Here is a 144,179-nt window from a genome sequence, read left to right on the forward strand (position 1 = left end):
CTAGATGCCGTCAGCCACGGTGCTGCATTTTGGGTTTTTATCGGGGATAGACACTGATCTCTGAGGCCGTACCAGTATTGCAAAAATCGTTTATCATGTTTTTTACAGCGATTACAATATAAATCTCGGCTCAGATTTCCGTAATGCCGGTGTCCCACTAGAGCGACATACAGAAACAAAAGACAAAGACAAGCCTCAAACCAGTCTTTCGCGATTTCAGTCGCTCTGTAGAGTAACGGAGGCTATGCTCAAACACGAGCATCATGCACGCGAGGGTATCTTTGGCAGGCTTGCACTCGCTCGTGCTTACTTCGCGAGCACCGAACGACTAAACGCCTGCCAAAGGTACCATCACGAGCGTGCTGCATGGGTTTGAGGCTTGTCGCTGTCTTTTGTGTCTGTCTGTCGCTCTAGTGGGACGCGGGCTTAAAAGCTTCAGGATTTGGTACGGTCACGTGTTTAGTGGTCAAAATTGAACATGGCCGCAGCCAAATGGGGGTCGGGATACCAGTTTACCTATTTACTCGCAGAATGAACGCACTTTTATTTCCGAAAAATCAATGCAAAGTTGGGGGGGGGGGGGGAGGGCATTCATTACGTGAAGTAAAATTTTTGTGTCCGTATTTACTCGCATAATAAACGGACCTTTAAAGGCCCGTTCACACTCTTACGTCCGAGTAAGACCGAGAGACCAGACCGGTTCTTAAGCCTGTTGCGATCTCTCGGGAACAGCTCCGCTGTAGCGCATCCGGTCCTAAGAAGTCGTAAGAGGATTAAAAACCGGTCTTGTCTCTGGGTCTACTCGGTTGCAAGAGTGTGAACCGGCCTTTATCCCGAAAAATCGACGTAACTTCTTATCTTTTTTTCGCGCGGTGCGCGACCCCGTCCCCAAACTGGGCTGTGCAAAAATAAATAAATAAATAAATAAAAAGCTTCTTTGTGTTTTTTTCTTAGTTCCGTGGTTTTTTTTTTTTGCCGCCTTTCGCAAGTTGTTTTGGTTGCTTAGGCGAGGGCTTCTCTCCTTATCTTTCTTATCTCCTTGCGCGCGACCGCGTAACCAAACTGCGCTGTAAAAAAAAAAGAAGGAAAAGCTAGTTTTTTTTTTCAGTTCCGTTTTTTTTTTTGCCGCCTTTTGCCAGCTGTTTCGTTTGCTCAGGCGAGGGCTTCTCCGCTTATCTTTCTTATCTCCTTGAGCGCGACCCCGTAACCAAACTGAGCTGTACAAAAAAAAAAAGGAAAAAAAAGCGTTTTTTTTTTTTGCCGCCTTTCGCCAGCTGTTTCGTTTGCTCAGGCGAGGGCTTCTCCGCTTGCTTTCTTATCTCCTTGAGCGCGACCCCGTAACCAAACTGAGCTGTGCAAAAAAAGCTCCTTTGTGTTTTTTTCTTAGTTCCGTGTTTTTTTTGTTTTTTTTGCCGCCTTTCGCAAGCTGTTTTGTTTGCTTAGGCGAGGGCTTCTCTCCTTATCTTTCTTATCTCCTTGCGCGCGACCGCGTAACCAAACTGCGCTGTAAAAAAAAAAGAAGGAAAAGCTAGTTTTTTTTAGTTCCGTTTTTTTTTGCCGCCTTTTGCCAGCTGTTTCGTTTGCTCAGGCGAGGGCTTCTCCGCTTATCTTTCTTATCTCCTTGAGCGCGACCCCATAACCAAACTGAGCTGTACAAAAAAAAAGGAAAAAAAAGCGTTTTTTTTTTGCCGCCTTTTGCCAGCTGTTTCGTTTGCTCAGGCGAGGGCTTCTCCGCTTGCTTTCTTATCTCCTTGAGCGCGACCCCGTAACCAAACTGAGCTGTGCAAAAAAAGCTCCTTTGTGTTTTTTTCTTAGTTCCGTGGTTTTTTTTTTGTTTTTTTTTTGCCGCCTTTCGCAAGCTGTTTTGTTTGCTTAGGCGAGGGCTTCTCTCCTTATCTTTCTTATCTCCTTGCGCGCGACCGCGTAACCAAACTGCGCTGTAAAAAAAAAAAAGAAGGAAAAGCTAATTTTTTTTTTAGTTCCGTTTTTTTGCCGCCTTTTGCCAGCTGTTTCGTTTGCTCAGGCGAGGGCTTCTCCGCTTATCTTTCTTATCTCCTTGAGCGCGACCCCGTAACCAAACTGAGCTGTACAAAAAAAAAGAAGGAAAAAAAAGCGTTTTTTTTTTGCCGCCTTTCGCCAGCTGTTTCGTTTGCTCAGGCGAGGGCTTCTCCGCTTGCTTTCTTATCTCCTTGAGCGCGACCCCGTAACCAAACTGAGCTGTGCAAAAAAAGCTCCTTTGTGTTTTTTTCTTAGTTCCGTGGTTTTTTTTTTTGCCGCCTTTCGCAAGCTGTTTTGTTTGCTTAGGCGAGGGCTTCTCTCCTTATCTTTCTTATCTCCTTGCGCGCGACCGCGTAACCAAACTGCGCTGTAAAAAAAAAAAAAGAAGGAAAAGCTAGTTTTTTTTTTAGTTCCGTTTTTTTTTGCCGCCTTTCGCCAGCTGTTTCGTTTGCTCAGGCGAGGGCTTCTCCGCTTATCTTTCTTATCTCCTTGAGCGCGACCCCGTAACCAAACTGAGCTGTACAAAAAAAAGGAAAAAAAAGCGTTTTTTTTTTGCCGCCTTTCGCCAGCTGTTTCGTTTGCTCAGGCGAGGGCTTCTCCGCTTGCTTTCTTATCTCCTTGAGCGCGACCCCGTAACCAAACTGAGCTGTGCAAAAAAAGCTCCTTTGTGTTTTTTTCTTAGTTCCGTGGTTTTTTTTTTTTTGCCGCCTTTCGCAAGCTGTTTTGTTTGCTTAGGCGAGGGCTTCTCTCCTTATCTTTCTTATCTCCTTGCGCGCGACCGCGTAACCAAACTGCGCTGTAAAAAAAAAAAGAAGGAAAAGCTAGTTTTTTTTTAGTTCCGTTTTTTTTTGCCGCCTTTCGCCAGCTGTTTCGTTTGCTCAGGCGAGGGCTTCTCCGCTTATCTTTCTTATCTCCTTGAGCGCGACCCCGTAACCAAACTGAGCTGTACAAAAAAAAAAGGAAAAAAAAGCGTTTTTTTTTGCCGCCTTTCGCCAGCTGTTTCGTTTGCTCAGGCGAGGGCTTCTCCGCTTGCTTTCTTATCTCCTTGAGCGCGACCCCGTAACCAAACTGAGCTGTGCAAAAAAAGCTCCTTTGTGTTTTTTCTTAGTTCCGTGGTTTTTTTTTTTTTTTGCCGCCTTTCGCAAGCTGTTTTGTTTGCTTAGGCGAGGGCTTCTCTCCTTATCTTTCTTATCTCCTTGCGCGCGACCGCGTAACCAAACTGCGCTGTAAAAAAAAAGAAGGAAAAGCTAGTTTTTTTTTAGTTCCGTTTTTTTTGCCGCCTTTTGCCAGCTGTTTCGTTTGCTCAGGCGAGGGCTTCTCCGCTTATCTTTCTTATCTCCTTGAGTGCGACCCCGTAACCAAACTGAGCTGTACAAAAAAAAAAAGAAGGAAAAAAAAAGCGTTTTTTTTTGCCGCCTTTCGGCAGCTGTTTCGTTTGCTCAGGCGAGGGCTTCTCCGCTTGCTTTCTTATCTCCTTGAGCGCGACCCCGTAACCAAACTGAGCTGTGCAAAAAAAGCTCCTTTGTGTTTTTTTCTTAGTTCCGTGGTTTTTTTTGTTTTTTTTTTGCCGCCTTTCGCAAGCTGTTTTGTTTGCTTAGGCGAGGGCTTCTCTCCTTATCTTTCTTATCTCCTTGCGCGCGACCGCGTAACCAAACTGCGCTGTAAAAAAAAAAGAAGGAAAAGCTAGTTTTTTTTTAGTTCCGTTTTTTTTTTGCCGCCTTTTGCCAGCTGTTTCGTTTGCTCAGGCGAGGGCTTCTCCGCTTATCTTTCTTATCTCCTTGAGCGCGACCCCGTAACCAAACTGAGCTGTACAAAAAAAAAGGAAAAAAAAAAGCGTTTTTTTTTTTGCCGCCTTTCGCCAGCTGTTTCGTTTGCTCAGGCGAGGGCTTCTCCGCTTGCTTTCTTATCTCCTTGAGCGCGACCCCGTAACCAAACTGAGCTGTGCAAAAAAAGCTCCTTTGTGTTTTTTTCTTAGTTCCGTGGTTTTTTGTTTTCTTTTTGCCGCCTTTCGCAAGCTGTTTTGTTTGCTTAGGCGAGGGCTTCTCTCCTTATCTTTCTTATCTCCTTGCGCGCGACCGCGTAACCAAACTGCGCTGTAAAAAAAAAAAGAAGGAAAAGCCAGTTTTTTTTTTAGTTCCGTTTTTTTTTGCCGCCTTTTGCCAGCTGTTTCGTTTGCTCAGGCGAGGGCTTCTCCGCTTATCTTTCTTATCTCCTTGAGCGCGACCCCGTAACCAAACTGAGCTGTACAAAAAAAAAAGAAGGAAAAAAAAGCGTTTTTTTTTTGCCGCTTTTCGCCAGCTGTTTCGTTTGCTCAGGCGAGGGCTTCTCCGCTTGCTTTCTTATCTCCTTGAGCGCGACCCCGTAACCAAACTGAGCTGTGCAAAAAAAAGCTCCTCTTTGTTTTTGTTTTCTCTTAGTTCTGTTTTTTTTTGTTTTTTTTGCCGCCTTTCGCAAGCTGTTTCGTTTGCTTAGGCGAGGGCTTCTCCGCTTATCTTATCTCCTTGCGCGCGGCACGCGACCCCAAAGTCCAGACTGGGCTGTGCAAAAAAAAGAAAAGCTCCTGTTTTTTTTTTCTTGCTTCCGTTGGATCTTTATTTTTTTTAACACCTTTTGCAAGGAGTTTTGTTCGCCCACGCATTCGCGACCAGGATAGAAAAGTGCACGCGTGGGGGAGGGGGTCAAAATTTTGACATCCGAGTTGGGGGTGCATTTAATACGCGAGTGAAAGAGCCGAAATTTTGAGAGCAGCCTTGGGGGGTGCGTTTATTACGCGAGTGTGTTCATTGTGCGAGTAAATACGGTATTGCTCCAAGCCTCTCTACCTCGTTGGCACACGAGCACCTTCATTGACTGCTTCACTCAGAGAATTTTCCCCGAGGAAGGGCGTGTCCTCAACTTTTAATATTTTAGAGCGCAGCTCTTAGGGGCCCGTTCCCGGCTTGAGCGGCGTCGCCGTCGGCGTAACCAAGGTCATCCCAAGGTCACGTGACCCCAAGGTCACGTGACCCCTCCCAAGGTCATCTCAAGGTCACGTGACCCCCCGAAGGTCACGTGGGGACATCTTGGGATCACGTGACCCCCAAGGTCACGTGACCCCTCCCAAGGTCATCTCAGGGTCATGTGACCTTGGGGGTCACGTGGGGTCATCTTGGGATCACGTGACCCCTCCCAAGGTCATCTCAAGGTCACGTGACCCCCAAGTCACGTGACCCCTCTGAGGTCACGTGACCCCCGAGGTCACGTGACCGCTCCCAAGGTCATCTCAAGGTCACGTGACCCCAAGGTCCCCACGTGACCCCCCAGGTCACGTGACCCCTCCGAGGTCACGTGACCCCTCCGAGTTCACGTGACCCCTCTGAGGTCACGTGACCCCCGAGGTCACGTGACCGCTCCCAAGGTCATCTCAAGGTCACGTGACCCCAAGGTCCCCACGTGACCCCCCAGGTCACGTGACCCCTCTGAGTTCACGTGACCCCTCTGAGGTCACGTGACCCCCTGAGGTCACGTGGGGGTCACCTTGGGGGTCACGTGACCTTGAGGTGACCCCCATGTGACACCCAAGGTCACGTGACCCCCAGGTAACACCTCCCCGAGGTCACGTGACCCGCCTCCCCGAAGTCACGTGACACCCCCCCCCCCGAGGTCACGTGACCCCCCCCCGGAGCATATTAAAGAATGAGGGGAGGAGAAGGAGGAGGGGTCTACCCTCCCCTCAGTACCCTTCACTCCTCCTCCTCAAGAGCTGCGCTCCAATTCGGCGTTACAGGGGTTTGTAAACGGCTTTCACTTTTTTTTAAGAGGGAAATAGGCCACGCAACTTATTTTTCGATTTTGGAAATGCTTTCAGCGCGTAAGTCACGTTACCACCATAAAATGACGATCTCAGAAACAACTTCAGTGCACCTTTAAGACCATACATTTCGTGTACACCGACTTCATCCGTGGGATCATCGAGAATTGAGCATTTCTTCTACATTTATTTTTCACCATGAGTGGGCATTCAACTGGGATTTTACGTAGTAGACTACAAAAAGCTGAATCGATGGAAAGCTACGAAACCACTACTAGCACCACAAAGAGTAAAAAGTATTTATTTGGTGTCCTCATAGAATTTATACAGCACATTTTTTTTTATAGTTCCAGCATTATTTTTTAGAAGCAGGATTACAGGCAGCTTGCAAATAAATATGATGGGGAATGTTGAAGAGCCATGATTATGAAGAGTCGCAAAAGGTAGAAACGCGGGCATAAAAAAATCACAAACAACCCTACTAAGAGAAACAGCTTTGGAATGTATGTCATTGTATGTGCTAAGAAAACATCACAGCATTTATTTGTGCAATTGGCTGCAGAAGCCAGCCTTGAAAGAGAAAAAAGATGGAGCAAAGAATAGTTTCCACTTTTTTTTACTCCTTTAGGTCATCTTGCGGTAGCACACTCCTCCTATATCTAGAAAGGGGAAGTTCATTCAGGGCTATCCTGAATGTCCCGTGCCAGACGTCTGTATTCTATGAAGCTCAGCCCAGAAGCCACGTGTAGCAGGCTTATATCTTCTGGCTGAACATTGACCTGCCAATATATATATCCATATTTATATATACATTAAAATTGCCTCATCAAAATAATGAAGACATACAAAAGAGACATTTACAATTCTGCCTATCAGGGTAGGGCTGGATCAGTTAAGAAGCCATATAAAATCTTAATATATGTACAAGCATATGTGTATATTGTTACGTGTTATATACAACAGACCAGTGTCATATAATGTATAAAATAAAATGGCATTCATTACTCACACTTGACACACACTTTAAAATGGCGAGAGCAGCAGGAAGATCACAATTACAATTTTTAGAATTCTTCAACAGCTAAGAACCAAAGCTTCGGTACACCACGATTTCACTGTAAATACAGCCAAATCTAAAAAAAAGAAAACTTTAATGCCCTAAGAAACGGCTGAGAAACTGACTAAACGAGGTAAGCGCATTAAAGATTTCTCGGCCTTACATGCAGAAGGTGAACACAGTTCACCAGTGTGTCACATTCCTCGCAAAAACACAAGTGCACATCTAACTTACTTGAGAGCAGAAATAAACCCGGGTGCGTTGCTAAGGGCCCACGCGGGAAATCGAGACTACTTTGGGCGGAACATCAAACAGCTTCGGACGTCTCCTAGACATTACCGTTTAAGTGAGACATGCAAAATGGATCACCGCCTGGAGCAGCACGATAGCTGCAAATGCGAACATTCGATCGATCGTTTAACACCGAAAACATACAGATAATATCCGACGAAAACACTATGCCAGCAAAGCGGCATTCAATCACTTCGGTAAGAAGTCTAAGAACATAGCATAACATTATGCAGTCAGTCCGCTCTAGCAACTACCAATCGGGCAACTCTGCGTCACTCCAGCAAAACAAAACACCATCGTCCTGGTTTCGTGGCAGTGTGGCCACGGCCAAAATCGATGCTCAATCAAGAGGCTCCCCATGGAAGAGGATTCGTGCGACGGCCGGCGGCTACCACCAGCGGACAAAGAGCACCGCAGTGAGGCTCAGTGCCAGCACAGCCGCGAGAGATGCCCTGGTGTCGGCGGCGGCGTCGGGTTCCGTCTCCCGTTCCAGCTGGTCGGTGCCTGCCTTGGTGCCCTTGACGGTGTTGCAGTCGTTGCCGCACTCGACCCCGTCGCATACGTCGCACAGGGTGGTCTTGTACGGGCTGTAGAACATCCGGGCACTGCGGGCTGGTGGAACATGCAGATTGGTTACACGTCGTCCAGAGGAAAAAGGACGTGCCTGCTTCCTCCACCTTCCACCTTCCCCTTCCATCTCCACCTTCCACCCTCCATCTCCCATCTCCACCTTCCACCCTCCATCTCCACCTTCCACCCTCCATCTCCCATCTCCACCTTCTACCCTCCATCTCCCATCCACCTCCACCTCCACCAAGCCCCACCTCCAGTGTGAGTTTACTAGTTTCAACTAGTTGCTAAATGAGCTACACTTCCAGAGTACCGCATTCCTTTTCTTTGGCATTTTGCCGACAATACAGTCACTCTATTCAACAATATTCTGGTTCGCTGCGGCATCATTGGACAGCGGCAGTCAGGCAAGTCGCTATCATCATCATTGCGTTTTTTCAAAGCCACCATCTTGGGTCCATCGATCCTCTGCCTGCTGCTGTTTGCCGTTTACTGCGCGCGCACGCTGAAGTCCGTCGCTCGGCACGCGAATTTTTGTGTTACGTCAAGATACGAACAACACGACTTTGATTCGCTGCCACAGCTGCGGCCGCGGCAGCTGGTGCAGGCGACGGCTACAGCTCGGCTTGGCTCAGCTACAGTCACTCCTCCATCTGCGCGCGGACCCAAGATGGCGGCGCCTGACGTGCTTCAGAAGCAAAGTTTGGGAGTTTCGGTACTCTGAAAGCGTAGCTTTACTAAGTGACTCTAGTTTTAACAACGCTCTGGCATCTTGTGAGCCTCAAGCAAACATGTGCAGCCAAGGCAGGGCAGAAGGCGACGAGTGCACGTTGGAGGAAAAGGTGCCTGCCAGCGGCTATATAGTTGGATTCTCACGAAGTGAGCAAAGATATTGTTAGCGGATGGTTTGTCTGCTATCACGAGTGAGGAATGGGCTTTGTCGGCCATCATTCGCAGGTGCAAATACAACAAGAAAACAGATTCAAGCTGTGTGCTATCAGAACCAAAAGAAAGGTATGACACAAACCGAGTGCCACGGCAAAGTGATATTGGATGCAGGTTGAAATTGTGGCTGTCTGCTATTTCACGTAGGAAGCGATCGACAACCTGTGCTTCCTATGCAAATCTCAACTTGTTCTGCTGCCACACACGAGCTGACAATGGCCGGTGGATGAAGGAAGGCTTGCGACAAGCATGTCGGAGGCTGCAAGACCTCTCTTGCCATCCGTGTGTTGGTGAGACGTTCTCACCAAAATGCCGCCCAATTATGAACGTGCGAACGGGCAAAAAAAACTTATTATTGGTAAATAACACTTGCCCAGCAGAAAGTTGTGATGGCATGTCCCATCAAAAGTCGAGAAAGCTCTCACTCTCACAAAGGACCAAAATCAGACACCCAGAAATGGCAGTAATGTCACCTGTGGCACAAGCTGGCTTCACTCACTGCATAACTATTGTTTGACCGCAAGTCCAAGAAGCCTATCTCTGCCTAACCTTTCCCAACATCTGGGAGAAGCCTGCCTAGTCTCTTGTGTCCGCAAGGATGTATGTAGCCGCACAGACACTTACATAATGACACCGATTGTGCCTATACAAGGCAATCTCAACATTAAAAAAAATGGCTACTACTTTCACAAAAAGCAACTCACTTCCATAAATACTCAAATGTGTTATGCACTCTAGTAATCAATGTCCACAAGACACTTCAGTAAAGCATTACCATAACCCATTCTCGTAATGCCCAAAAGTGCCCAGCTCTCCCCTATAAACCATTCCTACTTTCCCTCATCCCCAGCTACTTAGTGCACATATCTGGTACCGGGTACGAGAAAAAAGCGAGACTTTACAACCTGGAGTAAACAAAGAGCCTATAAGAGGCAAAACACCAATGAACGACAGCTGCAATTAAAATGTGCATGCTGCCCAGTGGTGTGACAAGGGCAAAACAGGCTCCTCCCTGTATCGGAAGTTTCGCAATTCAAAATGGCAACACCCGCATGAAAAAAGTCTATGTTAGAATCTGAAGGGGTCGCCAGTGCCCTGCTCACCGAGGTCGTAGTAGTCGTAGACCTTGACGGGCACGGGCTTTTGGTTGGCCACCTTGTGCTCTCTGTGGGCGGGCACAGTCACACACAGCTCCTCCCTCCCAATCTGCACGAGGAGAGGGCACATCGTAAGCACGGACATCGGTAATTCTAAGAGCTAAAAAAAAAAAAAAAGAGCGACAGAAGAGGGCAAAAAAGAAGCAGACAAAAAGTTTGGTGTGTTAGTTCCACCACAATGTATGTACTGAAGTTGTTCGAGTGCTTGTCAAAGTTTTAATGCATCAACATAGAACACTTGTTTTCATAAAAACCCGCCGGTATCAAGTCGTGTGTCAGCGCCATGCATGACGCTGCAAGGAGAGGGGGTGGTGAGGAGGTCTGTCGGCAGTAGGGAGAAAGGAAGAGAGGTGACGTCAGCTCTTCGGACGAATACGAGCGTCGCACAGCTGGCGCAGAGCCAGAGATGAGCAGGCACCGCGCCGCTTTGGAATCCGGCCCAGCTCAGTTGCCGCTTGGGCGATGGATGCGGTTCTTTCCACGAGTGATTAAGGGGGTGAAAAAAAAAAATTGAAAACGAGTAATAAACGGTTCAAAAGCAGTCATAAACTAATGGAAACGGGTAATAAATGACAGAAAAGCGGTGATAAATTAATGGCAAGGTGTCCTAAACAAATAGAAAGGTGAAAAGCGGGTGAGAAAGAACCAGTGCCAACGCATTTCCATCGGATGGATCCCAATGATCGTCACACATTAAATGCATCAGCACTTACTCCATTGATGCTTGCGGCCGTCTTTGGGCTGGACTAGACTGGACTGGTTTCATGAAGCCGTGGCACGGTTCCCACCGTGCTCTTTCGCTTCGTCTGTTCGCTCGTTATGTCCACTTTCTCTCTTACATAAGAGGAAATGAGTCCTCTCGCACGCATCCAATAGTGCACAACTGTTGACACACACTCCTTTTACGACGACACCGGGGAAGGCATGTGGTTTCGTTTCCCCAGTATGCGCAACGTAAGAGACCATGTAAAACAGGTGCAGCAGCGACACCATTTGTGCGTAACCGCCAACAACTGGCAGGAAAGATTGTCTCTTTGACCGCAACAGTATGCGAACTGTAGGCAGCGATCGAGGAAAGCTGTGGTGGCTGCAATGGTATGCGAACCGTTGAGAGGTTGGAATTTTGATCCTTTGCAGAGTTGGAACCCCCGTGCTAAATGCCAATGTATTCCGTCGAGAATCAGCGTAACAACAGCAGCAATGTCGGCATGCTATTTTTTATCTGATACACAATGCAGACGTTTTCTTGCAAGGTAATACTGAAAAAGATTAGGTACCGACCTTCAAAGTGACATTGTTCTGCTTCTTCGCGTTTATTAACGCCTCGCTAGCGATTCCCGTTCCGAGCGGCGGGAATACATTGAAATATGGCAGACTTTTCTCTCTAGATTTTGGTACAAATTCCATGGTACATTAATTTAAATCAAATTGTAGATTCGAATTTGTCATTAGAAAAATCATATGCACACTAAATTAAAGTTAAATGAGAAAATAAAAAAAAAAATGTTCAAGAACCCTTGTTATTTTTCAAAACTAAGAACTCGGTGGATAAAATCACACTCGAAAAAAATCAAGTCAAATTTAGGGTTTTTACGTGCTGATATCTTTTGATCACGAAAATGCAAGTGGAAGGCAACACACAACAAGCACTTACTTGCGCTTTCTATTTTCGTGATGTTTAAAGGGCAACTCCGCTTCTTTTCCAGTAGTGCAAAACTATACAGTTCTCTTTGTTATCATCTACGAAACCCCCATGGCAAATATTACGACGGAATTCCGCCTAGAAGTTCATTAAAATCGCTGTCAAAGTTTGACAAGCACGAATCCGCTGGTTTTGGATGAGACGTGCGGGCCAGACAACACTGCCCGGCTGCATTTCCGCTTCCTCCAAATTCCTTCTCCCGGCACGTCCGTGACGTCATCAAGCATGTACAGCTTCTTTTTTTTTTTTTTCAATTTTGTTTTCTTTCTCGGGGAGAGCACGGGCGGCGCCAGCGCCGTGAGAGACGTGAGTGACGCGCTCGGCCGGCCCGGCGCTCGACTATTGATACTACTGATAGGCCCATCGCCTCGTTGAGCGCGGCTTGTGTATTCAGTGCGCTCCTTGCACTGACATCGCATCGCATACTTTTGAACACCATGTAAAAGGAGGAGAGGGAAGCTGCTTTTGTAAGAATTATGAGTGACGGGTTAATCTTCTATAATCTTCTGGGAGGAGAATAGCGACGCCTGTGCTAATCCAGGAGGCACAAAGGAGGATCCTGATAAGAGGGGAGCTCCTTCTTCCCCTTGTATATCACATGGGTGTACATGCTTAGTGATGCCGAATATACAATGTTGTCCGGCTTTGCCACCGTTTTTCAGTTTCGGTTTGTGATCATGGCTAGAGTAAAATTACACGAAAGATATTTTATTTTTCTCAAAACAAAAGATTGGGGATTGTTTTTGAGTGCTTCAAAAAGCAAAATCGGCCACTATCTCAAAATTTTTTAAATTAAGCGGAGTTGCCCTTTAACCAACTAGACCAACAAATTATTTTGTTATGTTTTGATGTTGTTCACGGCACCTATCGCTATCACAGCCGTGTTGGCTGGAAAATCACCCTGCGAGAGCTGTAGTGCTCGGTTGCCGGAGAATAAATGATGCCGGAGTCACGCCAGCGTCTCCGATTCATCGATCACCCACCGGAACACCACGGTCCAAAACCAACGGAGGGCATTGATAAGCGCTGGGAAAAAGCTGAGGATTACTTTCAACCACCTGGAGATTTCTCGATGGGCAACATACATTAAATCTTGGTTACAGGGCGCCTTCTCTGCAATAAGCCTTGGTCGGGACGCGTTTCTCCTCGATTGAGAATAGACCCTGCCACATGGGGATCCGTAGGCCGACACTTGGCCTCAAAGCTACCAAGACAACTCCTAAAAAAAAATTGCTACATGTATTCACCAATGATTGTGGTCTTTTTTTCACACCATAAACTTCGTCTCTCGGACAGCTTTGCAGAGAATGTTTCTCAGTGCATCGCAACAATCAATTCTATACGTGCCTAAGGAGATACGGGTAAAGTGTGCAGAACGAGTCTTCGACTGGTGCATTTAACGTCCCTACTGCTCACTCGTCAAAAGTGGTCGCAAAGCGGCAACGAAATACGTCGCGGGAGCCTGCCCGTTACGCTGCCGAATGTCGCAATCCCAGCGAATGGTAATAAACATTCCAGCAACGAAGGACAAGCAAACGCAAATGTCACTGCCATTGCAGTGTTCCAACTCCTGGCTGCTGAAACTTCCACTCAGAGTCAAGCTGGAGAGCGAAATACAGTGGAGCAGGGGCGTCTGCCTCCTCTACCAGGATCGCAGCAGGCAGCACCACAATGCAAGTGTGACTTGATTGGGCAGAAACTGAGGGACCACTTTTGAGGACATATACCTGTCAATACAATGGTCATAGACGGTACGGGCGGGTGGTGCACTCACCCTGTCGAAGTAGATGACCACGTTGGTGTCCGAGTCCTGGCTCTCAACCCTGCGTACCTCCTTGGTCCTGTGGATGCTGCTGAGCGTGTCGAAGTCAAAGAGGTAGCCCGAAGGAAGCCCCACCTCCATCACCGCCATGTTGCTCGCCTCCCCTTCGCCACGGTAGCTGCGGAGACGAATGCGGAATGCGGTCAGCACCACTGAACGTAGCCATCGTGGAGCACTGCCTGACGTTGACAAATCCGAAACTCTCGATGGTCAATGCAGATAGATCTCGGAGAAGAGAAAGGGCACACCGAGCGACAAACTCCGGGCAAAGGGAGCAGCGAGAAGCAATAAAGACAATCAAGTTGGAGTCACGCGTGTCCCATATTTTAATTATCTTTGTTGTCGCCTTACGTCGAGTTTAGGAGCGAATGACGGTGGACACACCGGACGAACCTACAATAGCTGGGCACAATGGGTTACGAGCTCGTAGGTCTGTAAAAAATTTGGTAGGGATGAATGGGCAGTGCCATCTGGTGCAGAATTCTCAGAACTCCGAAACGTACTGTGGTCGCACTCGCTGCACCCGACCTCAAGATCGGGTCCAGCAAATTGACTCGCTGAAAAACACCCGACCGGTGTCTAAAGGGTTCAGCAAATTGACTCCTTGAAAAACACCCAACCGGTGTCTAAACATCCGAGTAAGTCAGCCTACGGTAAAGTAGCATCAGCTACCCGATGTTCCGTGTCCTTCCCGAATTTCCCCACCATTGCATGCTTTTCCCATTAGTGGACACCTCGACAATGCAGCCGTAAACACAAGCTGTATCGCTCTCAAATTTACGCTTGCCGCTTCCCTGGCACGTAGGCTTTGTTGTGCGTGCGATGCCTTTAGTGCAGGGGCCAATGTCAGTGTTCACGAGTTGCACCCCCAGAGGACTCACTGTGTGCAGACACTGAGCTGTAGGTAGCTCTCGGTAGAGGTCTTATCCAGCAGTGGGTTGAGGAAGAAGGCAGGGGCCTCCGAAGATACGGCCAGGTTGAAGGACCACGACACCTGCACGCGGGAGGAGGGAGAGTGTGGGCAAATGACGCAGGGAACCGCGTCACGCGTGTCAAGGCAGTTCACGCTTGAGTGTGTCTATGGCACGAGGTTCAAGAAGCACAAATTGAAATAGAGTCTGAGTGTAAGTGTTTCCAGCCGTTGGCCTTTGGGCTTCCCTTTGCTCGTGCCGCAGCAGTGAGCCACTCACTGGAAGCCAACTGCCGGCAACTGGAAAGCGGCATATGCAGGTTTGTGCCGATTGTCGGTACATAGGCTCCTTCAACTTGCGTGTGTTGAGACAAAAAACATACCATAGCGAAGCATCCGCTCTATGAGTACTGGTTTGAGCTGCAGCAAAAAAGACAGTACCATCGTTTTAGGTACTGTAGATTAACGAGTGTGCACCCATGTGACAATAAGCGTGTTTCCATTGCAGACTTCTGAGCCCACCGAGCTAACTGAAATACTCCTCCACATCATCGACCGCTTCAATTTGGTTAAAAAGCACACAAAAGGTGAGGACAAACTGAAAAACAAACACGACAAACAAGGCTCACTCGCAACTGGCAGTTTAATTGAACTTCAGGGGCCACATAGAAAACAGAAAGGTTTTCTCCCCCACCCCACCCCACCCTCCTTTTGCTCATGTGCGGAACAATTCATCCCAGCTTCAAAACCTGGAGAAAACTCCCTGGTCACGAATCCCAACTAAAAACATGCGGCAATGTCGAAAATAAAAACCGCATGTCAGCATCTGTTAACGCGAGGGAAGGATGACTGATGCAACTCTCCCCCCCAGATTTTACTTTATGGGCCTCCAGAATTTCTCTTGCTCTCTGGATCTGCCCAGGACACTTGCATCAGCAAATTCGAAGGAGCACCATCGCAATCAGCAGCCAAATGGCCCGGCGGCATTGAATGGAGCGACGCACTGTGCTCTTGTAATTTATCGTCGACGCAATGTCCTGTCTGCCCCACATACACTTTTCCGCACGGCAGCGGAATGCAATACACGATGCAGATGCCCACCCGACAGTGAACAAAATGGTTTGCGTGTCTTATTCCGCGAGAAATTTTGCCTTTCTTCCACCACTTCTTACATACCTGGATCAATCTGTTTGGGGCCCTGAAAACCACCTTAACATTGTACTCTACCTTATCCCCATCTTTTGTCCGTTTTTAACTGGAATGAGTACTTACTAACTAGCCCAGTTTCCAACCTTTCTATCAATAGCTTCTCCAAGCACACCACTAGGAAGCGGTGAAGCTTGACACGTGGGTAGCAGCGTAAAGTCCTGAATCCTACTCTACTTCATGCCCCTTCTGCATCTTAGCTCTAAAATCCAACAACCACCGACCTTCCAGCTTTTCGAGATTGTTTGCAAAGGGGCGCTTGCTTGGTGTTTTCCGATATATGACTACGAACACCCTGCTAATAAGGCCACACTGTGACTTCCATAAAAAATCTCCTATAGTACCCTGCTGCAACTTCCCTGTGGAATTCTGGCAGGGCTAGCTTTGTCTCTCAACAGTACAGCATTACACTGCTGACAGGAAAGAGGGTTGAGGGGGCAGAAACAATGCACACACAAAGTAAGGCGAAAGAGAAAGGAAATGAAGACAACTCTTTGACTTCCTTTTCCTAAAGCAAACTGGACAGTTAAGATGCAAAAACACCAATGCAAAACGTTTAGACCCCAGTTCAAAAGGCAGTTATAAACTGGACAACCAGTCTCACCTGTATAATGGCCACTCCAAATCCAGAGGACTCGATCTCCACATACTTCAAGTCTGATGGAAGCTGCAAAAATATTTTGTGCAGTTACAAAACAATGAATGGGCAGCTTTGAGTGTACCGATTGCAGCAAGTTGGATGTCGCACGGTGCATCAACGCAGTTAAGCATTTCACAGATACCATGTAGAATGTTACATGCAGTTAGAAAGCAGGACACAAACTCTACTCTCGCAGAACTGAGAGCGCAAGAAAGGCGAGTTGAAGAGAAGACGTCGAGCACATTGTCTTGTCTTGTGTCTTTCCCTATAAGCTCTCCGAGTTCTACATATATCTACTAACCAGCACATTTCTTTTTTTATAGTTGAACTCTACCCGTTTAATGTCTTTCCCTTCTTGGCAAATTCTCATGTTAATGTTTTGTTGTAAGCACCAGCTGGCACCACATACAACTACCACCAAAAAAATGTGATTGTTTTTTGTTTTGTTTTGTTTTTAATTCATAAATAAATTTTGAAAGTTCCAAGCACATGCCTCCAAAAGAATGTTAAGCATGCTGAAGTATAAGTCATGCTTCTCTGCTGGACTGTCGTGTTTCCATATGTTTCTTGCCGATTTTTACACATAGAATATTGATTCTATCGCACTACTGTAAAATCTCTATGTTGTTGCTGTAGTATTAAAAGACTGCTGGCTCCACTTCTCTGACCTCGGGGTTGCAACAGTATTAGCGCAGTTAGCATTCCTGAAGTATGAGGTTTAAATATTTTTTCGGTATTGTGTATCCCGTAAAATCCCGCAAGGGCGCCCTCCCCTGAGAGATCGCCCACCCCTCGATTCCCGCTGTACGTCAAACGATGTCCGACGGGAATCGCGCATCAACGGCGCGACCGGCGGTACCGGTGTGTCCGAGAAGCGAGTTCATAGCGGGTTCCCGCGTTTTTGTCAGAGTTTTTGTTACGGCTCCCGTAACACGCGAGTTGTTCTCGCGTGTTTATTGCATCGTGAAATGCGAATCTGCTGCGTTTGCAATTTGCTGTATCTGTTCCCGAGTTCATAGCGAATTCCCGTGTTCCCGAGTTCATAGCGAATTCCCGTGTTAGCTGCAACACGTGCGAGTGATGCGTTTCTGTTGCGTCCGCAATCTGCGGTATTTCCTTCTGTGACATGCGAGTTTGTAGCATATTCCCGTGTTTTTGTCTGCGATCTGCGTGCACAATATCAGTTTCCATGACAGGCAAGAATGTAGCGGGTTCCCGCGTGTTTATTGCACCATGAAACTGGAATCTGCTGCGTCCGCGATCTGCGGTATCCGTTCCCGTGAGATGCGAGTTCTCGGCGGGTTTCCGCGAGTACTTCGCACCGCGAAACGTGAATCTGCTGCGTCAGCCACTTGCGGCATCCTTTCCCGTGACACAGGAGTTTGTAGCGAATTTCCGCGTGTTTATTGCATTGTGAAACGCAAATTTGCCGTGTTCGCAATCTGCGGTATCAGTTCTCGCGTCACGTGGTTTGTAGCGGGTGCCCCGGTGCTTATGATTAATTTTTGATAAAGTTTTGCTGCAGCATCCCCAAAGGCAGCTCACCCCATGTTTTTCACCTTTTGTCTCTACATTTTGGTTGGGCGTTCTTACGGGACTTTACGGTAGTTCCGTAGATACCTGGCCTCAATTATCAGTTTCCAGATTAATAGGAAAGAGAAAATATGAAATTGAGAGTGGTGGAAACATTGGTAATCAGCTGTGGCAATCTGACACCGTATTGATCTAACATTTAGGTTACGACCATATTATAATTTTTTTCTAGAATAGCAGTGGCAACAATGCTATTTCTTTATGTATGCAAAACCAGGCTGGCAGAGCAAAAATGTAGATAAGGGAAAAACCGTGCAGGTGCCATTAAGTTGAATGCATTTTTGGAACCCAGAAAAACTGAATGCATGCTTCCTACGTTTTTTATTACAGTCGAACCTCGATATAACGAACTTCAATGTAACGAAATCTTCGATTTAACGAAGTATTTTATTTTTCATAATTTCTTGCCCATAGACCCCATGTATTTTTAGTCTCTATATAACGAAGTCTAAGTCTATAACGAAGTGCCATTGCCATAGAAGGCAATAAATAAATCAACTCTAAAAAACAACTTCGCAAAAAAATTGTGGTTAAAAAAAAAAAATTATGCGCAAACGCGAGCGCTTGATAGGTTACTTCACGGGGACAGGCCTTCCAACGTTCCCAGGCTGCCCGAGGATGCGGCACCGGTAGCGCCGGCGAGGCATGCGGCAAAGCGGATTCCGCGAGGCTGGCCAGAAAATGCCGAGCAAAAAGTTAACACGGCATACCAGCATCACCGCTGACATTCACTGATAACCATAGTCCACTCCACTGCACCGCGGGTAGCGCGGGAGCCAACTTCAGCGGGGGAGCGACGTGATGGCGCGACCACACGGGCAGTGCCATCTAGGAGAAGACCGAAAAGACCGATTATCGTCTTGCGAGCGTGGGCGCAAGCGGCGCAAGCATCACTGTGGGCGCAAGGGTGGCAAGGGGGCAAGTAAACTGTGCGGTGAAGAGTGCTGTGTAGGTTGGAAACATTGGCACCGCCTAAACTGCCTAAACTAAACAGCTTTATTTTTTAACCGGGCGGTTCACTTACGTGCTTGCTGCCATAAGGAAACATAAAGTTCTTTCTTTGGATGAGAAAGCAAACGTTTGGACGCCATCCTGAAGAAACTGCCGAGATCACGAGCACTCGGGAAATGCTCGACGCAATGGACGTACTGAGGAGGTACACGGCGTCGCATGGGCAGCAGGATGCCGTGCAAGCGCTCTGGGCGCTCGAACGCCGTATGACGCCGCTGCTACTGTCGGACAAGGCGCAAGCGAAACTCGCGGACTACTTCGCCCCTAAATAAATGTCATTTTCGGTGAGTTTTCATACCCGTAAAATGTTTCGGAATTTTTTTTCGCATGCTAAAGCCAAATTTCGATTTAGCGAAATTTCAATGTAACGAAGTAAATTGCGAATTTTACCGACTTCGTTACATCGAGGTTCAACTGTATAACCGATTTAGTGGTTGTTTTATGATACCCATCAGGTTTCTAATTGGAGCTATTAATTTATTTTTTCCTAATTACAGCATCAATTTAGCAAATGTGGTCAGTTATACTCATCCTAAATGCTATGTAGCTCAATCAATAGGCCCTTTGACGGTGACCAATACAGTTGCAATCTTAGTGCTGCGCAATGCTTAGTTTGTACGCAAAAATTTTGGCCAATGTCCAGTCAAACACCCAGTATACCGCGCGGGTAGAGTGGAGACGCTGGAACACTGGTGTTATCCAACAGCAGTGATCAGCGGTACAACAACACACCCTAAAGCACGAGACACATGCGCGAAAAATCCATCCGATCCGACGTCCGAACCGACAGTCCGAACGCCGCTCCGAATTGCCGCACGCGACAGTTTGAGACACACGCTTCCGACCTTACATGCGACACGACGATCCGTTCGGCTCCGCCCAGGACCCAGGAGATCCAAGCGTTTCAGCGGACTCCGGAGGTCATCTCTGGTCCCAGATTGACGGTTCAACTCGCACGAACGAAATTACGAGTTCGTTCTCAATAGCGCGTGCATTCTTTGCTGGGGCCATCTTTCTCGAATGGGTCAGCGGGATTCACGCGTCCAGCTTCCCCTTGCCTGCGCCGTTATCGCGTTCGCTTCGTCCCGCCAGTCCCAGTGCGTCATCATGACGTTCGCGCTAGCTGTGCTGTCATTGGCTGGACGCATCCGACAATCCGTCCGCCGTGCGAAACTATCTGGCGCGTTGGATGCGCGTCGGATCGCCGGTCCGACGCCTGAAGCGACCAAATTTTTCGGATCAGGCAGTCGTACTGCCGGATCGGACGTCGGATCGGATGAATTTTTCGCGCATGTGTCTCGTGCTTGAGGCATCGGTGGGTTGTGAAGTCAAATCAAATAAAATCGGTTTTATTCAGACAACCGATGAGTGCTACATCTGTCTAGGGAGGACATGCTTGACGAGTCACACCATCCAGTGCTACATCTGTCTGGGGAGGACATGCTTGACGAGTCACACAGCCCAAGCAAATGTTTAACAATGAAAGAAAACTCGCACGACTGGCACAAACCAAACATCAAAATGCACAACAATAAAAAAAAAAAAAAAACTCCGCATAAAAAGATGAATTTAAGAAAATGGAAACCAGAGTCACCCATCAGGTGAATAAATAAGGTGCAACCATCTCTTTGAACCTGCACCAACGTGACACAGAAAGTGTCACCACGGCAGGAAGACAAGAGGGGTGGATCAGTGGAAGAGTGGGATAGTGCGCACATGCTCGGAGCACGTGGAGCAAAAGCTCGCGCCGCAGAGCCCGGGGATCCTGAGTTCAATCTCTACCCCTGCCCGTCTCAATCTGAATGAGCATCGTACCGGCGTGTTGTCGCGTATCGCTCCTGCGTGGTGCACATTAAAGACCCCAGGCTAGCGGTTGTACCGCACTGGCTAAATTTCTTGTCTACAACTGAGACGCACGTGCGACACAATTACTTCATTAGCAAGTGAGTGCTCACCTCGATGCGTTGGAGCACCAGGGCATTCCCACTGTGGATCTTGAGGGTGCGCTTTCTGCCGTCGCCGTACTTGACCGAGGCATCCACCGCTATGGTCTGCGACACCACGCTGGCAGCCAGACGGGCCAGGGCTTGGATCCCAATCACCGTATCCTGCCAGAGACACTTTCTTTCACGAGCCGCACAAAAAATTTAGTGGGACAAGTTTCCTCCCTCTCTCGGACCATCTGGAGGCACAGTGTCCGAGTTACGAGCCCGGAGAAACGATACCAGGTGCCAACTGTAGAGGAATTGACGCAAAGGGTCGGTAACGAACCAAAGCACCCTCGGCCCATTGTTTTACTTATATAGACCGTTTTATCGTGGGTAGCACCATTTTGAATACTGGGGCACCATCTAGCAAGCGTTAGGCTCAATAGCTGTGCTGAACTGGGTGAAAGCACTCCTTTGGGTGCCACTGATGTAGTGGGTGTGGTAAAATGCTAGTAATATTTGCCGCAGGGTGGGGTTTGTGTGTTGTTGAATGCACTCACATTTTTAAACACGCTGTGGCTGTTTCGTACTCGGTAATATGGCTTCCGCGGGTGCAGCGATGCATGCAACAACAGCAGAAAATGCGGTGGCTGCGAGCGCTAGCAATCGAAATTGGAGACAAGTACTCAAGACTGATGCATCAGTTAACAGCGAATAAATTTGGAGTTCCCTCAATGTTTTTCGTGGTTGCAGGTGCAGTACACCAAGAAGTTTTTGTCATTCCGTGTCCACCACGAGGAAACGAAATAGGACCATCGCGGAAACGATCGTAGACAGCTTCAGTCTGCTATGCATGGATGTTTATATGCTAGAAGATTTAATCGAGGATCCCGTTTCGACGGGAGCGTCTTTTGTCGAAAACTGCATACAGCAACGTCAAAATACTGTAGGCACATTGAAAGCATGGGTCTATCAGCAGTTCAGCATTTTGTGGCATTCGAAGTTTATATTTATTAGCACCTGCGTTGTGCACTCATCTGTAAAATAGCACTGTCGCATTGCGACGGTTAACATAATTTAACAGCTTTCTGCTGTTGTGCAGGAGATCGTGATTTAAGGACACCGATAAGGAAACCCACACTCGGCAATGGGAATGAGCCTTCAGCTACTAAACAGTCCTTTATGAATCGCAAATCATGATCATGCTTAGCGGCGGCACAGTTTGTTCTCTGCAAACGTCGTCGCCAAAGAGCGACCTGCGAAGAATACCAAGAGGAACTTTACAAACTGAAGAGTGAGTCTCGAAGGAAGTTGCACTTACCTTGGGATCGTAACCCATGTTGAACGACGGTACAGCACTGAACTCGGGGCGCACTTAGTCACGAAATGTTGCGAGCACACTCGAGAATTTTGTAAAGGGCTCAAGTCTTTTCTGTTTATTGAAGCAGCCCACAGCCATTTGCAGTACTTGGTCACATAGGAAGCAATGAAACTTCAAAACATTGCAGCCACACTTGCCTTGTTGGATTCCGTGCGTGGTACAGAGGCCCCCCTGATATTATTTTACGCTTTCGCTGGCTGTTCCCACAACCTACAACCGAGCAATGGTAACCTGATGACTGGGTGGGAGTTGTCATCGAATCCAGTAGCTTTAATTAAATCTAGAGAAGCAAAAACGAGGGGAAACTGCGAGTGAAGCAAGCAACCATCCAGTATCGCATGCATCCGAGGTGCACATGCGGGGATTCTCCTCGCTTCGCACAGTTTAGCGAGGAGGAAAGTGGGCCAGTAGCTGTTCTTATTCTCCCTCGCCCTCTTTCAGTGAAACAGTCTATAGGTTGTCTACAATACTCTAGCTCACTCTAAAATCGGCCACAAAAATCAGCACCTGCACATAGTGGCCCCAAAATTTCACAAAGGGTAGATTCTAGCGGTTCATTTTACCGTGTGAAATTTTAAGGCATACCTCCCTTCCTGCAAAAAAATGAGACCAACAAATCTGGCAGGGTCAATAGCGGATTTCGATGCACACAACCGAGTTAGTGATGGTTGTGATCGTGGTGACACCTCATTTGTAGAATCGTTCAGGACCAATTGCACCGGCAATACAAGACTGGACCTGGCTTGAAAATGATATACCGTATTTGCTCGTATAATGAATGCACACCAAACAACGGGCATCAATATTTGGACTTTTGTTTTCCCTCCCGTAATCAACGCACCTCCAATTTTCGGATCCGCGATTCTCAAATTGTGTCATATATAGCTAGCCACCAAGCCAATTTTCTTTTGCCGCCAAGCGGTCAGGCCAAGTCAAGCCAAGCCAGGCTGCTCTCGTAATGGCCGCAAGTGCGTAGTTGCGGAAGTGATCAACCGTGAAACCGAGCATCACCGTCACGCATAATTGATGAAGCTTGGGTCGAGGAATTGTTGAGCTTCAGACATTCTTCGCCTATCGGATGCATTAATGTCAACAAACGAGCAGTAGTCTGTGGTCCACTTTCGGACAGTGAAATTGTGAAAGTGGTTAGGCCTAATTTCACATACTCCAGGTAAATGTGTTTATTTAATCCGTAACGGAACGATGCAGCGAGGTGCATGCTGCACTGTAGGCTGAGAGTGTCTGGTAGCCCCTGGGAACAGCAGTCTCCAACTCTCCGTGAACAAAACTTAATCCGTGCCAGCATGTTTTTGCAGTCGGCGGCTGGACTTCGTACAAGTTCTTAGTAGTCGTGGTATATACCCAAGCGCACTGCCAGATACTAGCAATATGTATAGCCAAAGAATGGTCGCGTTGCTTTCCTTTCCGTGCTGAGCGAGCTTCGTAAGGTGCTTTTCCTTTCGCAAAAGGCACGCCGAAAGCTACCTAAAAAGGTTAGCAATTTATAAAGCATGTTACTGTGGCGCGCCCCCGACCAGCCATGGGTGCACCTCCATCAGTGGAGACGTGCCACAGTACCTTGCCGTGTTATATTGGCACCTAATATGACATCTGCACGAAGTGTGTAAATGCAAAAAATTTTACCCCGCGTAATAAACACCCCTCACCACAAATATGCGTCAAATTTTCAGGAAAAAAAGTATGTTCATTATTTGAGTAAATACGGTAGTAAGGCTGTCCTCAACTGAAACTATCTGCTGCACTTAACAACATATTTTCCTCGAGCGCTTCTTATATGTCCATGCTTTTTCTTTGTATCTTTAATGCTGCATAGTACAACCCTTGCCACGGCTTTCAATGGAAAGCCGCGGTATCATTAAATAAAATCTTCTGACAGGTGTGGCAAGCAGACGACGCACTGAGTCAAAAGCAAGCAAAAGCAAGAGACGTGGTCATCTGTTTCAACTCAGTACTCAAATCGAAGGCTGCGTATTGGGCCAATGAAACTTTCCTGGGCCAGTAAAAGACCCTCTTAGGCCAGTGAGGGAGCAGCCCGTACCTGGGTGGAGCTATATCCCCCGTTGGCGTTCTGCTTGGAGACGAGCCAGCGCATGACCGGGATGGCGGCGCTCACGTCTCCCCTCTCCATGAGTGTGAGCAGGGCGTAGGCGGTCATCTCCACATCCTTGAAGTGGGCCTTGAAAAAGAAGTCTGACTGCTTGTCCGTCGTGTTTACTGGCGCCACTCCGGGGTCCTTCCAGAACACCATGTCGTCTGCACGTGCACAATGCCCCAGTCAACACCTAAACTCTTTCCTAACCATGCCCATAAGTAGAGGCAGACCTAGCATTTTGTTGCTCTAGGCAGCCTTTAAAGGGAAGCTGAAGCGGTTCTGTATTATTAATGCGACAGCATTAACTGTCTCATGGAGCGAGCTGACGTCATCAGCTGTGGAACCGCGCCAAACGGCGCCTTAAATCCTTTCTCCAAGTCAAGCCTGCTCCCAGCTATGAAACCACACAAACAGCAAACAGCACCTAGTTGTCCCGATTCCAAAGGAGTGGAGTAAAGCTGATGGATTTCGGCTTCAGTCCCATTGGCTGGCATGCGTCATAGTTTCAAGAAACGAGGCTCCCATTGGTCGCTGCGCTTCAGTTTCAACGACCGGCACCCCATGGCGCTGCGTGTCTGCGAGGCAGCGGCTCCACCGCTCCACGCCCAAGATCAGCGCATGCACGCGACCGTTGATGCAAGTAAAAAAAAAAAAAAAAGAAGGGAGCGGAAGAGCGGCGTGCATGCTTTCGCATTCACAACTTGTAAGAAGTGCTTAGGAGTATCTTGAGCCTTCTTTTTCATTTTGGTGCACGGAGGCCGCAGAAAATTATTTTCAAAGTACCGCCGAAGCCCCTCCTTCCCGGAGCGTTACGTCATAAAAAGTTTTCAGAATCTCCACTCTCACGCATCTTCAGCGCCTGTCAAAGCTATGCACGCGCACTCTTGCTATTTTCCAAAAGGTCAGAAAAAGACGTCACAACTGGTGTTGAAGCGGTGAAACATAGAACCTGGCAAGCTTGCAAGCTGCCCACACAAGCGACACGTGCTTGGCGGGCAAAAGATCCTTTTATGACATAACAACTGGTCCGAGGTTTTTCGTGTTTTCTTAGGTTTAGTTACATCTTCGGGGAAAACAAATGTGATATTCAGATTCACGGGTTAACAAATACTCTAGAATTCACTTCTAACTCTTTTTTTTTTCCAAGAACCTCTTCAGCTTCACTTCAACAGTTCCCATTAATTGCCACCCTGGAATTAATACCCGCCACAGATTCACGGGTAAATTGAGCGTATGGTTGCCTCGTGGACTGTTTCCGAAGAGCTCGCTACTCTAGAGGACGGCATTGTATGGTGGTGCATGTTCATCTGAAGTTGGTTGGTTCCACAGCAGACGGCAGCCAGTTCCTCCGGGCCTCACCCTGATGCTCTTATTGGGTCGCAAGGCCATAGTCTCACAGTTTGCCAAGTTATCGTGAAATGCAGTAAAGTGAAACGCAATTTCAGGGTAACCTCACAAATGGCACCAGCATGCCCAGCGTGCTCTCTCTTCATATCTTAAGAGGCCGTAATGCACTCGGCCGTAATGCACTCTGTTGCAATGCACTCTGTTGGAAGCAGTCGCAAGTGTGCAAACCATACTTTGTTCGTGCCTGTCAAGGCGAAGAGCCGCAACCGCTCTATGGCAATCGAGACACTGCGATCTGCTGGCAGACAACTTACCTTCCCGGGTGGCGAGGGAGAGCAGCTTCTGGAAGGCTCCGTCCCTTGCCCGGTGGCCGGACAGGTGCAGGGCATATGTCACCACTGCCACCACGTAGGGGTCGCTCTGCGTCCTCAGCTCCTTCAGCAGGAACTCCTCAGCCGCCTGCACCACCGCCGGCTGCGAGGACTTGGCCTGAAGGGAAAGCCAGGGTGCGTGCACTGAAGACCTTGCCTTCTTCCCAGGGGGGCCGTGGAGGGTCGGGCGCGATGCACGGTGCAGAAATGGACGATACTTTCCCAAAAGCTTAATGATCTATAGTAAGTTACAGGTCAAGAAGGTAGCGGCAAATGCCCCTCAAAGGAAATCATATACCCCTCCGCATCCAATAGCGTCCCATTGTTTCCATGACGTCATGGCCAACGCGCGAGGAGGGTCTTGCCTTTCTGTACATATTTGCTTTATCTTTCGACTTTGACTTAGCATTATGGAAGCCACGAGAGGGAGATAGAGTTTTCCCCCTCCGATGGATACAAATACGACTTTCGGGGATTAGGCTCTCCCTCTGATGGATACAAAGGCTGATGGATACAAAGGCTGCTTTCAGGGGCTCGGTTCCCACTCCGATAAATACAAAGGTAGCTTTCTTAAAAAGTGGGATCAGAGACAAGTTTGAATCCATTGAAGCGGAACAAGGAGCGTTTTCAGTGAACTCTTCTTTCGACTGCGGAGGGATTAGAAACAGGCGCATCACGGTTGTGGGAGGAGCTTCTCCTACCTTCTTGACTTGTAACCAACTATAGAAGGTGTCGCGTGGGTGTATCAACCTGTTTTAATCTGTTTTGCATTGTTTGGTTTTAAAGGTTTGGCTTTTGGGGCTGGTTTCACAATGAGTAAGCAATAAATGAAACAGTGTGCAAAACAATGAATACGGGAGAGAAGTACATGAACCAACTTGCCCACATCACCACACTATCACTACGATTCATGTAGTCGGTCCATTATGGGTCACATGGCCACATGACACACTCTCAGGTCACATGACGCCATGGTACACTTCGTGGTAACCCGTGTCATCAGATCATGCAACGTAGCACTATGTGCTCTGATGTCGATAGTAGCCCCCTCTAAACATAAAGTATAGATTCATCAAAGTAGTACCTTAGCAAAGCATCAACCTCCACCATGACATTTCTACAAGGTTCCTTTTTGAAGTTCTAACCAGTTTTAGCCATTTAGGCAGTGCGACGCTATAAACAGGGGTTCACTGCTCCCCGAGATTATTTCTTTTAAAATTTGTGTTATTGGGACTTATGCTGAAGAAACCAAGACATGGGCATGAGATTCCTCAACCTTCATAGAACACAACTGTAACCCCAGACATTTGGAGAACATCCCAGTACCCACAAGAGAAAGACCTGAGGCAAGGGGGTTGGTTCCCAAAGAAAGAGTCAGCTTCGCAGAGAGCTCGGTGCTGGCCGTGTTCTAAACCGACACCAGACAAAGCTGTAGATAAAGATTTCTTCGCTCAAAGCTTGGGTTTGAGCAAAGAACAAAGGGCAAAGGACAGCTTCCATTCAGTTATACAGTTTTTTTAGATTTTAATAAAGCCACCTTGGAGTTATTTTCCTCAATTTATCAGTATACTGTCGAGACCTGTTATAACCAAGTCAACAGGAATCTGAAATTACTTCGTTATATCTGGCCCCATAAAGTAACAAGCAAAAAAGAGATGACATGAGCCGTCACGGGCACACGTTTATTGTGCCTGCAGAAAGCAGTCGAGGCCTTCTGCATGCACCTTCTGCTAGATCAGAGCTGCTTCTTGCCAAGTGCAAGAAGCAGCTCCGATCAGGGGTGGATCTTGCGAGCTACGTATGGACCATGTTGAAAATTGCCACGGCCACCGCGGAGGACATTGGTGGTGGACGGCATTTTTTTGGCTTATGTGCACTTCGTCAAGATTCGTGCACCTGTTCCGAGAAGACTGCCTTCCCCTTTCTCATCGAGGTGTCGGGGGTGTCGGGACTTGGCGTACTTGCCATCAGTGAGCGGCGATGATTCGTGTAATCGGTGCTTGAGCAAAGTTCTTAGACTCTCGCGCAGAGAGCAACCACGCCGAACAGCGACGCCGACATGGAACATGAAGCAAACAAAGAAGTGCGCACAGCACCAAGTTCGCATTTCCTCGGTATAGAGCGCCTAGGTGTAGAAGAGGGGGCAACTGCTCTATCGTGGCTTATGGGCTGCATTTGCAAAACGAGCTGCAGCCTGCAAGGAGTAAGAAGCGTTCATTGTCTGCAAATGTCTCAGCTTCTCCGCCCGGTCTCCTCGTCACACTGGCCACACAACAACCCAACGCATGCACACTTGCACCAATCTGCCAAGGAGGACCAAGAGCCGTCTGCCATTAAATTGCAAATGCTCTTTATGGTTAGAGTTTCTCTCTCTCTTAAATCGAGGATCTCTCCTTTGTGTTTATCGGTATGTTGTCGCTAGCGCTCCAAATGCCCCTATCGGCACGGCACGACAGCTTCTCCGCATGCTATGGAGAGGCTGCCACCGGCATTTTTGCAGCAGCGTCTTCTGCCCATTCTGGGCGGCGGCTCGGCCGTGGCAGCAAAGTGCGGCGGTCTGGGACTTGGTAAAGTCTCTTCATTTTATTATTTCTTAAATTATCACAAACTTTCTCTTGGCTCTATCCGCGGGAGCCGCTCAATTTCTTTTGCTAAAAACGGACAGAAATACATTGAAAAAGTGCAAATGGGAATGGGAAATTGTGATTGCTTCACTATAGCCACTATTTCATTAGAATCGATTTTGTTCTAAGTGGGTGAGACATATAGCAAAAAACGGAACCCTAGTTATGAACTCGAGAAACATTTACAGAACGGCCTTAGGGCGAGTGAAATTACGAGAAACGTGAGACGTGGCACTAGCTGCAAAACACCGAGCATGCTGAAAGCCCACCTTGTTTTCCAGGAGAGCAATGAGGACATAGGCTGTCAGCGCCGCCCCGCTTCCAGCACCGCTCTGAAAGGGACGAAGCACACTTACGAACAAGCACTTATTTAAACCCCAGCGCCATGGCCTCGTTGTCAAAGGGCTGTTGCCAAAGCACCTCGAGCGCACATCTCGATTCACTGCAAGTTGCCTTTTCATTGTTTCCATTACAAAAAATGGCCACCCATTTGATGCTGCAAAGCAGCGGTTCTCAAACTGTGGTCTGCAGACCCCCAGGTGTCCTTGAAAACGTTTCTATAAGTCAATGCCAAAAAAAAAAAATTTAATGTTATTGCCTAAGATGTTTTACGCAAAATCCATTTGAGGTTTCTGAATGGCCTCAGAGTGGGTCGGGGGTCCGTGACAGCCAAACGTTCGAGAACCGCTGCTGCAAAGGTTTTCTCGCCTCGAAGACACCATCAACGCTATGTTTGACATTTGACATTTTATTGTTTCTTGCTCTCTATGCTCACCGACTGCTTCAAAAACGCAGGGCTTAATACATTCGAGTTTCCTGCTTTGCAATTCGCTCGTTGGCAGTCAGATTGGCAAACATAGCACTCCAATTAGGTGTAGAGTGATAAAAAGGTACTTAGGACTCGCCACAACCCGTATTTCTTGGGCATTTGGAAGCAGTCATGCCACTCCCAAGCACAGGTTTGGAAGAGTGGGCTTCACAATGTGGCCGCCAAAAAAAACCCCGAATGCCTGCGCTCACCTGCATGGGCTTGTAGATCACCTCCCCGGGCTCCTCGAAAGAGCCGTCCGGTTTCTGGCGCTCCACCAGCCAGCGCGTGGCATTCTCCAGCACTGCGGGGTCCACGCTGGTGTACGGCACCGCCTGAAGAATGCGTAGGACAAGACACGCTCAAAAGCACGACATGGCCGGTGAATTAACACGAGTTTCTCGAGTTTTAAATTATTTATAAATTTGTTCCAGAATCATGATGCGCTAAAAAGGTTATCAACAATTCTCCTGACCTGCCTTTTTTTTTTTCTCCTTTCTCCATATCCTACACATTACCATAAAGTCACGCTCGAACGCCCTACCCCCAAAAGATCACCCGTCCCATTTTGCTGGCTAAGAATCCTTGCATAAAAATTCCAAAACGTCGCCCACCCCCCCTTTTCATCAGACATCGTGCCATGTCCGACTTGAATCTCAACCGCATGATCTGAGGTGTTGATACCTGTGAAAAGCTAGTTCACGGTGGGTTCCCACACGTTTATCGTATCGTGAAACACGAATCTGCTGCACCCGCAATCTGTGGAATCAATTCCCGTGAAACGGGAATTTGTAGGGAGTTTTCACATGTTAAATGCACCCTGGAACACAAATTGGCTATGGTTGCGATCTGCGATGTCAGTTCCCATGTCGTGTGGTTCATAGCAAATGCCCCATCCCCCATATTTATCGCTCATGTTGATCAAAGATGGCCCACCAAATATTCTTCAACATTTACCTCTTCCCCATGGGTGGATGTTTAATAGGGACTTTACGATACGCTTTACAATTGTGATCAGTGGGCAACTGAGAGGCATTGAGAGGAGGGATAAGCCAGAGTGAATGAGGACGTAACTTTAGCTTGAAACTTAGTTTGTGAAGCGTAATCTGAAGAAATGGGAACCACCACATTGACCAACTGCACAGAACCGCAGATGTAAGTTTTGCGTGGTAGGACACAGTGACTTATCTCGAAGATGCAGCTGCAGGCTGCATCTTTATTGCGAAAACAACGAAGGAAGAACACACAGCAAACAAAAGTTACAAATAATGACAAAACTTTTTTTGAAGAAAGATTAATAGTTACATCTTTCGTGCAGAATTATAGAAGAGGTTACTGAAGGTCACTGAGGCATGTGACTGCACAAAACAGGCAGAGAAAATTGTTTGCAAAAACAGTGAAAAATTAAAGCGCAGAACTGCAGAAAAACAAATTGGTGGCGTCTTTTATCTTAAAATTTTTATAATGCAAGAAATGCAGCATTTAAAGAGCGGTTGTTGAAATGTGTGCAGAAGACATTAAACAGTTATTTCAAGGCAAAAAAAAAACTTTTTTTTTCGCTTAATGTAGTGAAGAAACTGATTTGGTGTTTATGTCATGTGATATCATCTGCCCCGCAAAATTGAGCGTGGACACTGCATTGGTGTACAGGTTACGTGACTTCAGATCACGTAACATCAATTTCTCCGCTACATTTAGCAAAAAATGCACGAACAGAAGAATGCAGCGATGGAAGCGGCATTTGACCTGTTGTAATAGGTTTTGTAGCAGACAAAATATGGGTTTGGAGCACCCAGTAACGTATTTGGAGCAGATCACTTGAAAATGAAAATTTATATTACTTATTACCGTATTTGCACGAATATAACGCGAGTTTTTTTTCGAAATTACGTGCTCCAAAACGCACCTCGCGTTATATTCGGGATTGAGTTCAGCCACGAGGCGCGCGAGTCTGGAGAAAGCCATCCCTTCGGCTCAATGCAAAATATCCGGTGGGAAAAGAAGTGGGGCTGTGGAAGGGAATTTATTAGCTATTGGGCCACGTGAAGGGGCAAATAGAAAACATAAAGAAGCCTATTTTTTTATCGCTTTTGTGTTTGTACAACGTGCGCACGCCGCAGAAACTCGGCGCGCGCGCGCGTCATGCGCGCGTCATGCGGGAACTAATTAATTCGAGCCAAGCCAAGCCGGGCCAAGTCAAGTCAACACAAGCGAAGCCAAGACCACCAACCGCGTTTACGCAATCGTACAACACGAGGCATTTGTTTATGCAGAGGGACCAGAAGAAGTGTGATCGTGTATTGGATTCAGCAGTCTTTTTTTCTGCCTGCGCTTTGTTTAGTTTCTGCTCCAGAGTGATCTGGTGTTTGTGTGTTGGTGCTTCTGCTTCCTGCCTTGTTTGGATTGCGGGCTGCCGAGGAGCTCACATGGAAGAAAAGGGAACTACCAGACAAGCAGGTGCCGTGCTACTGCTTATCTGCGTAGTCGCCAAGTGGATTGTAAACGGAAGGACCTGAGCAGTGAGGATGAGTGCATTCAGAACATAAACTGATATTTCTTCTATTTCCATTGACTTTTCACTTCTGCTATGCCACCGAGTGCGAGAAATTGACACGGCCTCGGTTCGCGTTATAATAGTAATAATTTTTTTTTTTTTTTTGAGGGCATAAAAACCTATTCTCGCATTATATTCGTGGTCGCATTATATTCGTGGTCGCGTTATATTCGTGCAAATACGGTATCTTTTGCAGTAAGAATAGACAGAATGCAAAGGAACACGCGGCCTTTGTTTTAGAAAATAAGGCTCAGGTCAGGGTGGCTTCCATTTACAATGGGTATTGAAAAAAATGGATAAAAAAATAGTGCACTGTTCAGTTGAGATAGTCTCCCACTCCCTTCCCCTTTTATACCCAGTGGTTAAGTTAGTCTGTAAATACAATTCCTGAAAAATGCCAGCAAAAAGCAGCATATCCGTTAAAACACCTACCAATAAAAATATGTCCCCCGACTCCCCGCAAAATTTTACGAAGGAAAGGAGTCCACACCACAGTGCTCGTCCTGTGGTGTGTGTTCCTTTCATTTGTCTTTGCCGATATTGCCGCGCGCACAGCTGGCCAAGTAGGCAGCGCGGCCGTGGCTTATTGGTTATTGTGTTTGCCTCCCACACGAGGAGTCAGGGTTCGGTTCCTGGGATTGACATGTCCTTTATTTATTCTTCAATTTCGTGTTCTGGTAAATTCGAGAATCCTGTTGCTTGTTCGAGGTCTGAATAGTCTCCGCACCGAACTTTCTATTCCGATTGTTCCAGAATCCCATGTGCGTACATAAAGGGCTCCCTCCGCGTGTCAAGGCGAAGTCAGTCCTGCCCCAGCGTACAATCCTGCTGTTACGCTGTCATCGACGCCCGCGACTCTCTCCTGTTATCTTCAGTTTCCTTTTTCTTTTGGGCACAAGTTTGCCCTATTCAACGTTTAGTTCCTTCAGTTACCATCACCTCATCAATTGTCATTCGTGACAATATGCACAGCAACACCTACACCATGTTTCATGAACACCAAACTCAAGGTCCTAATATCGTAAACTGCGAAATAACTAGCCAACAATACAATGAAACCTACAGTTGTGCCTTATAATCAACACTGCGCTTTAGCGGCGTTCGAACCAGAGTTGAGTCAAAGTTCACTACCCTTTCAATCGACTGCCGTGCGCGAACTACCTTGACTACTGTATCTATTCAAATACAGACCCCTTTTTTTCCTTTCGCGGCACAGCTTCTGGAAATTAGAGGTCAACCTACGGTCAAGACCAAAACTGCACGACTTGTAACGTAGCTCAGCACAACTTCCGAGCCAACTGTGCTAACCCACGTGCTTCCCCGTGCCAGCCGTTGCTCCTTACACTCCGGTGCAAAGCGGTGAAGCCTGACATGCACGCTCTGGTGCAAGGCCGCGAATGTTGATGTGAGCAGCGCAAGTGCGACGGTACACCGTAGCCACAGCATGAAGGCACGTGGCAGACATGATAATCGAGTAACATCATCAGAAGTAAAAAAAAACCTCGTTCTGTGTTATTACGGTAGCTACCATACCACACACTGCAAATTTTTCTCAAGACTTTTAGCTCCCGTTATTGCTTACATCGTCAGGAAATTCAGAAAATGACAGGGTCCCGCGCGGCTGACAAGCAATATCTTCACCTCGATTCATCCTAAATCCAAGTTCGAGCGACGCCACAAGCGAATGGGACCAATCAAACAGCGTCAAAAGGGCGACATCGTGGCATTCGTCGTCTTATACTCCGTTCGCCCTAAAGCTGAGAACGTGGTCAATGCCACAAGCACGAGAGCATGGGCCCACTGTCTTGAAGCCTTCTGCAGAACGAACGCTCCCGACAGAAATTATCGTTCCAAAGTCAGAAGTGCAGGCTATACTCCGCTTCATGCTTTGTCCGATCGCAGCCGATGCTACGAGCCATCGAAGCCAATCCAAGGCCGGGTGAGTGTCACATGACCTTGGAGAGGGAATTTTCCACGCGATACGCGTGGAAAGCGTATCGCGTATCACGGGCTACATCCACAGAGCAGAACTGGCTAGGATAGCCCGTAGCGTCCGCTGTGTCTGGACGCAAGGTGAAACAGAGTAGAGTTCACACTTCTAGCTTTGGCTGCAGTATATCCGTATGTGCTTTTTCTTCACCTAAACCAAACGAGCACAACAAATGTCCCTTGTCTCGCTCATTTAGTATGTGTGTTTGCGATTGCATTTGACCTTTTGACTGTGCTCTGACCTAGGATGATACAAACTACAAGGCAGGTAAGACGCTGCGATATACGTAATTGTACCATTACTATTTCCTTCTAATTGTCTAAATGTTAGAAACAACCAATAATAAAAAAAAATATTTTTGTTCATTCTCAGCAAAAACGGTGCTTCGGCCATTTTTGTAGCAGACCTTCGCTCTTGGCGCAACTTGGCGCAAATGGCGCAGCACTTTCATCACTGCAAACGGACGAATGAAATTTCGGGACTGGGCCTTCCGTTGAAAAGTACCTCGTGCTTTGAAATATAGTTGCCGCCCAATGTCGCAACACCAAACAGCTTTCTCCGGAAGAATTCATGGCACACCGTGATCGGCTGGATCAGGCTCGCTGTATCGTGTGCCGTAGGCTCCCACAGCCGCGTAACTGACCACGCACGCGAACACTGTCAGATTCCACGCATCTGTTTGGACGGCCCTCGACCCAGTTTCCTTTTGTCGGCGAACGACAAGCCTCACCTGGACAAACGACTTGAGGACGAATGCTGTGAGCCAAGTGCTGCCGCTGCGGTCCGTGTTCCCGAAGGCACTGAACGAGTTGTCGTCCCTCTTGTAGGTCAGTTGGCGCTGGTAGCCTGGAGACGTGCAAAAGGCTGGCTTAGAGACGCCGATACGGCACATTTTCCCCACAAGCTTCCATGAATGTTTTAATTGTTGCCACACAGGGACCACTTTTGATGTGTTGGCAATGTAGGGCACCAAACACGCCAGTCGAACATGCGCTCCAGGTTACCACAGTTTCCTTTCAAGAGCGACAAGATACAAGGCTCCTCTAAAGAAATTTTAACCCTCAACTGTGTCTAGTTTCTGAAATTTTCTGAGACTTTAATGTCACGAGAGATAGCCGAGAGCGAATAGGGTGAAAATGAGGAGTGAGTTAATGTTCTGTGTGCAATCAAGAAAACTTCTAAAACTGCTATTTTTTGTATCCTGCGACCAGCCAGACCTGTCTTCCCATTAAGGGGCAATGGAGCATAGACAACTGCCCTTCCCAGTCAGCAATGCTTGCTTACCTCCTGCTGTAGCTATCTAACCCCATTTCGGCCCAGATCAGCATTGGCCAGGGCATTGCAATTACTAGAAATAAACTATCTTTCCGAGTTCTTTTTTTTTTTTTTTTTTTTTTAATAGCAAATTCCGCGAAAAACGTGGGGGGGGTATTTTTTTGGGGGGGAGGGCATCTTTCAGGATATCAAGGTAACTGTTTGCTTCCGAAATCATATTTGTTGCCTTCAAAATCAAATTTCTAGCTACAAAGAAGACAAGAGAAAATTTAATAAACGCAGCACAGTAATTTGTTGGCAGAGTCGCAAACTAAACCACAAGCAAACCTGGTCCGTCCGGAATGGTCCAGCACGTGAACTGGCGAAAGGAGACAAGCTATGCTCGTCCCGAACGGTTTGGGGACAAATTCAAGCTGATGAGCTTGTCCAAAACAGGAAAGGTGCTAAGGGGAAATCCTGGAACTTCATGTTTGGCTATTCCTAGTGAAAATCGAGGATTTCCTCCAAACCCTTAAGAACAGATCTCTAGTATTGAATGTGTTCTCTTTTTTAATTGGGCAATTTATTTACGCTACAGCTTCTGTTAGAGGCTGGTCACGCCCGACCACTCGCCGACGGCGGTGAATAGTTTGCAGACTGCGATGTTTTCTCTCTGTAAATAGAGAGACTGTGATGCTGGTTTAAGGGCAGCTCACACACTTTTGTTTCAGCAGGCATGTTGCAACCCCACACGGCTGCTTACAAAGAAAAAACGCTGGTGCCACCTATTGGGTAGCCCCGGAACACATCCGATCGACACACATTCATTCGCCGCGGCCTCGAAATAATTCCGACAGGGTAATAATCAGCAAGTTTGCGAACAGGCGAGCAGAGGAGTGAAACTGACCGTCCTCGAGGTTGCGAAGGGCCTTGCCGCGCACAGCCGGGGAGAGTCGGTTGGCCCTGCGCAGGTAGTCGAGCACCACCACATTGGGCACAAAGTCCAACATGTTCTGCTCCCCGCAGCCGTGGGGCATCACCAGCAGCTGGTCCAGGTTGTTCACGTGGGGGCCCAGCAGGTCGCCTGGCACACAACACGCGCGCAAAAGATGTCCTTAGTGACGTGCGCAGTTGCCCACTCTTGAGAAGCCACGCTAGTTCGAAAAGTACCCGACAAAATTGCAATGCTTTCTTAAATGCATCGGCATTCATCGTCCTGGCGCATGCAGCCGTCTTTGGTTTGGACTCTCGGACCGGTTTCGCGAGGCCGCAAGGCGGTTTCCACCGTGCTCTTAGCTCCATCGTCCGCTCATTACGTCCACTTTCCCCTTTACGTATAGGAGACGAAACGTCTGATAAATGTTGATATTGTTATGCAAGTCGGAGGTATTTGTTTTTAATCATGAATCCCGGCTTTTGGAACATTTTTGCATTTTTTCCCCTTTACGTAAAAGGGAAAAGAGTCCTCACATACTTCCAACGACACACTGCCGTTGACGCGCGCTCCTCTTATGATGACACCGGGGCGAAGGCACACGCTTCCGTTTCCCCAGCATGTGCAACGTAAGCGACAACGTAAAACCGAGGTGCGGCGACGACGCCGTCTGCGTGAAACCGCCGACGCCCGGGAGGGAAGATTGGCTCTTCGAAGATGAGAATACATGGACCGCAAGTGGCAATTGAGGAGAGCTGTGGTGACCGCATCCGAAATCGCCGACATCCAGGAGAACAGAACAACTCTCCGAAGCGTTGCGTGGTTGGAATTCCCATCCTTTTTCGAGTGGGAACCCTCGTGGTAAATGCTAACGCATCTCCTTGACAATCAGCGTGGCGACAGCAGTGATTGCGTCGCAATTCCTTTTTTGATAGGGTCCGGAGGAAGAGTCGGCACGAAGGGATAACGAGCCCGACAGCGCACTGGCCCCTGTTAGCGGAGAGAGCTTCACATCAATGGACACCTAGCGCCATCTGTGGAGGGCGGAGAGAGCTCCACAATGACGGACACCTAGCGCCATCGGTGGAAAGGAAGAGCATTGGCCGAAAAGACTCGCACACGTCATGTCGTCACGACGAATTGTAATCCATTTTAATCCGCATTTAACCATTGAGTTTCAATTAATATTGTTTATTCTTGAGCTCATCCACGTGGCAGCAGAACTAAATTAAGCTGAAAGCTAAAACCATAAACAGAATGAGTGAAATTGTCACACTACGATGAAAATACAGTCCTGTATCTCCTTAGATTGACACCTTTGTTTACCCCAAAAAATTGTCCATAATGAGAGTAGTTTGTAATAATGAGACAAAAATGCGCGCATTTACCCAGTTTGTTCCCGAAAACTTTGTCTATATAGTGGGGTGTATATGTATTAACAGGGCCCGTACAAACAAGACACGACTTTATGTATGTGACAAATAAATGGCGATGCAAATTAAATACATCAAATATAAGAATGAGCACTGGCTATATGAATGTAAACAAATATGACATACTAACAATGAGGTTAACAACATTGTAACAAAGCCCCATAAGCCAATTATGTGTTGAGCAAGTATTACATAAAATTCCCATCATCTTCAGGAAATTTTTAATAAAAGTTATATTTTAATCTCGATATTGTCTTCAAAAGTTGAGGACCTTCCTAATTTATTAGCAAAAACAGAATGCGCACAGCCATGACATGCTATACACAGATCCTCCGTTAATAATGGTATATGAACAAAAACAGAAAAAGAGGGAGAAAATCCAGCCAAGACGCAAATGTAGACACCTGTGGTGTCACATAACGCACTCACTCTTTAGCACATTAGATTTTAACGGCATGAGACACATCTCAAGTCGGGGGCAAATACTAAACGGTTTTACTTCGAGATGCCAGACTGAAAAAAAAGGTTAATTTTGGTTTCACAGAAATGTGTCTCCTAACGTAAACATTGAGGTAAAAGTTATGAGGGGAGGGAATGTTCAATCTGTGACATACCTACAGTTCAGCGTCGGTTGAAAAGGCATCATCTTCGAGAGGTCGAGACCAGACTCTAGAGCATCCTTGGACACAACGCAATGCTGCACTCACCGACTGCCGAGACGCTGATGCGTTCCGAGCCAGGCACCGCATTCTTGGGGATGGGGATGGAGATGTTGGTGCTGGTGGGCGGAGCAGAAGGGTTCCTCCGGTCCACCAGCACAGCCCGGTTGAAGTGCTGCTTGGAGCCTTCGGGCTGCAGGGGGACATTCAAGGGGACATTCAGGCTATTCTGCAAGCCCAGCCTCAAAGAAGCCCCTAGTGAACGACAGCTTCGCTCAATAATTACAGCTGCCGTTGGCGGTTTTAATAATGGGATTGCATGTGCACAAACTGTTGCATTGTACGGGTTGTCCCCGAGAAAAATGTACCGCATTCTTTCTGCTGCAAAATTAAGCTATGCATCGCCGAATGCCTACTCTACGCCCTAATGTAGCACTGGTGGTCCAGAGCAGATGCCAGAGTTTCAGAGCTTGCCATCATCCAACTAAAAAGTTATAAGCAATTTTCAGAAATTTTGTGGGAAAATGGTGGACGACCAAGCCCACGATTACATGGAGAGCAATGACGTCAGCCACCGGGAGCAATCCCCATTTTTCCAAACTTTAAAAGAATAACTTATAGCTTTTGATTAAGATAACAGTTAGTTGTGAAACTTTGGAATCTGGTCCGAACCGCTACTGCTACATTTGGGTGGAGACTGAGCATTCGGCGATGCACTGTTCATTTTTGTAACGAAAAAAACTGAACTTTTGGGGCAACACATATCTTCAAGTCTTACATGGGTTGCACTGACGTCACATCGCATACTTTTGACCGCCATGTAAAAGGAGGAGAGCGAAGCTGCTTTGTAAGAGTCTTGAGTGATTCTTTAATCTTCTATAATCTTCTGGGAGGAGAATAGCGACGTCTGTGCAAATCCGGGAGGCACAAAAGAGATTTTTGACAAGAGGGGAGCTCCTTTTTTCCCTCTTCTCTGGTGGTCATCGGAGCGATCTTTGAATGACGTCACATGCAGCCCATGTATAAGTTGTACCATTGTACAAGTCCTTTGCATGGCCAGCAGGGTCGCTGCAGCCACGAGCCTGGTATACTACCATTCTTCAAACTGTCTTCGAACCGCCAGAAGAGTAGGCTATCAGCGTGTGCTCTGCCATTCTCTCTTGGCCGTAAGCATTTGTACAACCTACATCTTGCACAATGAAGATACATACTTAAAGATGAAGCAAGTTATATGCATTCTTTTTTTATAACCCGAAAATTTGGGGAAAAGAGAATGCAGACTTACCGTACCGCGCATCCGCCCATTTCACATTAAGCGCCCATATCCAAATTTCTAAGATCTGAGAAAATATGCACAGTACATTTAAATGTAAAATTGATGACCAGACAAGCGCCCATCCCCCATTTTTTCGCGATTATCTCTAAATTTTGAGTGGGCGCTTGCCCGGTATTTTACGATAGTGTAAAATCCCGAGCAAGCACCTGCTAAAATTTTGGATATAACCACGTAAAACTGGGGCTTGGGCGCTCTTTAGGTCAACAATATGTAAAGATTTGTCCTACGAGTATTTTCCAAATGCTACGAAAATGAGGGGTATGTGCTCATTGTGTTGTCAGTTTCTAGATAAAGTTAATAAAAAAATTGCACAGATCATATTGATATCTTTTAAACTTGTCCCGAATCAAGGGCATGTCACTTCACCAAATAAGAGCAAAGCTCATAGGAAGCCCACAGGATGCCGCACCCATAATTACTAAGGCCAATGTCATCAGAGACGCAAATTGCACCAAAACCTGGCATGTGATAGGGCTTATGCAAATTAAAGTTCTGTTTTCTTTTTCTTGCTTTTGAAGTTGCAAAAATGCTTATACAGTGGAATCTCGTTATTTCAAACCCTCTTAATTCTAACTTGCGGATAATTCAAACTAACACACAGGTCCCGTCCTACCTGTTTGTAGGAAGGAAACTCTCGGTAATTCGAGCCTGGCATTATTCAAACAAAGTTATGGTCCCCCTCGGGTTCAAATTAACGAGATTCCACTGTAGTACAATGTAAAAATTTATAATGTAAAGAAGATTTCACAGTGAGCGAACTCCGGCAGCCGGGAATTGGGACGCTGTGATGACGACAACACTTGCGCTTGCTCGCGCTTTTTGCAGGAACTTCCCTCCAGGATCGCTCTTGGTGCACAGGCGGGGTAGGATGCTACACCCGCCGGTCGAAAACGCGTTCCATGCACCGTACCCTCCTTCCCCGGTGCTTGGAAGCGCCAAGTGGCAACGCGCCAGCGAATTGGCTCACCTTGACGAGCAGCTTCTTGAGGATGGAGTCGCCAGCCAGGGAGGACGTGGCCGACACGTGGATGTCGATGTAGCCGAGCTTGGTGGGGGTGATGAGGAAAGACACGGGGACGCCGTCCTGAGCCGGTACCTGAGGACAAACAGGGGAGCTAGAGCCAATCTGAGACCCCCTCCCAAGCAACCACGTTCTTCGCCTCAACGGGCGCTCGTCGGAACTCGATGCGCAGTTTCGCGGCAAACTGCCTCGATGAAACGCGGCTCCCGTGAAAGCTGCTTTGACGCAACGACGAGGCCCACATGAACCTGGGGAGCTAAGATCTGTTAAAACGATGCTTAAACCGGAAAAATACTTTACTTAGGGACAGGGACTGTCAAGGAAATCTGGAGGAACCCATAAGGCTACTTAACCTGCAGTGTGCGGCACAGCGAGGATGGGGAAGGGCACACAACCAAGCCGACTGATATCTTTTTCACATCTGTCTGGCACAAAAAGGGGGGGCCGAGCTTCTTTTCTGTGGCTCTACTGGTTTCGCTTAGATTTTGGCGTCGCTGGTAGAGTCCCGGATCGTTTCCTCGACCGTCTAATATACCGTATTTACACGATTGTAAGTCGACTCGATTGTAAGTCGACCCCCCCACATTGCACATCAGCAAAAAAAAAAATCTCCAGATGCACATTTTACTGCGGACACGGGAGAACGGCAAAGTATCTGTTTCGAAAGCCAAGCCTCCAACACGTGATCGATGCCTTCTGGCATGCTTTGGCTGCGCATGCACGCACGAGGTGCATGATATGGCCACGTGTTATCGAAACTAGGAAGTTCACGCTGGAGGCGGGACAACTGAAGCTGCTCACTGTCGTTCTCACTCCTTCCGGGACCAGACTACGACTCGTCCGCACTGGTGATGTCAGTCTCGTCGTCATCACTGCTACGTTCTCAAAGCACGTCGTTGCCGTCGTCCAATGAAATCTCGCACTTCGCAAATGACAGGATCAACCGCGTCTTCCGCGCTTGCTCGGCGATCGCGTTGCACGTCACGGGTAGGGACTGATTGCACACTTTTGCGGCGTACGTTACAAGCCCGACTTCCAACTCCGGAACAAGACTTTGGCCTACGGAAGCCTCTTCGTTTGCCGTCACAGTTTAAGAACCCGCGCCACTGCAGACTCCACAGAAGCATCGTCCGCTCCGACGGGTCGAGCTTGCGTCCAACAGTGCAGACTTGCTTTTAAACGAGCACTGAAAACCTAAACTGCCTGGATCACGCGTGTCAATACCAAAAAAAAAACGTAGTTAGCGCTCTAGTTACTCGATCGAATTATGTGCTACCGTGAATCGTGCGAAAAACTGCGAAGAGAAGCAGTGGAGGGTGAGTGAGCCGTGAGGCTGTTCCAGCGACCTCCGGAGTGGCCCTTACAAGAAGTGCCGCCACCCCCCGGGAGCCGGGCACGCCATGCGCTGTTCATCGCCGTATATTCGGGTTAATTTGCAAATTGCTATCAATAATACTCGTTCGCGCAAATAAAAAAATAATTCATTTGTAAAATGAGCACATAGAACAGTGCAATGCTAGAGGTAGAGCCGGCTGAACTCGTAATAAGCCGGGGTGTCCATGATATCGCAATTGTTTCATTTTTGCCGGTGGTGGAATGCCTTGGTTTGATTATAAGTCGACCCCCCCACTTCAGATTTTCAAAAATTGAAAAAAGGGTCGACCTACATTCGTGTAAATACGGTAGCTCCAGGGCGGAATGATTTGGGACTCGGATCGAGCAAGACAGGAAACGTTGGATCCTGACAAAGATTACACGTCCGTCAAACGAATGCCAAGACAGCAAAAAAATTTGCGACTGCTGATGAAAATGGTACACATGAGCACGGGCAACGGAGGTGTGGCGCCGCGCCCCGCTTTCTTGATTTTAGGTTTAAATAATGCTAGCGAAGAACCTTGCATTTAGACGGCGTTACATGACTATGTTGCTGCGTACAGGCTTTCCAAGTAGCAACATAGTCCTGTAGCGCCATCTATACACAAGGTTGCACACTAACAAATTATTTGGACCCGAAACCGAGAATGTGTGGTGCAGCGGCAGTGGAGGCAACGCGGTGGAGGCGGCACAGCGGAGGCGGTGCATCCGGAAATTTTTATCGTCACCGCTACCATAGTATTTATCTTCTCTATGTGTGTCACTTGTGAGCAACAATATACTTGAATTCAATTAATTTTAGCCTAAAAAGTTTGTAATACCAGTCATTTCTGCTTTATGGGGCCGCAAAATTGCTTCATTAAAACAGAAATAGTTGTTGAACAGGAATTTGTTGCAGCAGTCAGAGAAACACATTGAGCACAGGAGATTGGCTGGGACTTTGATTGCTTGGTTAATTAATTGTCTGCTTATTTAGTTAGTTCATTGATTGCTTATTTTGTTTATTGATTGAGTGGTTGTTTGGTTAATTGATTGCCTGGTTAATCGATTAGTACTGATTAAATGCTTCACCGATTTATACTGATTGTTTGGTTAATTAATTTGTATATACTGTTTGGTTAATTGATTTGTACTAAATACTTGGTTATTTAGGTTGTGTTGATTGCTTGATTAATTGATTTGCATTGTTTAGTTGATTCACATTAATTGGTTGATTTTGTATTGATTAATTTATTTGTATTGATTACTTTGTATTGATCAATTGGTATTTATTGATTTGTATCGACTGAGGAACTCACCGTGACATCCTTGCTGCGCCTGTCCTTGCTCTGCTCGCCACCGACGTCATTGGACAGAGACGTGAAGACAAACTCGGATTTTGCATTCTCCAGCGTCACCCGCGCCTGCACACAACACCCACAGGCTTTTTAAAAATTCCCAAAATTCCGAGGTTCTTTTTTTTTTTTTTTTTTTTTTTACTATTTGATCACATTTCTTCAGCAAATTCAGCAAGACACAAGGTTTAAAACCTTCAACAATGACAGTAAAGATGTACATTGTGTGACACTGTTGGCATAAATAAATGATCACGTTTTTCCCTGTTTTTGTCTTAAAAGCGAACGGCTGGAAAGCAAATGGCTGGAAATGCAGGATTGGATGTTTCAGCTCATATTGTCTGCGGCGATACATATTGAGGAGATGAGCAGCCTTTGTGCAGCGCAAATATGGAGCCCGCATGCTCACCTGAACAGGCTTGTTGTTGTAGTTGAAGACGACGCACTGAATGGCGACGGACTCCCCCCGGAGGATAGAATACGGCAGACTGGCCGTCACAAAGAACGGTCGAAAGACCGTCACCTGAAGGATAGCCGTCAACCCAGGAGGCCACACATTACAAACAGCAGTGTTGACACGCATGCACATGCACTGAGGCAACAAACAGGGCAAAACTAATAGCGCCATAAAATGAAAGACTCAAACTCTTGTATCTACCTTGCACCATTAATGAGCATAGTTGTCTGCCATTAAACATCATCAATGAGTCATTAACTCCTCCTTTAGTCATGACACTAACTAAATATTTGATGCCATAGATGCATGTTTGCTTTTCCTTTCTTTAATGCTAGGCCATCCATGATAGTGGGCACATACCATTTAGTGTTGTTGTCTTTTGACAGTGCATTACTTATCAATAATTCCATATTTTTCTGTCTCCTTTCCTCCTATGCTTAAGGGGGGACATAGGCCCAAGTTTTAAAATGTTTCAAAAAAATTCATTTTTCAGTATTGAGGTTTTTGGTTTTAGAAACTAATTATACACCCTTACACAAAATTTCATAACCATGCGCCAAATAGTTATGTTGATATAAAATATTTTCAACACATTGTGAAGCAGTAACAAAGTAAAGGAGCTGAATGTTTGAATGCATTTTCCTCAGTTCTGCTTTTTGCTGCAAATTTCATACGAAGGAATCTTGTTCGAAGGTAAAATTATTCTGATACCACAATCAAGATGTTCTTAAACTGAAATTTACTGGGGAATCCGGCTATCTACTTTATATTGTTTTAAGTTAAAGTTCTCATTGAGAAAAAATTATGTTTTCAAAAACTGACATAGGACAGATATGCATCTCATATTTTGAGGGAATCACTCTTTCTGAAATATTTATACTTGAGATATAACAACTAGATAGCCCGAAGTCCCACATCCCCCACTTTATATTCAAGTTGTTAAAATGATGCTTAATAGCTTCATTTGCATATCATAGATTTCTTAATGAAGAGTGACAGATCTTATGCAGTTATGTAAAGTTGTCCTAGAGAGCTAAAACTTTGCACAGTACACCTACATCTGAAGTTAAATCTCCCCTGCAAATTTCATTCTGATCACTTGAGTTGTTCAGAAGTTTCCATCTTTGCCCTGCGACTCGTAGGTGGCTGGCAATACTGTTAAAGAGATAAATAAGCAAGGAACAGGCAATATGATTGTAGCAACGAGTCAAGTATAAAAGTGGGACATCTCAGAAAGGAGATTCTGCCCCTCATATTAGTGGGCATGCAACATTAAGTGCCGCTGGTTTTTTATGATGCATTATCATCATTTTTTCTTCTTTTCTTATATGGATGCTTCTTTTCTTATATAGAGACTGTGAAACAAGCCAGAAAAATTGGCGCCTATACATAGAAAGTTCTTGCTTTTACCGAATGTGCACTAAGGATGTCAGTCTTACCATGTGAAATTTCAAGGTGTAGTGCTCTTCCTGTGAGAAATAAAAGAAAAAAACTTTCCAAAGCCCACATTAGATGCGTTTGCAGACGGCCGAGTTACCGACGTTGTTAACTTGTGGCACCATCTCCCGATAGGCGCAGCGAGCAGACAATCACTTTGTTATCCGATCGCTGCGCCTATCGGGAGACGGCGCCACAAGTTAAAAGCGTCGGTAATTCAGTCGTCTGCAAACGCATCTAACGCGGCAAGTATTTTTGCTCATTCTTTATTGGAAGAGAACTGCACCTCGAAATTTCACACGGTGAAACACCGTGTGAAAACACCGTGTGAAAACACCGTGTGAAATTTCACACGGGAACTGACCTACTCGGTGCACACTCGGTGAAAGTTTGAGCTTTCTGTGTGCCAGCACCGATCTCCCGGATCCCTTTACAGAAATTTTACAGCACTTTATGAAGTGTAGGGTTCTCAAGCGGACCGCTTGGTACACTTTATGCTTCGCAAAGCATGAAGCAGCGTCCTCCTTTGCCCTGCCAGCCAATATGCCGCTGGCAATGTAATTAAGTAAACAACTTCTCTGACCCTCCACCAAAAGCCCTAGCAGGAGTGGTAGACTATGCTAAAAAAAGCAAAAGAACAACATAAACCTACAAAAAGCAGCCTAGAAAAATCTGCCAATCAGTGCAGCAGTACAATTTCAGGGTTCGTACAGGCTTCGAAGAAAAAATTCAAGTGGTTTCAAGGACTTTTAGGGGTGTGTAAAGATATTTTCAAGGACCTTTTCCAATACCCTGTCTAGTAAATTTATAATATACAACTTTTTTTTAATGCACTGTGAAAATTCTTTATTGCATAATACCTACCGTAGAATACCGTGCATCCACCCATACCACATTAAGAGCCCATACCCAAATTTGTAAGATCTGAGAAAATATGCACAGTACATTTATATGTAGAATTGATGACCGGACATGCGCCCATCCCCCATTTTTTCATTACTACCTCAAAATTTTGAGTGGGCGCTAGCCCAGTATTTTACGGTAGGAAAAAGAGCATTTGCCAAAAAGGTGCCAGTAAAGGGTTCAGTAGAGCTACTGCAGCTCTTCCTCGATTTCCTGATTGATATTTCGAAGTTCTTGTATCTTGGTTTTCGCCGTTTTCCTTAAAGGGGTACTCCACCGATTTTTTGAGCTACCTCAACTAACTATATTTTCTGACTCCCCGGCCTTTACTCTCTCCGGTATGCTATTTAGAATCGCGAAATTCATAATAGTTATTGCGAAATCGGCAAATGAAAATGATGCAAAAACCAACATTCAAATATATGCGCGCTTTTCAGGGCCGTGACGTCAGTGGCAGGCAGGCTTGCCAGTCGAGCAAGCAGCCAAAAAATAGAATATGCCAATCATTAGTTCCGTGCTGGAGCGCAGGTACTGCAGCGAGCTTCCCAAGCATTCATTTGACACCATGAAACTGCTTCGAATCAGTTTAAAACGAAATCTACAGCCCTAAGAGTGAACCCCTGCCTTCCACTGACGTCACTTTTTCATTGTTGCCAGTAGAGACTTCGAGCTTGAAAAACACGGTGAGGGCCAAAACTGTAAATTCAATAACTTCGCGAAAAAACAATATTTTGACCTAATATTTGGGATACTATTTTCGCGATGTTTGTTGGTTAGTTCAGCAAAATTTCAAGCAAATCAGAGACAATGAAAAAATCGGTGGAGTAGCCCTTTAAGCCGTTCGACTTGACAATGCAGGTGATGTCACCTCTTGCCTCAGCTTTCCCAGCAAAGTGATCGGCTGAAGCTGTCAGATCAGCGACCATTCTGGCCAGGCGCTTAAACGGAGTCCCCGCTAAATGTATCTAAAGTCGGAATTATAACATTTATGTTAACATGCACGTAAAAATACTAATTATATTTTATTATTGTAAAAAAAAGTCACGATTACAAAAAAAGAAGAAAAAAAAACACTGACAATCATTGCAAAATTTGAGGGGTTTCAATCACCGTTAAACATTCCAGGACTTTTGAGGTCTGGAAATTGAAGTTTTCAAATTCAAGGGTTGTCAAGGACCGATGCAAGTCCTAAATTTTCTATTGAAAAAATAATTACTATACTATTTAATCTATTAATTAATCAACTCATTTTTCAATTAACTACATTTATTTGCTCAATTAAGCTAACAACAGCCAATATGATTGTATCGACATGTAAAGTATCGAGCTGGAGATTCTGCCTGCCCGCTGGCATCCAGACCAAGGTTACTAGATCAAAGTCAGTAGACAAACTTCCTAGAATGCCTGGGACCTTTTCATGCCATGTCCGTTTGATGGCGCACGCTACACTATTAGCCCGCCTTATACACAGAAGTGATAAAACCAGTCGATCTTTAGATGTACATCGCCTGCGGTGGAAAGTGCTTCTTTTGGGGTTTTATGGTGATTATAAAGTTTGCGCAACAGTGTGCGCAACAAGCGTGTCGTTCAAAAATGGTCCTTCCCCGTTGCCCGTGGAAGCGGTGCGGCTGGTGGCGGTAGAATTACTATCCGCCCGTACCCGCTCACAAGCGGACAACAGAGAAAGACAACTTCCAAACGATGCTCTTTTACACAGCTTGTCAATTGATAGATCTAAGAACTTTGATCCAGACGTATTTGGCGGCAGAGCGACGCCATCTTGGGACACCCACCTTGGCCTGCGATGGTGCAATGCCGAGTCCCGTGAGCGAGTCGAGCGCGAAGGCGCTGATCACCCAGGACGTGATGGTGTCTGGCACGGTGCTCGAAATGACCACCCGGCCGTCATGGCTGAAAGACCGTCCCGTTAGTTCAAGTTAGTCAGCGGAAGAACTGGGCTGAATGCCCAATCACACTGTGAACCGACTTTCTCCCTCCCTTGCCTGGAGCCCACCAATGGGAGTGCCACATCTGTGCAACACTGCCCTTGAGAGTCAAGCCATTCGCGGCACTGTCCGTTGTTGGAAGGCTCCAAAATTGATCTCGATTCATCAAATAGACGTCACCTTTATCTCAAATCATTGCAGCTCGTCACGTAACCACCTTCGTTAGAAGGGCCGCTGCAAGTATTCCGAGATGGAGCTTTCCTTCTCATACAGCCATTGCTCAAAAAAGCTACAAAAGATTACCTTCGATACCATCATCATTGACGGCACCACCGTCACGCAGAGATGTCTCTAAACATGTTTTCAACCCTTACAGCCCCTTCTGTTTCCACACGATTTTCGGCAGAGTTGGTCTGCTTAGCTGATGGAAGTGCTGTTGCCAATGAAATCAGCCTGCTCAGCTACCCACAGTATATTGATTGCTAACACAATGTGGGGACAGACTCGAAACGCTCAACCATATGGCACTAGCACCGGCTCATTATTGCAACCTCTTCGTTTGTTCAGTTTGTAATGGCCTTTATAATGTGCACTTCATAACGCTACAGAACCACTAGAGCTTTTCTTCGAAGAATCGAGATACTCAAGTTTTCACAAGACCCATAGTGCCGAATTGGAAAAATTGGTGCTGCCAGTTGGCACCAGCTTTTGTAGGTGTGCCCAATAAGATACGCAGGAAGCTTTTTCTATCCTCCCATTTTCTAAATCAGATCGCGACAGGAAAAAAATCGAGAACTCAAAAAAGCTACGGTGGTGCCCGACTAGGCTCCGAGCAACGTAAAAGGTGCACACCACCCACCAGCTGCCAGCATATGTGCAATCTCTGTGCAACATAAATGAACAAACAACCATCATGGCGATAACGTGCAACGAGGAAATAGAGTAGCGGCCCTCCAAGCGTGGCTTTCAGGCGACTCTGGGCAGCCCCGTGCCCCTGCAAAGCGCTCGGAGGAGGCACTGCACTGGGAGAGCGCGGCACCCCCCCACCACAAGCGCTGCTGTGTACCTTGCCGTGACATTGCTCCAAAGCCAGGTTTCGGGGTACTGCTGGCGAAGCCTAATGCGACCCGGCACCGGAGGCGGGGCCTCGGGGAGGTCGCTTGGTGGGAGCACGGGGTTGGTCAAGACATCCGTGTCGAGACGAATCACCTGCTTCCTCGCAAACACTGGGGAGCGCCACCAGGAGAGAGAGGGAGGGAAAGGAAAGGAAGAGAGAGGGCAGCACCTGTCACCCGACCGTGGCCACGGCTTCCCAGGGCAACTACAGAACTCTCGGCGTTGCTTCGGTAAATTACTCCGGCTACGCATCCATTACTGAATCTAGAAAAAGTGAATAAGCTAGAGAGAGGACAGCATGAGCACCTCTTTCAAGAAGAGGTGCTTGTGACATCTTCTGTCCTGTTTGTTTACGGACCACCAACACCAAAATCTTTCGTTTATTACGTATATTACATTTCTAGGACGTTTCTTTAGAAAAGTTTGCGAAGTAGCAATCATTAATTCCTAAAAAATGAGCCCTATAACAAAAGTGAGGCATAGATGGCCAATTGCTTGCACTTTTTACAGCAAACGTACGAGCACTGATATTTGTGGTCAAGGAAACGGAAACCTTTTTAATGCTCAAGTTTAAGCCCTGAAGAGAAGATCCCACATGTAAAACATAAATGTTCCAAATATTTTTTTTTTTTTTTTATCAAAATGTTGTGTTAGTGTTTTGCCTTCACATTTATCTCTAAGTGGCCTACTTTTCAGAACAAACTGCTCATCAAGAGATTCTGTTGACCAATAGTATTTGACGATTTTTACATTCCGGTGATCTTTGATGTGTACATTCTAGTTAACTTGAATTTGGTTGTCCTCAGGTCACAGTCCATGAGTAAGCTTTTCATTGTGAGTGCACATCATGAAGTTTCTCTTTTTGTCTATGGAACCTGAGAGAGTCTCTAAACACCATGAATAAATCTACAATTAAATCGCAAACAAATACCCAGACCTGAACTTCTCTTTAATGAGGAACAAACAAAATAATATGTCCTTCCGGTTGTTTTAAATCCTAAATTGATTAATAAAGTGGACAAACAAAAGTTCAATTTTCTATACACTAGAGAGGACATAACTGACTGAATTTGTACAGTCATTTCGATGTTAAAGAATAAAAAATTATGCTCATCGATAACTTGACCCCACGAAGAGTTGGCAATTCATCCTCAATCTACTGTGCAATGCTCAAAAAGGGTGCTCGATAGGTGTATCTTTCTACGACGGTACACGCACCAGAATGCAAGGAAAGCAGTTCCAGGTATCTTTAAGTCAACAAAGGTATAAATGTGTCATAATCACTGTAGAAAACTCAAATTAATTCTGATACTATATTCAGAAAGATCCTAATAGGCTGCCATTATGTGCCAGCATAATAGCATTCCTACAGTAAATAGAGCAGCTTAAAAGACTAACTGCCTGTCATTTCATCTTTATGGTCCACTGGATAAGCCATTTATGCACCAAAAAATGAAGGTGTCAGAAAACCCAAGTCAGTGAAAAGGACGAGCTGACCCCCCAAACAAGAGGACAGTCAAAGGTTTTTCTCAAATTTCTCAAAGCTTCAAACAAGGCTTTGAGAGAACTAAAAAGCAAAGGAAACAAATATCTCAATTCAATATAGTAAATAGATATAGTTCACTAAACCATATCTTCCCACCTGAATGTGCCCACCACACTAAAAAAAGGCTTGAGGCAGGGTTAAAGTCCAGCTGCGCGTTTGCCGCATACTAAATTTTATTTGGTCACTAAAACTTTATTTATTTATTTATTTATTTATTTATTTGATAGTGCCCACAAACAGCATGACACCTTCAGCGTGGTGCACAAAAGGAAACGAAACTTGATACTGAAAGTGTTTCTTGGAAAAATATATGCTCGTTGCAAATCTTTTTGAGGTAAATATAACCATATTTTTACTTCGTGTACAAAACATATTAGTTTTTTTTTTTTTTTTTTTTTTTTTTTCTGGCGGTTCATTTATTTTTTATTTTTTTTGTGAGTAATAATATTGTGCTGTTTTCGCTGTTGGGAGAGAAGGAAACTCTGTCAAGCAGTTCTTGTACTTTTTTCCTCCCTCTTCTCTTTCTTCTTGTATGAAGAAAAACAAGCAAAATTGAACTGAAAAATAAAAAATTTTGGGGGTGTGAGGTCAGTCCCGGAAACTGGCGGCAATTTAACCAACCTGCTATTTGAAACTGTTGCAATTTGAAAATGGACAAGATTTTGCAAAACGCATAGCAGTCTGGTAGTGCCCCTCTCAACTAATACTCCCAAGGAAAAAAAAATGTAAAGAAACTGTATATTTGAATTGAATGGTTTAAAAAGTGAAGCCTGCCAGCTGGAAATACTGGCAGCTTCTTTCTGTTCATGAGCACGAGTCTTCGGTACAGGGTGCTCCCTCTACTCATCCCAAAATACTACTACCTGGGTTGCACTCCTAGACCCCTCTAGGATTCCACTGCTGCTTGTTCAAACCCCTCTGGGTTCCTTCAACAAAGTGGGCGGAATCTAAGGTAGGCCAGACTTATTCCCCACGCATTCTCGAAATTCCTCGGCTGTTCCCCTCTCAAAGTGAAGTGCTGTTTAGCTTGAGCATTATTATACCGGATCTGGGCCATCTATTGATGCATAACTGTGAGCCAAACACTCGCTACTATCTGCATTACTGTTTACAAGGTCTTTTGGCTTCTGCACTCTTTTTTTTTTATTGCATAAAGTGCCTAGACCTGGAAGGGTCCCTTGACATCGAGATAGGCATTCTTAAGGTTGGCTCACACACTTGTGACTGCTTACGACAGAGAGCATTAAAAACACTCGCGATTTCTTACAATGAGAGAGCACACTGCCGCCATCTATGGGTAGCCGCGAAATACCCGCGATTCCCGTACACTTCCCTTTTTCTTTCGCGCATCATTCTCCCTTTATTGGCTCGAAAAACGTTTGACAATGTTATAAACAACCATTTCTTAGGTTAAAACAGTGGAACAGACGAGGGACGAGAAGTAGGACACGGACACGGCGTTGTCCATGTTATTCTAAACTTTCGCTCTGATCAAATTAAGTTCCAGGGCCTAATCACAGACGGCACCAACGTAAGCGATCCCGAAAACTCTGTTGTAAGCAAACGCAAGTGTGTGAACCAGCCTTTAGAGATTCGAGATCCTCCTGGCATAACGGAGGAGCGCCTACCAATGGACGACAGCTGTTTCGAGCTGGGTTCCGTTTGAGTCGTGACTGGCTGTGGAAGCACAGAAGGGGAAAGAGAAGTAGAGTGAGCAAAGCAGCGAGTCACCAGAGGCAGAAGAGTAAGCTAGCGTAGCAAGCGGGGCAGCAGCAGCTACAGTGCCATCCCTGGAGCAGACAGGGCCTCAAAAAAGGGGACATGGCCACGTATGGACAAAAATGGTCCAATTCTTCGCACTATATCATTGTGAGGCATTCACAGTAAGGCAGAGCCGTGTGCCCTGCTGACACGAGCCAATGAGCTTTAGAACATGCGGCGGCACGGTACTTGTTGAACACATTTATACGGCAGACAAAATCCATGGGCTCCGCTGCACACGCAAGTGCTAAGTACAATCGCGTTGCATTACTTAAAGGGTTACATTTATTTTCAGAAACAATATAGGAACAGTTACGGTGTAAGTGGCACAAACTCCATTCCTCGTCAAGTCTAAAGCAGTCATTTCGAAGTGGTAACTCCAGACGTCGAATTTAGAGCGCTCAAATAGACTTCAGACTTCCAAGTTTGATTAGGAGAACCTAAAATATTAAATAGTTTATCAATGACCACCATCAATCAGGGGCGGATACAGAACTCGGGGGCGAAAAATTTTTAAGGATACTATTCTCCCATTCTTTCTTGTGCAAGGGGGGTCCACCCATGTCAAATTGCCCTCCGAGAAGGGGGGAGGGAGGGGGGTCGACTTTGTTTGGGGGGGGGTGGCCGCCCCCGTCGCCCCCCCCCTTGCATCCGCCACTGCCATCAATGGTGCAATAGAGTCGCTGGCTGAGTTAAAAGCCTAATCTTGCTAATCAATCAGAAGTCGAACACCTGCAGCAAGGTTGGTATTAAAAAAAAATAAATAATGGAGAAGTGAGATGGTGCCAATGGGGAAAGCAGGCCCAGTAGGAGCCTTAGAATTTAGCAATAAGCAGCCTGGCCTTCGGTGTAATATAACTTGCAGGCCTTCGAGCCAACTTTCCCTGTTCACTACAGAAACAACAATTCAAGTTACTCCATGTGGCTAAAATGTGACACCAACTGAAGTTACTCAATGCAAATACTCTGCAAGCAGAGCACAGTTACACTCTAATGAGTCACCAGTGCAACCGAACAGGACTCCAGGAAGCATCAGGACACCTCCAAAAGTCACCAAGAAAATGAGAACCACAGAGCATTTCTTTCCAGCGCCTCCAGCTACACGCTTGCTGGCTTCTGTATGCTTTGAACAAGAGCTCCAAGCTCCCCAGGCGCCCAAGTGTTTTATCGAAGGCAGAAAGCTCGTGCTAGAGGTGGGACAACTCAAAAACATCCCAGACATTCTCATCTTGTCGGCGAGTATGGAGAGCATCACGTTTCACTGGAAAGCGGCCATCTTGAACAAGTCCACGACGGGTCTGATAGCTTACTGCTATGCAATTTGCGCGTCTCACTGAGCAGGTCCTTTTGTTGTCGTTGCGAAGGGTCTGCAGTGGAGCGAATTTTTGCTTCCATCTAAAACAGTAGCATAGCCAAGAATTTTTTGTTTTGTTTTGTTTTTTTTTGGGGGGGGGGGGGGGGGGTTAAGGTGATTGGGATGTCCATGACTTAGGGTGCGGAGAGGGGGAGGGGGGTCAAAATGTATGTGTATGTTTGCTGGATTTCAGGGGGAAGCTGAAGCCCCATAAGCCCCCTCCTCCCCCCAACTGGCTACGCTTTTTATCTGAAACATTCACCGAGCTCCGAACTTTTGCTCAAAATGACCGCCCATCCTTTGTCAGCCAGACGAGCAAACGTTTTCGAATCCGTCTGGCCAACGTGTGCACTACAGGTGGGCAGCGGAAGCAGCAAGCTTAGCACAATGGGCAGTTCAGAAAGCGTGGCATTACCGCTCACTTTCTCTACAGTGAGCCTACGACCTTTTCCCCAGGGTCTCCAAGAAGCTGCCAGCAACGCAAGCCCTCTTTCGTGCTCTTGCAATTCGCAGATTTTACGTATTAATCGAAATTATGCTTGGAATGGAGAGTGTGCTGGTAAGGGTAATATAATTAATTATATAACCGAATTATATAACTTAAATTATTTGCTCATTTTCTTCTTAACTGCAGAATTAATCCATATAATGTGCAGTTGGTAGACATATCGGTCATTTGGTTCAATGATTATCCGACTCTGCAGAGTCGGCTGATGGCTGAACCAAATTAGCTTTCATGAGACGGTTCATGAGATAGTATTACCTAATCAAGCGAGTTTGAGACAAAAACAAAGCAATAAAAATCTATAAATTCTTTTTCAGGATGTGGCTACCTACCAAACCCTGAGGAAAAGGCCAACTAGTGTGCAGCTCGGCGAAAGTACAATGACCGGCATGCATCTCCGACCACCGCAGTCTTCGCCTTTTCATTTAGTTTGCTCGACTTCCTCTGCACAGTGCCACCATGGAGCGCCCTGCCAGAATGCAGTGCCAATGGTCGCACTTTTCAAAGCCTCTGGTGCACTACTTATTTTCGTTCACCCCTAAGCCAGCAGTGCGGTGCAAGCTACGAGCTCGCTGGGCCAGCCGTGCGTCAATCTTTCACCACACGATCACACTACCGCCCGTACCCACACACAGACAGCAGGGTCAGGTGACGAAATAGAGGCAGCCGATTGGTCCGCCAAGTCGTAGCTTCCGCCGTACTATCCGTTTTAGGGGGAACGGAGTACAGAGCGTTCGACTTAAGGCCCGTTCACACACATGCATCCGTAGCGACCGGAACGACCGGAACAACCGAAACGACCGTTGCAAGGGTCTGCAACCGTCAGTTGCCATAGCGACGGAGGGACGCACGCACGTGTCGTTCACGACGCAAGGAGTTGGAGCGAGCCCAACTTTCCCCGATGCTTTGGAAACGACCGAAGCGACCGCAACGACAGACCAATCACAGGCCAAGGAGAATGGGTCGCGCGCGTTGCATGCCGGTCGCGGGCCGGCTCCTTCTGTCTGCAAACATGGCGTCGGTGGTGATCGTCGACGGCGGGGTGAAAGTTCATCGTTCCGCGTAAAAGCGCTAGCCTTGACTGTGAATTTTCGTCGTGTGTCGCTATGATAACCCAGCACGTATTAGAAGGGAAGATCCACCTACTCGTGCGGCGATGTCGTGGTTCTACTCTCAAGACAGCAGAAACGCCCGTGCCGTCGTGTTTGTTTACTTCGACTACAGTGGCGCTTTCTAAGCATTTGTGTCTTCGAACATCGCCCGGATTTCTGATTTGGCGTATTTCATGCGTGTGTTCAAGTTCAAGGTATTACTGACGCGTACCGTATAAAGGATGCGAATTTTCACGCGTTTTCATCACCGGAGAAAAGTGACTAGTGTTAGCTATCCTGAACGCTCGCAACGTCTACCTGATCACGAAATCGTATTTCTACGTTGCTATATCGCTCATAAGATTACATTGTTCTTTTATAATCGTAGAAAAGGCGTGTGGCGAGATTTGTGCTATTGGCAAAGTCGTGTATTAGAGTCGTGATCGTCCAAGACGGCGTACTGCAAATTTTTCTTTTCTTTTTTTTTTTTTTTTTTTCCATCCATTCTACCCTGCAAGCCTATCATGAAAAAAAAAAATATTAATAAAGCTTTAGGCTATAGAAATCTGTCTGTCTATATTCGGCAGTGCGTCCCCTTTTTAGGGGCACCGCTGAAACAGCTGACGGCGGCGTAGAAGCGGTCGCCGTGCTGCCGACCCGCTGCGCTTGTTGCAGTGGTTGCAGGCGTGTGTACGCGCGGCGCAGAGCGGTCGTTCCGGTCGCTTCGGTTGCAACGGACGCATCGCGCTCGTTGTACATGTCTGAACCAGCCTTTAAACCCTCAAACCTGCCAGGTCGGAGATGCGTTCCAGGAATGAACGGGGATTAGCCCGGCGTCAGCGTGGCAGGGATTAACGGAGCCTACCCGGTCAGTGAGTTATTCCACAGCCAAGTCTCGGGAAAACGGCTACGCAGTCTCGGCGTCTCCGACGACGACGACGCCTTGGCAGCCGGCGCGGGAGACGGCTCGTCCAGATCAAAGTCGCTGCCGAAGCTCGATCGATAGTGGACTTTGCACGGCCAAGGAGAGAAGGCACATGTTGACGACTTTCAGGTCACGATCGTCTCATATCGTTCATTTGGTAACAGTCGAGATTATACATTAAAAAATATAAAGACGGTGTTTGACGGGTCGGTGCAATCTACCGGACTCGCTAATGCCGCCGGCATAAGACTGCATATTCAGTCTGGGATTTGTTGTACATCCCTTAAAGGCTGCCAAGGTAGATTTTGAGGTCATCTTTTTATGACCAAAACCCTATGCTCCCTAAGAATTCTAAAAAACAAAAAGTTATAATGTTTCTATTCAAACGCAGCAAACGTTGCGTTATGCCCCCATTTTTTAGATATAGTATCAGGGAAAAGGGATGTGTTGCTAAGCATTTTTAATGAAAAAAGAGAACATGCAGCATTGTAATTTTTGTGTTTTCTAGGATGCTTATGGTGCAAAGGTTAAGTTTGTGCCATAAAAAGGCAAACACAAAAAACACTTTAATGCCCCTTTAAAATTGCAACTCCAACCAATTCATCCTTTTATATATTTTTGAATCTATACTGACAACCCGCAAGAGTAAGTTTGTTTGACAAAAAAGGTTTCCCTCTGTTTATCACTGCAGAAATTACTCGCCGAAAAACAAAATCAGAAGTTAATGTGCATGAATTACTTTTAATTTGAAAAAAAAAACAAAAAAAAACAGACCAATGGAGTTTAATGAGCACATTTAAGTGAAATGTGTTCAATTAGCAAGGTATAAACATACATACTAACAAACTTGCCATAAAGTATCCATTATCCAAACTCCTAATTATTCCAAGAAGAAGAATGCTGGATGGTTACAACAGAGAGCATCACAAAACTTCCCATCCTTCATGTTTCTAAAACAGACATCATACCACTGCCCACATCCTCAAGCTTCTTCATTTCCGATATTCCAATTGTTAACAAGTTATTTCCAATTACCTGCACTGCATGCATGGCTTCACAAATACCTTACTTTGGTTGAAAACGAAACCAAAACAAATGACAGGCAACGCTTTAGTGACGCGAAATATTATCACAGCCAAAATATTACGTCGAAGTGAAGCCGCGTACTTCACTAAAACCGATTTTGCTACCAGCTGCGCTTTAGCAGGTGGCAAGCGGGTTAGTTCTTCGTCGAGCAACACAGGGCGACGCGTACCGCAGCACTACCGTGACGTCACGTCGCGGCCGTATGGCTGATAATAAGTGCTGCCATCCCTCTCTAGCAGACAGTTTTGGTTTTCCCATAAAAAAAATTATACCCTGCAATTCAGAGACTGACTGAGATAAAAACGGTCGTAATCCCAATTTCAAATATATTGACCGAAGTCGCCCTTTAATGAGATACTTTGTGACATTACCACAAAGAAGTTTACACCTCTCTTTCACTTACACAGTACACTCCACTAACCCTAATCTTATCAGCAAAGTTGCATTACTTTCCGTATTTTCTAATAAACAATTGCAGCTCATCGATTTTTTTTGCTAGACTGCTACCATTTGTTTGGTGCACCTCAAGTTGAATGTTTGTTGCTCGCTTAATTACGCTATTCTTCCTCGAGCATTTTTTTAAAACTTCGGTACTACAAAAGAGGAGAAAATGAAAGGATTCATTGGAAGCGGAGTCGATCACTCACGGCCATCATCCGACTCGTACACGAGGCCATTGGTGAGCACGACCATGCCGGAATCCTGAGTGCAGAGAATTCAAGTGCCATTAGGAATAACATCCCTGGACATTATAAGCAAGCACACATCATTTCAGCTGGTTCGTATTGCTATTGTTAAGGGCAGACACTACTCAGAAGGGTCACCTTTGTAACCGCTAGGTTAAAGGGTGCACTTGTGGACACATCTTCGTCAAGTAATTCATTTCTCTAAAACCATTGTTTTGCGAAATCAAGCAACTTTTTTGGGGGGCTTCCGTGTCTCCAAACAAATGTCAACATATTTTTATAACAGACATTCAGAATGTAAAAAAGAAATTGCATGGGTGCACTCTTTATTAAATTTCAAGAAAAATAAAAAATTATCCTTTTTCTTTTTAGCCCTGCTATGAAAAGATAGATTGTCCAAAATGAAAGTTATACTGAAGACGTGAAACGGTGAAAACCGCATTCAAAGTTTCCAGATCTCCGAGGCACTGAAAATAATTGATTGCCAGTTAACCCTGCATCAGATACGAACGAAACTTTCTGGAAATATTCTTTATATGTCGGTGGACCCAAACACAATTCTTTCAATATCAGTGTTTTTTCACAAAAATTAATTTTTCTAGGCCATGTCTCTTCTTAACACTGAGTACAGTACCTGGAACAAGTCTTTGACTGGTGCATTCCTATCCCTCCCATATATCGAAAGCAGTCCCAAAGTGGCAACTAACTGCATCGCAAAATCCGACGTGCCACGCTGCCGGACATCGCAGTCGTGATGGTCAGTCGTAGAAATGCTGGCGAAAAAGGCAAGTGGAGGCAAGAGTGATCGTCGCGGCATTCCACTTCGCGTCTGTTTTGATTTCCGCCCACTGTCTGACCCGCCTCGGAACAGGCGGGTCAGACAGATCCACCTGCGCTGCCGTGCCACCGCCAGGGACGCGGCAGATGACGGTGTGACACTCCTGGACGTCGTCATGGCAACCGTCTTAACGACGAAAAAATTATTGTAGAGCTTTGCGCATAAAACAATACATTTAAATTTTTCTTTTTTTCTCGGGACGATAACTGCATGCAATAAGTTGCCAAAAATGACTCGTTTATAGTACGGGAGTCGAAACATTCATAGTAAATTTGAGAGTTGTGCCCTCGTGAAATGTTCCGTAACTAACACAAACTATCTCTTCACGGGCGATGTACTGTTTTGTGGTGCCTCATATTGCTGTTCCTAATGGGCATTTTTTCGGCGTCTTTTCGATGTATACTCCCGCTTGGGCTCTCACAAGTATGCAGTATTAATAAATAAAGCTTAAAAAATCGAGAGACAGCTTTTGAGGATGCAGCAAACACACCAGTCAAAAACACGAACCACAGTACTACGGACAGTTTGGGTGCTGAGGGGAAGCATCACCTTGAACAAGTCATGGGCTGTTGTGGAGCCAGGCCACCAGAGGGACCTCCTGCGGCGCCTGTACCAGGGTGGCCAGACCCTGGCCTGCTTCCCGCTGTCGAACGACTCCAGCTCCGCAATCACCTGCGGGGAAAGAAAAAGAACTCGCACACGATCCTACCACCCTGCGTCAGAGGATAGAGCACTTCATACTGGGAAGTCACGGCTATGTAGTCCCAATCTCTTATTTTTATAAATCACCAGCATGGGAACTCTGCGTTCCTCCACTCGAAGGAATGCCCCCACCGAACGAGCGCAAGGGCAACAGAAGCACAAACTCCTACCAATAGTTCAACGGGTAGTTTGAATAATGTTACATTTTTCTTTAAATATCCCACTTATTTGGTTTCGTTACGTTTAATTTTAACCAGTGTCGAACCGAAATTTTCTTGGTTCAGTTCGAGTTCGGTTTGACGGCATTTGGTTCAGTTCCAGTTCAGTTCCAGGGAGAAAAAATTATGGTTCAAACCGGTTCAAACCGATTAGAACCATTAAATTGAAGTTACATTTTCCGCATAGTTTTCAAATAGGCACCCTTTCTTCCGTGAAACGATTAACTATATAGTTTTTTATTACTCCAACAATCCACTTTTATTTTCTGGTAACAAAAATATGAAACTTGGTTATTTATTTTGACAGAACCGTAAAAGGTAATTTAGAATAACATACAAAACATGTTTATACACTATGTGTTTATACGACTCAACATTGATTTGTTTACCTCACTCACATGTAATTTACCTGCATCAACAGGTTATCACAAAGTGTGGTGGGTCACCTGAAATACCAGTGATTGGAACACCTTTGCGTCACAGCATGAAAAGTTGACTCGTAGTTGTGCTCTTGAACAAAGGGATTAATTACAGTGCATAAAATCATGAAATGGGCACCTCGTCGTCATATATATTGTGAAATATAGTTTACAAAATACCTCGCACAATACATATGATGACAACGCAGCTGAGCTAAAATCAATAACATTTTCAAAATGGCACGGAAGTTTTAGGACAAGACCTTTCAGACTACCGTATTTGCACGAATATAACGAGTTTTTTTCCGAAATTACGAGCTCCAAAACGCACCTTGCGTTATATTCGGAATCGAGTTCAACCACGAGGAGCGCGAGTCTAAAGAAAGCCATGCCTCCGGCTCAATGCAAAATATCCGGTGGGAAAAGCAGTGGGGGTGTGGAAGGGAATTTATTAGCTATTGGGCCACGTGAAAAGGCGAATAGAAAACATAAAAAAGCATTTTTATCGCTTTTGTGTTTGTACAACGCGCGCACAACGCAGAAACTCGGCGCGCGCGTCATGCGGGCACTGGCCAATTCGAGCCAAGCCAAGCCAGGCCAAGTCAAGTCAACACAAGCCAAGCCAAGGCCACCAACCGCGTTTACGCAATCGTGCAACACGAGGCATTTGTTAATGCAGAGGGACCAGAACAAGAAGTGTGATCGTGTATCGGATTCAGCAGTCTTTTTTCTGCCTGCGCATTGTTTAGTTTCTGCTCCAGAGTGATGTGGTGTTTGTGTGTTGGTGCTTCTGCTTCGTGCCTTGTTTGGATTGTGGGCTGCCAAGGAGCTCGCACGGAAGGAAAAGTAACTAACTACCAGACAAGCAGGTGCCGTGCTGCTGCTTATGTGCGTAGTCATCAAGTGGATTGTAAACGGAAGGACCTGAGCTGTGAGGATGAGTGCTGTCAAAACATAAACTGATATTTCTTCTATTTCCATTGACTTTTCACATCTGCTATGCCCCCCGAGTGCGAGAAATTGACGCGGCCTCGGTTCGCGTTATAATAGTAATAATATTTTTTTTTTCTTTTTGAGGGCATCAAAACCTGCCCTCGCGTTATATTCGTGCAAATACGGTATCTTCGATAGAAACACCGGGTGGCAAGCACAACGCTTGTTTACCTAACCAACATTGTTTACACTAAGCACTGTGATGGAGGCAAAGAATCATGCAGAAAGAAGTAATCAAAACTGTTCTCTAATCTATATCACCTTCATATTCAAAACAAATCTGGCTTAAAATGGCACAAACCCAGGTGAATGTTTTCTTATACAGGATAAACTGGCATAGCCTGGCTGTCGAGATTGCGAAATTCACTGCCTGCAAAATATTTCCGAAACCCATACTCCACCAAACACAGAGCCAGTGAAAATAAAGTTGTTTTCAGTAACTAAAAATTATGATTTTAAGCAACAAAATGACTGGAGTGCCATTACTCTATGCTAGTCGTTGAGAACCGATTGTGTGAAAATCAGCTTTGAAGCTGAAATGAAGATTAATCGACCCTACTTTCTTAATGCTCATGCGTCTAGTTTGCTTGTGGAACAGTCAGCATGACTAAAAAATAAAGTTTTATTGCTCGGCTTGACCGACAGTTGAAGGCTTCAGGGACCCCACGAAGGCCTTCATGGAACCCAAAGGGTCCGCAGACCCCAATTTGAGAACCACTGCTCTAGGCACACCCACGCTTACTTAATGCACGCAACGACAAGAATGACTAAGCGATATTGAGCCATCCTGAGGTACCTGCTCCTGGCTGAGGTCATTGCCCTTCTTGAGGAGCAGCACACTCTGGTCGACCCCCAGGAGCCCCACGTAGGCATTGGGTCGGGTAGACACCAGGATGTCCACCTGTCCTCCAGGCTTGGTCTCTGCCAGGTTGCTCTGCACCTGCACCTGTTAAAGGGCAGGGAGGGATACGCTCTTGAGGGACGGTTTGTCGTGGTCTTGTTGCCCATTCATGGCACAGAATGGGCTGGCAATGGATGGGTTAGCAAAAAACAGGGAGGGAGGGAACAGGGCGGCAAAGAACAGGAGGGCAAAGAAAAAAGCGGCAAGGGAGGGGGTGGCAAAGGGCGGAGTGGGATGGGTGGGGTAGCAAAGAAGAGGGTGGCAAAGAACAGAATGGGAGAGGATACAGGGCAACAAATATCGGAATGGCAAAGGATGAGCTGGAAAAGGACAGTGTGGCAAAGGACAGTGTGGAGAGGTTGCAAGGCAACAAATATTTGGGTGGCAACGTATCAGCTGGCCAAAGACTGAGGCAAAAAAATTAAGTAGCAAAGGACATGGTGGCAGAGGACAGGGTGGCAGAGGACAGGGTGGCACAAGACGGGGCGGCAAAAGACGGGGCGGCAAAAGACGGGGCGGCAAAAGACGGGGCGGCAAAAGACGGGGCGGCAAAAGACGGGGCGGCAAAAGACGGGGCGGCAAAAGACGGGGCGGCAAAAGACGGGGCGGCAAAAGACGGGGCGGCAAAAGACGGGGCGGCAAAAGACGGGGCGGCAAAAGACGGGGCGGCAAAAGACGGGGCGGCAAAAGGCGGGGCGGCAAAAGGCGGGGCGGCAAAAGGCGGGGCGGCAAAAGGCGGGGCGGCAAAAGGCGGGGCGGCAAAAGGCGGGGCGGCAAAAGGCGGGGCGGCAAAAGGCGGGGCGGCAAAAGGCGGGGCGGCAAAAGGCGGGGCGGCAAAAGGCGGGGCGGCAAAAGGCGGGGCGGCAAAAGGCGGGGCGGCAAAAGGCGGGGCGGCAAAAGGCGGGGCGGCAAAAGGCGGGGCGGCAAAAGGCGGGGCGGCAAAAGGCGGGGCGGCAAAAGGCGGGGCGGCAAAAGGCGGGGCGGCAAAAGGCGGCGTGGCAAAAGACGGCGTGGCAAAAGACGGCGTGGCAAAAGACGGCGTGGCAAAAGACGGCGTGGCAAAAGACGGCGTGGCAAAAGACGGCGTGGCAAAAGACGGCGTGGCAAAAGACGGCGTGGCAAAAGACGGCGTGGCAAAAGACGGCGTGGCAAAAGACGGCGTGGCAAAAGACGGCGTGGCAAAAGACGGAGTGGCAAAAGACGGAGTGGCAAAAGACGGAGTGGCAAAAGACGGAGTGGCAAAAGACGGAGTGGCAAAAGACGGAGTGGCAAAAGACGGAGTGGCAAAAGACGGAGTGGCAAAAGACGGAGTGGCAAAAGACGGAGTGGCAAAAGACAGCGTGGCAAAAGACAGCGTGGCAAAAGACAGCGTGGCAAAAGACAGCCTGGCCAAAAACAGGGTGGCAAAAGACTGAGTAGCAAAGGACAGGGTGGCAGGAGACGAGGTGGCAATGAACAGGGTGGCAGGAGATGAGGTGGCAAAGGACAGGGTGACAAGGAACAGGGTGGGAAGATAGGGTGGCAAAAGGCAATTTGGCAAACGACAAGGCAGCAAAGGACATGATGGCAAATACTAGTGTGGCAAAGGACAAAGCCATTTCTCACCGGAGTCCTGAGGATGCCGCCCAAGTCAAAGTTGACTGCATCTGCCACCAGCTCCCCATCTTTGCGTACGTAGTAGACGAGAACTCGTGCTCGGGGGGCCATGCGGAAGCTGGTCGAGAAGCTGAAGCGGTATGTGCGCACCCCGGAAGCAGGGAGGGTCTGGGCAAACACGATGTCCCCTCGGCCCATCACCTGCACCCACCAGACAGAAACATGTCAGTTTGGGAAAATGGGCTTTCACGTCGATGCAGAATAGGTTTACGACCTGGACCTGGCAAACTTAGGCATTACATTACGTTATATGACTGATGACCTTTCCCGCCACATTAGTAAACTGTTGGATTGTGGGGACTGATGCACAGTCGTAAACCAATTCAATTGGCAAATATTATGCACCAATTTCAAAAAAGATATCCTGTGACCCTCTGCCTTTAACCGGTATCAGCCAACAATTTAGAGCACAGGAGTAGCTCTCAACCAAATTTCATTGAAAGTTGGGTGAAAATAAAGGCAAGTGGGCTTGCTGTGTTGTTCTGTTCTCGTCTTTTTGGATGCTTTCAGTTTTCTTATGACATTACCAGCACACACTAAATCATTGAGACCAGAATGTTTTAGGTTATGATAGCTTTTTCTCTGAGGCAGGTACAGTCATCTCTCGTTAATTTGAACTCGAGGGGGACCAAACATTTGTAAGCAAAGTTTGGATTACCGGGAATTTTCTCCCATTGAGATGCATGGGATAGGATTTGTATGTTAGTTTGAATTATCCACAAGCTTGAATTAAGAGAATTTGAATTAATAATATTTGACTGTATTAAACCCAACTCTGCTGTTGTCTTGAGAATATACACAAAAAACAAGCACCAAAATATTTAAAAAAAAAATTTTATTTCAGAGCAAATTAGCATTGACTTTCAAATTGTTTCTCTTTTTTTCTTGCTCTGCTGTAAACCTCATATGACAATGCAGATCTCATTAACAATGATGAACTTGTAGTCAATAATTAGGCTTTCGCTTTTGAAACCTCAAATGATGGGAATAACAGAAAAGATACAGGCAAGCTGATTCATTGCTGACAAAATGATTTGAAACATAATACAGTCGAATTTCGTTAATTCAAACTCTCTTAATTTGAACTTCCGGATAATTCAAACTAACATGCAGGTCCCATCCTATGCGGCTTTATGGGAGGAAACTCCAGGTAATTCAAACTCTGCTTTATTCAAACAAATGTTCGGTCCCCCTTGAGTTTGAATTAACGAGATTCGACTGTAGCTATAGAAATTCACACATGACCAGTTATTGTCATGGAAGCCAAGTTTGAGATACTTTATAGAGAATTCACACATTAAAACTGGGTACAGAGGCATCCAACACATGCTTCATATTATCCAAAAACCCAAATATCTTCAGAAAGTATCTGGGCCTACAGTCAGTGACACGTAAAGTGTTCAGGGGAAGCTCCTCTCCCCCCTTTCCACTCTAGCAGAGTGAATGCTGGAGACCAGATCGCCTACTTTCCAGCGTTTGCTCTGATAAAGTGGAAAGGGATAATGGGACATTCCCCCAAACTCTTAACCTGGCACCGACTATGGAAATTCTCTCAAGAAGTCAGTGGACAAAGACAAAACTTGCTAATTCACTGCCACTCCTTTAAAAAAACAATATCTCGAAAAAATGTAAGAAGAAACTGCTTAAAATATTTTCCTAACAACATTGAAAGAAACTCTGAAGGTTGCATTTTATTTCTGACCTAAATGTAATACTTCCCACCTGGTTGCTACAAGTGGAGGGAGCAAACATGGGCCTGCTCAAAAATTGCGGTGGCTTAGCTCGGCTATGCGAGGATATACGTAGCGCGAGCTTATACGCACAAAATGAGAGGCGCGATCAAGCGGCTCTGGTGCAGCGTCAGACTTGGCTACTGTGCAACGGAGGCGCACAGCTGGGCACGCGGCGGCGCCAGTGCGTCTGTCGCGGCTATGACGTCACTCCTCTGGAATGCACAGACCGGAGAGGCGGGCGAGGCGGGTGCAACAGAGCGCGCAGCGGCGGCTTCGCGTGGCTCTCATAATGAGCAGTGCTCATTATGCGAGCAGTGCTCATTATGCGAGCAGTGCTCATTATGCGGAGCTCCGTTGCCGCCGCACGCTCCACATAATGAGCACAGCTCATTATGAGGGCCACGCGAAACTGCTCAACCTCGGCCAGTGTAGCTAACGCAACAAAAGTCAAATCAACACCAAATTCTGCGTTGCCAAGGCCCGATGGCCTGAATGAAACTAAGCAGCCTTGAGTTGATCAACCCACTGGGAAAGAACATGTATGACAAAGGTCATCGCGTCCACTTTTGACCGTGTTTGTTTTAGTTAGAAGCTATACTTTACTGAAATACAAAATGCCTAGGCATTATTTGGCTGAAACCTTTTCACATTTTAACTAAACATTCGTAAGCTGACGACAAAGTGTGGTTGTATGCATTCATTTACCCACCTCGTAGACCAGGTGATCCAGCGGCTGTGTGGAATTCACCTCCACTTCCACCAGATCGCCAATCTGGGGGGAGTAAAAGAGTTGAAGCGGGTTGGAACAACCTAATACAGTCGTACAATTCACAAGACAGAAGAATGAAATGATCAACCTGTGTTTTTGAGTCTTGATTTGTATAATCATGTATTATACCCCCCCACCACCCCCTTTTATGTAAGGCCCTAACTGCGCCCTTGAGGTGAAATAAATGAATCAAATAAATGAAATGAAGAGACTATGCCAAAATTCTGCTGACTTTAAAAATGAATTATGATGTAGAAAATTTGCTCTTGCAGCTTCTTTGCAGCAGAAAAAAAATAAATTGTGAAAATTAAATTCCCATACTGATCCCTGCAAGGGGTCTCCAGATCAGTCTTATTGTTGGTGCAAAATTTTACTTTGACGCAACGTTTGATGGAACTCCCGCTTACAGTGATGCGATTGGCCGAGTCGTTTTGAAGCACCTTTGGCAGCATCCAAAATTCCATTTCGGAGCAGCAACCTTATGTTTTCAGTCATACCAGAGGGAATATCATGTTCGAATTTGTGTGTTGCAGTGCTGTGTGTTTCCTTCGCATCACTGCACTTGCTCCTGGAGGAGGTTCACGGAAGATAAGGATATTTCAAGTGTTTTTTTTTTACATTTACTAATCTCAGACAAGAGTGACAAAATTTTGCAGATAGGTACAGTTTGCTGTAGCAATAAAAATGCTTTCTCAAACTTGCTTTCTTTTTTCAACTACATCAACTAAACCAGCATGCAAAAGGTTCTGGGTTGAAAGGATGAAGAGCCAGACAACTGTAGTCGCTGACACAACGAGAATGGCAAGGTGTCTCTTTCAGGCGCACAGCCCGCAGCATGTGCTCATTGTCTTCCGCCGTGCTTTGGCTGCGTCTGCACATTCGAGGCTCAAAGGACGCTAAAGCGTTATTGAAGACAGGAAGTATGCACCAAAGACCTGGAAGACAAACACTTCCCCGCCGTTGCAGTCCCGTTAGCAACCGCGGTCAGAGTTTAGCAAGGGACAGTCACCATGGGGTCCTCGGTGGTGACCCAGGCCTGGAGGAAGCTCCTGGTCGGGGAGCGTGCAGGGTAGATCCCTTCCAGGTAGTGCGTCTGGCCCCGGAACTCCGCCCTCAGGCCCAGCACGACGGTGGCGTTGTCGTTGGGCGGGAAGAGCTCGAGGCGCACCACCCCGTTGGCAGGAACCCAGTGGCGACTGGTCTTCCAGAGGTCCTCGTTGAAGTTGAAGCCCTGGTACAGCGTCAGCTGGTTCACCGCGTCGTGCACCGGCGTGTCGTCTTGGTAGGCCACCTTCAGCTGCGTGCGGGACAAACAGCCACAGAATCAAAAAGAGGGCTCTAGAAGAACAGGAAGGTTTAATCAACCATTTCCAGGTTCTTCTTAATGACACCCAAAAACAATCTCTAAAAATTATACCTAATAATAATAGCCAATATTAATACCCGGTAACAGTGTCCAATAACAATACTCAATAATGACACTGAATATCAATGTGCAATAACAATGTCCCAGAATTATATGTAATAACAACACCCAAAAGCAATAACTGACAATGGTTCCTAACCATGCCCAATAATATTACTTAACAGTACCCAATAACAATAACATTTAATTATACTAGATAACAATGTCCAATAACTATATCCAAAAATGAAATGTAATTACAATACCCAATAATGATACACAAAAAAACTTACAATGGTACCTAATAATGATATGTACTAATAATAACACCTGCCAACAATACTTGATAACAATACAAATTCATATTACTATATTATGTCCAATAACAATACCTGAAAATTATACCTAATAACATTATCAAATAATGATATCCAAAAAGAATACCTGACAATGGCACCGAATAACAATATCCAAGAATACCATCCAGTAACACCCAATAATTATACTAATTAGTGATGAAAAAACAGTGCTCAAAAACAATAGTCATTAATAATATTGAATAGCAATTCACAATAACAATACCTGAGAATAATACCTAATAATACCCAGTAATGATACCCCAAAACAATAGTACCTGACAATGCTATCTTAAAAAAACACGAAACATGTTGCGGATAAAGTTGACCGGCACAGATTGCGCAGCACATTTTGGGCTTCACTGGGTGTTTACGCGCGCTTCTGAGCTGGAGAGATACTACTCTGCAGATAATATGCCTCCCAACTTAATCCATGGGATTACGATACATTTTTAATTATTCTGGTGTCGAGAGGACTGTGTCTTCCTTCTGCTGCTACTTGCATTGTCAATTACTCCTTGAACAGTCACTGTGGGTCACGAGACAATGCGACGCAACACGATCACGTATCATGACGTTGCGAGACCACACAAAATAACCTCGTGCAACCTACGATTACGTAATTTAGTAACCTTCCCACGAGAGCACTTCTTGCAAGAGCAAAAAGAAGCAAATTAGACGTTTGTGTTTAGACAGCAAAAGCTTGGTCTGCCTTTGGGGTATAGTGACACTGGTGTACACTGTAAATGGAAACTTTTGCCAGTGCTGTGGTACGACTGCTGGCCTGGGGTCTTTAACGTGCATAAGGCCGTAGCGATACACGACCGCACGCCGGAACGATGCTCCTCCCGATCAAAGAGGGCAGAGGTGGGGATTGAATTCCTGCAACGGCTGAGGGACGGTGCATGTCAGAAGTGAACGAGGAGGAAGCACAGAGACGCATGGATCGGACACTATCTTCGACGCAGCTTCACGTCGGAGCGTGTAAATCAAAGTTTTTCAGCCCATCCGAAAAACTTCATTCGAATTTGCGAAGTCTGTCTGAGCAGACGATCAAGACTCCAGCACGTGGAACGTTACGGTATTCTCAAAATTGTCATTAAAACGTTTAACGAGGCATGAGAAATGGGTTTGGGAACCACACGACACAGGGAGTTCAAACGGCCGAGGAGGTCGGAGGGCACTCACGAAGCAGGTGTACTTGAGGCCCGGCTTGAAGGTCTCCGAGGTCTTGACCAGCTCGACCTTGACCTCCTTGTCGTGCAGCGTGAGGTACGAGGTGGAGTTGTACTTGCGCCCGGTCAGGCGCTCCTCCACCAGGGCAAAGAACTCTATGTCCCGCCGGAAAAAGTCCGTCTTGAGGGACAGGTCTCGCACCACCGCCACGGGGATGTCCACGCTCCCGTCAATCTGCGTACGACGGGAACAACGCCAATACGGAGAGAACTTGACACGGGCACCACAGCGCAAGAAGGCCAAGGCGCACAATAAGTAACACGTAGACAAAGCGCATGGTAATAGCGACCAGACCATGAAGTTCATGGGGTAAATCTAGAGGAAAAGATCCACCGTAATGGTGTACATTTTGGCAGCATTGAAACGCCGGAGCACAGAGGCAGACATTGGAGGTCCTAGTGGGCCCTGATTGTTAGCAAAGTTTTAATAAATGCAAAGCTGGAATAGAATTAGGTACAAAACGAGCGTGTTAATAATATGCACCATAAGGGAGGTAACACAGGGAAGGGAACGGACAACTATGAACGTCCTCTTCTCTGTGTTACCTTCCTTATAGAGGGTAACACAGAGATATTGTTGACTTGTACTGAAACAGAAGTCAACAACAGTTTTAATTTTTCGATTTTTGTTTTAGTATAGGAATTTGACAACTGGGAATTCCCTCATTCCCAATGAAAATGGTGTAATATGAACAATTGATGGTAAGGTTTGAGTTCAGGTCAAGTTTCCTGAATGTGCAGCTAATATGGTGAGCATTTTGGTGTATGACTTATCTCGGAACCTCTTATCTCAAACTTTTCTTCGTATTCAAAAACTTTGAGACAATGATTTATACCATAATATCTCGAGAAATGGCGTACCACCTAAAAATTGCCTTCCTTAGAAGTTGCATTACAACTCGGAACCAGACGTTTTATGCGACGGGAAACAACAACAGTGGCACCTTTCACAAATTAGAGGATGATCGAATAAACCAGGTTCTCACTTTGTCTTATGTGGAACTGATGGAGAAGCCTAGGGCTACATTTGTGCTCACTTTTTCAACTTGCACATTGAAAGTTAACGCACCTTTTTCTATCGCCCAGTTTGGCTTCCATAGAGGAGAGAAAAATGTTGCAGTAGTCCGGACTACACAGTCCAGGCGTGCCAGAAGTGCCGATTTCTTTGAACAGATTTTAGTTAAAAGTTGCTTTTGAACTAAGTCTCCTAGAATAATAAACTATGGATTAAAGCAACTAACTCTTTTTTTAAGAACTACAGAGCTTATCAAAAGTGGCCTTTACTGTACAGTATTCATTCCACTCGCATCAATGTCGGTGAACACCGAAACCTGGTAGCCACGCTCCAAAGCCAGTTGTTACAACACACTTTACCAGCGCTTAGCAGCCAGCTGAAAAATGCAGTCACTAGGCCGTAGAAGCATGCGTGACATGCTATACTGCACAAAAAAGAGCTACTGCGCAAGCTCAGAATCGTCTTTAACTTTTTTCTGTCATTTCTGATCCAATTAATATTAAATTTTCACATCTAATATAAGTTCTGTTAAACACAAACATAAGCAAAATGTTTCCTAATTATTATAAGTTTTCAAGAAAGCCTTAACTTTACCACAGGTGTTTCTGCCCAAATGTTTTACCATACCTCCAATAAAAAAATAGGGCACCAAGGATGTCAGCATGTTCTACAAGACATAAGACAAAGCCATTGTTATAATTTTAGCATCATTCTAAAAAAATATTATCACGAGTTAATATTTATTTTGTGATGATTAGAAATTTGCTTGAAGTCTGCCAATTATGATACAAAACTTTGTAATAACATTTTCTAGAAATAGTAATCACTTCTAGAAATAGTAATCACATCACAATCTACAATTTATAAGGTATGAATCCCTGAAAAAAAGTATTCAGGTCCATGTTCTAGATCTAAAAATACTGAGGGCAAAACTTCTGCAACAAAACAATTAAACAAAAGAAAACAGGGAAAGCTTTACAAAATGTAGGTGCTTACAAACAGCCTGGATATGAAACTTTGAATCGATGCAACTAAATAAATGTGAACTTCCTGAATGTAGTACTTACAACACATGTTTGTGACTTATAAACCAAAAAAAAAAAAAGCATTTCAAAACTAACTTTTTTGTGATTGCGGTGTTTCAAGACCAGCAGAGCGGACAAAGACAGCAGTGTACAGGAGATAATTATTGGAATGGCCTATTTTTTCTGTCCTTGTTTATATGACCTTGACGCAGCAAGTCGAGATGTGGACCTTATTGAGAAGCGGCACTCACCTCTGCCTTGGTCTGGTACTGCTCGTAAGGGCGGGGCCTCAGCTGGTGATAGCGGGTCCTCGGAGCCACGGTCAGCGTGACCGTACCCTTGACGGGCTTTCCGTATGTGTACCTGAAAATACACAAGCAACATGCTCCAGATAGTGGCCACTATCCCATTGGCGGCCTTTCAATGCCAGACCAAATTCTTTTATCCTTATCATTGCTAAAACTTTAATTTCTGCACATATTTTTTTTCTTGATTATGCAGGGAGTTTGCAACAGCAATTGTTCCTGCTTTGTTCACTTCACTGCCGAATATCCCAGTAGAAGTTGACAAACATGTGGTTAGAAGTCAGAAAAAAAGGTTTATTTGAACTGCCTTTAGCAGCAATATGATAGATGTAAAGCATGTGCACAAACATTTGCGACAGAAGTTTTTCCGGTTTAAATCGAAACTAAGCTTGTTTCTAAAACATTAGGACTGTGAAATTTGGGGGTCGGCTGAAAGTCCTTCAGTTTTTAATATGTTGCCGTAGCGTCGAGCATCTAGCAGTTTTCTGTTTTCTTTCTGCTCAGTCTGTCAACTGAAGACAACTGCATACTCAGACAACAGAAACAAGCATACGCTTAACTTGGAACCTAGAGTTTTGGCAATTTAAATAAAAAAATATACAAGAACTTTGCATGAGGAAACAACGGTTAAAACAATCTACAAAAACTGTAATACTTTTTTAGACACTACAACCAAAGGTTACTAAAGCAAAATAATTGGACCATGCATAACAAGCTATCTAAAGCACACCTTCAATCATTAAAAAAAAACAAAAAAAACAGAATTCATAAAGCAACTTCTATAATAACAGCAACATCGAAACTACCGTAATATTTCGAGATATAGCCCACCTAAAATTGAAAGCCAATAAGGAGAGGGTTAACTTTTGGTGAGCAATAAAAAAAAGTTGAAAAGTGCTAGTTTTAGATTTTATGACCTGGGAAACTTGCGATTGCAGGGCAGAGCGATGAACCAAATTTGACTGTCATTCCCAGTCAGCAACGCTTGCTTATTTCCCGCCGCGGTTAAGTAATGCCATTTCTGCTGAGGTCACCATTGACCAGAGTCCTGCAATTACCAGAAGTAGGCTATCTTTTGGTGTTGTTGATAAAATAGCAAATCATGCCAAAAATATGGGTGGGTTATGTTTCAGTGGGGAGGGGGGGGGGGGGGGGCGGGGGTGCATCTCTCAGGATCTTACGGTATGATGATTTAGCAAAAAATGTTGACGAAGTTGACTGAAGTGAAATGATTCCGGTGACTCTTGCTAACTGCGAGCGTTTATTTCTCCCAGTCATTTCACGATGGTCGCAATTTCTGTGTTCTAGTAAGTCACGGACAGTGCGAGAATGGCAGGGTGCATCTTTCCAACGCTCAGTCTCCAGCACGTGCTACATGCCTTCTGCCCCGCACTGGCTTCGCGTGAGCACTCAAGGTGGCTTGAGGTGCCCAAGCATCACCGAAAGTAGTAAGCCCGCGCTGGAGGCGGAGCAACTGAAGCACCTCCCTACCGTTCCCACCTTGTCGGCAACTATATTTACATGGTGGACCTGACAACACATCTGTCTCTTTTTTAGGGACCGCATAAATCGGTTTCTTGACAGATTGTGACCTAATTTAGCACGAAGTTGTACCTAGGTGGTGCATGTTTTTAGTAAAAATATAGAAGCATGATAAGTTCACTCCCCCAAAAAAATGGCCAAGAAAAAAACACATTTTTTCCCGTGGGCTAGTTCACGTGAAACTGTCAAACGACATGATGGCCTAATATGGAGTTCATTTTAGAAAAATAAACGGGATAAACTGTAAGCAAGCTTTATTTCCTCTTCCTTCTAACCAGTTTTCTGTCATTATAAATGCCATACTGGCTCATGATTCTATACAATGATTTGGCAAAAAAAAGGGCCTAGGTAGGGAAGTAGGTCCACGAGAAAAATACCCTTTCCCTTTCCTTTGACTCAAATGAACTCGTATTTTCATGCTTTGAAATAGCGAATGTACCATTTATAGGCACCTCTGGAGTAAGCTGTAGCCCGACATGTTATAGAACTGATCCATGGACTAACGTATGATTCGGTTCACTCCATAGATATGAGCTTACAGCAGTTTCTATTCTAATGTACTGTGCATTGTTCTTAAAATTGAAAATAAAAAATAAGAATGAACTCGGACTCAATCCCCGACGTAAGCCGCAGCCAAGCAACCCGTCGTGCACTCACGTGGCAGAAACTGTGGCGACCACCTCCGACTTGTTGTAGGTGGCGTATGCTGGCAGCTTCACCCTCACCTCAAACGTGGGCAGCACTGAAATAGAGCGAGCCAATATTCTCCCAAGCTATCTGTTGCGCCGCATCTCTAGCGTCTCTAGCGAGTTTTCAATAACAAAAGCAGTATCATCAAACATCTTTATACATACGCAAGTCAGTTTGCAGAAACTAGTCCTTCACTACACTTTACTATCTGTAGTCGGTGACAGGTTAGGAATCCAGGGGAAGATGTTCCCACATCTTTCTACTTTGGTAAAGCAAGGGCTGGAGAGGAGGTCATCTCTTGTTCAGCGTAATACCGAGCAAGTGCCCACTTAAAATTGAGAGGTAATCATAGAAAACTGGGGGATGCACGCTTGCTAGGTCCAAGCAGTTTTGCAAGTCACACTTTAACACGCAAAGAGTCACATGCGGCTCGCGAGCCACAGATTGGCCACCCCTGGTGTAGACTAATATCTAGGCTACGACTGTTTCTGGGCAAGAAATAAATAAATCCCCATAGCTTAAGGGCCCGCGACAGTGTTAAAAGATACCCAAGCTCTTCTCTGCAGCAATGTTGCAGAAAGTTTGCAGTAATCCAAGGTACTGGTATAGCAAATGATTAGTACTTTAAGGTGACTTTACTCTAGGGGCATTCCCTGCTGATCCATTCATTACAAGATATGTGGCCTGTTCTGGAGAAGCAATGGAAAGCCCGTGCACGACAAGGTCCCTCTTGAACAAATAACAAACGGCTTTCTTCTTGGTACGTCTTATTTGCCGGAAACACGAGCCTGCTCCAGACATTAAAACTGAGGCTAAGGATAACACAAAAATATGTGCAACGTTAACCAGCTTTGCCTGCTCATTCACTTTCTGGATGCAAAAGCTGCAACCTTATCAATTCTCTTACGCATAAGTATAGAACTCGACTGCAACCAGTTCTGAACAGTGTCACACTCAAAATCTTGGGAAACGGGGTGGGAGGAGGGACAAGGAAAGGGACAACCATAACACCAATCCTAAACACAGCTGGTGTTTGAGACGGTGTTCTGGTTATCTTCTTTCTAGTCTCCTCATCTCCAGACTTTAGCTTTTTACAATTATTCACCACCTTGTCTGTGCATAAAATGGATATTTCACTAATGCCACAGAATTTGTTTTTAATCGCATTTCCTCATTTAGTCAACGCTTGCACGCATGAAATGGTTATAATCAAACCTATGTTATAAATTTAGGACTAGGAAACCACTTTGCAGCATCAGCACAGAAAAAACTGGCTGGCCTAATGATGCAGGCAGTTCTTTTGAGAAAGCGTTTCCTTAGTTTAATGCAAGTTTTCGGCCACAAAAATGCTTCCAAAACCGTCCAACACTGCGGTAAGGTTTTTGCAAAAACTCACCGTATTCAGCTACGGTGAAGTTCTTCGAGTACTTCTGACCCTAGAAAAAGAAAAAAGAACAATGAGTGTAAATTCAACACGGTCAAAACCAAAACTGGAAGCCAGTTGAAAAAACAAAAACTAGAATGGTGAAAGTTTGGTCAGAAGATCAAACTGAAGCCTTCAAGGGCCCCTGAAAAGAAAAAGATGCTTTTTTTAAACAGTGTGGTTAGGACACGCGTGTCAAAAAATAAATTTCATGAGAAAAAAGTTTTTTTAGAGCATTATTGATGGCGCAAGATATTAAATTCTGTGCGCAAAGTCATTGACGTCGCAGAATGGCCATACACTCTTTCCACCTCAACGAGAGAGTCATACACTGTCTCCACCTCAATGTGATGGCCAAGCAAGGAGGTTAGAAGTACTAGGAGGGGGCACGTTGCAATATTGGTGAAGCCTAGTCATAAAAAGTTTAAACGATTTTGTGGCCAACGTGATTGCAGATCTCTTTGGCAATTGATGCGCGTGACATGTCACGTGCGAGATGGATGGTTGATTGTAGAAGGATTCCTTGCAGGCTTGCGCGCGCTCCGTCCGGTAGGTTTTATCAGATCGAAGGCTAGACTACCGTAGCTAGCCTTCGTCTAGCTACGGTCACGTGATGTGGTCACGTTGGTCTGTTAAGTGAGGAGGGTAAAGAGGAAAGTGAGAAAGAGGCGAGGCGTCAAGGAAGCATGGCTTGTGGAGGCTACGCGGCCGACGTCATGCCCTCTCCTACCCTTCTATCCTCCTTGTGACCAAGCCAATCCACGTCACCTTCACGCGCCCGAAATGCTGAGAGAGAAAGCAAGTGGAAAGGAGGCAACTAGCGAATAAATCGCGTCTTGCGCCATCAATATTGCTCTAAAGAATATTTTTCTTCACGTAAAATTATTTTCTTGACACGCGTATCCCAGCCACACTGTTTAAAAAAAAACATTTTTCTTTTCAGGGGTCTTTTAAGGGTATACTCAGACGAAATTTGAAATATTCCCCTCGTGTTCAAAAATAGGTTGAATATGATCCACGATATCCGTAAATGACAATCGCACGTTTGTATTTTGAGCCTGGTGGCTGTATTTTTTGTTATAAATGGCCCACTCTGGCAAGTGCTCGGAGAAGGCCCAGCTTGGAGCACGTGACATCCGACACCATCGTGATGTAGTTCGTCTCGGGATGAGCAAAGCTACGGCGAGGCTGACGTCAAGAGGAAGGCCTAGTCGTTCCAGCCGCCGAAGCGGCTGCTTCTGTACAAATTTTGAGTGACGGGTTAATCTTCTATAATCTTGTAGGGGGACAATAGAGACTTCAGCAACAAACAAAAGGGATTCTCATGAAGAGGGGAGTTCCTCCTTCCCCTCTTTTCTCGTTGTGGCCGGAGGTGAGACAATAACCGTTACAACCTCTCAAGGTTCCTAGATTGGCATTACTAACAAAGTGTTAGCGACATCCACCAGGTGCTCTTTGCTAATCGTTTAACTTGTTTTAAAACTCCTTTTCGTGTCTTTTGTAACAAGATATTGGTGTGTCCGATATGATACTGCTTCTTTGAAGACATAGAGACAATAAAATAAGCGCCGAAATTTCGTTGTAGTATCCCTTTAAATAAATTTCATAAATCAAGTTTCTCAAGAAATTTTGTTGTAAATGAAAAGCGAGGGCACAGCTCAATTGGACTTCATTGAACCATGAACCAAAAATGCTTTTGTGAGCCCATAGTAAATGATGGCACAGTAATTCGCAAGTGGTTAAGAACAGACATAGCTATGCAAGGCACCGGTATACACCATGCACATACACATGACATTCACACTGCAGCTGCCAGTGATCAGCAGGAGAGCCTTTGGGGGAGGCTGCGGTAGCTTGTGCACTCTTCTTTCATGTTCGCCCATCTTTTTGCATGTGTTTGTGTGTACAAAGCCATAAAAATAGAGGCAGAAATATTTTTAAAAAAAACAGTGCAATGAATGACAGATAGATTTGGCACACAACAGAACAACTAAAGTTACCAACGTTACTATGTCCCTGGCTCAATTTCACAGCTTACATATAAGCATTGCCTAGTAGAACATGAGTACCCCTACATATATGTAGGGGTACTCATCATATACAAAAAGGCTGCCTGTTTACCGACACGTTAATGCAGCAGGACAGGACAATTATCCAGTTCGGCATGGCATCCAAGGGAGACATAAAAACTAGCAAATATGCTCCTAAAGAAAATAATACGGCTGAGGTTTTAAAAGTTAATAGATGCGCCAAGATGCGTAGGTAGAGGTTAACCGTTAATGTTAAAAACCTCGGCTAGGTGTCCCAAGCCACTGCCCGATTTGACAAGTTCAGCAGCCTGTGTTCATGTCTGAGAAGGTGAACACTCACCAGGATGTCCACATGGATGGCCCAGTCTCCCAAGACAGGTTGGTCGGACAGCTGCAGTTCCGAAGAGTAGATGCCTACAGCGAGCAAGTCGGAGCAAAGCACCAGTCATTCAAAAATGCGCACCTTTCCGCCACGGCATGCGAAGTGAAAGCGATAGCTGTTATTGCACATAGAAATGTCCACTTTTGTGCGTATCGACCCTTTCGTTTACTCAATCACACACGACACTGCCTTATGGCGTCGTAAGCATCTCGGAACACACTGCACACACAGTTCAATGCCCGTCCCCAGGACTAAACCGAGACTAGTACCAAAGTGGTGGGTTGCATCCAATAGTACACACAAACAAAGTCCTACAGTGAGGAATGTGTAGTGGTGTCCATTGCCAACCGTAGAAGACAAAGCCACCAAGCAAGAACCAAGTATGCATGCTTTGCCAGACGTCATGGGAGGGCGCATACGCAAGCGCACGGGAGACGGAGATTTCTGCCGGGCCAATGTTGCGCATCAGTCCAGCAGCTTTGCAACACCACAAAGAATTTCAAACCACCCCCGCAGTAGTCCGATGCTTCGACTAGACAAAATGCTTCATTGCCCGCACCAGTCGGTGCCCTTTTCAGACTAGTTAGGGCCAGTCAATATACTTCAAGGAGCTTGAAAAGTGCCGCGCATTTCTTGAGCTTCACACGCCAGCTGATGTCAACACCTTCTGAAGATTCCTTCCTGAATTAACTTCTTCACGAGATGTTGTCGTTCCCGTCTCCACTCGAGACATCACTCGGTTCAATACTTTCTATATGTGGCACTGTTTTTTCTTCGCTTCTTGTGGGCCACTTTTTGTTATTTCTTCCTCCTAATTCATTTAATCTCCTTCCATGAAGGACAGATTTCCAAACTTATTAAAGACGTTAACAAGGAAGTGGCCATATGCTAGTGCCAGCTGCCCAAAGAATGGCAGCCAAAGAAACACCATCTTTTTTATTCGCAAAATAACCGCCGACTTTTGTAGTTCAGGGAGTTCAGACGTTGGCATGTTTGGGCAAGAAAAGAAGCAAAACTCACCCTTCTGAGTTAGGACTCGGTCCCACTGGTGAATCCTGTTGCCTTTGGCATCCTGGGGAAAGGGACAGACACAGCTGAGCTAACCAACCCTTCCAAGGAACCCAGCGACATGCACTCTACACATTCCCTACAAATGGCATCTAATTGAAAGCTTAGACTATCCTTCGTTTAAAATCAACATAGGTAGCTCATTAAATATATGCAGAGTTCCGCGAGTATTAGGGCTTCAGGAAAGTTGCTCGTTTTCCCTTTAAGTTGCCCTCAACGGTGCACGTCATCAAAAATGCGCGCATTCTTATTCCACACTAAACATTCTTCTGGGTTTTATTTAGTTATTGCATACTTTTTATGTTTTTCCTCATTGATTCTGCCCTGTGATGGTGCACCTTGCTTGTTTATTTTGTTTTCTAGTTAATCAAGTGTTGGCATTTGCCCAGTGACAGTATGCAATTCTTTTTTTTACATTCTCTGGAGTGCTGGTGTCCACCTGTACACGCTTTTGCGACATTCTGGCTGTTATCTGTTAGTAACTGTCTTGCGATCTTGTACGAGCATTACTGTTTCATTTGCTATTTACTGCTTGGTTCATTTGTTGGATTGCAGTATGAAATAAATAAATAAATGGCTCATGTAACTCTTTCATGATTAGCATGCAAAAAATTATGCTGCTGTCCTCCCTAATTACACCAATTAAAATGGGAGCTCCCTTTTTTAGACCCCCAAACCTCATTTCTGAGGAATAAACAAGAATGGGTCAAAAGATACTTTCTAATGCTCTGCCGTATAAATAGAGTATTCTAAATATACTAATAAGTGTGCAAAAACTGGTAAAACAATTTGCACATATATTAAGAGATGCCTCCGAAATCAGAAAAATCATTTTGCAAAAGAACGAAATTAAAGAGCACTTTTAGAACCTTGGAAATGAGCAGAGCACTAGACCAGAAGGACAACCAAGTCGTTACCTTTCCTGCACACAGTGCAACCCACTTAAAGTATAACAATAATGAAAAAACTCGAAATTCCAATCGTTATAACCTATTATCGTCGCATCTGGACTAGAAACTGATCACTTCCAGCCTAGAAACTCTAGAAACTGAGCGTCATAAGTGGTACATCGTAATATGTGCTATCGGTGCCAGAGGGTTGCACTGTATTATTAGACCCCGTAAAATTTCAACAGCATTCGGATCTCGAGGAGAATTTAGGAGATGGGCCCTGCGGTGCACGAGTGCTCTAGGCCAGGACTGCTTACCGTGACGTGGACATTCATGGCTCCCGTGACCGTGGGCAGCAGGTACGGGTCCATCACTATCACCCGGAACAGCACTGGGCGGACCGAGCAATGCACACACAGTCAGTGCGATCCAAACTCACCAGCACACACTGGTGAACAGGCAGTCTGCCATAATTAGCTCGCGAAATTCTCGAACTAACTTAGGAGAGAAAGAATTGGCCCAAGACCACGATGGGTTAGCGTAGGGTGGCACTCCACTTTCGTTAATCTTTAGCTACAGGGAATAGTACAAACCAAGCTTTTTTCCAGATCACCGCTAGGCTGAACTGCACATGCTTGGTGAAGAAACGGAAGTGCAACTATTTAAGGCTTTATTTTTAATGCTTCGAAGCAAACTTCCAGGCCTCCATGCGAGCTAACGTCTCATGGCGACTAATACTGGGTCTTCACATGCACGCTCAATTCTGGCATGGCATATTCAAATATTAATTTTCCATAAAACAATTAAAAATAGTAATTGTTTCTAAAATCACAGTTAGTATTTCTATGTATCAAAGAAGGCACAGTTTGTTTCTTTCCTTTTTGAGGCGAGTGCACTGGTATAGAGTAGAGTCTTAAGAAAGAATTATTTCTTCCGTTTCTTTCCCTTTCTAAGTTGTGTTTAAGATGCAAAAGTGCATTCTTCTCCCTACCAGTTCATGCCAAGTGTTCTCACTTTCTTAACCTTTTGGGGGTCATGCGAGTTTTCTCCTTGCAGGCCCCTCTGGTCATAATTAGTTTAAGCGGAAAAAGATCAAATCAATGAGGGACTTCAAATTCACCTGTAATATACTTATATCAATATGTTCAGTTCGAGATAACCCTGCATTCTCCTGAATGTGTTCATTTGAATTAATGAACTATACTAGCAGTATTTGCGCAGCGTACAGTACTTTTCTAAGCGATTGCCGGGGTGCAAGCCAGGGTGTCGAGCGCAGGTTTTGCAGTAGAAAACAGTTTCACATCTTTGCTCTTTGACTTCCATATCACTGCAGACTGCACAGTCTTTGGTCTTGCCTCCACCTAGTTTGTAAATGCTGTAGTTTCTTCTTCCAAAGATGCGAGCAAAATGCCTGCCTGCCCCCATATCTAGCAAAAAAAAATATAAATGTGCCGCACTTGTTACAGCATTTGTTGGAGGTAAAAAAACTAAGTATGGATAGTTCACATGCCCAATAAGAGATGGCGCAAGATGAAATTGTCGAGAGGTGCCCGATGCTTGAGAGGAAAGGGGAAATGGGCCTGTCGGGGCAGCCCCGACACTTGTCCAGACCGGGAATATTTTATGTCAGAAGATACTTAAAAGATTACACTTAAATGGTTAAAACCCATGTGTCCGACATTTTATTAGTTTCAATATCCGAGTCATGTCCCTAAATTAAATGCCTTTTTTCAAGTGCAAGTCATTGCAGCGGGGGCAAACTGTGCAGACCGACCTTTCTGTCCCGGCTTGTAGACAGCCTTGTCCGTCTGCACGAAGACCGAGTAACTCTTGTGCTCGTAGGTCAGTTCGGTCTCATTGAAGAAGTCCAGACCACCAGAACCGGACGCAGAGAGCTTGTACTTGCCAGGGCCCCAGTCGCCCACCTGGGAAGACCATCTCTGCTCACGCAAGAGCCCAAAAGCTGCCACAATACACCTAGAGTCACTAGGTAAGCTATACTTAGAGTATGGACACTCCATTCCCCGATTGTCTCGAGCATGCTGCCATTTTGTTGCCTCTAGTGCAGAGAAGGCACAATTTGTGACAGCTACGATTTGAAAATGCTCCTTCTCAGTGGCTCCAGCATCTGCAGCAAGGGGAACCCATGAGAGAACTTTGGGATACCTCAGGGTCCCCCATGGGTTCCCCAAATTCCTTCGACCATCCCCTCCTACATAGTGTTTTCTCTGTTTAGGAAATATTTTACCAGCTCTGAGCCATCCATTGATGCATAACTATACTATTTTTTACAAGGTCTACACTCTTCTGTGCAGCTTTACTTCATCAAGATGACACTGGGAGGGGTTCTCAGGTTGCCTTTCGGGACAGATGGGGATTCCTCGAGAATTTCGAGAGCACCTGGTCCAATCGGTTGGCACACACTCGGCCCACAAGCACCTGGATGTGGTCAAGTTCACTAGGGCTTTAATGAGGTAAGCACTTCTAAGACCATTAGCTTCTCTACCACTGTTAAAACAGAAAATACTCGAGAATGAACGGCATGGTTAAAACACATTCCCATCTGCCGTTGACGTACGAAAGCGACTGTGTCTAATAAAACGCTACTTTTTTTACCAGAATTGCAGTGCCAAAAGTTAGTGATGTTTGAATCACTAGATTACACTGAATTTCCAGAAAGGGTCCATTATCTCTCCAATGTACCCCAACCTTCCCCGGTTTGGTACGACAAACTTGGCAAGACTGAATTGAATAAAAAGGCCTCCAACCACCAATTATGAGCACAATGAAGCAATGTTGCCTGTGGTTAAACTCCTTACAGTTTGAAACAAAGCAACAAGGTAAGTATCATCTCGAGTCTTCATTGAGACGCGAGTTGAGTATTATCTCTCCATTGAGACTCGTGAACCTTGTAGCCCCTGGTATACCATTCAGAGCTTTGTTTGTTGATAATAAAATACTGCCAGAGCTAAAACTGCATGGCTACTGTATAGAACTATGCAAGAAGACACGGGGGTTCAAGCTTGGGACAGCCTTAATGCTGGCACCTTTCGGGCCAAATTAAATATTATAAGAAATGTTTCCCAGAGACAAATCTTACAAGTTTTTTACACTTCAAGGGGTGGTGCGACAATTTCAACATTAAAAAAACTTGCAGCTCGGATTTTTTACATTTCTTATCTTAGCACAAGTCGAAGAAAACATGCCACCTTCCCCTCAAAGTGCAGCAATTCCGCCAAGTAATCGTAAAGGAAAAAAACGGATGTTTTCCCAATGCGTGTGGCGGTCGTTGGAGTTACCGTGCGACGTCATTGGGAGTATGCAAGTTTTCCTGCTGTTATCCACTGGAAATTAACAAAACCGTGTGGTGCTCTATTGTAGCTGAATGAACCTCGAGAAGTTGACAATTGCGGAAGAAGGGGTTGTGGACCCTAAAGGCAGAACTGAACATGGTACTTCCAGTGACGTCACTGCACACCTGACCCAAAAGACTGTGCGAGATCAAAGGTACCCTACCTTCAATTTTTCTCTTTTTTCCTTTATATACAAAAACTAGCGTGTGAAAAAAAAAAGTGATTTTCTGTTCTTCATTCTATACGTGACAAACCGATTCCCACAATTCAATAGCCAGTTTGAAAATCGTTGCACCGCCCCTTAGCTTTCTGAAGGTCAGCACCGTAGATGTACGACGGTGATTACGCATTTGAAAGTGCTCGCCTAAACGGGGAAACTTCTCAAACTGTGGGAGGTATTGCTATTTGCTGTCTTCGCTGAACTATAAATGTTACATTCACACACTGTTTCGCGTTACTGGGCTATTTATAGTTTTAAAATTAGACACTTCACGGACGTGGTGCGCCCTCTGCATTACGGCTGCTCTGGCGGTAGTGCCAATGGGAGCACTGGCTCTTCCGATTCAGACTTCCAACGCTTTTCGGAAATAAGTTTAGAGGATGAAAGCTCATCATCAAACGGAGAAGTTCTGAAAAGCACCTCCGATTAGGAATCTGGAGCCGCTGGAATGTCGCGGAGGCAGACTTGCCAAAATAAAACCGAATGGAAGAAAGCTGACAACTTCCTGCCTTCAATATTTTCATTTGATGCTTCTAAAGCTAAACAGCTTGCAAGCACTCTACATGTACCCGCTAGATAATTAAGAAAAAAACAGCACATTGACACTTTCTTTATACAATTCCTTGTCAAACAAAACCGGACAACTGGGAAGCACCTCTCAGGGAACAAAACTCGACCATCAATGGGTTAAATGCTCGCGTTGGGAATGGGAGGAACATAAAATAAACAGATGAATAGAGGAATTAATTAATGAAAAAATAAACTGTTCTGCCCGTGTTTTAGGAACTCCTCGTCAATTAGGAAGGCTCAAGCAAAAACCACAAGACTCACCTCAAAACTTATCACTTGTGTATCACCTGGAAAAAGAAAAAAAGATTCATTTAGCAAAATGTAGGGATCACAACCTGCATCACTACAGGGTTCCCAGATGCTTCTAAGGAGGAAATTCTATGGACTCGGATGAGTGCCAAGATTTTTGAGAGGACTCCAAATTCATGTAAAACCTAATCAGTTTAAAACAATGGTGCCTTAAAGGGATGCTGAACCGAGCTTTGGATTTGGCAAAATAAGGCTGCAGAAGCATTGAACAGGATGCTACGAACTCCAAAGCATCACTCGTACACATGGGCGTACCAACCGGGGGGGGGGGGGGGGGGGGGGGGGGGGGGGGGGGCATTGACCCCCCCAGTTCTCAAAGTGAGGGGGCAAGGCATGTGTTTTGCCCCCCCCCCCCCCCCCCCCCCTGAAACAGCCACCACTGGGCAGGGAAAACACTGGCCGGCGGTGCCCAAGGGATACCAAGGGCAATGCCTCCCGGACCTGGGGGGCGGGGGAGGGGGTATGGTTTGCCCCCCCACTCAAGAACAAGTTGGTATGCCACTGCTCGTACATCGGTATCTCAAACAGAAGCAGACGGAACACTGGAGAAGAGAGGGAGAAACCTTCTTCTCTCTTTAGCGTTGAGTTTGCTTCCTTTTCCCCAGCCCGTCTTACCCTCGCCCTACCTTCTTGAGTTGCAACGGACTATAGATATAAGCCAAACATTTCCTAATATGTCCACTGTTGTTGGCAACGTATGTAACGCTTCCCTGCATCAATTCCAAGACCGGGAAGGGTTCCTTAAAGGCCGACCTACAGAATTGTCTCCTACCGGGCAGAGAACCGGTTCCCCTTTTTCTTTCCATTCCCTCTCATACTGTTCTCTCGTCCTGTCCCCACGAGAGCGGACCTCCAAGCTACTCCTGCAGAAAAAAGGAAGGTGTCCCTCTTTCTCGAATGGAAAGAAGGAATTGAGGGAGAACTCCCTCCTTTCTGGCTGCTATGCAGTCTTTTTAAGATCCTCGAATTCGAGAACCTCTGGACTACATCAAAACATGGTCAGTCACGTTTTGGGCATCTCGGTGCATTCAGACACAAGAGATGAAGGAAGGTGCTCTCACGGTCATGAAGCTGGACCTGCTTGGTGATCCTGTTGGAGCTGCCGTTGTCCGACGGGCCGGAGAGCGTGACCCTGAGGTCGACGGGTGGGGAGGACGCCGACTGACTGAGGGAGGTGCTCACGTGATACTTGAGGTTGGGCCGGAGCTTCCGAGGTGCCACAATTGTGTAGATGCCACTGCTGCAAGTGCCGTTGGAACCACACCCACAGTCAATGCCGCGAGAATACAAATAGCACTAGGGTCAAGGTCAAGTAGAGGGAGTGAACAGACAAGTGCTGACAAGCGACCAACGTTTTAATGCACGCAAAAAATACAAGAAAGATGCGAGAGCCCAAGTAGAGTTTGTTGCAATTGAAGAAAAGTGGAACAAGGACATCCCACAAAGCCCTCTACCCTTTCCACTTTAGCAGAGTGATTGCTGGAGAGGAGGTGAGTGATGAGGAGGAAATATCCAATCAAGGTGAGCTAAAAGCTTTGTGGATGGCGCCTGTCCTGCTTTTCCTAACCTGCAACAAACTCTAGTCCCACTTGCTTGCTTTACCCAACCCTCCAGCAGATCCTTAAAATGTTTACTCAAATTTGTAACTCTTTATTATTATATTTATGCTTTAGTGTCAAAAAATGTTCGACACTAAAACTTAATTTTTTAAATTTAATGTCAAAACGTTTTAACACTATAAAAAAATTAAACATCAACTGGTTCCATTTTGAAAACATTTTTACTGCATAATATTTGCCAGCTTGCCCAAGACAGCACTTAGTGGTGTGTCGAACACTATGATCTTCGCACACTCAACAATCGACATCTGGCACAGGGTTTTGCACCTCACTCGCCTCCAAATAGACATAAATCTGCAAGTTCGGATCTTACAACTTCTAGGCCATGAAATCACCTGAAACCACTTTAATTTGAAAGACCTTGTTTACCCACAAAAAAGGTAAAAAGTTAGCGTAGGCTTCAAAACAACTTCACCACCCAAAACTATGCATATCTGCATCACATTCCCAGTTTTTGTGGCTGCAGTGGGCTGTCTAATTTATTCTCTGCAGATACACAAAGAACCGAAAATAAGCGTCTAGCTCAAGCACTGCTCAGTTATGTTTTTCTACAGAATTCAAGTGAGACCAGTAGAGATCTGCTGACAGACATGCAAATGCAAGTTGGAATGCAAGCTCCTGTTGTCTGCCCATACTACTAAAAAGAAAATTGGCAGTGACCTTTAGCTCCAAAGTCAATAACGCATGGAATGCAAGTGTTTCAGGAGCGATTGTGTTTAATGTCTAGAAGACATTAAAACTTCACATCCTTATGGTATCAAGTCAGAATGTCACGTGACCACCACATCACGTCAAATAACTCTGCATCACATGCCATGGGGTATGTACAGACACATGGGTAGACAAATTTCAGGAAGTAGAGGCTTCCGTTATAAGGTATTCCATGTTTGAACCTTATGAATGTTCGATTTCAGTTTGCCCTCTGCTGCTCCCAACTGGGCTGTCAGTATTTTTATGTGTAATGCCACGTAAGAGTAAGCGATGAAAACAGTGGCGGATCCAAGGGGGGGGCGGTGGGGGCGATTGCCCCCCCCCCCCCCCCCCCAAATGCCTCGCCCGGCAACCGTGACGTGACCCACATACCTCAAACCACAGTGACGTATATTTCTCTACCCAGAGAAAATCTCCGTCGTGACACCACAAGTGCAATGTTAGGTTATCGACTTTGACTCTGTTGGTGTAAGAATGAGACGACCTCAAGCTCGCCACATGCTTTTTGCACACGCCATCAAGCTTGCCGTTCGACGCCATCTTCTTTTCTCGTGGGAAGGATGGGGCAATCCTCGGCTCTCGGCGGACTACGGGGATTAGCAAGCATCATACAAGCCTCCGTGGTGTAGCGTACGTGGCTTGAAAGTGCGATGACGCTTTCTCCTCTCAGGGCACGAAATTCTCGTCCTTTAAATACACTGATAAGAGCTTCACCATGAGATATATATAGCAACGTAGGAAAGCCGGTTCTCGCATGCAGTGCTGCGCAAAGCTAACATTCCCCAAACCTACCGTATTTACACGGTGACATTGTTCAAGAAAAGGTTGGCTTTGATTCCCGGAAGTTCAGTGGATAACTGGACAACGATCGGAATTACACAATAATGTGTAATGCCACGTAAGAGTAAGCGATGAAAACAATATGTCACTTTTTGACGGCTTGCGAACATATTATATTTAGGCGACTTCTGCTTTGGTGTGATCCGTCATTTTTTAGAGAATGGCAAATCCATCTAGTTCAATTTTGCGCTTCATGGCAAACACTGAGATCTAGAAATTACTAATGAACTCTATTCTATTACTGTAAAAACAAGGAACTAAGTTACAGTTTCGAATAAAAAGGCCATGTAAGGCCGTTCTAAAGAGCGACCTCAAGGTGTGAGGTAGAGGTGCCACAGCATGGTACCGTGTCTCAATAAGTGCATTACTAGAAAGACTGTCATATTAGGTGTTTTTGGTAAATAAATATTCTCCAGAAAGCATGCTGCGGTGTTATAGAGACAGAAATTTGAATTCAACATGCGGGGGTAAAAAAAAAAGGAACCCGGTACGCAAACGGTTAAAAAGAAAGTCCTAGTGGTGTCACGTGGTGCACTTGCAGACCGAGTGAGGAGTGACCGTGCCGCCACAAGCTGGGCAAGACTTGAAACCAAAGGCACCCACCTTTGCGGAGCTACCAAGGGCAGGAATGCCGACGTGAGCAGAAGTAGCCTCGTGGCATCCATTCCTCGAGCAAGCGGTAACCTCAGGGAGACCATCTGAGGGCACACAACAAAAGCACATCAGTTTTCCACAGGCGCGAAAAGGGTTTAAAGTTTAAGCATATTCTGGGTTCTTGTGAACTAAGTCGAAAGGCCCGGTACACACTTGCGACCAAGTAGGACCAGCTGAGACAAGACCGGGTTTTAAGCCTCTCGTGGCAGCTTGGGACCTGCTCCGCAGTGGCGCATCCGGTTCAAAGCTGTCGCAAGAGTCTGGACACCGGTCTCGTCTCAGCCGGTCCTGCTCAATTGCAAGTGTGTGAATGAATCTTAACACATGAGCCTGCCTCACAACAGTATGCTGCACGACACCGTTGGTGCGAACGCAACACTGCCGCTTTTTCACACTTTAGTTCGAAAGGATCTTGGCGGGCACCAACTTTACCACTTAGGTTAGTTCCCCAGGTGAGCACTTTTCACCACAGTGTGGTAAAAACATGCTCAACCGCATCGGTGGCCACGTGTCTTAGTGCACCACACCTCAGAGCGCGTGGAACGAAAGCTCATTCTCTCGATCCCAGGGATCCTGGGCTCAATCCCCACCCCTGCCCATTTTGATTTGAATCAGCGTCGTATTGGCGTGCAGCCATGTATCACTACTGTGTGGTGCACATTAAAGACCCCGAACTAGGATCGCAGTCGTAATGCATTGACTAAATTTCTAGTCTACAGCGTAAATCACACAGTGTCACCAGAGCTCAAAGGCAGACCGTCCTTACATTCTATAAACAGAAACATTTATATTTTTATTTTCAGTTAAGAGTCTTGATTTAAACAGAAAAGCAGAAAAAGATTGGTGATCTCTTGTTCACACTAACAGAAAGTGACACAAAATAAAAAAGGAAGCAAGGTACTAAAATTTAAAGGATTATGAGGCTACTACCGTAAAATACCGGGCAAGCGCCCACTCAAAATTTAGAGATAATCGCGAAAAAATGGGGGATGGGCGCTTGTCCAGTCATCAATTTTACATATCAATGTACTGTGCATATTTTCTCAGATCTTACAAATTTGGGAATGGGCGCTTAATGTTGAATGGCTGGATGCTCGGTATTCTACGGTATTAAAATAATAATAATTCTTACTGAGTCGCATCTTGTGGGGAACACATTACAAAAAGCTTTGCAACACAATTGGCTGAAAAGGCACTAATGAAATTGCACATGTCAGAGGTTTGGTCATCTCTCGCCAAATTATGGAACAGAATACCAAAGAAAAGGATGGTAATATATGCTGACCCCCATACAAACTAGTGATTGCCACATTATAAACCACAATTTCCATTACACCCAACTTATTCCAATGAAGTGTGCTCAATCACGCTCTCGGGTCTATAGATGTGGAGTTTGTATAGCCTTCCATAGTGCTTAGTACAAAAGTAATATGATCTTACATATAGTAATGGCAACGAAACTACGAACATAGAATCCCGAATGAACACCATCCTCCAAAAGATCACACATCGTTTTTTTGTTTTTTTTGTGGCATAAAATTGTTATTGAAAATCTTCTCAATGCATAAAACTACCGAAACATTGCCTACTCAAAACAATTAACAATGTCCAATATGCATGTCTCCAATCCCCAGACTACCTACCTGTCAAAAAAAAAAAAAGTATTCTAAGGTTAAAATTTGACAAGAGGAAAATGCTTATGGTGTTTCCAATGGGATTCAACACACTTTATTTTACCACAACGCAGCATAGCGAAAAATATTGTAGACATGTATGCGGACTATCCCTGTTGCTGTAGGCTCTGCATGCTGTTCGAAGTCCGAGATCGCTCGAGATATCCCCAAAGTTGCTTTCACCTGCATTAAAAACAATCCCTTTCCCGGGATTTCGGCTTCTCTGCAGCGTTTCCAATGGCACCAATGAGCAAAAGCTCAGTTTCCACATTTGAGCTCTTGGACATGCTACCGTGCACATTGGTGCATATAAGGTTCTATCCCCAAAGCTTCACCTCAATCATTAATCTGGCTTTTCTCCCAGATTGCAGCTTCTTTGCAGTGTACCTATAGGAGCATCAACGAGCAAATGCTAAGTTGTGCACATCGGTGCTACTAGCTGCTAAACTTTACCGCCAGACAATGTTGTCAAAAAGTGAAGTGACCTCCCAGTTCCAGCAGGGCGGTGTGCCAAAATGGCACACAGCCAGTAATCTCATTCACAACACTTTCCACAAAGTTCACAACTTTTGGGCGCTCCTTGCCACCGCAGCAATCGCCGGTGATCGCGGCGATGGTAAGAAGCTCGTCGTCTTCGCTGTCAGAAGAGCTGAGGAATTTATCGAGTGCCGCTGCGAGGCGTGTTCGTTTTCGCAAGGTCGCCACCTCGAAAAAACTGTGTCTACTCTTCCCGCCAGCTCCTCGATTCCCGCTCCTGGCCGCAATGCCTGATGGGAATGCACAAGGACGCACCGTCGATTTTCTGTGCGCGTTGGGGCAGCGCAAAGCCGCACCGGGAGGGTGCGTTCCGTTGATCGAGGACGTCCGGTGCGCACCGGCGCACTTGATCGAAGACAATGGCGAAAAAAATTTAAATTCCTTTTGAGAGCACCCCTGGGAGATCGCCCAGGCTACGCACACCTAGGGCCGGCCCTGCGCAAGTGCGTACCACGAGCCCTGACTCGAGCCTCTCACTACCCCCCCCCCCCTTTATTTTTATTTTTTTTATTTTTTTTTTTGTCAGGCGATTTATTATAGTATAGAAGGCTACCCAATCAATATTTTGCTACAGTGACGTGTATATATCTAATGAACTAAAGAAATGCAACTGCTCGTAACCGAAACCGGACTGGGAAGGAAGAGAAAAATACCCAAAATCACATATTTTTAGTTTTTTAGAAGCCACAAAAAGATGGGTACACAATATATTTTGTCCATTTATAGTATTGAGTGTGTGCCTTCGATGACCTATGACTTTGACTATCTTCTTTGGTGGTTGTGTCTAAACCATAAAGAGCTGCACGTGATCACGGAGAAGAGAGTGAGCGCAACTCAAACCAACCGTTTTCAAGCAAAAAAAAAAAAAAAAAAATTTTTGAGCCGCAAATTGTGTTAGGTGTAATTGGGCTCTCATATGACATGTACAAATAGAAACATCGGCGAGTATAAATACCTTTTTTATTATTATTTTGCGCCAACGAAAGAGGGTCATTGAAAAAAAAAAAAATCCCTAAAATGATTTTTTTTTAACAGTTTGGTTGGGACACGCCTATCGAGATTTTACGCGAAACAATATTTCTTTTAAAGGGACATTGACACCCCCAAAACAATTTTTTTCAGGCGCTTTATTATGGTGTTGGAATACTACCCAATTAATATTTTTCTACAGAGTCGCGTATTTTTTTAATAATAAGCCAAAAAAACGCAAATGCTCGAAACTGAAACCAAAACCTACGCACCGCACGGAGATGAGGAGAGGAGAGAGTGAGTGGCGGAAGTCACGTGGCTACACCCGGCCGTGCGATTTTTTTTTTTTTTTTTCTTCCGGGTGCAGCAGACGAAATGCGTTCAGGATCCGTTCGCCGTGCGATTCCTTTGCAATTATGTTTGTTCCTCTCGCTGCGCTGTGCTTCAAGATGAGTTGTTTTGCACATCTAAGTGTTGGCAATTAGTAGTGAGTGCCCGTGGGAAATTCCCGTGATCGGCTCCGAAAAGAATACTCCCAAGATGTTGCGTGAAGAGCTGGATCACATCTAAAAGTGGCATTGTGCCGCACAGGTGTCAAAAATGGAATCCCATACCATCTAGTTCAGCGACGTATCGTCCACAGCAATTGTTCTTTTCAGTGATAATTGTAAAAAAAAAAAAAGAAATGTAAACATCGCAAAATGTTTGGAAAAAAAATGGTACGTGCCTGTGCCCACTGCGTGTGAAGCGGGCGTCTTTCCACTGAGCTAGTGAAGGAACTCTTTCGTTCGTAGTTATGCATCCGGTCGACTGTACGTCGGAAAGTTTGCTGGCGATTTCCCTGCAGTACATGGACTCCCGGCTTGAAGTCGGGCAGCACCACGCATATGCCACATTCGCACATCGTAAAGAAACCGTACGCGTGCGCATTGAACTCGATGTGCTTGATGTTTGAGCGAGCGACGACGGCTCGGCGACGTCTTCGTGTAATCGGCTTGCTGGTCGGGCGTGTCGTACGAGATGAATATCTATTCTTTTGATCGGTCCGAAATTTCTCTTTAGAAAAAAGACAGAAGTCGCCGGTACCGTGAACAACAGTTCTGAAGTTGAGGTCGCACGCCCGCCGTCCGCTGCCACCCGCGAGCCGAGTCCCACGAAACGCGAAACGACGCCGTGTTGAGAATTATGGTTGAAAAAACCCCGAGACTGCGGGTAAACGACACAACACTAAAAGACTGGGAAGGAAAATTTGAAAGAAAAAGGGCAAAAAAAAAAAAAACACAGAAATAAGGGGACAGACAAACTCAGCCAACACATTTTATTCCGCCCACAGCTTGGCTATTAAAGCTGTGGACGGAATGAAATCGGTTAGCAGAGTTTGAGACGTCTGTCTGTCCCCTTATTTCTAGTCTCCGGATTTTAACATCACGATCAACATATACCAGCTCGCCTGCACCTTGAGGATTTTTTCGTTAATTTTTGACACGCGTGTCCCACCCAAACTGCTTAAATTTTTTTTTAAGGGTGAACGGAGTATATAGCATGTGAGCAGGTCCACTTTTTATCGAGTTTTAGTAGCTCACTCCGATACCTCCGAGATCTGATAACGATACCATGTATGCTCAGAGGTATTTCTCTTTTTTTCTTTTCTTTTTTTTTTTTTCTATTTTCGGTTGGTATTTCGCACGAGAAAAATATGCGCCACTCAAAACTTGGTGCACCGCCAGGCCACTTCCCCTCAACGCTCTAAACCGTTTTAACGCATGCGACAAAAAAAAAAAAAAAAAAACCCGCGATACTACGTTTTTTTTTTTTTTTTTTTTTTTTGTTCAGGAAAATTCATGTAAACTTTCGTTAATTCGACCTCGGCGGGACCTCGAAATTCGGCCAAAGTGTGAGCAGATCGAATTACAAGCAGAGCGGGAACATATCCCGAGTCAATCTGGTCAAACTCGGCTTTCATCACCCATAGTATTACTACGTGATCACTGGTTGAAAAGGCACCAACATTTTATTTTAAATAAGGGATTAGGCATGCGCGAGCATTACTGTGAACTCACGATCACGGAAGGGTTGCATTTTTCTCGGATACGCTGAGCACCCATTGCGCCGCGAGGTTGCCATAAATTTCCGCATATGCTATCTTTTTTTTTTTTCTTTTTTATAGACAGGAACGGTAAATGGCAGCCGATTTCCGCTCAAGGAAGAGCAATCCAGCAATGATTGAAGCAGCGGAAGGGCGGAAACAAAACAAACGAAAAACACAAAAATATAAAGAAAATGGCGGCATCAGCGGCGAGTGTCGCCGACGCCAGCTTGTCAGACCGTCGACGGCTTCCTCCGGTTAAATTTTGAAAAAAAGTATTTTCACACGCTTGGCTTCGTGTCAAAAGACTCGTGTTCAGTCTTTTGTGGAGCCCCAAAGCCAACGTTTTCGCCTTTTTTCGCTGTTGTGTACGCTTTCGAATGAGATCGAACCGAGATCAAATTAACACAAGTTTAATCATAAATATTTACCTCCGAAACGACGTCACGTCATCCATTTCCGCACAATTTCTTTTGAAAGCATTCCACGCAAAAATGTTAGAACACATAATCCATATCAGAGACATGAAGAAGACCGAACTATTTTTAAAAATTGTATTACATAGTTGTTTTTTTTTTTTTTTTTTTCGAACAGCGCAAAAATGGAACAAGTTTTTAGCACACGTTAATTGTGACTGCTGGAAGCCGGGAAGAATTTGCTTCCCTTATCTCTGCGATCGGTGGTACCTGAACTTGTTGCATCGAAATGAATTGCACTGATGCAATTCATTTCGACACGCACATCAGTGCGTGTGCGTGTCGCACATGAGTGCGACACGCACTGATGTGCGTTTTTTCACTCGAGTTTCCGTGGATTGTACAACTTCCACACCCATTTTGGTCGTGTGTACAGTACTTCAAATAAATAAACCATTAAACTGTAGCATTCCTAGGGGGTGTGTAGGGAAATCATTTTTGGGGGCGGTTTTTATATGTTGTGCCAATGTATGTTGTATGGAACGTAAATGGAAGTCCAGTTTCCGCCCCCGTCCTGGATGTTTTATCCGTTCAACTATTCGTAAGTGTGATTTCCGCGATCGAGTATCGCTGAAATATACCTATTAAGAAATCACGGCATCTTACGTTCGCTCTGAAAATACTGCCAAATGGCGTGCGCCAAAAAAAAAAAAAAAAAAAAGGAAAAGCAACAATAAGCTGGCAAGTCTATAACTGATATAAGACTCAGTTCCAAAATACTTTAAAATGAATAGACTTGCCCCTTTTATGCGGAGCACAAGCTCGTCTGCTTCTTTTTCAGGGATCGTGGTGACGTCAGAACGACGCTGAGCTCTGATTGGCTTTGATTAAAAGGATAGTGGGTAGACCTCAAAGGAAGCTGCCTTGAGGTCTACCCACTATCCTTCATTCAGAACCAACCAGAGCTCGGGGTTCTGACGTCACAACAACCCCTTCAAAAGAAGCAGCCGAACTTACTCTCCGCATGGTCTTTTGCGCACGCCACTTCGCAGTATTTTCATATCGACCGTGAGAGGGCGCAATTTTTGAAGGGGTATAACTCCAAGGAAAAAAGAAATTAGAAAAAAGCAATCTTGGGTTTGACCTTTCATACAACAGGCAAGTTGAAAAGAACAGACAGTTATTGCCAGGTCTCACGTATGCTGATGATATAGTGCTAATGGCCGACAGCAACATAGTGCTTCAGTCCCTAATGAATATATGTGAGGCAGAGGGCCACAGGTTAGGCTTGGAATTCAGTAGAGACAAAGCAGCGGTCATGGTGTTCAATTATGACGGAATTGCGGAATTATAGATACAAGGACTACAGGTCCAGCGATTCGATAAATAAAGTATCTAAGAGTACCGACTTACGAGGGTATAGAATACCTCAATGAACATGCAAAATGTGTAACTGGTAAGGGCAACAGAAATGCAGCTGTAATTAAGAAGAGAGACTGTGGAACTGTAACAGGTAAGAGGTGGTGAGGGAGATCTGGAAGTGACCTATGGTTTCGAGCCTGACTTTCGTGCAGTTTAGTGCACAGACCTGGACGTCCAGACAAGGCTAGAAATGAAGTAACGTGGAATAGGTAGATTGGCTCTGGGAGCAGATGGTGAAACACCGAACCGAAATGTACAGGGCAATATGGGATGGTCCCCATTCGTGGGCAGGAGAGCTAGCAGTTAGATAGCATTTGAGGATAGGCCAAGAGAAACAGGTGCAGATCGGTGGGCACGAAGAGTTCTTAGCTAGTTAAAAGATGGGAAGCGTCGATACAAAATGTAGAGAGCGGACTAGAAAGCTTGGGTCTAAATATATGGGCAATAGCAGGGAGGCGGATGAGAAAATAAAGGTTATAAGAGAGTTAAAGGAAGTGAGAGGGAAATATGGGAACCAGGCATACAGACTAAATCGGCTTTGGAAATTTATAGATGGTTTAAGAAGGGCATAGTGGGAGCTCCTTGTTGTTCGAGGCGAGGACGGGAGTGTTGCGGACTAAGACATATAGAGCTATAAATATATCTACTTCCTGAAGATATCAGGAAGTAGACAGGGTGTGTGGAGCTTGTGGAAGTGAGGAGGAAACGGCTCAGCATGTACTTTACTAAAAGGGGCTTCACCATGTAGTAGCTGAGGAGGCGACTAAGTTAACAAGCCCACTGAGATCTAGGGATAGGGTAGGGGGCGATAGACATGGGGAAGGTAAAGATAATCAAGAAGAGATTATCTGACAGGTGGCATAGCCGCATAGGTCGAGGGAACGATGAATATTTTCTTTTCCCCTGTCGGGCGACCCGTAAGGCGGATGGTGTGTGCACCCGATTGCACATAGAAACGTAGACACGTCGAAACTCCAGAAATAGTAACCGACTTTTGTGTGATTGCGTGTGTGAGTGCGTGTTTGCGTGCGTGCGTGCGTGCGTGTTTAAGTCGTTATTCAGGGTCCCTTTAAATCGTGGCATCAAAAGAGAAAAATTAAACGATGCTCGAGGGACTCACCGAGCGTCCGAAATTCCGGGTAAGTGCGCCAGACTGTGTCGAAGGGAGAGCATATGGCCAAGCCGGAGATCGGTGTTGGGGCAGGGACGAGCTTCTCTCGGGAGTATTTCGCGAGAAACAGGTGACGGCGCGACTTTCCACACCCTGAATGACAATCGCGGAACGCCCAAGCCGCGCGCCGCTGTCGTCGACGTCACATCTCGCGTCCCTCATCGAACGGCTCCCGTGTGCGCTCCGAAGCCGTGCAAGCCGACGAGGTGACGACGTCCGCTCCCGTGGCCGGGAAGGGAGGCCAACGTCGTGCCGCCAGAGACCTGCTCGTTCTTTTTTTGCGAGCACGGCGAGGGGAAGCGCGCACTTGAACTAGTTGTTGCTGCTGCCTGCTTCTCGAAAACAACAGGACGTAAACAGGACGGACCAGTGGAACGGGGGACAACACTGACAGCGCAGAACGCAGACTTTGAAATTGAGGTCTTTCCGCAGGCCGTTTCCGTCGCCCCGCTATGCCCTCGGCAATCCGCCCTTACGAGGTTCCCAACTCTGCAGACAAGGTTAGCGGCGGCGCGCAAGCGCAGTAGCGGCGTCTTCGTTGCGGAAAGCGTAACGGGACGGGGAAAAAAAGGTCGGGACAGCGACAGCTAGTTTAGGAACGAACTGGGCAAATACGTGCATTTTTTGTGTCGTTATTATGGGCACAAGCTTCTCAAAAACAAACCACAAAAGCAAAAAAAAGAAAAAAAAAAAGCTTTTGTCACAAGCACACGTAGAGAGCTTCACTACTTTCTGCTATCGGTTACCCTTCCTGAGGTGATGGTATACTGAAGTGTTAAAGATTTCAGTACGACAAGGTCGACAATTCCAACGGCACTTATGTGCCGCTGGAATCGTACAGAACAAACAAGGCTATGTTTGTCCTATCTCTGTAAAAGTGTTCTTTTTTTTTCTTTTTTCTTTTTTTTTGGGGGGGGGGGTTTATGTGAAAACGAAAAATGTGTTTTTCAGTTTTTTTCAGTTTCAGCAAGTGTATAGTATCGTTGGATTTCCACGTTTAAAGGGTACGTACAACGATATTGAGTTTCTCAATTTCCACAAGTAACCTGACATTAGTGAGAAAGTGATAGAACCTTCCTTTTGCTGTTTACAAACACTAACCGCTGCTCGCGTCTCGAGCGACTTTTGGTCGCTCCGCCTTTGTAAGTCTCTCGAGCTTGCTTTATGTCACCAGTGCTAGAAAGAATAAATGCTACACGGACAGCATTTAACGAGGGCCTTCGGCTGTACATTTTTGCTTCTTGGAAAAGGCAAGTTGGGTTACAAGAATATTCGGAAATATTTAACAGATCTAGCGCTTTTTTTTCTTTTTTTCTTTTTTGCATTCACTTGGAGAATTGGTGGTTAAAGAAAGGGCGATACAACAATTTTTGTACTTTGCGCAAATACCGCTTAGAACGGATCCCTGACGTTAATGACCTATGAAACACGCGTTCGTTTTTCCCCCCACGCAAAGAAGTCCCAGGAAAAAAATTAAGAAAAAACGAGCAGCGTTCACTCCCTCAACTCGCAGCCAGAACAAGCGGCCACGTGATCTGGAGCCGATTATATGCCGCCAAGGTTGATCATATTCACGCGCTGAGGTTGGCAAAGCACAGGACACGCGCCGAGTTCCAGACATTGTTATGGCTCGGCTGTTGTCGTCGATTGGACACAGCCCACTACCCGAATGCTTCTCGAGCTAGTAATTATCACGAGCCCAAATCGAGTGCCTACGCCATGCTCGGGTCCAATTTATGAACCAGATTCAAATATCGTCATTGGGGTGTACTGCGATCCCCACGTTACGTCATCAAATATTGCAAAGAAGAGATTGAATGAAAATGATTGCTTTTGTCCTTGAAATTACACCGCAACAAAGGAGCTGCTTGGCCAGTGGCGTTGCGTGCGAGTATCCTTGAGTTCCACTAGTGCCAGTAAGCTCGTGTAAAGTGAAAAAAACATTCCATTTGAATATCGTTGCACCGATCCTCTAAACGTTTCATCGTCCTTTCATGCAGCGGTGTTAAGGTGGGCCTTGTTCATTCCTTTTATGAACCGGAAGTTCTCTGGGACGTTAAAGACTGGAGGACCTCCTGGTGGCGTTTGCCATGAAAAGGGTCTATAGGCCGATCTCTCCAAGCGTTCCACGCATGCGTGACGCCGCCATAACTAGTTCATAGACGCTTTAAACACGCGCCAAATTAAGCCGCCACTGCCGACCTTTTCCTTGATAACGTCAACACCTTTATGCTGTTTTTGTTTTTTAAGTAACACAACGTGGTTGTCAATTGCCATTTGTTCACGTTTAGGAATGAAAGAAATTGAATGGTGGAGTTGAATCCTTCCAGGAGTCGGAATGGGCCCCGTGTTTTCATTCCGAGGAGTTGGAAGGAATGAAACTGAAGCTCCACTTTCGCGGAATGAAAGTGGAATGGAATGGGGGTGCCTAGAGTCTGGGGGGTGACAATTACGCAACACTGATTGGAATTGGAGGCTTTGTCTAGGCGATGCAAGCCGTCGTCGTATCCATCCATTTCCCCAAACCATGCAAGGCGTTTGCAGTTTAATGACTGGCGCCTCCTGCGCACGCGTTGCGTGGTCACTGGGCGAGGAGGAGGAAAGCAGGCAGGTAAGCGGAGACGCTTTCAGACGATCGACGTTCGTCTCCTCCTCGCAGCACGCATTGCAAACGCGGCCCACAAACCAGGAGAACCCAGATCGAGCAGTTGGAAACACTTTGTAATCATGGCACACTACAATTTACGCGCATGCGAATAATGGTCGAACTTCAGTCGAACTGTCGACGAACTTTGCGTTAAAAGTTCGCAAACGTCGAACCTGGTGACCTCGGCAGGTCAGCGACGAGGCGGCTACAAACCACCCGAAAGAGCGTGGGAGGGGGAGGGGGGGAAGGGGGTGGAAGAGAAAAACGCATAATTGCAGAACTTATCAGCTCACTCGCGCCCTCCCGTTTTGTTCGAAAAAGACGGACCCAAAATCGACCTCTTTCCAGTAAGCGCGTACGCACACCTGGCCTTGCTTCCCGCCGTCTCCATTTTCGCAAGGCAGCATCCCGCACGACCAACATTGTCAGCGCCTATCTTTCCTTCATGCCGCCTTTTTTTGTCGATTCTTTTTCTGGGTATCGGTAGTATGGGTCATAAAAAGCAATGAAAACCAATACAACGGCACGATGTCAATAGAGAGCTTAAGCACGTCGTTCCGACGACTCCGATGACAATACCCGATACTCCTCCGCCGCCTTTGCGCGTGCATGGTATCGTTATCGGATATCGTTATCGGCGGCGTCGGAGGTATCGGAACGGTCCGCTAAAACTCCATGTGTTTTGACGAGCGGAGTCCCGCTGCGCTGCCCTTCATTTGTAGTTCGCGGACAAACCGCCAGATGGCTCTCGTTATTCGAAAAAGGTCCATTGTATACATTGTACAAGGAGTATAGATGTTCGTAAGTGTAAATGATGCGTGTTTTTCGAGCGCGTGTACGGGAGAGATGAAGAAGCGTGCCTCGAGTGTTTCTAGGTCTCAAGGTCGATGGTTGCGGACTCCCACGCACGTCGATCTTTTGCCGGCCGAGGTCGCAGAAAGGCTCCTCGACTCGGCCCACTCGAAGGTACCAGAAGAAAGGACGACGGAAACACCCCGTTCAAATGGCTCATGGAGTGATTTTGGTTCCAGAGGAATCTAAAGCTCATTACACGCGTAGAAATTGAGGGGAAGGGGCGGACGAGAGGGTCGTCAGAAGGCCGAACTCTGTTTCAAGTGAGTAGCGGGTAGGCGCATAGCTACCTGCCTTTGTCTACTCGCTCTTCGAACGCGTTCGAACGCCGAACCCTGGACGCCGGCGTTCGAACGCGTTCAAAGACCGAGTAGAGACGAAGGCAGCTACTCATTCGAACCAGAGTTCGGCGTCCTGGATGGTAATGGATGGATGGTAATGGCTATACCCTTTGTAACGGGCGGCAGCTTAAGTAAGTAAAAGAATTAATTGCCCAGCAATTTTCTACGGGTGTTTTAGCTCATGAGAGCTGCGGCGCTCATGAACGCCCGACCTCCAGCACGCGCTCGGTGCCCTCCGCCGTGCTTGGCTCGCGAGACGCCGAAGCCTTCTCGAAGAGGAAGCCCGGGCTGGACGGGAGAACCAGAGCCTCCCTGCCCTTCTCATTCTCCCAGTGTCTATGCGGAGAGCAAGTCGTCTGCTTCTTGCGCAAGAGTTGCGGTGACGTCAAAACGACGTCGAGCTCTTATTGGCTGATTGAAACAAAAAATAGTGGGTGGGCAGACCTCAATGCTAGATGCTTCGAGGTCTACCCACCATTTCTTTCAATCAGCCAATACGAGCTCTGCGTTCTGGCATCATCGCAACCCCTGTGCAGGAAGCAGACGACTTGCACTCCGCATAGTTTCAATGTAGACTACCCCTTATGGCCTCGACAAGGTTTTCGCGGGAGACGACGACTCGAAATTGTTCCGAGACATTCTATAATGTCTCGATGTCAGTGGCACAAGGGCGGAGCAAAATCCGGTGTACGTATCGCGGACACCGTTGACTGGGATGTCGTGCAAGATGACAGACAAGCGAAAGGAACACACACGCAATCTGCGATTCGTCCTCTTTACAGCGAAGTTGTTTAAGGCTAGGGTTTCCTGGATTTTTCGTGTGCGTTAACAAAAACGCGGGCCCCGAAGTTTATGCAAAATCGCTTCATTCTATGCAAAAGCTTATACGTCTCATCACTTGGATATGCATTTTGAGTAGATTAGTTATCAATAGGCACCCTTTTCAAGATCAGTAGACTGTCAGGTATACATAATAAAGGTTTCACAAAGATTTGCCGCTGTGCAACTCGCGTCGGTCATGTCTACGCTCGCACCGCCCTCTCTTTGTCGTCGTTCCAAGCGCTCGCGTGCCTAGTTTCCTTTCCTTCCGCTCTCCCGGCGTGGCGGTCCCGTCGCGCGTGTCTACTTTCCGCCAAGTGGCAGTCCCGTCGCGCGTGTCTAGTTTCCTCCGGCTCCTCGGGGCGGCGATAGTTTGCACCTTTCTTCAAAATTCTGTGTCACCATCTGCGTCAATCACTAAACAGCTTCGCTGCCCATCTAGCTTCACGGAGTGGAATGACTCGTGATCTTTTTTATTCTCTCGTTGCGTGTAATGCTGTTTCCACACAGTTGCGTTTGACTGCGTTAAGACTGCTTGCGTCATCAAGCTGTTGCTATGGCGACCCTTAGGACGAGCCAATGGGGAGGCCCTGTGCTGCACGAAGCAACGCAGCGTAACGTAGTGACGAAACTGTTACTGCAATCAGTATCATGGCGAACTTTCTGGGAAAACCCGTGGAATAAAAAGTTTTCGGGGAAATATCAAAATGCTAATTGATCTGCGATCTATGACAGAGAAATACAATCTTCAGGAAAATATCGATATTTTGTCAAGAAAAGTTGGTAATTTCGGCAATGTGGCCCATTAAATTCAATGGAAAAAAATTGTAGAGCCGTGGAAGAAAAGCTACACGCGTCCAAAAGTTTCATTACTGCTTGTTTATATTTAATGAATTACATTTAAAATATTTGCGGGGAACACTGCGACGTGGCGTTGATGACCAAGAAAGCTTGGGATGAGCCAGCTGATGTTAGAGTTACCACCAGCCTCGATCGTATAAACAGCAAAAGTGGGATGAGACGTTAATAAGAAGCTGTAATGATTCGGGGGAAGTCCCCGAGGTCTTCCTTCAACTTGGGGACTTCCCCTAAACAATTACACCCGATCAGATACATTTATTTGCGAAGGACGGGACAAACGGCTCGAAGAAACGAGCACTCTCCAAGAACCCCGCCTAATCCTCCGCGATTTATATAGTTCGCAACCTGATCTGCCGAACGACACGCCCCGCGCCTCACGACAGCTGTTCCGGTCCCCAACACTACCGCGTATTATAGTGCACTGTAAAGTGCCTTTTCTAAAGTCCGCCATAGCTCGATGCAGCAGAGCTCGTGCCGAACGGTGGCTGCTGAAAAAACTCTGCCCGGTCCGGGAATCGATCCCAATACCTCTCTCAGACTAGCGGGAACTGAAACAAAACCAAATTTGAAGTTCGTGTTTACACAGCGTAAGGTCGGTCTGCCTCCGAAATGCGGCGCCACCGGTTTACGCCGCAGATAAGAAATTTAGCCAGTGCGGTACTTTAACGTGCATCATTCGGTATAGTGATAAACGACCGCAAGCCGGTCTGGTGATCACTCAGATCGAAACGGGTATAGGGGTGGGGATTGAAAAGACCATAGCAGGGCACTTCGCTATCAGAGATAACCGGGAGCTAGCCATTGATAGAGCAAAAGGATATTAACAGTTACCGCCAGTCTCGATCGTCACCACCGCACGGGTGAGATCGGAGATTGACGATTTAGGGAACGTCCCCGAAATCCGGACCAGGCGGATCTTTTCACCGGCCACTGCAGTCGCCTAGAGGGCGCGACCATGCGCTTCCTTTCGGGTGGAAGTCAATTTATCCCCGCGTAAATATACTCTCCTCCTGTAAACTTCCCCCAAACCGTTATAGCTGATTGAGCAGTACTTCGTTTATGTCTATACTCGTATCCAACTCAAGAACTATACAAAAAAAAAAGTCCGTTATTTTCTTTTTAACACAGATGTATGCGCATCTTAGATGAGCTTCACGTTATATTTTGAAGACGTACAGTCGGGGACAAAAGTCTCCAGGACACGCGAGCTGCGACTGAAACGCATTGCTCTGCCATCTGCCGGCGGGTCGCCTGGTTTCGAGATCACAGAAAAGCGCATGCGCGTCCTACTGTGCCTGCCAACATGTGCGCTTTCCCGCTCTTCTGCGGCGCGGCGCCTAACTCGGAATTGGGCGCGTGGTACCGCCTCGGAGATAGCGCTCACTGACATGGCACCTATCAAGCAAGAAGTCACAGCCGCTCAACTGAGCGATAAGCTGAACTGGTTATCAAGCAAGGTGCGCTGACACGGCGAAATGCGGTGCAATGCCCCAGGCGGTATCTGGAGCTTCAGAATGTGTAGCAGACGCTCGTAAGCTGCAAGCACTATCTCCGAGGCGGTATACCACGCGCCCGTTTCCGAGTTAGGCGCTGTGCCGCAGCGCGGGAAAAAACACATGTTTGCAGGCAGAGTAGGACGCGCATGCGCTTTTATGTGATCTCGAAACCAGGCGACCCGCCGGCAGATGGCAGCGCAATGCGTTTCAACCACAGCTCGCACGTCCTGGGGACTTTTGTCCCCGACTGTACACGTTTCAAAGGGCAAAAGCACCATATGTTTCTTCGACCACCGAAACCTTGCAAAAACTAGTTGGCGCAAAACCTGAAGAATGCGCAAAGCTTTTTTTTTTTTTTTTTTTTTTATTTCCATAATGTGGAAACGAGTATAGAACATGCGCTCAGTAAAATACTGAAATACAAAAAAAAAAAAAAAAAAAAAAAGTTATTCCGATAAATATCTGGGGAGTTTCAACACTCGCACACGTTCACTTGAAAGACACGGAAATGTTGCGGGGCCCCGAGTTGTTTGTGCCCATTTTAAGAGAAGGGGAAATTCCCTCTTGGCGCAAGGCCGGCACAAATTAGTCTCGTATCTTGATCAAATGCTGCATAATGTGGCATCGTCAGTACACCCGCCGGCAATATGAAGGTGAACACCTTACCTGGCTTCTTGCCTGTATTTACGGCTCCCTATTAACTCTCAACGTCCCAAATGGTACGTGGCTTGGGGTCTAAACTTTGCGTTCCAGCCCTCTTCTGGAACAGAGCTTGTTCCAAAATTTGCAGGAGCGTCAAAAACAAGGGGGCTGTTCACCTTCATATCAATCACGGGTGTACACCCGCGCAGTGTGGTGCAAATGGCGGGACAATGACGCCACTAAATAAGTAAATAATAATGAAAATAATCATAACAATAATAATGGTAATAACAATAACAATGACGATAATAATATTGTTAATAATAATAATAATAATAATAATAATAATAATAATAATAATGAGATCATGCATGAAATCCAGAAGCTGCGTCTCACAGGCAAGTTCCATTCGAAATTCACGCTGACGCCCATTGAAACAATTGACTGCAAGGGGAGCCATCCATGGCACTCGAGTACATACACATAGTATTGCCTTTATACCAGGTAAGAAGGTGTCAGGCGATAGTCGGCACCGAAAGAGCAGATTCCTCGCCAAGCTCATTCCAGTCGGAGGGAAGGGAAATTGGTTCAAGAGACGGCAGTGATGAGCTCCAGAGCTTGCTTGGGAGAAGAGCGTGTTGGTTTAAGTCATGGATGAAGAAAGAATAAAACAATTAAAACAGGGACAACACAACCACATCTTTCAACTAGCAACAGACGAGTAAAATTTCAAACAACCAGCAGCCGACTATACCAGAGCTTCGCTAGCAACCCTATCGGTGTTATTTTGTCGGAACCAGCGAACGATCGATGCAAGCTTTCATCTGCAACGGGTTTAGGACACCGGTCGCGTTGACTGAAATCATGACGGGGAAGCTGGGGAAAAGTGTGCAAATCCGCATTCGTGGAGAGTTGTAACAAGTATTTTCTACAACGGCAAGCAGTTTCCAATATCGAGGGGGTTATTAAGTCAAGGTCACACTGCATGGTACAAAAGACAGTGTGCAGAAGACACCGTCTGAGGCGTGCTTCTTGCTTTTATGACGGTCCCATCGGTCATACAAAAACATTCTGCAAAGATGTCGCAAAGCAAACGTGTGTACGAAGTAAGCATACTTGGAACGTGCTTGAGGCTTGCAAATTGTGTGTCAACATGCCTGCAGCGAACAACGCGTCTTGTGTTATGTATGAGATTGCTGCGTTAGATGAGAACATCGTCGCCGCCGCCCCCCCCCCCCCCGCCCCCCCGCCCCCCCCCCCCCCCCCCCCCTTCAAATTCGAACAATTCGTCACAGTCCCCGCGACCTGCTGCCACACCGACCACTCCGTTTCAAGCAGCCCGTCGAAAGAACATGGGGGAGCGCAGACGAAACATCGGGCAGACGCTTATTTCACGATCGCCGGAATTGCGTCACGGGAAAACCGCCCCGAGGCTTCGGTTAGTCTTCTTCCGTCACTTCCGCTTTTCTTGTCACGATTGAGTGGGCGCGTACGGCGGTAGTGAGAACTTTTCGCCCGGACACGGACCGTGGTGAGAGAGGCCTCCCGGTCGCGGATGTTCTCTGTGCAAAAGTGGTTTTCTTTCTTTTTTTTTTTTTCTTTTTTTTTTTTTACATATTCGTGGATTTCAACATCCGTACGACAACAAAACAACTCGAGATTTGCGAAAGAAGCTCCTTTTGATTACTTCCTTCGTGAAATAGCGGACGTTCACAATTTAACTTCCGTTCGACCACGTCGCCCGCTAATAATCAACTTTTCTTCTTTTTTTTTTTTTTTTTTTGTTATCAAAGAGTTTTACAGGTATCTCGTCTGATTTGCGTCTGCTAGCCAGGGAATTTTAGCAAGATCGTATAGCGACAACTCCTGATAGCAATACCAGACAATATAGACTTTTCGTAGATCGCACGCCAGAGCTTCGCTTTTTGAACTATGAATCACCAACTAGCCCAAGTGCATACCCTTCGACAATCCCGGAAAAGATTGCCGGGGCGAACGCCGCGCAAAACGCGAACACCGCGTCGCCCTCGCTGCATCAGTCGAGGTAACCGTCATCTTGAAACTGTCGCTCTCGCTGGGATCTCTCAGAGCTTCCCACAAATCCCGCAACGCAAAAATCCCCAGCGCTGCGGCAGTACGCAATACGCTAGCCCTTCTATCGCGTTCTGCGCACGCGCACTCCCGACCCGCAATTTCTTTCCCTACGCAAAGCTTTAGCGTACGGTCCACTAAAAACTGTCTGTTAGGCGAGCTTACGTAGACCGCGTTTCCCCCTCCCAACAAAGAAGCCGCTACGTGCGCCTGCGCGCCGATGGCCTTGACTGTAGAGTTCTGGATGTCGTAGCAGGTTGCGGAGAACGTTGCGGGACGGCGAAATGCAGCCCAAAAGTGCCTCGTCACGGCGTCCTCCGTGCGTTTCCTATCCCCAATAAGACTAATCAGACACCAAAAAAGAAAATAATTAGTAGCCACTTTTATCTTTCAATTTGTATAATGCATGAAGTGTTGAGGGAATAGACGACGCATAAATGGATAGTAACGGCTGTACCCTTTATATCGGGCGGCAGCTTGCGGCACCTAGCCTAGCTGTACGGTAAGGATGGATGGATGGATGGATGAATACGGCTGAGCCCTTTGGATCGGGCGGTAGCTTACGCCACCTAGCCATTTTGTTTTACCATTTAAGCTTAGAATATTTAAATGTGAAATCTATATTCACTCCGCAGTGCAAAGAAAGTGAGGCTATGAAACCCCCTTGCCAACAGTGATTAAGAAAATACCTAGTTTTCTCTCGATTTCTGCCACCATTCACTTAATCTTTGCTTGGTAATCTCTACAGTCTTGAAATCCACTCTCCCTTCGCTGTCTCTAAAACCCAATGACTTTATTAAATCTATGTTGTCTTCGGTAGGCATAGGGTGAAGCCCTTTACAGTAGAGTATCAAGTGCTCAGCCGTCTCGTCCTCCTCTCCACAAGCAGTGCACACTGTATCAATTTCCTGGTACTTCACTCTGTATGTTCTGGTTCGCAGAACACCCGTTCTTGCCTCAAACAGCAATGAGCTTCCCCTAGAATTGTCATAAATGCTTTCTTTGGCAATAACTCTTTTGTTTAATCTATAGCTTTCCAGAGCAGTCTTTGTCTGCATTCCCTCTAGCCATCGATCTCTTTTTGTGGCCTTAACTTTCTTCTTAACTGAGACTTGCTCTTCCGTATCTTCGCTATAGCCCAAAAACCTTCCTCTTAATTTCCTAGTGCGCTGTCTCCACTTTGTGTCTACACTCCTCATGTATAAATAGCTGAAAACCTTTCATGCCCATTGCTCCCCATCCATTAGCCTCAACCTATCCTCAAATTCTACCTTGCTCACCGCTTCCCTGCTCTCAAATGATGCCCATCCCATGTCTCCTTGTACTCCCTGGTTTGGCGTTTTGCAATGCGCCCCCAAAGCCAGTCTACCTACTCCGCGCTGTTTTATTTCTAGTTTCGCATGCACTTCGGATTTCATGCATAGCACTGCGTTTCCAAAAGTCAAGCCAGGCACCATGACCCCTTTCCAAATCTCTCTCACCACCTCATACCTGTTGTAATTCCAAAGTGCTCTATTTTTCATTACAGCTGCATTTCTGTTGCCCTTACCTATTATATATTTTTCATGGTCTCTTAGATATTCTGCACCATCACATATCCATACTCCTAGATACTTGTATTTACTAGCTCTCTCAACTGTAATATTCTGTATCTTCAGCCTCTCAACTTCATCCTCGTTAAAAATCATGACTGCCGATTTTTCGCTACTGAATTCTAAACCTAATTCCTCTCCTTCCCTACCACAGATGCTCATTAATTCCTGCAACTCTGTCCTGTTGTTAGCCATTAGTACAATATCGTCCGCATACATCAATCCCGGTAAGGATTGCTGAATTTTTTGGCCTAGCTTACTGTAAGAAAGGTTGAACCCAAGCCCACTCTTCTCTAGTCTATCCTCCAATCCTCTCAGATACAACATAAACAGCAAAGGCGATAACGGGCACCCCTGCCTGAGGCCTCGTCTTATCTCTATTTTCCCTGTCGCCTTTCCTTCCCATGTTATAATCACCTTGTTATCTTTGTAAATGTTCCTTAATAGTGCTGTTAGTCCTTCATCTAGGTTTAAGTTCTCCATTATGTCCCACAGGTTTCTTTGGTTCACATTGTCATAGGCACCCTTGATATCCAGAAATGCCAGCCAGAGCTGTCTGTTTTCTTTTTGCGCTATTTCTATACACTGTGTTAGAGAAAATAAGTTGTCCTCCAACCTTCTTTGTTTTCGAAACCCGTTCTGTAACTCGCCCAGTATGCCCTCGCAATCTACCCATTCCTCCAGTCTGTTCTTTATAATCTGCATTACCTGTAAGGCCCCTAATGCACAGCGCCATCTAGTGGGGCGCCGAAGAACGTGCTCCATCTCACCAGCTGGCTTCGGCGCTGGCAAAGGCCAGGGCGCGAAAGCGTAGTTCCGAAGAGCCCTTCACTCACACAAGCACTCGCCCAGAGAAAGCGCTTTCGAAAACCAGGCGGCCGTGCCGGCACTCGGAGTCACCGAATTTCCAGCTCAAGTGTATGTCCGCCATGTTGGTTGCGGCGAGAAACCAGCGACCGTCGGGGCGACGAGCACGTACGTGCGCGAAAGAACGCAAAACAACACTAACCCTTAGCTCGCAGGTGTCGATGACGGTGAGCGGTATAGGCCTCGATTGCTACCGACGACGCTGAGAAACTGACAAAACGCGGAGGAATCTCGACGCAACAAAGATGGCGGCGCGCAGTGTTGCCAGACGTACGAACATTTTCGCATATGGTCTATCGATGCGTCACGTGACGGATATTTAGCGGAGAAATGGACTTCTGTCTAGGTCACAAGATGAGAAATTCCCGCTAAATTTAGCGGGTAACTGAATTGGTGTGTAGGTCGCAAGATTTCAATTTCTCCAGCTAAATTCAGCGGGAAAAGACAAGTCTTGCGACCCAGACACCAATCAAGTTTTCCCGCTAAATTTAGCGGGGAAGCGGAGTTGAGGTATAGGTCCTGCGCCGTCAATTTGCACACTGTGCACAGGTCACGTGACGTCATATGACGTCCCGATTCCACTTTTCCGCAAAATTGAGCGGGGAAACTGCATCGGTGCATAGGTCTCAGGTGGCGTCAATTTTTTCGCTAAATTTAGCAGGAAAACTGGGTCGGTCCGCATGTTCCGTATAGGTCTCGTAATATCAATTCCCCCTGCCAAATTTAGCGGGAAATACACGGACGGACAACATTGTGTGTGTGTGTGGGGGGGGGGGGGGGGGGGGGGCGTTGAAAAGCACTTTAAAAAGCGCAGAACATTTGGAGCATTTGGCACGCTACGGCAGAGATCTGGCGCTCGTAGTGACCAAAAACCAGAGCGAGCTGCCTCGGAATGCCGTTACAGGCTTTTTGCGAAGGACGCCGCGAGCAAACAGTCTGCGGGCCCGAAGCAGCTCACAGAGCAGACGACGATAGCAGGTGACGTCAGGTGGACGACTACGAGGAAATCGCCGGCAATGGACGGAGAGCCGTGCACGGGGAAGCGAGGCACCCACCACCGCAGACCGGTTCTCGGGACGACCCAGCTGCTCTTCGCGCCCGTCACGAACTTGGGTCCGCCGCCGAGGAGGATACGAGGCGTCGCGCGCAATAAGTCATCCGTCGCACACCGAGAGTTGGTAAACAGGCTGAAACGACACACACAAGCGACGTAGCAGCCTCGACCAGTATTAGCGGCGACGTACAACCCGCAGGCCGGACGCTCTCATCTTTCCATCTCATCCCCCTCTCGCTCGAGCAGCCTCGCGAATTATTTCAAATATGTGCATTGGCAACGCGCGCGGCCGAAATCGTCGCTGTTATCATTATTCGTGATTTGTGGGAACGCTCACTGTGACGTCTACAGCCGGATTAATTAGCTTTCCCGGACGGAGATAAGAGGAATGCCGGAGTGACAGTTTTGACGGTACCGGCTTAAGAATGCGACGACTCCGACTGTGTAGTTTGCAGCTGATGGGAGCCAGGATTACAACTTGTGACTTCACGGCGAGGCGAATCCTGGTCGGGACGCCCCGCCGTCCGTCCGCGGGGCTTTAGCCCCGCGGACGGAAACCGTGGTTGAGCGCCACCGAAACATCTGGTAACCGCATGTTGGCCGGAAATGCACGCTCCTTCGAGTGCTACTTGGAAGATTGAGCTTTCCTTTTGTTCCTGCCTGGTGTTCGCTGCTCTCGAGCAACACCTTCGAGATAGTAAGGCCCGGATTTTCGACGTCACTGGGCGAAGGTCAGCGCGGGGCGGGGGGAAACCCGAACGCTGCCTTGGCGAGTCCCCGCCTGACCTCACTGACCGAGTCCGGGAAAACGCAAACGTACCACTCGTGATCCATCAGATAGCTTCCGGTCGTAGAAAACGTGCTTCACTTCTCCCTAACATGGGGACCTTCCGTACGCGCAACGTGGAGCAAGAAGCACAAACAAATTATAAGAAACAAATTCGTGTCGTTCCCGTCTTGTTTTCTACTTTAAAAAAAAACATTTGTTGTGAACGTTAACAAAAAAAAAAAAAATAAAGCTGCGACGAATCATTGTAGCAAAATAAACTACAATGTTTTGTTAATGTGTGTGTGTTTGTGCGTGCGTGTGTTTGTGTGTTGAAAGAAGCAGAGGAGGGGCTTTAGCAAACTCTTAAAGAGAATACCGACTCCCGGAAACACGAGCCATGTATGCAAATATTTCGAAAAGCAATTTTCTATGCAGCTTTATTGCGCGTTCATCCGGAACGCAGGATGCAATCAGCTGTCCGCAGCTTCTTTCCTCGGGGATCACGGCCCTTGTCTCGCTTCCTTCTCGTATCGCCGCTGGGACGTCTTCCAATTATTCGGGTCACGCGCACGTCCCCTAGACGGCGGGGAGTGCCATGCCGTGTCCCGTTTGATGCAACAGGAGCCCCGATAAATGCCGATTTGTTTTTCCCCGACACCTAAAATAAACACAGAAGATCACCGGATTTGTAAGGAAAGTAAGCCACCTAACAAACACCCCTTAATTTAAAAAAGAAGAAGCATAAATAAATCCTGGAAGCACGGACACCTATATAATTATAAAGACAAGCAAAAAAGCGCCGAAAAAATGCAGGGACACAGACGAAGGGAAACAGGACAAGGCGCACTCTCAACTGATGTTTATTGAAAAATTCACACGTTATATAGCCACACACACACACACACACAAAAAAAAAAAAAATCTTTTCTATCTACTCAGCCCGCGCTTCAAAAATTCAAACTAATTTGTAGATAAGGATACCGACGTGTCTGTGTCCCTGTATTTTTTCGGCGCTTTTTTGCTTGCGATGAACCAACTGGCCCAAATCTCCACTTTACTGTAATTATAAAGATTCCGTGTTTTCGGAGTTTATTTCTCGCGAAATTCGGAGGGTGATTTTCGGAGTTTATTTACGATAGATTCTCGATTCTCCGAGATTTAGGGTTCCAATTTTTCTGCGTGCCCATCTTTTTAAAATTTATTATAAAAGTGAAAGCCGTTTACAACTTCCTGTAACGCCGAATTGGAGCGCAGCTCTTGAGGAGGAGGAGTGGAGGGTATATTCCTCCTCCTCCCTCGTGATCATGCCTGCTAGTCCTCCTCCCCTCCTGCTCCCCCTCCCTCTCCTTTACCACCTCCTCGTCCTTCAAGCTCCTCCCCTCCCCTCGCCTCCGCCTCCTCGTCTCTCCTCCCCCCTCCTCCACCTTCGTACTGCTTTCCTCCTTGCCGCTCCAGCCGGACAATGAGGGGAGGAGGAGGAGAAGGAGGGGGAGGAGGAGGAGGGGGAGGAGGAAGAGGGGGGGAGGAGGAGGGGAGGAGGAGAAGGGGGAGGAGGAGGGGAGGAGGAGGGGGAGAAGGAGAGGGAGGAGGAGGAGAGGGAGGGGCGCGGTTACGCCGACGCCGACGCCGACGCCGACGGCGACGCCGACGCCAACGGCGACGCCGACGCCAACGGCGACGCCGCTCAGGCTGGAAACGGGCCCCTAAGAGCTGCGCTCTAAAACAAATATTACGCCACCACAAACGACCCTAAAATCGTAAAAACCCGCTTATATCGAATCATATTCCTTCCGTAGGAATGGGCATTCGCGCCCTTACCGTCGGTAATACTACCTGTCCCCCAACAAAACGTGCAAACAAGTGCTGCTTCAATAAACGTCAAAACTTTAAAACCACCGACATCCTTGATACAGTCTCTGGAAAGCTCGTTTTCTTGCTATCCTATTCCACCGCTCCACCCTGCGGCTGCGTGGGTCGGGTGATTTCGAACCCCTTTAGCTATCCCCCCTCCTCACGTGGTCCTATACATTTCACTGTTATAAAAAAACACAAACCCACCTTAAGTCCAAACCAAAAAACTCGAGCAGTAGCTTCTGCAGTGACCAAATATTACAATGACCCGTTGTCCTGAATCCTGAACAAAACTTGAGATAGAAGGGTGAACCCCCCTTTTAGTCAATGGTTTGAGATTTAAATGGAAACTGGAGAGGCCTCTTCTCAGGACCACTAACCCTGTGTTCTGACCAAACTTATTTGTAGAATACGTTGTTTTGTTTGATTTATTCGTTTTCGCGACATTAATTTTTTTTTCCTAATAAATTCGAATTGAGTACAATTTTACCACCGAGTGTTTGTCGGGTTTTATCGTATTTATGCGAAAACAGGGAACCCAACTTATAAGCTATACAAAGACCAAATTAAGAATGACCAAAATAATCCCTGGAGGGGGGACAAAGGACAAACAGAAATCTCCAAACACAGCTAGGTGACTGGTGCGCGACCGAAAAAATCCGCCTGGTCCGGGTATCGAACCAGGGGCCTCTCCATTACAGGTGGAGGGCTCTACCAACTGAGCTAACCGTAAGTTAGATGTCAATACAGCAAACGGGTTTCATCAGCTGCCACCAGTCTAACACCAACAAGGGTGAAGGGACTGCATTTTAAGGTTTTCGGCTCTAGATCGATACCAGGACCAGGCGCATTTTTTCGGCCCCGCACCAGTCACCTAGCTGTGTTTAGAGATTTGTGGTTGTCCTTTGTCCCCATTCTTCACCTTCTGCGGGAATTATTTTCCTCACTCTTGTCCAGCTCGCTTGCATCTTTGCATTAATTGCATTACCACATTAAGGCATGGCTAAAGCTCCCGCGAACCACATATAGTGCCGAAAAATACTTCGTATTGAATTCCTCGGTGGATTTGAAGCGACCGAAGAGCACTCCATGCTTTTTGAACGCCCGAGGAGATACTCAGAGAAAATCTTCCCACGCAGCGGGTGCAAATCCACCGAGGGAATTCCCCATGAGCCTTTGTGCACGGTGCGACAAACTCGCAGCTGCGCGTGCTCTATTACCAGGCCTTCCTGCTGTGGACTAAAGTCATGGTGGAACCACGAAGGAACCACAAGTTTCGCCAAATGTCGCTTCTTCGTGGTTCCTCGAGAAAAACTTAGCGGCGGCGCCTGTTGTCTCCAAGATGCCCTGCGACCACGACGTCAGCAGTGTGCGCGGCCGACCAGAACAGGCGATCCCCTTAACGGCGGCGACTCCTCGCCCACAGTGCCACGCTCGGCTGGTCGCGTCGCCAGAGACCGCCGACCAGAATAAACTCGGCGAGCGGGGCGACGCACCGAACCGCGGGATGGGTTCTCGGGAACGGAAACAATACCTCCCCGCCAAGACCGCAGACGTGGGACAGCGCGAATAATTAGGCTAAAGATATACTATTTCCGCCGCGGACGCCCAACCAAGAACGCTGCATGCCGTCCGCCGATCAACGCAGTCATAATCGGGGCGTTAACATCATGACGTTCCTCGGCGATAGCTCGAGCAAAAGGCGAAGGTGACGGCCGCCGTGAGCCAATCGGCGCGTCGGAAAGAGTCACATGACAACGTATCGTTGCGTTGGGGCTGCGTTGCACTTGCCGAGAGCAATAATGTGCTCGATCCCTCTGTTTTAGCCTAACTTTGCCAAGTTCGGCTAAAACGAAGTTTAGAAAGCCATCGAGACCGTTTGTTTGCAATATACCCCTCTCCAAAAGTGCTGGAGGGGAGGAAGCTCCTCTCCAGCAATCTGTTAAAGTTCAAAGAGTGGAGGGCTTTGCGGGAGGAGTCATGCATTCTGAACCTGTCACCAACTGTAAGCCAATACGCTGATTCCAAACAAGCCAGCCTTTGGTCACGTCGGGTGTGGCACTGCGCGAGAGAAGACACCAAATTCACGCGAGATGAAAACGATGTTTTCACGCATACCAAAGGTGACGACATTCAAGATGGCCGCGCCATGATGGAAAAGGTGTATAGACCTTTTTCCTATGACCTCATACCAGCGCTTAACTGACGCACCCTCGTCCCGGTGCATTTTTGGATTGCCCGCTGACACAAGACACAATGTATGCAACCGCCAAGGGTATGGGCGGAAAGGCTTTGGAACGGATGTCCTGCGTGAGTTAGTTCAGAGTGATTCTTTTTCCCGCGCTGCAATTCCCAAAATCTACGCTTGTCTCGCTAACACTGTGCCGTCATCGTGTGCACAAATAACTTTAATAAGAATAAAAACAATCGCGGAAAATGTGCGATGAGCGCAAGAAGCTGCAGCGCGAGTGTGGCTGCAATGTTATTGAGCAACACACGTTCCACGAGGATCCTTATTTATGAAGTCAGTCGATTGCCAGCGTGAATCGCAAGGGCTTTGTATCAGACTCATCGTCACGTTTATGCCCACGGCTACTTCGCCTGATGCAAGATTCCAATCCGGTGCAGGTGCTCCGATTAAGTTATCGCTGCAAGGTGTGCTATTGCTCCATGGCATGTGGAGGGTATGAAAATGCCTAGGTGTCATCACTCAAGATGCAGCTATCAAATGCCGAGAGGTTACCTGCATAGACTACAGTGGAAACTCGATCAAAGCACCCCACAGTCGCCGTCCTCGTTGCATGATGGCCTGTCACTAGCCAGCTCGATTCAACCGGCCAAGTTCCGGCCAAGTTATTGTAGCCAACCATAGCCAAATCTAGCAAACTCCCCCCCCCCCTCCCCCCCTTACCCACACCGTTGCCGACCCAGAACTGCTGTCAGAACCAGCCGGTATTTCAAGCGGCGTCGTCGGCACTGCAATTTTCAAGATGGCGGCGCCCTTAAAAATAGGGTCTATACATCTTAGTAAAATAACATGCAGCTATCTAGAAGCGCCTCATATTATTCAAATTCCCAACAAAAAGGAGGGAAATTCGTCATATTCCGCGAGGTGCCGGGCTTTACTACTGCTCTTTTAGGGATTAGGGTAAACCGTTTTGTTTCAAAAAACAATTATATTGTCATTGCTTTTAGGAATATCTTCCGCACCATATTTTAATTTTTAATCCTCCTCCGGATAGGTCATTCAATTTTAAACAGAGAACAACTGCTCAGGTTCAGTGTTGTACACGTTCCTCAAAAAAAGGAACGAAAGCTCGTTCCTCGTTCCTTCTGATTTTTGGAACGCGTTCCCGTTACACGTTCCTTATGTGAAAAAGGAACTCGTTCCCGTTACAGTTTAGAAAATGGAACGTATCGTTACATATACGTTACATTTGTATTTTTTGCTAATTATCATATTTAGTTTAATCAAGCAGATTTTTTTTTTTTATCTATCCCTTTAGTAGTCAACATACGAGTTTGTATGTCGTTATGGAAGGGCAACAGGAGAAGAAAACAAGCGGAAGCACGGTTTCGTTTGTTGATATATTCAAGTTAAAAATCTCAGCTTGTAACCATATTCATGTTTGTAGTGGACGATTCAGACGAGCCGAATGTACTTTTACCCAACATTGTACGAGCGTTTTACAGCAAACTCACATGTTTCAATAGAGCAAAGTCCCTTGTTCAAACTTAACAACAGTTGCTTCTCGATGTTGCTGTCCGCAAGACGAGCAAGTCGAGGAGATGGTAGGGTTTTTGGAAGGTCAGTCTTAAAAACTACAAATACTTCTTTGTAAGGTTGGCTTTGTTGTTCATTTTGAAGGTGGGGAAAGACAAGAGAAGAAATAATGGCTATTTTCTTTTGTGTATCTTTTAAGTGACCAATGTTCGGGATACAAGGGTGCGTTCGATCTCTGGCAGTCTGTGATCTTGTTGGAACTGTAGGTGTCGTTATGGAAGTTCACAAGTGGCTGTAGTCGGCCTTATATGTCTGGGTGTATGAGGATTCGTGGAACCAAAGAAAGTAGCTGAGCTTGAAACAACCCTCTTTCTTTGTCTTTTCCTACGACTAAAAGCCTTGCTTTTTGAACCGCAGTTTCGGCCGCTCAAAAAAGAATCGATGTCCACCAGCTCTCCTGCACACGAAACTGTTAGCAAGCGAGGACCACACAAAATAATCCATAAGATTAGTAGCCAAAAAGGTAACAAGATCCTGCACTTCGTAAAGATATTGTTTTTGTACTTTCAAAATTTCCCTGTTCGAAACAAAATAAAAATTACCCCACTGGACGAAAAAAAGGAACGCCGTTACTCTTTCCGTTCCAGTAAAAATGTAACGCGTTCCCGTTCCAGTTCCAGCGATACAAAATGGAACGGTGGCGTTCCTTCGTTCCTCCTAAAAGGAACGCGTTCCAGGAACGCCGTTCCTTGGAACGCCGTTCCGTACAACACTGCTCAGGTTGCACCAGCAAAACGCACACGTTTTCGTTGGCAACAGTGCTCTGACGTAACATCATGCAGACAGCCACGACAGCTCTCGACTGCTGTATCAGTAAAATACCTTCGTTCTAAAAAGGACAAGCGTTACGGTATGGAGGGAAGCTCAGTTATTCGACGATGATCTTCGTAAGAACCATCAACCGTGTTGATGAAAACTGGAAATATCAACGTCCGCAATTCTGGCGTTACCATGCCTGATGTGACGTCACGACACGACCACCATGCATACTTGCGAAATTTGGCGTGAAGTTTCGTATTAATGCTGATAATTAATTTAGTCATATCTGACTATATTTTAAACCCACTCTATGTAAGCAGCTGAAAAACTTACAATCCCTTTAAAAGGTAACTGCAAAAAGAAAAGTATATTTTTAAACAGCCTAATTGGGAAGAGCATGTCACAAAATAATTTTTCCGCGAAAAAAAAAAAATTAGGACAATATTTATTGCGCGAGACTGATAAGTCACGGAGTATACCAGTCACTTTGCACGCGTCGAAAGGGCGGGAGTTTCAAATGTGGAGAAGTTGTGACTCCGACTAAATTACGACCTGTGGCGTAAATATAGCTAGAAAAAAAAAATGTTTTTCCGCGAAAGATTTGTTTTGTGACATAATTGCCCCAATTAGGCTGTTTAAAAAAACACTTTTTTTTCTTTGTTTACAGTTACCCTTTAAGGTGAATACGAGTATAGTCGCGATTAGGAATGTGGCGAACTGTTGTCGAATCCGAGGTTCTACTGATTCGGCGAACTTTCGACCTTCTGGGCAAGTTTAGACACAATTTGACTTCAACAATGTTGCCCCTTGTGCACAAAACTGTTTAAATTTTGGAAAAGATTCGTTTCTACCGTAGTTTCTTTTCAATTAACTGTGATTACAAAATATGAAAGCGCAACAGATAAGCGGAAATGATTTGGTTAGCTCGTCAACGTGAATCTTGGTAATCGAAAACAATATACCCGATAAATAGCGCGCCCCTCCTAAGCCAGGTTGCTTGAGCTGGCTTCCAATTGCCGTGGATACGCACAATCCTCGAACTGCAGTCCAAATTTTTTTTCAAAGTTGACATCAAATGTCGCGAACCTACTTTATTCGTGACGCTCCGAAGATGCTTCCGATGTGCGCAACTTGTAGCGGCATCTCCATCGAATCCCGCTATTTCCGATGCGGGACTATATAACGAACAAAAGCCGACACAGCCAGGACATCCGTGTCGTAGCCTATTCCATCGTTGTTCGCATTGAAACGTCATTTTTCATTCGCTTCATTTATTTACAGAAAGGTGTTGTAGAGCTTTATGGAGAAACAACAGTGCAACATTTTCTTTGTATCGCCCCTATAAAGCAGCATAGACCCTGTCATGCGCGTGTCTTAATACACTAATTATATGAGACAATCGTCCTCAACAACCCCGAGGACAGATTAAAAATAAAATACCTTCCCGCAAAAAAAAAAAAAAAAAGAAGAAGAAAATACATATATCCTTTTATGGAGGTTACTAGTTCAGCCGTGTCTATCCATGTGTTGAACAAGTTCGAGAAAAATCATCGACCATCACATTTTCACCGAACTTCGAAAAGAAAGAAAACAGATGAAACAAATCTCGGTAAACAGCCCAGCGGCCCCGATGCGTTCCAGCTGCTGGCCAATTTCCGAGGCAGCGCGTTTTCGTAGCTGTCTGGAATCGCCCACAGACAAACGGGGCCGGCGACGTATGCTCTGCACTCGAGCGGTCACCTCCTTGAGCCCGAGTGCCAGAAAGAAAGAATGACCCCCCTTGGGGGCGACGCTCTATTTCTCGCTCCTAGTGCGCGCTTTTGAAAAGAAGCCCGTTGTGAAACGGAATTCCTCGGAAAACGAGGAAAGTGGACAGAGGTCGTCCGTAACCTAAAGGTGAGCGCCCCACGCGAAACGGGAACTGCAGCCGGGCCCAAAGGTTGCGCGACAACCACCAGTTCGCCCATGAGCTGACAGTGCCGTGGATTGTAGACGGCCCCTCCTGACCAATCAGCCGCCTCCGTTCCACCACCTGATCCCGCTCCCTGCGTTCCGAGTATGGGCGGGAGCGTTCTCACGTGGAGGAAGACAGACGTACGGCTGGTTTCAATGAGCGTGTAGCTTCCAGTGCACTGTCAACTTAGGGAGAGGACGGGGTGCACGCGGTGTACTAGAATGCGCGACTACGGCGAATTTGCGGCAGGGCCGAAAGGCTGCACGACGACTACACTTCGCCTCGCCGTAACTTGGCAAATGGCGAAGGCTACGGTCAACTAGCGAATCGGAGGGAGACACGTGGCTATAGTCCACCCCACGAGTTGCGCGCAGTGCTGTCAAAGCCACGGGTGGAAAGAGAGGAATGCCGCTTTTGTACCAACTTTTGAGTGATTGGCTCATCTTCTGGAGGGACAAAAGCGACCTCTGGGACACACAAAGGGGGTTCCTGGTACGAGAGGAGTTCCTTCTCAAACTACTTGGTTGTTACGTGCTCGACCTCCGTCGCTGATTGGCTCGACGGGGCCGTAGCGGTCGCTCGGGTATACGGCGAGGCGGAATGTAGCACCGCGGTGCAAGCACGACGAAAAGTTGCGCGACGCAGTGCACACAACGAGGCATTGTCGGCGGGATGCGCACGAGGCGAGTCGCACATGTGCCAACAACTCGCGTCCCGTGTAAAAATCCATCCGAGTGATTAGAACGGAAAGCGTTGTCTTGGGAGCAGGAGTGTGGCGAACTTTCGTCGAATCTCGAACTTCGACTGGTGCGGCGGGCCTTCTTTCAGAAAAATTCGACGAAGTTCGATTTTTAATCAGTGTTGCCCGACTTTTACACGCTCGAACTTCGTGAAAAGTAATTTATCGTTCGAAATTTTGTAGCAAGATGATCGGTGTTTATATAATATAAAAGCGAACGTTTTGATGTTTCGGTTAGTTTATTATTGTGAAACAATCCAGCAATGTACCCAGTAAATATTGCGCACTTCCTACATTAGGCTAGTCAGCTCCATTTCAACTTCTGCGCGTGAGCATGATAGTCGAACTTCGGTCATACTGCTGCATCAAACTTCACTCGAACTACTGTAGTTGAACTTGAGTCGAATTTCTATAGTGCAACTTGAGTCGAACTTTCGTCCAACTTTCCCTCGATGAAATTTTGAGAAAATCGAACCTGGTCGAACGCGATCCTCAGCAGCTTCGCAGCATCAATACTCGAGAGCCATTCGAAGGATTGGCTCAGCGCGGACAACGGTTGGCGTAGTCCGTCGGAATTGCGCGGCTTTGCTGTTGACACGCGATGTTCGTTCGTCGAAGTCTTCCGGCATGCGGTGCGAGCGTCCACAAAGTTTCGCCCCCAGCCGATTCGCGTTCAGCCAAAGCGAACTGCAAGATGTGGATGCTCAACAAACACGAAGGTTCTGCTTACCTAAAGGAGCGGTGCGACGATATTGGATTCGAATGTTCCCCGCTTCACGCAAGCTTGTTTACAAAATCCCAGCCCATCGTCGTGCCAGCGACACAGCCCAGCGCGCGCGTGTTCGCCACTTCGGAACGCGAACAGAGAACGCGCACGAAAGCTCAAGATGGCAACGCGCCGGATGCGGCGGTTAGCGTTGTATGCTCCATCGCCGAGGCTAAAGTCGCTCACATACGATACAAAAGACACGCTGCAGAACATTACAGAATTATCTGCGCCTCGGGCATCTTCGAAGCATGTTCGCTTCATGTATGCTTCCAACATACAAAGCCTGACGGGATCGTCGCACACAAGAAGAAACACGCGTCAGACAGCTTCTGCAGGCTGTCGTTTGAATCGATGTTTTCTTTCGCGTTTATTTTAGTGATGTCCTAACGTTCTGTGTATGTTTTCGCTATTGTGTAAATTGTAAAAATGTGCTACTTATCTTGTATAGCGTCAGCTCTTTTTTTTTTTTGTGTGTGTGAAGTTTCTCAAGTTTCTCGCTAGTGTGGGCGGCCCTCTAAAGGGCCGCCCACACTAGCGAGAAAACGCGCGTGGCACGCCGATCGCGGCAAGTAACAAAATGTCGCCGAAGCACAGTCAGCGCCACGAGCGCGTGCAGAGACACGCCCTTTATCTTCCCGCTTAACCGATTTATCGGCGCGCCGGGCGCGTTTTCTCGCTAGTGTGGGTGGCCCTTAAAGCGGCGCGATTTCTGCCGTCGCGGCGCTCGTGCCACTGAATTGCTGGTGCCGGCCAGAGCGCCGCGACGGCAGAAATCGCACCGCTCTAGGGCCAAAACCGCTGCATGTGAACTAGGCTTTATGTTGCGCTTTTTGGACTCCCACGGCGACTAGGGAGACGGAAGTGACGTTAACAACGCAGCAAAAGCAGATTGGATGTTGGTTGGTGAGAGACGCTGATGACGAATTTCCGCAGAAGAAAACAAAGCTCACTTTTTCTTTCTTTTCTTCTGCGGAAAGTCGTCATCGGCGAGTCATCAACATCCAGCCTGCGTTTGCTGCGTTGTTGACGTCACTTCCTTCCCCCTAGTCGCCGTGGGAGTTCAAAAAGCGCAACATAGGGCCCCGGCCTCGATGCGCACCTTTGCCCGTTTCAATGTAGAGCCCCTGGATCAGCATCGTACCGGCGTGCGGTCGTGTATCACAACTGCGTGACGCACACTGAATACCCCAGGCTGTCTCGTCCTCAGGGACTGACCGAGTTCTCACCGTCTAAACAAGCACAGAACGCAATCACTACATCGAGAAAGACCCGTTCTCCCATTGTTTCCAACAAACGTGACGCTCGCGGCAACGATGGCGCAAACAAAGCGAGTGTTCGCTTTCCGCAATCCGAGTGTCTACTTTCCGAGGCGTCAAATGTAACCAAAGTGACGGCCCTGAAACGTGCGCTCCCAGCCCACACCGCCTAGAGTAATCGAGACCTCCCGAACGCCCCACTCTTCTTCCATGGAGCGTCATCAGAATGGGATGGAGCCAACTCGGCGATCGGACCCGAGCCCGACGCCCAGCGTCTTTCGAAGCGTTCATTGGACACGAGGACCAGCCGAGCACCGACGCAGCACTCGTATCCAATCCGCGTCTTCGCTCCATCTCACTGTGATGACGTCAAAATGCGAATGCACAGGCTATGCGGATAGGGAGTCGTCTGCCTCTTTGCAGGGGTTGCTGTGACGTCAGAATGACGCCGAGCTCTGAGTGGCTTTGACTGAAGGGATAGCGGGTAGACCTCAATGCTATACTTCGTCTCACCTTAGCATGGACTATTGTTAGCCGCGCATGCTAAAAACGCGAGCTAGTTGCTTTGGTGAAAGCCTCGGCGGCTGCACGAGCGCTCGTACAGCGAGTCCTGCAGTCAAGGCTAGCCGCTCGCGCTTGCATAGCCTTCGCAGTTAGTCCATGCTAAGGTGAGACGAAGATGCCTAAAAGTCTACCCACTATTTATTTATTTTTTTTCAATCAGCCAATGAGAGCTCGTCGTTCTGACATCATCGCCACCCCTGCAAAGTAGCAGACAAACTTGCGCTCCGCATTCTGGGTGGTGTTGCCAAACTCAGATGGACCGCCTCCTCTCGTTCGGAGTGCCACTCGCGGCGCCCACAGTGCGGCGGCGGAGAGAAGTCGAGCGGCCCGTCCCGGCGCCCACGCCGTCGGACCCACGGCAGGACCCTATTTGGGCCGTCGTCACGTCGCCCTTGTGCCGCCTCCGCCGCCGTCACACCGTTCTCCGGCCCACGGGGCTCTCCTCTCCTGCACTGCTACGGCGGGAAACGCTTTCTCCGCTCGAGCAAAGACGCATCCACCGGCGAGGACTCCGCCTCCCCTGACCATGGAGCGCAGAAGACGTCACGAATGATCGGAGCCGATCCAACGAGGTGTGAAAGCCTCGTGACCTTCGGGAAGGACAGGGCGACGTGCGGGGCGCGTAGGTGAAACTATGCACACAGGTCCGAGAGAAACGTCCAGCTTGCTCTTGGACACGTAATGCATGGGCTGCACGCGACGTCAACCGTCAACACGGAGAGGATACCCGCTCCATGTTCGAGGTCGATGCTGATGGTTGATGTTAGTGGCTGATGCTGATGGCTGACGTTAGTGGCTGATGCTGATGGCTGACGTTAGTGGCTGATGCTGATGGCTGACGTTAGTGGCTGATGCTGATGGCTGACGTTAGTGGCTGATGCTGATGGCTGACGTTAGTGGCTGACGCTGACGACCGATGTTGGTAGCAGATGTTGGTAGCCCATGTTGGTGGCCGATGTTGGTGGCCGATGTTGGTGGCCGATGTTGGTGGCCGATGTTGGTGGCCGATGTTGGTGGCCGATGTTGGTGGCCGATGTTGGTGGCCGATGTTGGTGGCCGATGTTGGTGGCCGATGTTGGTGGCCGATGTTGGTGGCCGATGTTGGTGGCCGATGTTGGTGGCCGATGTTGGTGGCTGGAGGTTATGTTGATGTGAATGACTAATGGCTGATAATGCTTGGAGTTGGGCTAGTTGGTTTGACATTGATGGTGTGCTGCGCTGCGTAGTTACGCGGAAAAAAACTCTGGAGAAAATGAAGTTAAAGCAGAAGGCCAATTCATGCATGTTTTGTATGTCCTTCTGCTTTAACTTCATTTTCTCCAGAGTTTTTTTCCGCGTAACTACGCAGCGCAGCACACCATCAACATCACCGTCAACATTAATGGCTTATACCCTCCCCCTACACAATATCCTGGCTACGTGCCTGGGTGCAGCCTAGCTACACCTAATCACTGCGATTCATCAACCCTTTCCAATATCCAAGTTCAAAGACAACTTCAAAGTACTCTCAGTTAAAAAAAACACGATAGCGGCAAATGATGCGCGCAACTTGTCAGAATGCTGGCGTCTCAAAAACTAAATGTAATTTCATTATATGCATTTTACTACCACGTTTCTGCTATTAATCAGCAATCACTAAGTTGTAATATTGCTTTTTACAGCGAAGCTGTTAAGGTCTAGTTTCCCCAGGATCGAGTCCGGTATCAAACGAATGTCGACACAACACTGTGGTTGCCGCTGTCGCTGATAGATGGCGGCAGCCGTCCAGAGTGTTGTGTTTCACGGTTATCTGCTTGCCGCCGTCGCGCGGTTGTGCTTTATTTCTTCGTAGAAGCGTGTTTTACCCCTCAACGTAAGGCTGCGTTGCCACGAATTCACAGACACGTAATCGTGAATTTTACTCCGCGGGCGCAGCTTCTCCGTAGAGCAGCAGTGAGCAGTGAGATGCGCCCTCAACAGAGCTAATTCAACCGCCCGAACAGGCCACAAACTAGGGGAAATATCCCAAAACTTCCGAGTACTGTGTCCTGATTGATGCGAAGATGACATCAAAGCCTACGTTATTCGGAGCTATACGCTAAAGTGTTGAAAATGTGCGCAAGCTTACCGTAACAACCTGGCAGTGCAGCGACGACTGAGCTATTAGCTTCTGCTTAGATAAAAGAAGACGAGCTTTTGGCGCAGCGTTGGCACAAATTACACGCATTTTGGATGAGATTAGAGCCACTAAACGAGCTACGCTTAGAGTATCGGCACTCCGTTCCCCGATCTGCTAATGGGCGCCGCCACCTTGGTGCTTAGTGCAGGAGCAGCCGCAACCCGTCACATATCAGAAATGCAACTTCCTCAACTTTAGACGCGGTGGTAAAAAACGCAGGTGATATTGTTTTGCTCTGTCGCGAACAGTTTTAAAATTTCTGGAGGACGGAAAAGCGTTTCCTGCGATTTCAGATAAAGCTTTAGATAGCTGACAACCACGACGTTAGGCACCAAGACGGCACCCCGAGTCATACTGCGGCAATTCGCCTACGTGAAGAGATGACGCCGGGCAGCGGCAACGACCCCCACGCGTATTCCGCTCCCAAACCCCACGGAGAGGTACGGTGTCGGTGGCTGAACGACGGCACGCCTTCGAGGCGGCAAAAGAATTTTCGGGTTGGCGGAAGGTGCATCGCGCGTCTATGCAACCCAACCTGAATTGACAGGTGTTGGCGACGGAAAGAAAGAGGTCAATCTGGACGTTTGTTTTGGTCAACTACGCTACATGGGGCGGGAGGGAAAAGAGAGATGTAGTAAGGATAGAGGTGTAGAACGAAACAATTGTGATCATCACAATCGTCTAGGAAACAATTGGGATGAGGATGATGATGCAAGGTTTGTTGAGGATGATGGTAAAACTCACTTCCGTTCACACACGCACGTATATGTGCACAGATGGAAACGTACATAAACGCACGCAAAAAAAAAAATTGGGTGTTGAATGTCCGGTACAAGTGTAGCTCTGGCTAATGCTTGAATGGTGGAGTCTATGGGCTCCCGAGGTTAGAGCAGCTGAGACGGGAATGACCGGGGAGTCAAAAAAGACTTATTTTTAAATGAAAGGGAGGAGGCAGGAAAACTCGTGGCAGGCTGCGCGATAACCCAGTTGTGTCCCAGGAAAGTCTTCAAAATGTCGTGAACTGTTTCTTGGCGGGTTATTCTGATCAGTAGTCACCCAAGCCATTTGGAACGAGCCACTATTTGAATGTTCAAACTGTCGTGCTTGAGAGAAGATTGATTGAACTGTGTGGGTTCATTCCAGCATGGTAATACAGGTGTGAGTCGTGCCGTGTCTGGTCGCGAAACGGTGGAGAGAGGGTCCGCGCGCGGAAGCGGCGAGCAGAGTCCAGGGTAACCCGGCGGTGGCGATGATGATCTCTCGACACAAACGAGACGTCGTTATTACGAGCCCAAGTCGATTGCTCACGCAGCGCTCGTGGCCAATCCATAAGCCACATACGATTATCGTCACCGTGGGGTAATCCCCGTGACTGTGCCATCAAGCTTTGCCAAGGAGAGATCGGAAGAAATGTCCCGCTTCTCTCCTCGAAGTTACCTCCCGAACGCTCCTCTCAGTGGTGTTGCGTGCACCTGGATCACGCCGCCTATGTCGAGTGCTTGTGAAACGTGAGAAACAAAAAAAAAAAAAAAAAAATTATCGTGGCATCGTGAATTTATGTATGTTTTTCTCAAACAGCGACCAAAGTCACGCGATATCGGCCGTCTCGGTATCAAAGAAAAATAACCGAAATGAAAGGTCTTTATGATCAACATGCTTTCACCGCTTACGTAAAATAATACACGTATATTTTATTAGCGCTGTAAATATTTGTTCCTCATTTGTATATTGGTGACTTTCCTTTCGCTTGGCCCAACAACTGACAAACAGTGTGTGTCTTAATTTTAAATAAGTAAACTTTAAAACGTATTCCATGGTTTCAAGGGGCACTGATGTGGATCTTGAGATTTATTTATTTATTATTTACAGAGTACCTACATCGCCTCGAGGGCATTATTGTAGGAGGGACAGGAAATAACACACACACACATAAAAAACACAGTGATCACACTTGTCCGCACAGATTAGATATACAGCCGAGAAAAAAATACACTGTTGTCCAAGGTGCTCACCACATCATCAGGCAGCAAGTTCCACTCTCTAATTGTCTTTACAAAAAAAGAATGACAGAAGCTGTTTGTTTTATAGGAATATTCAAAAACTTTTCTAGAGTTATCACACCCAGCTGAAACATACGTTGGCCCCAAAAGATACTCATTCTTATTAATACCAGTATTATTATAATAAATGCGATGAAAAAACTTCAATCTTAATTTTTGCCTTCGAATGCTCAAGGGCTCCCATCCCAGCATGGTTTTAACCTATGGATCGTAGTTGTTACTAACAAATCGCGCTGCTTGATTTTGAAGTTCCTTTAATCTATCGATCAGATACTGCTGGTAGGGATCCCATATAACGCACGCATAATCAAGCATTGACCTTACGTGCAAGAAGTAAAGAGTTTCTTTTACGTCTCGGGACGCGTGTTTGAAATTTCTATGGATAAAAAACATTTTACTGGCCTTATTAATTGTGTAGTCAATATGTTTATTCCATTTAAGTGATTGGTGAAAATAAACGCCAAGATATTTACATTCAGAGACATTACCGATTGTCAGGTGTTTGATAGTATAACTTGTAAAAACTTTAGAGACGTTTCTAGCAAAATTAACGAGGTTACATTTTCCAATATTTAGGCTCATGTTCCATTGGTTACACCAGTATGCTACCTTATCTAGATCGCTCTGTAGGATCTCGATGTCTCTCGTCGAATTCATTTCCCTGTAAATAACGCAATCATCAGCAAAAAGTTTTATTGTCGACTGAATATTTTGCACAATGTCGTTAACGTAAATCATCCTCTTATGACGCAAAATTAATTTACGTTAGTTCGTTTATTTTGGGGTGAAGGGAAAATGAAGCCAGGAGAGGTGCTCAATCTCAGACTTGTACACGTTACTGAAAAATAGTAAGGAATTACATTTACAATTACTCAAGGCTAAATTGTAATTTATTACAATTACAATTACCCTCCCATGAAAGTAACTGACCGTTACCCCAAAATGTAATCCGTTACTTTCGTGGCGTTACTTTCAACATTATTGTCCTCAAGTAAGAAAAAAAGGGAAGGGGGTTATTTAAGTTCTTATTGTTGCAAGCTGTTCCATTTAATCACCCTGAGCATTTAGAGCAACCGATGACTCTCGAAAGTCTCACCAGACATTTTCGGTTATTTCTTACTCAATATGTCGACTGCTACGCTGAACACCCACAGAACTGAGGCACTGGATTGGACTGCCACATTGTTCCTCACGAATGCTTTATGCTCTGCATTGAGCTTCTCCAGCGAAGCAATTGAAGTACTATTTACCTCGAAGATAGAACAATGCTTCGTCGTTGCAGCCGTTGCTTGATATAAGAGAGTTGTTGTAGATCGTTCCGATACCTCCGATGCCCCCGAAGAAGAAAGGAAGACTATTACCATTTTTCAAGCGCTGGCAAAAAGCTGACTCATAAAAAGGGTGACTGAGATGCAGATAACCTTGCTCGAATTCACAAATAAAGAGGGCCAACCCTAGAATCTGGACTACGAAAAAGTAAGTAGCTTTTAAAACAGGGTAAAAAAATGAGAAAGATGCAGAAAAATATACATCCTGTTTTTTGGTCAGAAATGTTTATTTGTTTTTTTTTTTTGTTTTTTAATTGTTGTTAGGGTCTAAAAAAAATAGATTCAGGGGCTCGGTGATGGAAAAAAAAAAAGGGCTTTGGGGAACTGAAGAGCGTCAAGCCTCCCCTTGCGCTGGTCGGTTCGCGTGACAGTGTCACTGCGCTCGACTTTACCAAAATGAAAAGAACCCTTTCTTTAGAAAAGGGGGAGGGGGGGTTGGTCCTAAAAAATGTAACGGATTACAAGGAATCCGTTACGTAAAAAATGTAACGGAATTACTTTAAAATTACTCTAGAAAATATGTAATTATTCCGTTACTAAATTACCCATAAATGTAAGGGATTACAAGTAATTTCGTTACTTGTAACGGATTACGCACAACTCTGCTCAATCTCATCACAGAAGTCTTGTCGCTCCTTTGTGTCCAGCTTTCATATTCTTACTGTGTCAACACGCTTGTCGATATCTACAATCCTGCATGGCAATTTTTAAGAAAAATGGCGATCAAGCATATATAATATATCTTTATTTAGACAGCAGAAAACCAAATGCACAGTTGTCTGGGGGCCGTCACAAAAGACTGGAGATGCTTAACGAGACGACAGTCCCCTCCTCACCCCCCCCCCCCCTTTTTTTTTTCACATCACTCAGAGTGGCAAACGAAAAATAAACATGCGCAGTTCGCACTCTACACAAAGAACACACTTGCCCAGTTAAAATGTCACTCCTGATAATATAAACAATACACAGGCAAGTTCCTCTTCAACGCGTGTACTGATAGAGTGCGGGGAAGCATGAATTCTTCCTTATAAGTAAGGAATCCAAACTAGAGGTGTGCGAATACCGGTTCGAATAAAATAGCGTAGTGTCATTCCTAGCTTTAACACTGTTAAGAAAACCTGTACTCGTTGCTTTCCCTTCGCTGTGAAGGTTATGAATGACGCCCTGCTATTGGATTCGAGCCAGCATTCGCACACCCCTAGATCAAACACACTCGAGCAGGAAAAGGAAAATCATACCTGATAATACAAAAATATACAGTCATGTTCCTCTTTAACGAGTATCTTGGATTATAGCCATCATATCATGGTGGTCGTTTAAAAGGATATCGCTACACGCCCCCCTTTTTCTGAGACAGACCTCGGAAAAAGGGTCGCGTTTTTAACAGAAGGCCATGGATGATTTGGGCTCTATGGGATAGCAAAGGGTCACGTCGCGGTGTCTTACCCCGTTTTTATGAGAGGAAAAGGCCACTCATGCTTGTATCTTGGGGGAGGGGCATGACAGTAAAACGGCCGGGGGGAGATCATGGTCATTCGCCATGAACAGCGCAAACAACGTTTCTAATCCCTCATTGTATTTGACGACAACTGAAGTTGAATTTCTCAAATCAGAGACGACTTCGACACCTAGCCTCGCATTTTGTCTTATGGTCTCTTTCCTCCTTCCTCTATTAGTTACTTGCCCTTTCCTCAATTTTCCCCATTTAATCGGTTGCTCGCTTATGGAATTCCAAACACGCTCTTCGTCCATTTCCAGAATGCTTAGGGCAAAGGGGCGCGTTGCGATGTTTGGCCGCGTTTTTGACAGAAAAATTGTGACAGATGACTGACACATTTCTTGTTTTTCTAGGATGATTAACGCATGCATACGTTGAATTAGCTTCATAAAAAGATTTTAAAATCCACTTTGGCGCGTTTCTTTTGTAATCTGCAAAAAGAAATTAAAAAATATATGTATATGCGTGTTTCTTCTGTACCAAGAACACGCAGTCGATTAACCTTCCGAAAGAACGCCGCGAAATTCGAGTGGAACCATTCTGTCCAAATTCCGTCGCGGTAAAGTCAATGCGAAACCGCCAGGGCCGGTTTTCTCGAAGCGATGGTAAACCCATTTTGGTAAACCACGGTGCCTAGGAAGGAAAAAGTACCTAGGTACTGTAATAAACGGCTGGATATAGAACAACAATAATTATTTTTGATTGGGCAATAAGATGCGCCATCTATCGGTGAAATAAGCCAGTCATTTTGTTTATCCTCTTTTTCCGCTGGTTGTTATCGATCTAGTATGGCATTTTAAGCCAAAATATAGTAATGTTGTACTTGAAGACCAATTTAATTGCTTCCGATGGTACGAAGAAATTTTAGCTACTATGCCATAGTTTGTCGACGAATTTTCGAAAATCTAAAAAACATTTCCTTCAATATGTTTCGCTATAAACAACGCATAACTTTCCCTTGTTCCTTCCAGTCTGGCAACGCCGGTGCTGTAGTCTCGTTTTTGTTCCTTGCAACGCACGTTTCTGCGATTCCTGCTGATCTCAACTCTTTGCCCTCTCTTCCATTTGCCCAACCGATCCACCGTTGAATCGCTGGCCACCGGGGATATGTAGAAACCTCGATGCTGTCGGCATATTGCCGGCGCACTGCGAACAAAAAAAAAAAAAAAAAACAGTACAATGTCCCAGCTGTTCACCAGAAACGGAGACTTTATTGCGGATAACCTCCTTTCTCCACAAAGTAATTGCTGCTCACGAGTTGGCATGCATAGTGTAACAAATTAAACGTGTTAGAATAAATATATACCAACACTCGTTCGCAAAACATTTTTTTACTCACAATAAAAACACTTGCAAGGCTTATGTACCGTCATATGTCTTGGATCCCGGACTGCTGAAGAGTGATGCGTTCACGGAATGCTGCCGTCGGTTAGTTGAGTAGTCCCTCTGAACTACCGCTTTGCTTGACGTGCTAATAGGTTGATGGTGCGTCATTAATATAACAGCCGAATCGAAATGAATATTCAGCAGAACCAAGCAGAATTATTAGCCCTCGTTGAGCGACGCCACGGCCATTTTGCTTCTAGGTACTGCTCCTCCCTCGGCGCCCCTGCTCTCCAAGTCACGTGACCTAGAATTCCCCCTTCTAGGGACAATAGTTAACTTTGAACCACGGTTCGCGTTCGAGAAAACGGGCCCAGAACTACGTCGTAGAAAGCTGGGAAATTCAGCCAAAAACAGGGACCTCGGCGTTTCATCACCACCATTAACAGAAAGCCCGCCGTCAACCTAGATGAGTCATCGTCGGGTGTTTCGTCGGGTTTCCTTTCCAACAGCAATTCGGTTGCGGCCGGCGCACGCCGACGTCACGGTCGCTGGAAGGCCCGTCCTTCCGCGTTTCGGGGTTGATCGCTGCAGGCGAACACCCAGGTCCTCATAATAACCAGGCCTTGGTGCTGTAGTTTCTACGTCACCCACGGGAGGCCGGGACACATACAACAACACGAGTGCAGGGCCGGATTAAAGGGAACCTGAAACACTTCTTTCAAAACATGAGATAGAGGTGGATTCTAGCGTAGTTTTATCCCGTGAATCTGATTATCGCGTTCGTTTCCGCGGAAGATGTAACAAAACGCGAGAAAACAAGAAAAACCTCAGATCAGTCATGACGTCATAAGAGGGTCTTTCGGCCTCCAAACACGTGTCGCTCGAGGGCCGCTCGTGCAAATGCAAGCTTGCCAGCTATGTTCCCCCGTACTAACACCAGTCGTGACGTCTTCTTCTACCCTTTTCAAAAATAGCGAGATTGCGCGTGCACAGCTTTGATAGGCGCCGAAGATGCGCGAGGCCGGAGATTCAAGAAAACTCCTTTTGTGACGTCACGCTCCGGGATGTAAGGCCTTCAGCGGCATATTTAAAAACGATTTGCTGCAGCCTCCGCGAACCAAATTAAAAGAAAAAAAAAATTATATTTGTGATTTTGGAGGTCAAACGAAGACGATGTAAGTGTCTTTCCACAAACAGAAAACCACTCCAGCTTCTACTTCACAAAGTGAGATATAAATCATCTTCACAATGGGGTCATCATCATCATCTGGGGCCTCAAAGCAACCTTAGCCCAAAACCTCAGAATTCCTTAACACGGCACTGCATCAGATCGGCTGGGTCTCGTGTTGGGAGTGCGCAAATACGGTTTCGAATTGAATAGCGCAGCGTTATCCCTAGCTTCAATATTGCCAAGAGAGCTGGTACGTCGTGGGTTTCCCCAGCACCGCGAAGGCTACGAGTGACGCCAGCATGATTTAGATCACTATTCGCACACCTTTACTGAGAACACGAGTTCTCGCTAAACACAGTTCTCATCTGTTTCGCCCAACCAGATCCAGTCACAATCCCGTTTGAATACAGGCGCCGAAGCATTCTGAACGAACCGAGCGAGACGGCGTTCACCTCGCCGAGGGCTTAAAAAGAACAGACTCCACGGCAGTGCTATCGATGTAGCGGTTTTCCCTCTAAATTTAGCGGTATTGTTCAGTGGGAGAGATCGCTGTGTGGCCGCTGGCGAAATTTTTGCAGTAAAGTGGAGAGTTGAGCGACTTGGTAAGATCCTCCCCACTGCCTGTGCGTTGTTTGTAAAACAAAAAAAAAAATGTTTTGCAGTTTTTTAGCTAAATTAACGTGTTTTTTTTTTTTTAAGGTCATAAACATGCTTTATATTTTTTAAACTCATCAATCCTAGGTAGCTTAAGTTCCGTTACAATGGGGTCGTCATCTGTGCTTTTTTTTTTCTCAGCAAAATCGTTGTCAGTGCGGCTCAGCCAGTGTCGCCGCTCGCGATTCTGTCGAGATATTGGGGTGGAAAAACTTAGACCGTGCTTTGAACTGATTTGTGCGCAACTCTAGGAATGCGTTATTCAATTCTTCTAGATGAAATTGGCATATCCGCACGAATTACGAAAACAGAATTCAGTCAGAGACCGGGAAGTTTTAGGTGACGTCCGACGAATCGCCCTCCTGAAAAATGCCACTTTCAGCCAAGCGTATCAACATAATCGCCGAAGCTCCGAACTGTCACCGAATGTAGCACAGAATATTGGAACGATGGAGATGTACAGCTTGCAACAATATAAATGACCCACTCGACGAAGGACTTTCGGGTAGCGGGGATCGCTTTGACCAGGCCCACTCTTTATTTATTTATGCATATACCTACATCGCCCAGGGGACATTATTTAGGGCCGTTACAACGTCACCAAAAAAGACACTACGAGGCACGCTTAGAATAATAACACCATAAATCAGACACTTGACGATAACGAGCCTCCTGTAAAGCCGAGAAAAGCGTGTTAGGAGGTGAACTGACAACTGAACTGCCCAGATGCTTCCATCCTCTAATGGTAAGGGGGAAGAAAGAACGAGCAAAAACATCCGTGCGGCAGGTAAACTCGCCAATTTTCATCTCGCGATCATTTCTCCTCGAGATTTAATGTGGAACCCTCATAAGGTTTTTTTTATCAATGCCAGTTTGATCAAGAAAAACATTGTAAAATAACTCGAAAGTAAAAACTTACTTCGTTGGCTTAGGAGATTCCACCCAAGTTGACTCTTACCGCTCATTCACACTGGAAGCGGATCCGCGTTCGCAAAGCGGTTGCGAACGTGGTTTTATAAAGATTCAGTACAATTGCACGCGCACCTAATGTCATCGAGTGCGCGTGCAATTGTACTGGATCTTTATACAACCGCGTTCGCAACCGCTCTGCGAACGCGGATCCGCTTCCAGTGTGAATGAGCGGTTAGCGTTTGAAATACTGGAACCGAAATTATAGTTGCCACCGACGAAACGAGCTGCACGATTTTAAATACGCTCTGATTTATAAATTGTAAATTCTTCTAACGTTCTAATTTATAAACTATCTTGAGACGAGGAAATCACTGAAGCTCTTGTTCTATTCTCTGCATGGAACTAAAGTGTCTCTGGCCAACGCGTGTGTGGGGCAAAAAGCTTCCTCGCCAAATGGGCCTCTACGCCCGGTAACACGACCATGTGGCGGACATTGTTCTGGACGTGAAAGCAGCCCATGTCGCGAAGAGGATCATTTTATTGAATATACAACTTGTATACACGGACACTGCGTTTACAAACCATGAGCCCGCTTTGCCCACAGCAGGTGTGTACAGTGCTCGTGAAGAAGAAACCGAGTTCGGGAGTAGCGAAGCTTTTGGGCATGCGCAGTGCCAACAGCAGCGCCACCGCAGCGTTCGTGTAATCACTACTGCGTGATGGACGTGAAAAACCCCGGGTCAGCGGTTGTACTGCACTGGATAAATTTCTCATCTACAGCGAAGAGACCGGTCACTCGTGGAGGCGTACCAACATCAAGGCTGTATAAACATGCAAAGCAAGACAATTTTTTTCGCTCGGCCTCAGACTACCAAATCCGGCACAGTCGACGGTATACGATCCAATGCGGGGAGCAAGTCGCCTGCTTCTTGCGCGGGTGACGTCAGAACGACGGACAGTTCTGATTGGCTTTGATTGGAAGGATTGACACGACACCGAACCTTGGCCGTTTTTACCGGGTTTTCAACATTCTCACTGCGAATTTATTTGCATTTTATGTTTTTAACCGGCAAACGTTGCTCCACGGTCCAACCGAAACATGGTCCTTGGTTGGTTTACGAGTCGAAGAAAATATAGCGGTTCCGACCTTGGCCAGAATGGCTAAAACGTGCCCCGTCGAGGCACTCCTTCTCCCCACATCGAGCGTGGGCGGGAGTATTAGAGTAAACGAACAACATGCCAGACTCGTGTACAAGTAAGTGTCGCGGACGACCTTCGGCATCCACGCACGGCATTCCAGGCATCGGCGAGGTGGGCAATACTCGAAATAGCAGCGCCCCCGGCGGTTTCGGTGCACTCTGGGAGCGGGAGACTCAACGGGCAGTTTCGGTTTCTCCGAGTTGTGTGTCATCTGCCGTCTGCTATCGTCTCCGCACCGCCATTGCTCACGTCGTCGTGGATTGCTCCCCACTTACGCGCGATGCAGAAGTACACTTTTCTTCTCGTCGCTACAGATCAGACACGGCGACTAACGAACCAATTACGATTTTGCTGGAGCAGGGAGCGAGCGAAAACGCCGTAACGGCGAAGTCGAGTGAACGCAGATCGACGTATGCCTTGCTACGTCGCTGTGAGGAAATTGGCCACGGGAATGATCAACATACAGTAGCGGTGTTAGTGTGGCAAACAGGATAGCTGGGCATGTTGGTATGTATTCATAATACGGTAGTGTGCCCATATCGTTGAACGTGCAGGTTTCTTACGCATACGTATTTTAGCCCCAACACTTCGTGTATCATGAAGTTTGCGATTATCGGTTAGTTTATCGGTAGCCGTTTCCCGTCCTGCGACCTCACACTCGTTAGGATCGCACTCGTACTTTTACAAGGGTGTAATAAAACTGGAGTACTAATCTCAGTGGCTGCACTCGAGGTTGCAAACAAGCGCAAGCAGCGAGCTGGCAAAGCGTTCGGCGTTCGGCGATCTGCGTTCCCTTGACTTTGCCGTTGCGGCGTTTTCGCTCGATCCCCGTGCAAGCCAAATCGCAATTGTTTCGTTATTCGCTGTGCCTGAATAGGAAGCAACAAGAAGAAAATGGTCCTTACTGCATCGCGCGTAAATGTGGAGCAATCCACGACGACGTGAGCAATGGCGGTGCGGAGAGGATAGCAGACGAAGATGCACAACCCGGCGAAACCGAAACCATCCCGTCCGTTGACAATCTCCCGCTCCCAGGGCGCATTTGAACCGCTAGGGGCGCTGCTATTTTGCATATTGCCCACTGGGAGGCCCCGATGGCAAGTTTACGCTGGCGCAATTTAGTCTTCTACACATTACTCAACAAGAGTAATCAAATACATTTACTATTACTCTTTGTTAAAAAGTATTCAATTAGAGCAATTGACCTTTACTTGGAAAAGTAACCGATACTTTTCCGATGACTTCAGATCTTCAAAACGGCATATATTTCTGCAGGTTTGAAGACGGTCTGGTAAAGGCGAGCGGGTTGAACATGAATACATAAAATTGAAAGAATAAAACACGGTGGACGAGCACAGGACCCAACCACATTCCTCTCCTACTCTTCATTATTGATTTAGAATTACCAGATTACAAACTGAAACTACTAATCTAAACCTACCATTTTTGGTGGACCGTCTCCCTGTCGGGGACTTGGCTCAAGGATTCCTTAATTTAGGGAAGTTGTAGAAACAAAGGGCGCCATTAGAAGGGCGAGGGGAAAATAGTAATGGTTAGAAGCAATTATATTACTTCCAAAAGTAGTCAGATTACTCTCGCGGTTACTACATAATAAAGGTGATTAAATTATTACAAAATTACTCCAACAAGTTATTGATTACAAGTAACTAAATTACTGGTAATGAGTGCCATATAAGTCTGATATTATTGAACATAACCTTGAAGTGTCATAAGGGAAAAACTAATTCAAAACAGCATAAATGTCGGTCAGGCTCGGGACACGTCCAGCTAAGTTGGCCTCTCATATCGCTTGTACACAGCGCGACACTGTTAGCGCAGGTACACAGAGCGGCACTGCTAGCGTTGGTGCACAGCGCGACACTGTTAAGCGCAAACACGTGATCGCCAGTCTTTTCTGCTTCTCTTCTAAAATGTAGCTAGGCGGCCATAAAAACAAAATGCTGCGGAAAGTGCTCATTCGGCATAGTAAACTTTAACTAAGAGGTAAAGTTTACTACACTTCAATACTACGCAGTATTGAAGGGCAGTAAACTTTATTTCTGGGGTAAAGTCTACTGCCTTTCAATAGTGTGTCGGAGTGAAATACGGAAGTGAAATGATGTCGCGTTCGAGTAAACAGTGTCGCGCCGCGTGCATGACCATAGCCTCCGCATGAGCCGCGGTTTGCGGAAGTCCGGGAGACGCGGCCAGAGCACCTATATTCGACAGGGTCCGTCAGAGGAAATAAAACCCCGTATTTCGGCCCTCATTAGTGACCTACGCGTTGCGTGGAAGCTTCAAAGTCCGTCTGAGGGTGACACAGCGCGGTAGTATTAGAATGCGGAAGTTCGCGAACTTGACGTTGTCCGGATCAAAATATTTCTCCGCAAGTCAACGTCCCGTAGAAACTTCGCCTTCAGCAGGCGCTCATTGTCTTCCACCTGGCTTTGGCTCAGCGTGCGCCCAAGTTATCAAAGGCCCGCGCACAAGGCGGAATACCTACTGGGATCTGAACCAGTGACCGAATAGAGGTCTAGTTTTGCTCAAACCCCTCCAGAAGAATGGCAATATGGACACCTGTGGCATTTATTTCAGTGAAACAAATTTTGTCACCAACAAAGACAATCTTGCTCAATTTCTTGCAGACTATTTTTTTTTTTTTTATTGAGGTAAATGTTACAGGCGCCCATGCTACTTCTTAGCTTGACGAAGATGGACGTCGGCTCAGGGAAATTTCGCCTCTGATCCAGGTTCTCAAACTTTCGCAGCCTATCACCACCGACGTCAGATTCACAGCTACTCAAGCCGAGAATCGGGGTTTCAGTTCTTCTATCGGACCGCGTAGTTGAAGACGCGAGTCTACGACACCGTCCAGGGCCCTAGGGCACCGAGCAGTCGGGATGGTGGGAGCTACACGCTCGAAGGACCAATCAACCTCCTCCCTTTGATCCCGTGACCCCGCTCTCTGGGCATGGGCGGGGGCGGGAGAGCGGGATCAGGGGGCGAAACGATGGGCACATGAGTGGTCCAGCCAGCACACCAGCACTTGCAACCGAGTAAGACCGACAGAGACGAGACCGGTTTGTAAGCATCTCCGACGTAAGCATCTCGCGACGGCGTAGGACTGGATGCGCTGCTGCGTAGCAGGTCCTAAGCCGTCGCGAGTCTTACAACCCAGTTTTGTCTCAGCCGGTCCTACTCGGCTGCAAGTGCGTGAAAGGGCCTTTAGGTGAAGGGTGAAAGGCGGACCTGCGGAGCTTTTTGGGGCAGCAACCTTTCGGGCGAGAGGAACGCGGTTTCACTCGTGGTGGGAACAGGCGGCTTGGCACGCAAAACGATGCATAAAGAAATTCGCTAAAGGAAGAAGCTGTCCCACCTGCCGAGGTTACAGTTGGATTAGGTTTGGCTTTTTCGAGCCTTGAGCGCAAAATTTCGACAAAACTTCGACTAATGTTCGACTATTATGCGCACGCGCACACACCGAAAACCAGCAGACGCCGCCTGGCGGAGAAAAATACTAATCAAACATGTTGTTCCATACTATATAAAACAAACGACTAAGGGCTCAAAAATAATATACTGACTAGTGAAAACATGCATCGATATTATCTACACTTTGAGACAGACTGCCAGTACAGTAAATTATGTCTTACCAAATTTTCGAAATTTTGTGTAGAAGTTCGTCAACAGAGTCGGACTTCGCCGAACTTGGACATAAGGTCGAAGGTTCGCTGAACTTGGATAAAACTTCGAAGGTTCGCCTAACCAGCCGAACCCCAAGGTTCGCTCCTTCCTAAATCCAATGTGTAAAAAAAAAAAAAAATTGTTGAAGGATTTTTTGTTTTTGCAAGGGTTATTAGGCGATGGACGTGGAGTTCCGTAAAGGACGAGCCTGTTGATAAGGGGGGTACTGAATATGAGGAAGGGACAAGGGGACGGACAACAACGACAAACGACAACTTGTACTTTGTCGTTGTTGTCCGTACCCTTGTCCCTTCCACGTGTTCACGGCGTAGAGTTATATGCAAAAGTACGCAATAGAACGACAAGGCACTCTGCGACTGCGATTACCAAAAACATAAAATGACCACATGTCAAATTATGAGACGAAATTAAACATTACGCAATTACTGCGCAAAATAAAAGTACAGAAAAGCCTCTAGGTTGTCGCTAGTGACAAACAATGAATCGAGAGGTATACGAGTACAATGGGCACATATCGTAATCAAAATACAAAAATAAAACGAAAAGTGGTACTCAAAAGGAAAGCAAAAAAAGAAAATGCTGAAGAAGTGGAAATAAACGGCAAGGCGCGGGGACAAAAGACGGCTAGATGAACCAGGCAGATCGTTTCTGTACACGTGTAGCTAGTTTGAGGACACGGAAAGATTTAATGGCAGCTACAATCTTTGTAGGAGGGAGTTACCCTTTGTTTTTGGTTGCAACGTGCACGAACGTGAATGCGCCATAGTTCTTACATACAGCTCAGACAGTGACGCTTGACAATAAAAAGGCAATAGAGAAGTTGCGCCCTGTTTTATTTATATTTCGCGCTCAACAATAATGCAGTTTTGTTTTCCTTCGTTTCATGATAACTTTTAGGAAGCAAGCCAACAGGCGAGCTTTCTAAAGGGCAGGCATGACGCCCAAGCCCTCCAACTGAGGCGGAAAAAGAGTTAAAACAGTCCGAAATAGAGAGAAGGGGGCGGACAGCACCTCAAACTCCATTTCATCCACGTCTTATACCCCTGTCAGACGGCAGCTAAAATGGCATTTACGCCAAATGGCATTCAGTGTAAATGTCATTTAGGCACTGCCACACGGCAACTCGAATGGCATTCAACCGAAATGCCATTTCGGGTAAACAGAGTTCCCCAAACCCATTTACGGCTTGCAAAGCGTACTCTCGATGGCAGCGCTCGACACATATTACGGGATTGTTTTAAAAAAAGAAGGCATATATTACGGAAACAATTTTTACATCGTTTTAATTACGAAAATAATTTCTTTAACGCGTATTTCGCACGCACTTTACGTTCCTAATTGTTTAACCTACTCACGACTCCAGTTACCCAGTAGGCCTAATGGCTCTGAACCGCTGAACTTGTCGTGTGCTCGCCTCGGTCGGCTCTCGGTTCGTTGGTTCCACTTGCGATGCGCTCCTCATTTACGCGTTTTTACGATATCGGAAGGAGCGCCTGCAGATAAAAAAAGGCGACCTGTCCCGCGAGACGTCGGTACTCAAACTATGCGAGACGAGCGCCTCGAATGGTCTTCGGTAGCAGAAGCGGAACGGCGGGTTCTGCACCGGCCAAAGGCGATTTGAGAAGCCCTCCGTTTCCTCAAGATATACGTCGCGCTCCATCACAATACCGAAACCTCAAGGAACATTTTTGGGTAAGATATAACTTTCACGGTGGGCATAACCAACAGGAGCACGCGAAACAATTAGCGGAGCGGACGGCCGTCTAGTATTCGTTCTGTGTGTGCGGGTCGTCGCAGCACTGCGTACCTCGAACGAGTTCATTGCACGACCGGCGTGGTCGTGGTTTATACTAGCTTTCTTCACCTAGCAGCGCTTTAAATTTCGCGTTTGTTGCTCTGGCAACAGCTTGCGAAGTTGGCTGAATCTTTACTTGGCTGCCGCGAAGTAGAGATTCTGGGAAGAATGCAATACGACAAAAACAGTTTACTTTTCTTTAAGTGGTACAAATCTTGTAAATGCCCTGTTGTAATAAACGTAGTCTAGGTATTCGTCACCCTGACTCTTGACCGGCTTTTACATTCCCATTGACATCCTCCAAAAAGAAATAAAAAGAAATGCTGCGTGAAGTCAGTCTCTCAATGTTTCTATTTCTAGCTTTCTTTGATGTTGGATAATCCCATACTGTTTCAAAGCGAAATATGTTACGTGTGTTTACGTGATGCGTGCACATTTTTATTCCAAAACATCCTAAAAATTGTTTAATAATGCATTGCATATATACATTGAATACAGTTGCTGCACAGTTGCTACTTGAGATATTTACGTGTTCCAGAAAACATCTGCTGCTGGGGGCCACCATAGAAGTAGGCAAAGTAGTGAGCTGGCTACATTACAAAGGAATCTACAAGTTCCCGGGATCACTGTCTCTAAATAAGTGGCAGTTTCTTGCAGCCATGGCCACTTTTGTGACATTCTCCTCACTTGTTTTCAGACGTGCAGTGTAAAAGTATCGCAGAAAGCAACCTGGGTGAGGTACCTTCTAGAAAAGCAGCAATAAAATAATTGTGTGAGGCTGACGATGACAGTCCAATAGCCAGCATCAAGGCTGTCACTGGTATTGACCCCAAGATACCCGAGACTAGTGGCAATGTCAGTGATGATGCCACAAGTACCAGAACAGGCCGACAAAGCAGTGGTATAAGGGCCGGCACAAACAGTAGTGTGCAGCTGAGCTGACAAGAGTGAAAAGGAAAAGGCCACATAGCCATAGGAGCTGTTTCGGGTTGTTGAAGCAGCCCGACATGCCCCACTAGAGCACTCGGAAGATGCGAGTCGCAGTAGCAGTGCCGCGAAATGTTGGAGAAGCAACTGCTCGCATTGCGCAGAAGGTCGAGTGGGTAACTACGTTCAGTAAAGAAGGCGGTCATTGTCTTAAAGACGAAAATCGATTTCGTCGCTGCAAATCTTATGGAGGCGAAGGAATTGTGAGAAGGGAATAGAGTTGATTTGGGATCTAGGATGGATCAAGGAGTAAAGAAGGTAGCTATGGCTGTCAGTGGGTTTATAGTGCACAAAGGTGTGGAACCTGTGACCGTCACTAGTGACTTTTAAGTCTAGGAAGTTGACAGCGCATTTCGATATCAGTGAGGTAAACTTGAGGGAGGGGTAGGCGTTGCAGAGTGCAGACCACCACGTTTCCACCCTTATCGGCTGGCTTGGTTACGAGGTTAGTGCGTTTTCGAAGGGAGTTTAGAGCGGTAACTTCTTGTGGGGTTGCGTTGCGGTATTTAGAGATTAGTTTGCTAGAGGAGTTGGCAAGAATGCTACGACATGCTTTGATTGAACTGTCAGTTTCAGGGTGTTTGGCGGGAAGCAGGGTCCGAATAGTAGTCTTTGGGTTAATGGTGTCGAACATGGTGCGATTAAAGTTAGACGGATGCTGGGTGAAGTGGGCATCTAAAAGTAGGCATCAGAAGAATTGTTTGCTGTCCACATGTAAAAACAAAAAAGGGTAAGGTCGGCTTTGAAGTGCAGGAACGAAGGACGGGCCCTTCGATAAGATAACGTGTTCAGGGGCAGTGAGGGGTAAATCGTCTCGTATGGTGACATCATCAATGCGTTGGACGGCAGCCTCATCATTTCGGGGCAAGAGAGTGTATAGTTTCCTTGATTTACAGGTGAGACCATCGGCATAGAGATATGAGTTGACTTCCAGAATTTTGTCAACAAGTTTGCATGAGTGTGAATCGAAAGATGAGTCAAGGGACTTGAGGAGTCTTAGCGACGGTGAGCGTTTGGCGTAACTGGGCACAGTGGTCATTATGATATCTCAGATGTGCCTTCACTAGCTGGAGAGCAGCATTATCTAATATTTGTGACACTTTTGAAGGGCCGGAGGAATTCTCATTGGCAGGTTGTAAGGAGGGCCGGTCTGTTTGCACGCAAGACATGTCGGAGTGCCGCACGGCGTGGTACCAGGGAGCAAAGTCTGAGGCTTTGTGGTCTGGTTGCTGCATACTGGAAGGGATCATAAGTTGGGCTTCGATAGGAAGTTAGGGTGGGTGCTTTAGAAATAACTGTAGAGTCTACGAGGTGGAAAGTCGTTTTAATGATTAGTTTGCTGAGCCTGGGTACGGAGGGACGGAACTAGATGAGGGGGTTTCGGAATGGTTGCTGCATACTGGAAGGGATCGTAAGTTGGGCTGTCAATAGGAAGTTAGGGCGGGTGCTTTAGAAATAACTGTAGAGTCTTTGAGGTGGGAAGTGGTTTCCATGATTAGTTTGCCGAGCCTGGGTATGGAGGGATGGAACGTAAAGATGAGGGGGTTTCGGAATGGTTGCTGCATACTGAAAGGGATCGTAAGTTGGGCTGTCGATAGGAAGTTAGGGCGGGTGCTTTAGAAATAACTGTAGAGTCAATGAGGTGGGAAGTGGTTTCCATGATTAGTTTGCCGAGCCTGGGTATGGAGGGATGGAACGTAAAGATGAGGGGGTTTCGGAATGGTTGCTGCATACTGGAAGGGATCATAAGTTGGGCTTCGATAGGAAGTTAGGGCGGGTGCTTTAGAAATAACTGTAGAGTCTACGAGGTAAAAAGTGGTCTCCATGATTAGTTTGCCGAGCCTGGGTATGGAGGGATGGAACGTAAAGATGAGGGGGTTTCGGAATGGTTGCTGCATACTGGAAGGGATCGTAAGTTGGGCTGTCGATAGGAAGTTAGGGCGGGTGCTTTAGAAATAACTGTAGAGTCTTCGAGGTGGGAAGTGGTTTCCATGATTAGTTTGCCGAGCCTGGGTATGGGGGGATGGAACGTGAAGATGAGGGGGTTTCGGAGTGGTTGCTGCATACTGGAAGGGATCGTAAGTTGTGCTTCGATAGGACGTTAGGGCGGGTGCTTTAGAGATAACTGTAGAGTCTTCGAGGTGGAAAGTGGTTTCCATGATTAGTTTGCCAAGCCTGGGTATGGAGGGATGGCACGTAAAGATGAGGGGGTTTCGGAGTGGTTGCTGCATACTGGAAGGGATCGTAAGTTGGGCTGTCGATAGGAAGTTAGGGCGGGTGCTTTAGAAATAACTGTAGAGTCTTCGAGGTGGGAAGTGGTTTCCATGATTAGTTTGCCGAGCCTGGGTGTGGGGGGATGGAACGTGAAGATGAGGGGGTTTCGGAGTGGTTGCTGCATACTGGAAGGGATCGTAAGTTGTGCTTCGATAGGACGTTAGGGCGGGTGCTTTAGAGATAACTGTAGAGTCTACCAGGTGGAAAGTGGTCTCGATGATTAGTCTGCTGAGCCTGGGTATGGAGGGATGGAACGTGATGATGAGGGTGTTGCATGGTGGTTTAGATCTTGGTTGGGGAAATAGAGCGTTGTGTCGCGAAATGTTAGAGAAGCGACTGCTCGCATTGCACAGAATGCTGAGTGGGTAGCTACTTTCAATAAAGAAGGCGGTCATCGTCTTAAAGGGGCACTCAGGTGGATTCCGAGATAGTCTATTTTATGTCATAACTCAATCTATGGACTCTAAGCATCCTAAGAAACCCGAAATTACATACAAGGGCGGTCAATCTCGCTATTTAAAATTCTATTAAAAATTGCGGCATGCCCTCCTTTCTGCGCTGTGGCGCAGAACGCCAGAGGGTGCCATCGGACGGGAAGGCAACAGGGGAGGGCACATGACAGCCAATTACGAATAATGGCTTCCCGGCACACTAAATTTTCAAACATGTGCGCCTTTGAAAAATCAGTCCGCCGAGAAGCCGTCACTTGTGACTGGCTGTCGCGTGCCCTCCCATGCTGCCTTCCCGTCCGGTGGCACCCCCTGGTGTTCTGCGCTACGGCACAGAAAAGGTGGCGTGCCAGAATCTTTAATTGGACTTTTACTATGAAAATCGGCTGCCCTTGAATGCTACCTTGGGTTTTTTAGAATGCTTAAAGCCCATAGATTGAGTTATGCCAATAAATAGACGATCTCAGAATCCACTTGAGTGCCCCTTTAAGCTGTTGACGGAAATCAACGTCGTTGCTGCAAATCCTACAAAGGCAAAGGATCTGCAGCCTCAAATGCCTTTTTGAGCTCCAGCACTGGTTTGCCCAGGGGACGACGCTGCACCCTTTTGTCCAGGACACCACACACCAGACGGTCCCATAGCATGGCTGACAAGGTCTCACCAAAGTTGCAGTGTTCGGAGAAGCAGCGTGGGGCGGGGACGAAATTCGAGATGCTTTCTCCAGGCTGTTGGCTGCACTTATGAAACGCAAAGCACTGAACAATCACTGACAGGCACGGTGTGAAGTGGGCGGTGAGCTCCAACACAATGTCCGCATAGGGAGTCCACTGGCACACACAACGA

General features: G+C 46.5%; 1 protein-coding gene across 1 annotated transcript; it reads right to left on the reverse strand.

Moving 5' to 3' along the window:
* Window positions 1-6,073: 6,073 nt before the first annotated feature.
* Window positions 6,074-87,881, reverse strand: LOC8034452 (CD109 antigen). Its single transcript, XM_040215996.3, has 35 exons — window positions 87,787-87,881; window positions 85,075-85,253; window positions 83,966-83,991; window positions 81,336-81,486; window positions 79,879-79,952; window positions 78,624-78,675; window positions 77,562-77,635; window positions 75,165-75,204; window positions 73,736-73,820; window positions 71,483-71,594; window positions 69,145-69,366; window positions 67,205-67,492; window positions 66,136-66,198; window positions 63,643-63,834; window positions 61,933-62,082; window positions 59,354-59,476; window positions 57,928-57,982; window positions 48,963-49,122; window positions 47,744-47,861; window positions 43,563-43,676; window positions 43,118-43,222; window positions 40,392-40,520; window positions 38,137-38,281; window positions 35,970-36,146; window positions 34,539-34,654; window positions 29,477-29,599; window positions 28,726-28,788; window positions 25,776-25,950; window positions 24,061-24,275; window positions 20,648-20,800; window positions 16,053-16,115; window positions 14,214-14,326; window positions 13,285-13,450; window positions 9,755-9,857; window positions 6,074-7,748 (listed from the first exon to the last, which is right to left on the reverse strand). The coding sequence occupies exons 1-35, from the start codon at window positions 87,879-87,881 to the stop codon at window positions 7,525-7,527; spliced, it is 4,443 nt and encodes a 1,480-aa protein (XP_040071930.1). The 3' UTR covers window positions 6,074-7,524.
* Window positions 87,882-144,179: the final 56,298 nt, after the last annotated feature.

The sequence above is a fragment of the Ixodes scapularis genome, unplaced genomic scaffold (assembly GCF_016920785.2).
Source record: "Ixodes scapularis isolate PalLabHiFi unplaced genomic scaffold, ASM1692078v2 PGA_scaffold4__175_contigs__length_147842914, whole genome shotgun sequence".
In the NCBI taxonomy this organism is placed as follows: domain Eukaryota; kingdom Metazoa; phylum Arthropoda; class Arachnida; order Ixodida; family Ixodidae; genus Ixodes; species Ixodes scapularis.

Bases quoted from the DNA above. Each gene is read 5' to 3' on its own strand.
- LOC8034452 (XM_040215996.3), bottom strand. From the start codon at position 87,881: ATGGTCTCCCTGAGGTTACCGCTTGCTCGAGGAATGGATGCCACGAGG. The intron at 71,595-73,735 runs GTGAGTGCACGA...GTGTATTTTCAG, and splicing joins GTCGCCACAGTTTCTGCCAC to GTACACATACGGAAAGCCCG. The intron at 63,835-66,135 runs GTGGGTAAATGA...TGGTGGGTGCAG, and splicing joins TGGATCACCTGGTCTACGAG to GTGATGGGCCGAGGGGACAT.